The sequence below is a fragment of the Zootoca vivipara genome, chromosome 1 (assembly GCF_963506605.1).
Source record: "Zootoca vivipara chromosome 1, rZooViv1.1, whole genome shotgun sequence".
NCBI lineage: Eukaryota > Metazoa > Chordata > Lepidosauria > Squamata > Lacertidae > Zootoca > Zootoca vivipara.
In genome coordinates this window covers 105,008,414-105,152,592 of record NC_083276.1, presented here as the reverse complement: position 1 = coordinate 105,152,592, position 144,179 = coordinate 105,008,414, and positions in this window count along the sequence as shown.

The following is a 144,179-nucleotide window of genomic DNA, read 5'->3' as shown; positions in this document are numbered from 1 at the left end:
CAAGGTCCCTGTTCTCCCTTCCTACAGTCTTTGTACTGGACCTGGAGACTCCAATAGAGAGCATTCCATGTCAAGAAGGAGAGCATGTGGGCACCCTATCAAGTGACAGGGTAGGAGCTACACGGAGCAGGGCCTTTTCACTGGTGGTGCCCATTATATGCCTCACTCTTCCAAGACCTGCTCTCTTTTGGCCTGTATTTTGGAGCTTTATAATTTAGGAAGACTTTGGAAGAACTGGTTGACAAGTCTTATCAGTTGCTGACGTTTGATTGGATTTTATTTGCTGCTATTCTGGGCTTCTGGTGCACCAGGGTTTAAACCAGCGTAATAGAGCTGGCCAGGATGCCAGAAGGGATACAATTTAGGAGCTTTCTCCATTATCTGCACAGCAGAGAGTGTTCAGTCAACAGTGCCAAGGCTGAGCTGAAGCATTCCCTGCTGGTTACCTGCTTTCAGCAATAGGGGTTGCTGTTTGGTAGCACCCAATTGATTAGCTGTCAGATTCTAGAGCTCCCTATTGATGGCTCTTAGGTAATTCACAAGATACAGAGTCCATTCAAAAAACACAGTGTTCATTCATAAAGCAGTAACATAAATATCCATTGCTACATGTTGGGTGTCTGTTTCAGCGGTTGAACGTACAGGTTTATGGCCATGCTGTAGTGTAGTGCTTATGCGACTGTGAATAAAAGGTGGCTGGGCTCATTGTCTTGGGGTTTGGGGGGTGGTGGAGAGAGGTGACAAAACTTATTTCCAATAAGTGCCCCGCTTTATTTCCATAATAAGTCCTTGAGTCTGTATTCTGAATAGTGACACCAGGGCTTGTCAGTCTAACCCCTGCACAGTCTCATCAGGGCTGACCTTAAGGCAATTCTAGCAATTTGGCCAAATTGAGCTCCACTTGCTGCTTCTAAGGGCCCCCACACCATAGCTGCCAAGTTTTCCCTTTTCTCGCGAGGAAACCTATTCAGCATAAGGGAAAATCCCTTAAAATAAGGGATAACTTGGCAGCTATGCCCCACACACCAGGGCAATTTAGATGGATTATATTTATATCTATAAGATTTTGCAGACTTTGGATGTGAACTGGGGCCCTACAAAAAAATCAAGTTGTGCCCCACTGCTTCAAATTGGGCCCCACTGGCTAACCCTGAGTCTCATAGTTGCTGGGCCTGAGTTGCCCTGCATGAAGTCTTGGGTTTGCAATTTTGGGGGAGGGGAGACTGCGGCACTGGAGAGAGGGCAGACTGGTGAGGCCCCCTAGAGTTGCCCTGCCCTCGCATGAAGTCTTGGGGTTGCAATTTTGGGAGAGGGGAGACTGCCCACCTTCGCCCAACTTCTTGTTCTTTGCAGTCCTGCCTCTGCGCTACATGGAATCTGTCTCGATGCTAAGCTTACATGAACATGTGTCTTTCGGACCAAGGATGCAATAACGCATGAGTGAATATTAGGTTTCTTTTGAATATTCATGCAAATTCCGTTAAGTATTTCATGCTCACAATTTCATAATTGAACTTTGATTCCAGTGCTTCAGATTTGTACCATTCATGTGGAAAATTTGTCACTTTGCAACTTCACACTTTACCACATTGCCAGCATTTGCCACTTTACTAATGTTTTGTTAGCACTCACATAAGTGGTAATTAGATGTTAGCGTTCTTGCATGCCTAAAGACTTGTTACGTGACATGGAGTAACTAATTATAAGAATAGTTGTTCTGTCTTTCATATTTCCCGATGAATCGTCTAATGGCAAGCAGGAGCCGTTCCCTTTCGTAGAGGGCACACATCTCTGCCTGAATATTTATGCAGCTTTTCTCATTTCAGCCTTGAAACCAATTTGGACTGCCTCGTCTGAGGGTGCGCACATTTATTTATTTGCAAATATGTCTGTACTGTCAAACATTAAAACAAAACGGGGAGTGAACAACAGCATAAAACAATCAATAAAATTATATCAATAAAGCAAATTACAATTAACAATTCAATGAATCAGATTAACAACACAAATGGATCTTCCCACAGGGAAAGCCTGAGTGAAGAAATGTGTTTTAAGCAGACACCTACGGTAAATACCATTACTGATATTTGGTGGGAATGCATTCCAAAGGCCTGTTTTGTTTGTTTGTTTTTAAAGACATAAGACAAACCTTAGGAACGTGTAACACTACAAATAGTGTCATTCCTGAGGAACACAGCAACTGGGCAGGGGTATATAGGCGCTGGGAGAGGAACAGGGGTGCGGGGGGAGCGCACTGCCCCTGGCAGCACGATCCCGGTGGGGTGCCATTGCGGCTGCTCCCTACCCTGGGCGCCATGCCCCCAGGACGCGTGCCACGCCCCCAGGACACGCATCACGCCCCTGTGGGCAGCATGCCACGCCTCCAAGAAACACACCAGCCACGCCCTCGCCTGCTCTCCGCCCCCTGCCAGAGCTTGAAGCTCCACCACTGTATATAAGCAATGGATGCTATTTGTCTATTATGCCAAATGGGGCACTTACCTTTTCTCTCAACTAAAAGGCCCCAGATCTTGTAACATTTTCCCATAGAGGAGTTCCTCCAACCCCTTGATGATTTTGGTTGCCTCTTCCTGAAACATTTCCAGAACTACCGTGTTTCTCATATTATAAGACATGTCTTATATTTATTTTTTCCTCAAAAAAACACACTATGGCTTATTTTCAAGGGATGTCTTATTTTTTTCCTCCTCCTCCTGCCGCGGCCGGCATTGCTGCTGCGCCTATCACTATGTCTTATTTTCGGGGTATGGCTTATATTCCTTGAATGCTTAAAATCCTGCTATGGCTTATTTTATGGGTATGTCTTAAAATATGAGAAACAGGGTACAGCTGGGGGGGGGGCATACCTAGGAGTTGGCCAGTTTCGCTCCCACCAGTTTCGCTCCTGGGATGTGTGTGTGTGCAAAAAAACCAAAAACACCTCTGCACACTGATACATCTCCTTGCTAAGGGTGCAAGGGAGCTTAGGCACACCTCTGTCTACAGTAGCTTTCTTGAGGTTATGTGAACAGAGTTGTGCATATTATTCTAAACATGGTTGTACCATAGATCTGTATAGTATTTTTGGCCCCTTTCCTAATGATCCCTGGCACGGAATATGCACTCCCCCCCCCACACACATTGGGTCAGCATCTTCAATGAGCTTCAATGAGCACTACAAACTCAAAGATTTCATTCCCGGGGAAATATGTTATCTTTTGGAGTGGGAAGGTTGCCCCAAGGTGGACCACTACGTATTTGCTTGCATTGAATGGCACTTGTCATTTTATTCCCAGTTCATTCAGTTTGGAGAGATCCTTTAGGAGCTACTGGAGTTAAGGAATAATGCTTTCCACTTCCTGTGAAAATAAAAATGCCAGTAGTTAGTCAGAGCTGTCTCTAGAACTAATTGTAACACTTGCAATCTCCTGTTAGGCAGAGAGCAGAACTGATGCTCACTAGAGTGGTACCTCAGCAGGTTACAAACGCTTTGGGTTACAAACGCTTCAGGTTACAGACTCCGCTAACCCGGAAGCAGTACCTCGGGTTAAGAACTTTACTTCAGGATGAGAACAGAAATCTTGCTCTAGCAGCATGGTGGCAGCAGGAGGCCCCATTAGCTAAAGTGGTGCTTCAGGTTAAGAACAGTTTCAGGTTAAGAACAGACCTCCAGAACAAATTAAGTTCTAAACCCAAGGTACCACTGTACTGGTCAAGTTGAAACCTCAACGCCATATGCATGTGATTTCTGGCCTAGGTCATATCTGTAATTTTATTTTATTTGTTTTTAGTAGTATCTTTCTTTTTCAGTTTCACTAAAGGCTTGAGTTGAAAGCAAAATTGGCAAAGAAATTATTGTGCTATGTAATGTTATGTAATGTAATGTCGGTTTCTTCCTTTCAGGGAGAAAACAATCTTGTAAAGGCAAAGCAAGCCTGTGAAAAACCAGAGATGAAGATATGTTTGCTTTGGAATCTGCTCACAAGGACTCAGAATTAAAACAACATCAGGTCTCTGCAAATTTGCATAAGGGTCATGTTTGGCTAATATGTGTCTTGTAAAAGCAGACAGCATGTTTTAAATAAAAGATTATAAAACATGACCTGGCAACATTTTTTTTTAAATTTTCAAATTATGCATGAAGTGTGCAATAAATTAATTAGGGACTTCATGAAGAGGAAAGTAAAACAACTAGTTACCAGTGTGCAGTATTCAGTAATGTGAAGTATTTTCTACCACTGCTAAATATAATCTGTCTCATAAAATGATCCATTGGTGAATTATTGCTGCGTAATATGATATATGTAGTTTATTAACAGTACCATTAATTACTATTAGAGCAGAGAAGCACTGAAAATCTGGTATACATATCAACAAATGCAAAAGCAGATGGTTGAAATTAACGAAACACGATCCGTTGCTGAACTCATTACCTAATTAGATTATTACATCAAAACAGTTAAACCAAATTTGTCAGGTTATCGGCAGAGAGCTACAGAATGTAGGAATCTGCAAAATAATGCAGCAGCTCAAGGAATGGACAGGAAGGCAAAAATAAATAAAAAATCTGTATGCTTGCTTCTATCCACTAGCTAGATTGGGACTGAAAAAACAGAAATCTGATTGTGGAGTTCAAATTTATAGAACATGTTTCATGTAACTATTATCTGGTGTAAGTAATATTCTAATGGGTAATATTCATAGAGTTATAGCAAGGCTGGGGAACTTTTTTCAAGCATAGGGCAATAGGCCCTTGAGGGCAACTTCCAGGGTCCACCGACCAGGGAAGGGTGGGGCCCAAGGCACAATGGGTGGAGCAATGGATGAGACTCCTACCATTGTATCGCAAGGTGTACTCCAGCCATGCAAACGCCAAGAGATTCCTACACTCGCTCCACTCCCAAACCTATCTCTGTCCTCTATCCAGGCAAACAACAAAAGTCATTATCCCAGTGCAAGGACCTGTTCCAGGCAGGCAAGATTACTTAAGCAGAGCACAGGGCAAGGCTGAGGAGGATGGTAGCCTGGGAAGGCGTCATAGCCTGGAAAGAGTCTCAAGGACCTTGGTTGGTTGCCGTTGAGGGGCCTGGTAGGAAGTTTTTCCAATTGGCAAATTGGCACCGGCCATTTGGTTTTTCGCCTACCTCATAGCAATACGTCACAACTCTTGGTTTGGCGGTTAGGCATTGGAATATTAATGTTGAAGTCAGGAGGAGGGGAGGTAGCACCATCACCTGCCCCGAAAAATGGAGGGGTATTCCGTTAAAGGATTCCGGGGACGTGGCCCTGCCCGAAGCCTAAGGAGGTTAGGGCCTAAGGCATGCCCCTATTGGTGACCCCAGGGAGAGTTCCATGCTGATGTGCATCACTGGGCTCCTTGGCTGGTGGTTAACCCTTCCCGGACTCCCAACACACGGATTGGGGTTGGATATATCCAGTTAGGGTCCAATGCCTAAGCCAATACCGCTCAACATCCGTAACCAATAAAGTTCTGGACTTTTCTGCCCATTAACCTTAATTGATGTCTCATGTGTCATTATTTCCACGGGGGGGGGGGGGGGGAGGGACACAAAGGCCAAAGTCTGCTCAAAGGCTGGCCATTTACCGCATTTTGCTGCCTCATGTGGAACAGGTACAATCTGTCCACAAGACCTTAGGAACAGTTTTCTGGTGAGATTATATATATATGGGTTTAAATATTCACAGTCGTTTTCCCTCCCGCAAATGATATTCTTGCTAGGGAACCAATTTGGCAGAATGAGAGACTAAAGAGTTGCAAACAGAACTAGAAAAGAGTTACATACAAAATGGCAATGAATATTCATGTCAGATTCTTAGCAGCTCTCTGACGTGTGGAAACGTGGGAAGGCTCCAGAAATTCTTGTCCATCCCCCGTCCCCGTCCCCAGTTTTTTTTAATAAAAAATATTGTCTGATATTATTGCTATAGCTCAAACTGAGTTTCTGCTATGCTTTCCCCGCACCCCAGTTCAAGGCTTCCTATGCAGCAAGAGAACTCAATGAACAGGACTGCATGAATCTGCCTGTTGATGAGGCCATTTGCAAGCAGCTTTTCACATGCGGTAAAGATGCAGCAATGCTGTGAATGAGCAAGGCTATGGTCTCTCTGGGCTTTCAGGCATGGAATGTCCCCAGCTCTACCTAAAGTGGGTAGGGATTGAACCTTGCACCTTCTTGCATGCAATGCAGATGCTCTTCCACTGAGCTATGACCATTCCCTATGAAGATGAATCCCAGGTTCAGTCTCTAATTTAAAGGGCTGGTAGCAAGTAATGGGAAAGGCCTGAGAGCTGCTGACAGTTGGAGCAGGCAGAGTGCACACATTGGGGTTTAGCAATCAATCACTCTTCACTCAGAACTGCGAATTGTAGCTCTGAGAGGGGAATGAGGGTCTTCTAAGAATCCTCAACACCCTAAACAAACTACAGCTCCCAGAATTCTTTGGGGGTTTAAAGTGGTACCACAGTGCTTTGAATGTATTGTGTAAATGTGGCCAGAGCCAGTGCTTTTTTCCCGGGGGGGGGGGGGGACACAGGGGTACGCATAGTACTCCTAAACATTTTGTGACTCTAATGGGAAAAGAAACAACATTGTTTTAAAAAATTAGTTTCTTCTCTAGCACGGTGAATCATCAGTTCCGTTGCTACCCCCGATGGCGGCCTCATTTCCAGTCACGGTGTTTCCTGAGTCTCCTGAGACGGAATGAGAGTACCCCTAAACATTTTTTTTTAGAAAAAACACACTGCCCAGAGCCATGTGTGCCTCATAGCCTCCCCTGTGCCCCATACCTTTTCTGCAACCTAGGTGCTGTGGAGAATGTTATCCTGTCACCAGTGTTGATAAGATGCAATTGTCCATCTGGTCAGCTTCGTTTGTGGAATAGGGTGTGTGGGTGCCATCTTGTCCTTTGCCTCAGGCAGGCAAATGCTTTGAGTATTTCACATTGTATAAGCAGAGACGCTGGGAGACAGTTTCAAGGACTAAGGCCATTATAAATGTCCACTTTCCCCTTCTTGATCAACGAACTAAAATAGATGTAAGTTTTTCCAAGCGTCATTCTTTTTGAAGGTTATTAAAGTCAACAGATGAGGCAACATCTCTCCAAGCCTGCTTTCTTACAGAAGCACCATGATGTATCAGTTGCAGAATGTTTAGCTGAACACTTACTCATTTCAAGTCCTGAACCATACGTGTAAGCAATATTTGGGGACTCTTTTTATTTTTGGCACATTTATAAAGTTTGTTTTCTTATTATATTTATATCCCACCTTTCCTCCAAGGAGCTCAAGGTGGCAGGCTTGGTCCACCCCCCTCTCCATTTTATTCTCACAACAATTTGGTGAGGTGAGGTGAGTTCAGCTGAAATACAGTGACTACCCCAAGGTCACCTAGTGAGCTTTGTGGCCCAGTATGAACTTGAACCTGTCTCCCAAGTCCTAGTCCAACACTTTAACCACTGCATCAGATTAGTTTTATATCAATCTTTTCCAGATATTTTAAATTAAAATGTTCCTCCTTTTTTAAAAAAACCCCTCTGGGAAAAATAGGGGGTAGCTCTGCCATTATACAGCTTTCCATGCAGATGAAGAATGAGCTGCCGTTGATGTCAGGGCCGTGAGGTGCACTGGGGCTCCCATTCACTCCACTGGGCAGGACGACGCAAATCAAGCTACTTGTACCATAGCGTGTGGGAGGACAACCCCTCCTCTTCAACAGTAACCAAACATAGCTTGCCATGAGAAATAAAAAGAGGAAAAAATTATCAAATGTGAAATGGAAACGACAAACTGGGAGATCAGCCAATGCTAGGAGAACATGGCCAGACAGAAAACATTTCATTGAGGGAACTGGTTTAGAAGATACGTCCCGTCAGAGAGGAGAAGAGGGCTATGCTTGGGTAGGCAAACTAAGGCTGGGGCCCAGATCCGACCCAATCGCCTTCTAAATCCTTTCATTTAAAATGCATCTCTGGGTTATTTGTGGGGCATAGGAATTTGTTCATTCCCTCCCCCCAATATATATATATATATATATAGTCTGGCCCCCCACAAGGTCTGAGGGACAGTGGACAGGCCCCCTGCTGAAAAAGTTTGCTGACCCCTGGCTTAAAACTTCCCTGTGCTCATCAGGGCTTCTGACCCACTTAAAAATAATAATGATAATTTTATTATTTGTACCCCGCCCATCTGCCTGGGTTGCCGCAGCCACTCTGGGCAGCTCCCAGCGTAAACAAAACTATAAAAAAATGTTAAACATTAAAAACTTCCAGATACAAGGCTGCCTTCCGATGCCTTCCAAAGGTTATGTAGTTACTTATCTCCTTGACATCTGATGGGAGGGTGTTCCACAGGGTGGGCACCACGACTGCCACTTCCCTTTCATGCAAGAGCGCGCAAAAGAGCCATTCTGCAATGCCAAGACACCTTCCTGTGTGACCTCCTGCAGAGTATGAGGAGCTGCCATTGGAAGTGGCTTTAGGATGCTATCCTACACACACACACACACACACACACACACACACACGCACGCACACACATGCTTACATTGAACTCCATAGGGCTTGCCTCTCAGTAAGCATGCGTAGGATTATCCACTATTCAACTATAGGAGAAATAAACTAAAGCAGAGAAGGTTTTCCCCTTTAGCTATTAAAAAAAGAGATTTGTCATTCACTTGGAAAAAAGTATTGTTGCATGAGAATTGCACCATTTGTTCGCCACAAGGTGGGGCTTTTGCTCTCTCTGTCTTTTTCAGGAGAAATGCAAAAGCTTCCCTGGAATGGTTGATTGAAATATGTTTAATTTTAGAAGTATGTTTCGGGTTCAAGGCGCTCGTGATATTCCATCCCTGCTATTCCTTGCATTAAGAATGTAAATAAAATAAAATCTTAAAGCCCATATGGACAGTCCTATGCGCATTTCCGGGGATAAACCACATTTAATACAAGTGGGACTTACTTCTGAAATAAATACACGTAGGTTTCCTCTGTGAGTCAGTGTTTTTGTGTGTGTGGTGTTTTTTTTTTTGCCTCTTGCTTTGGAGTGGTGGAGCAGAACAGCAACATATTGCCCTCTGTCCTCTTTGCTAAGACAAAATATCTTCTCCACTAAACTATCTGAAGTTAAGATCGTGATGTGGACTATTAGCCACAAGAGAATCTCTAGGAAGAGGAGCCCAACAGTCAGGGCTATGTGTATACTGTTATTCCACACTAGACCCAAATATGGCATTGGTACTGAATTGTAGCTCCCTGAGGAGGAGGCTTTACAAAAGGAACTGTCCGGTCCTGATTACTGTAGAAATATCAGTGAAGTGTGTGGACGAAGCCTGGCAAATCCCCAAAGCTCCAGGAACTTCCGAATAATGCTTCTGTTGGCCAGTACGTATGGCTTCCCAATGTATTTTGCAGAAATGGGGGATAAATTATGTAAAGTACTAAAAACTGCAGATTAGATCATGCAGCATAAAAATGTTTCCAGACGACAACCCAAAGTTGGGCTGTTTTTTGTTGTTTGCTATACTTGGTGTTATATGAGCACTGTGTGCTGTTCAGTAGACTTATGCATTATCTAGTCCCTATGTAACAGTAGCTGGTGAGAGGGAACGCCACTGTTGTATTTTCCCTATTCCCACCTCCAGGGTCAGGAGGATCATCAATGACAGGAACTGCTCAATCCATGTGTGTGGCATCCCCATGTGATGAACAGCAGGGAGCAGAACTCCCAGTAAAGTACCTCCAGGCCCTAGACTAATTCTGTTAACCCACCTGGCTATTGGATTCTCCTGGGCAGGAAGGGGAAACATAATTTTTTTCTGACCTAACTGGGCCTTGCTTGAGCAGCAAAGCCTAATGAGTTTTCATGCGCTCCTGCATTCTTCCTCAACTCTGCCTTCTGGTTTATCCATCAGATGGTTCCCAGCTGCTGACTCCCTCCAAATGGTTGCCCCTTGCCCCACTCTGAGAGCTGGGCATGTAGGTCTGCCGCCAGTCCCTGGAGCTTCCTGGCCCTGCTCCTCCTCATCCTGGCTTCCTGTTCACCTGTCTTCTCCAAGGAAGCAGGCAGTAAAAGATGCAAGGTGAAGACGCTGTAACTTCCACATTCCTATGAAAAGGGAGCCTTTTCCACTTCCAGTGACAACTTCCTCGTTTCTAGCATAATTGTGCACATAGGAATAGGTGGTGCCATTGATCTCTCACCCATCCCAAGCTGCTGCCTGAGGAAAGGGGTTCACCTTGGCTAACGGGTGGGCCAATCCTGGCAGCAGTCCACATATCAGTCAGATATTCTGTAAGTGGAATGCAACAAAGAATATACTGGCTGAAGAGCTGGTCTTCGACCGTAATAAAGTATTCGTATACTGGCTGAAGTGTACACACCCACACACCCCACACACCCCAGCTTAACTATTTTGAGGTTCATGTTACGCAAAATATTATAACTGATATTAGGCATTAAGAAGAGATCTCCATTCGGTATTTATCTCTGCCATCTGTTGCAAGAACATAATCTGCGTCCAATGTCTATAAAATGCTTTAAATGAAAACCTGTTTTTTAAAAAATAATTTCCCCCTTTATCAAAAATGAGAAGTATTGTTCACAAAGAGTATGTATGAAACACCGTATTTGCGTCAAGGCATAAAGAAAGCACTCCAGTGTGTTTGCTCTTTGGCAGAAAGTATTAGTACGAGAGGTTGGAGCAAATTAGTTCTTATCCTCCTCAGATTTGGTTGGCTTCAGAAGGGGATCATGAAGGTCAGTTTCAAAATGGCATTCTCACTCTGGAAATGCTGCCCCCCTGGGAGCCATGTTGTATTAGTGGAAAGGCCTGGTTTCTCTTTGTCAAGATAAGGCTCTGTGAGCTTGTATGCTCCTCATGTATATCACTGGCATCGATAGAGGTGCTGTTTTTCTGCAGGCCTTGATCATTCTTAATGGGCATCTTCCTGGAAACAAGACTATTGTTTATGGAAGCAATAAGTTCTGGGCCTGACAGCTGAACTGTAGATTTGTAACATGCCTTCTTCCAACCAAGTGTCTTTTGCACCTAATACATTCTTTCCCCAGTCCAACATAGGAGGAAAACTGGAGCAGAGTTCTCATTGTATCTGAAATTCTGGCTGAGCTACTAATTCTGATTTTGCAAATGTTTCTAGCGATGTTAAAGCACCATAATAACCCCTCACCTTTTAAGCAATTCTTCAGCACCCTTTGCAGACATTGAACTTACCCTTATTTGTCCCACTGTATGTTGTTCTCATTTCCCCTCATTGACTGTTAAATCTGATTGGCTACATAGCACTGTGATTCCATCCTATTCACTACACATTATCCCAAGACATAAGTGTGACGGGTCCTTATATGAGATATGTTTTTTGCAGATGACCCAGCCTTGACAGCGCACACCAAGGAAGTTCTATGGAGTCTCACCAACCATTTTGCCCAAGCCTACATGGAGTTTGGCCTTAGCATTAGCCTGATGAAGACCAACATGAAATGGCCACAAATACCTGAAAAGTTTCAAATTAAGGGCCAAAAATCCAGGCCTGGCACTTAAAAATAGATACAGGTGGCACAAGGAAGCCATCCTGGGGCAGCATTTCACAGGCAGGGAGCCAACACTGAAAAGGCCTGTTCTTGTGCTGCACCCTCTATACCTCCCATGGAGTGGGCAAGTGGAGAACGGCCTTCATTCATATGGGGAGAGGCAGTCCTGTATTGGGGTCCTGAGCAGCATAAGGCTTTGAATTGAGCCCAGAAACTAATTGGTAGCCAATGCAGTCCTGTCAGAATTGATTTATGTATTTGGACCACCGTGGCCCACTCAACAACCTGGTCAATGAATTCTGTACCTTCCTGCTGTAGTGGTACCTATTTATCTACTTGCACTTTGACGTGCTTTCGAACTGCTAGGTTGGCAGGAGCTGGGACCGAGCAACGGAGCTCAACCCATCGCGGGGATTCAAACCGCCGACCTTCTGATCGGCAAGCCCTAGGCTCTGTGGTTTAACCCACAGCGTAGCTGTGGCTAATGGGAGCTGTAGTCCTACAGCATCTGAAGGTCAATGGGTTTCCCCATCCCGGGGTTAGAGTACCTCTCCTAAAAGGATGGGATATAACATTTGGGTCATTTTCATTTTTTAAAAGTTGAATATTTCCCCCTAAAAAACGGACAGGTGTATAAAATTATTCATGGTGTGGGAAAAGTGGATAGATAGGAAAGCTTTCCTCCCTCTCTCATAATCCAATGAAGCTGAATGTTGGAAAATTCAGGACAGGCATAAGGTGGAACTTCTTCACACAGCTACGGAATTCACTCCCACAAGATGTAGCGATAGCCACCGACTTGGACAGCTTTAACAGAGGTATAGAGATGTTCAATGATGATAAGGCTATTTATCTTGCCCACTGTCTTGTCTTGCCCACTGTCTTTACAGAGGTGGATTTAAGGGAGTGTGACCAGTTCAGTTGCACTGGGCATGGAGCCTTGTGGACCCTGTTGGGGGCACCACAATTATGATTAACCATGGAGCACAAGAGGTGGAGGACCACCAATTTTTGGTGTTGCACAGGGCACCCCTGAAATTTGAGACCCAAAAGATCCACAGCTGTACAGGGTTCCTATTACCTTCAAAGGGACTGCTTTGGAGTAAGCAACTTGAAGATTGTAGCCTTTCGTTCTACTATTTATGTGTGTCAGTATTCCAGGATTTTGATTCTACAGTTATTAGTTTCTTCTTATTAGAAACTAACTAATTAAAGCGCCACTTGGTTCACCTGCTAGAAAGCTATAGCCATCTGCTACCCCTGTGACTAGTCAACTAGGTGGTTTTTTTTTGTGGGTCACCTGAATCAGTCCCTCACCTCCATCCTTGCCTGGCCTCTCCAGCCATAGTGTGCTAAATGGCCTTAGTGCAGTGGGGAGTACCGTAGTCCCTTATGTAGAAGTGTGTCCTTTAGGTTACTTAGTGGTAAGAAATATGCTGTGCATATAGTGAAAGAAAGAAACTATCTCATTTATTATTCCTTCTGGTGTTCATTTCTTAAACCCCAGTATTTGCAGGGATAAGTCTTTGTGATTCCTTGTCCAGGTAATCCCTTCAAACTGCCAAATTGAAATAATACATGACGGTTCTACCCACGATCTGTTTTCTGTTCTTCAGTGAAGAGCGGAATGTTTGTTTTTAATGGGGGTCTAAAAGAGCCTTTACATATTGCCTAATATGTTTTGTAATACAAATGCAACAGAACAGGCTCATTTTTATTTCTATTGCAGCTAAATTAAATTAATTTTCAAATGATATATTTCTTTTCCTCCCCAAGGGGCCATTTGCTTTTAAATCATGACAGATTATGGTGCGGCATTCTGCTGACATTTGGTGTGAACGAACCAGCTGAAACATGGCTGTACAAACGGCACATACAATGTCGGTTTAAGGATTTCGGTTTCATAGCCCTACTGTGTTGATATAGAACAGAAGATGAAGATACCCAACAAATCACAATAAAACAATGATATCTAAAAGGCAATCAAACATGAAGCTACAATAGAAAAATAAAACAGCAGCATAAAAACAAGAAGTTAAAAGGTGGACACAGGAAAGTAATAACAATAATAACCATTTTTAAAGTCTAAGAAAATTATAATGTCTTTGCCTGATACACAAAGTAAATAAGAGTAGGAATTATGTGGGTTACTCTGGTTGATTGCTCCAGAGGCAGGGCAGGTCACCACAACTGGAAAGGCTCTCTCTGCAACCATAAACTGTTTAATTCCAGATGGAGAGCGTCCAGAAAATAGACTTGGTGTAGTTGTTTGAGAGTTCAAAACTTTACTCAGACATGAAGCTCACGGGGTGACCTTGGACCAATCACTGTCTCTCAGACTAACCTACCTCACAGGGTTGTTATAGTGAGGAAGAGAGTCATACATGCCAATTTGAGCTCTTCGGAGGAAAGGTGGATATGAATGAAATGGACTGTTTGGTATTATATAAAAAATATTCTGCTTTGTCATACTGTATAATGAAATTGTAAGGTTGTCATCATGCTGTAGTTTGTGTGGTAAGGAAGCAAAGCAGCCAGACCAGCTTCATGAGTGAGCAATCCAGGAGAATGAGCAAACAAATAGGCAGGCAGGTGGCCCAGGCTGGCTCCTCATGCTCTCCGTCATCATAGCTACCTCCCGTGACTACATGCTTGTAAGGGAAGCCTAGGGCCTTGAGGTACACGTTAGATTCGGTGGTGCATTAGACAGACTAAATGTGGTAGTCTGTCTGCCGTTGGGGATTAAGTTCCAAGGACTTCCTTGAACCTTGGAATCACTCTAGCTGCAGGCTGTATCTGCCAGGGCCATGCTTTGGTATTCAAATCAAGGAGGGTCTTACACAAAGGATTACATTGCTAGGCAGAATGACATCAGAAGAACCTTCAAAGAACTGCTGGCTGCTTACATTGACAGTGAAATGTCTTCGCTGAAGGGAAAGTGGGTGGCAAACTTTTGACAAAATAAAAAAATCCTTCCAGTAGCACCTTAGAGAACAACTACCGTGTTTCTCCGAAAATAAGCCATACCCCGAAAATAAGCCATAGTGATAGGCAGTTTAACCTTGTAGGTTAAACTGTACCATACTTAATAAAAAAAGACATCCCCTGAAAATAAGCCACCGTGGGGGTTTTTTTTGAGGAAAAATAAATATAAGACGGTGTCTTATTTTTGGAGAAACACGGCAAGTTTGTCATTGGTATGAGCTTTTGTGTGCATGCACACTTCTTCAGATACACTGAAACAGAAGTCACCAGTGTTTCAGAGTTTCAGTGTATCTGAAGAAGTGTTCATGCACACGAAAACTCATACCAATGACAAACTTAGTTGGTCTCTAAGGTGCTCCTGGAAGGAATTTTTAAATTTTGTTTTGACTACACAAGACCAACACGGCTACCTACCTGTAACTAAAACTTTTGACAGTTATTTTGCTTTTTAGGTGGGATATGCTGGTTTTCTATAACTTTTCCTGTGTAAAACGCCTTTCCGAAGAACTACCCCATTAATCTTTTTAGCAAACTTTTAACTCTGTTTCATAAAAACCTTGCGTTGTGGTCCTCATTAATAAACCACTCACAATGCCTAAAAGCCAAGTTCCACATTACTTCTGAGTTGTCCTTCAGGAGGGGCAAAGGGGATTTTAGGCTGATTTAGGAAAAAAAAGGAAACCTTGCAGAAAACAACAACTCTTCACCTGGTAGCAGCAAATAACTTTGACTGGAAGGGTAGCAAAGCATGGGGGTACACAGAACACCCTTCTCCCCCATTGCGCAGAACCCAGGCATGCCGAGGTGTTGTGACAGTGGGATATAAATGGAATAATAAAATTAAATGCATGGGTAGATTGCAATGGAAACAGGCATTCCTTCAGTCACCCAGACCCTAAACCATGCAGCAAAGGCTTTAAAGGTAAGCAACAGCACTTTGAATTGTGTTGGGAAGTAGACTGGAAGCCAGAAAAGCTTCTGAAGCCTGGAGGAAACACGTTCCCATTAGGAGATCTGCTTCCCTATGTGAACCGAAACACAGCTATCCTTTCGAATTCACGTCTCTCCAAATGTTGTGATGCAGTTCTGCAACCAAAAGTGTGCACAAAATTACGTACGTAAGTGGAAAGTGTAGATATGGACAAAAATGCACATATTAGGAGAAATGTGCACTAAAAGACTGGCTGTTTTTTGTGAGGGCTTTTTAAAAATGTTTTCTAGAAGGATGAAAAACAGGCTAATGAAACTATTGATTGTTCGTCACATGGTGGCTAATTGTAACATTTTCACATATTCATCCTATGAAATAGTAAGTGTTGTTGTAATATGAAGTGAACTCATCACTTTATTTTACACACACCACACCACACCACACCACACCCACAGAGAGAGGGAGGGGAGAGAGAGAGAGAGAGAGAGAGAGAGAGAGAGAGTATCTTGACTGTTTCTGTGAAATCTTGCAGATTTTACTTGGGGAAGAAGAAGAAGGCGATACTACTAGTGGACATATAGCAAGAATTAAAACACTCCAAAGAGTCAGAGTGCCAAAATGGAAGCGAAAAAACCAAATCTTCATTCGTTCACTCGTTCTTTGAGTGAACAAATGAACCAGAGAGTGATGGGTATTTGCTGACAGGATTATCCACGATTTTCTTATTTCTGAGTTCGTTATCCACAGTAAACAATAGTTTGTTTTGCTTTTAAGGTCATTATTTTGTCAGTTGTAGGGATTTCCCAAGCAATGTGAAGTCTGAAAAGAAAAGGCCAATCTTCTGAATGCCAAGAGCAAAATTAGGATTGTGGGGGATATTTGCCATATTGAATGTGTAGATGACAACCGTGATGACACAAAAGGATTGAAAAGGTTTCACCTTTGGCATGAAGTTCAAACATGGTGAGTACCAACTCTCAGTGCTTTTGAAAATCCATTCAACAGCCTTTCTAGGTTGCTGCAAGGTGGTTCTGCTTGTACAAGGCAGCCCCACCTAATCTTCCCAATTCCCCCCCCATCCTGCTCCAGCCCTCTGCCCCCCCCCAAGCTCCATCACATGCTATTCCAGTGAGTCCAGTCCCCAGAAGCTGCTGCTATTTTTGGTGGGGGTCATAGTAGGTGTGGAAGGAGCTAAGAAACCCCAATCCATGCACAGAGTTCCATTCACTCCACCTCAGACCAAACCTCTGTCTTGCTTTAGGGGACTATGTGATTCACAAAAGTTACTTCCTTTGTATTCCGTTACAAGTCTTTGTAATCAGCTGTTAACTGAACTGAGCAGAACATGAAGAGCAAGTAACTTAACACTTGTCCCTGGAAGATGGGAATCCAGCCCTTTCCTTTCTAACAAGGCTTTGGGTGGGTGTTATGCCGTTTTGTCAAAACAACCTTCTGCAAACTGGACCCAGCTCTGCCGGATTAAATTTAAATCGAACATTTATCCTTTCTAAATGTCAATAAAGCACTGCCTCGCTGAGAAAAAGTGGAAAGTCTTATGTGATTTACATTGCTTGATAGGTGGCTCCCCTTCTCGTCTGCCGGCATGTGGTGCCGTTAGGTTAGAGTACGCTGAAAAGCGCTGGTGGGAATATTCCCCCAAAGTTAGAGGGGGGGGATTCATCTTTGTACATTCTGAACTGCTGAAGTTATTGCTAACTTAAAACCAACACTGATCACAAGGCTTTACTTCTCAATGGGTTGTATTCAACTAGCTTTGACTCAGAATAGTGGACCCACTGAAATTAATGCCTGTGCCTATCTTAAGTCCATTAATTCCAATAGGTCTAGTATGAGTAAAAGTTTAGTGAAGGATAGGTTTATTACAGTATAGAAAGGGGAATAGACAGGGTTCACCTGCTGAATCTCAACAAGGCCCTTTCAGATTCTCCTTCTGCAGTGCTATCTCTGCTTGTGCGGCGTTTCTGTCCCCCCCCCCCCCTGCATGCTTCCACATGTCGTCATTATCATTCCATTGCTATTCTGGAATATCGCAGTCATCAAACCACTTTTTCTTTTCTTGCAAAAATGCAGACATTTTGGAAAGAACCAGAATGGTTCCACAATATTTTCACTGTGTGGAAGGTGTTTTGTGGTGGTGGGGTGAGTCCTTTTGGGGGGGGGAGGGAGTCCTGAGTGTGCATAGAAGGGGTGGAGAACCTCAGGTCCGGGGGGGGGGGCATCCAAGCCTCTCCACCTAGCCCTCCAGACTCTGTCCAAACCATGACCCTACCCCAAGCCACATCACTCATTGCCCCTGCTATGCTATGCACACTCCCCAAGTGTTTTAGCTGGCTGAGATGTGTCCTTGATGTGCTAAAGCCACTCAGTTGCCTGGATGTAGGGGGGTGTATGCAAGAGAGAGAAACTCTGATTTTGGCATAGCTGAAAAGTAGCCTACTGTGTGCAGTTAATGCATTTCCCTGCCCACTTTTGCCTTCAGGCTTAAAATGGGTTCCCCAGTCCTGGAATATAGGATTGCAGCCTTCAGCAGTGCCAACCTGAACAAAATATTAGTAGAGGGGCATATAAGCCCCACCCCACATAATTGATCACATGGCATGATGCGCACACACCATTTGAATGGCAATGCCCATCAACTTGGGGGAGGGGGTGGGCCCATCAAATATTTTATTGGCGGGGGGTGAAGGAACCTCAGCTCCTAGGAGTTGGCTCCTATGTTTGCAGCCTTCTTAGCAGTAACTTTCTTCTTCTTTTTAAGTAACTCATTTTGAGTGTAGGGAATGAAGTGTGTCCAAATCTAATTCGGAAAAAGTTTGGCTCTTTCCTGTGCACGCTATCCTGGCAGCAAGCCCCATTCATGTGGTGGTGCTTGCTTCAGGGTAAACACGCATAGGATCACGCTGTTGGCGTTCTATATGAGAAGTTTCGGCAGCGCTGCTACGGAAAACGGAAAAGGCGAACAGGAGAGCAAAATTCCATGCTCAAGTTTCTAGGGGATTCATTTCAGAACAAGACAAAGTCCTATAATGGCAGGGCTGTATGGTGGCTATATGTGACTATATAAATGCAGACAATTTTCAGTGCTGTGTCAGTTCAACACATTTCCGCTGCGGAAGGGTGTTGCTTGGTACTGTAAGGACAGGGTCATCCTAAAACACATTGGCATAAAGGCATAGACTGCCGCTGCACAAATTAAGATGGCGGGTGGATTGGGCTCTCGAAACCACTGCACTTTGCAGAAAGAAGGTCCAGGCAGCCTGCAAACTGAGCAAAGTTGTTTTTTTTTAAAAAAAAGTTTTTTAAATTGAAAAATACAAGGTAGTGGGCAAAAGATCTATGGCTCAGCATAAAAGATCTGGGGTCTAGCCAAATTGGACCACTGCCTCATAACATCCCTGTCATTGAAGGCATCTCACTCGTTTTGAAAGAGGGAACGAGAGAAACTTTGGTTGCACTGTAAGATCCCATTTCTCTCTCCCATCTGACTGCATGCTTTCAGCATAATATGCTCAAGACGCAGGCCCAGGAAAGCATGTCCGTGTTGTGCATTAAAAGCAAACCAAGGCCAGGATTGGCCTGTGTGTAAGAGAGGCTGCGTGATCTTCTGTAGATGTTTTAGACAAGATAGGGGCAAGGGCGAGAGGCGCTTGTCAACTTTTCCCCTGTCATCTTCTACTTGTACGGTAAAACACTGTTAATAATCATTTAAACACTTTGGTTGTCAGTCTCTGCTCTTTCTTTGTAAATGTTACTCATTTCATAAATAAATCAAAACCTGCAGACCTGGGTTTTCAGAAACTTGAATGCTTTTGTTAAAATTGTATGAAGCAAATTCACAAACACATGATTTATATTATCTCAGCCCAGCACGGTAGATGATAGAATATACTGTTTAAATTAACTTCCCTCCCAACAAATGAAATCAATTCTGTTCTTGGGTTACTTTTCATCTGCCTTTTGTCTTGTTGCAGAATCTTTTCTATTTCTCTCACTCATTCATCTATTGTGCCCTTTCCTTGATCTGATAGCATTAAACATATAATTAAGTCATAAAGGAGGGAACTGATGAGTATAGCAGATGGTAATTGCTTCCTACATTTGAATGAAATGATATGCATTGCTACAATTTACTGCTCTCGCCTCATATTTTATTCAGGAACCTTTTATCTCTTTTCCTGCAGAATTATTCTGCAATAAATTTAGACATCTTATCAATAGCTTGTGTGATAGGAGCAGAAACAGAGGAAAAACTGAACTTTGAGCATCTTAATGTTTTAAAATAATTTTCTCACAATAATTGAATTATCTATCAGTGAATATTGTGCAGAAGACTAACTTATTTATTTTTATCATAAGGGCAACTTAATGATTAGTTAAAAACAGTAGACTGGGCATTTTTAATTATATTTTGTTTGCCTGGGAAACAGTATCAGAAACTTCTTGTTAGGATTTTTTGTTTTAGATTTAGTGGATTTAGTGTATAGGATTCACCCAGAAATATATGTTTGGTCTTCTCTAGCTAATCACAGCCGCATTATAGATCATCGTATTTGTTTAACAGATGCAAAAGACTTCTGTTGTGTAATAAGAAACCCATTGGCAGAATCTGTTTAACATTTTGAAAATTGCTAGTTAGCACGAGTCACTAGCACAACAATGGGGAATTCATGACTTGTTGGACTCCAATTCCCACCAGTCCCCACCAGTATGGCCAATGGTCAGAGATGATGGGAGTTGTAGTCCAACAACAGCTGGAAGGTCTCTGGTTCCCTATCCATGAACTAGGACATCTCCTGTAGCTTCATGACTTTACCTCAATGACCCTCCAGATACTGTTGGTCTCCAATATTCAAAGCTTGTCAGCAAATGTTGCATGGGTCTTCCCTGTGAATTGATAAATAGCTTTTTTAGTGCACATTCCATAAAGATGTTCCAATGTCCCTTTCATAAAGGTTACAGAGTGACAAAGTATTGTTGGCATCCATCTGTCTCAAAAGGGTGAAGTCAAACCGCTGCATTAGCAGCCCCAAAGTGACCTCCCCAAGTCACAAGCCTGGGGTGTGTGTATGGAGGTCCTAGCGGCCCAGATGACAAGACTCTCCTCTTGACCTTGCTGATGTGGTCCAAAGGAAAGCAGAGCAAGACGTTTGGCACCAGCTTGGCTGCAGCACTTGCCAGAAGGAGGCATACAAAATGCCATCCAACCGTCTTAGGGACTCCACTCCAGATTTGTGTAGGGTTTACTCCTTAGCCTTTTCTTCTTCCAGCAAGGCAGCAGAGGTTTAGGATTATAGTTTTACCTCTCCTATATGGGCTACCTTCCCAGGTTGATGAGCCTCATCTGCCCCTCTACAGCATGTGCAGAAACTAGACCTTTAGGTCCACTATTGGTCTCGTCTGCTCAATCCAGTGGAACTTGTCTTCACATGCAGGGCAAGTCCCTAACTCACCGAGGGATTGAGAACCATCAGCTACCCTCACCTGGTCTAGCCGCCCAGTCAAAGCCATTCATGAGGGGTGGCTGCTGTTGCATGCTGACAGCTTCTAGGAACCAGAGGTGGGATCTGAGGGCAGGGTGGGAACCAAAGGTGGGCATACTATCCCAGAGGGAGCACGACGTGTACCCACCCCTAATACTCCTCCCCTAATATCCTGGAGAATTATGGGTTGGGCATAGCTGCCAAGTTATCCCTTTTTTTAAGGGATTTTCCCTTATGCTGAATAGGCTTCCTCGCGAGAAAAGGGAAAACTTGGCAGCTATGGGGTTGGGTTTAACTAATGAGTCCCTGAACAAGGATTTCTGCTGCACCCCTGAAATTGCCCCGGGGGGAGGGTGTTGAGAGAACCCTTGGAGCACCGTGTCAAGGGGGAAAAGAAGGGATTACACACATTCAAATTAAGACTGTAGATAGGATTTGGCCCCTTTTAACCGACTGCTCTATTGTTTTTTTAGTTGATGGATTCTTGAGTCTATGTCGTTTTTACAACACCCCTCTTATATACATAAGTAAATAAGTAAATAAATAAGATGCTTCTTATTTATTCTTATTCTTATAAGTGCTCCAACCATGGAAGTGTGTGATTGTCAGGGCTTCAGGGTGCTTCGCACGAGTAAGGGGCTCCAAACTCCGTGACTGGTTTTTACAGAGTTTTATTATATACATATGTACAAGACAGAACTAAAAAGGTCCATGCCTGTTCAGTATGAGTCAGAATCTGGAAGTGCCACTCGGCGGTACTTCCTCCAGAAAAAGATCCTTGGCACCCTAAATCCCCTCCTCTGCTCACGCCGCTCCCCCCCCCCACGCAACTGGTGGGATGGAGGCACCACATTCTCCTCCCCTCCAGAGCTGCTCAGTTGCTTCTCCCCAGGAACCTCCCCTTCCGGGGTGTTGCGATCTGACGCTCCCGACACCGCCTGTGGCTGCCTTGAGTCGACAGCATCCCTCTCCTCCTCCTCCGCCATCTCGCTGTGCTCTTTCTTGTCCAAGAGCCCTGACACCACCCTGCTGGGCTCTCCGCTGATCCCTGGTGGTGGTCCCCTGACAGTGATTATGCTGTAACAGCAAATGGGCACAAGTGGCCATTCCTCAACCCCTCTCCATGGGTGAGGGGCACTGAAACCGCTACCCACAGCTCCTCAGCCCAAATGTTTTTTATACGGCTGATATCCAAGGTTTAGCCGAGGAGAAAAGAGTGAAGCTGTAGAAATGTAGACCACAGATAGAGGAAGGGCTCAAAATTCTTTACTCATGCACCCACAGCGCCTCTTATTTGTTCATTTAAGAAATTTTATACCCTGTTTTCCACCACACGCTTTCAAGCAGCTTATAAAAGTATAAAACTTATTCTGTACAAAATTTAAAGCATAGATTAAAACACTGGAAGACAGAACATTAACTACTCAGTGGTCCAAAGATTTCACTGCCCTTTCTCCATTTGAACATGTGGCTTATAATAATCAATCTCGTTTACAGACTGCTCATTTCGATCTATACATTGAAGTTACAATGGATGGAATACCTCAAGGACCGCCTCTCCATATGAACCTCCCTGGACCCTGAGATCATCTTCTGAGGCCCTCCTTCATGTGCCTCCTACTCAAGAGGTCCAGACGGTGGCAACATGAGAACGGGCCTTCTCTGCAGTGGCTCCCCGTTTGTGGAATGCTCTCTCCAAGGAAGTTGGCCTGGAGCCTTGATTATACACCTTTAAGCACCAGGGAAAAACGTTCCTTTTTAACCAGGCCTATGTCCTTTTAAAATGTGTTTTTTTGGGGGGATGTGTGTGTTATTGAGTTATTGTTCTTATTTTGATTTTATATATTGTGATCTTTTCTGTGAACCGCTCTGAGACTTCCGGGTATAGGGCGGTATATAAATTCAATTAATAATAATAATAATCATCATCATCCAGCAAGGCTATTCTTATTATCTTAAAGGATTCCTGAAATAAAAATGTTCTGATCTGGCATTTGATTCACTGATTTGGGCCGTTTCAACCTCAGTGTTATACACATAGAACCTGCGGCCATCATATCTAAGTGAGCCCCACACGCAGGAACCAGTGCCGGTCTGCCTCATCTGACAAATCAAACACACACACACACACACACACCCTGGCCACTGTCCTTTTTGTGTGGTGTGCATGTGTGTGTGTACATGGAAGGAGAGAGAGAGAGAGAGAGAGAGAGAGAGAGAGAGAAGGAATGAAAGATGGGTGACTGAGAGAATGATCAGATGAATGGAGTGATTGAGGTGTGAGCTAGAGAGGGAATGGGGTTTATGAAAGAGGGAACAAGCAAACTTGTTCTGTCATGAACTTGTATGTGTTCAGCATTTAACTTCCCTTTCACCCTCCCCTTTGCTTTGCATCACTGTAGTGCAAACTAGCAATCCAAACTGTCAATCCATTGGCCTTCGCAGCATTAAGTTATTCCATGTTAATAAAAAGAGGAGCACTTGCTGTCTATCTTCCTTTTGCAGGTGGGAACTGTGTGTTAAATGTGACATGATCCTGATTTGAAGCTTCCTCTTTTCCTTTCCTCTTTTCTTTTTTTTTAATAGCATCCACCCACTGCATGCCAGGAGTTAATGTGCATTTTTCCGCTAGTCAAGAGTGTGGGAGGTTCTCTGTTTATATAATTATGGTTTCATAAAGGGTTTAAATAGACATTGAGCAATGAACTGAGATTATATGCAGAATATTCAGATGGTATTATATCTGGTGGGGAGAGACAGGTTTTTCTTAGAAAATTTGAAATGTTGTTACTTGAACTTTGAAAGCAATAAAAGTTTATGGGGTGGTTGAGCAAGCTGCTTCTCAATGCTGTTACAGCTCTGAATATTGGTAGTCCCCAAATAGTAATGTGAGATCTGTGCTTAGAGTGAATGCATGTTCAATCTGCTTATGGTTTATTTATTTAGCTGCTCACAGTGAGGAGAACCACAACTATGGGTGAAGGTCATAATGTCAAAAACCTCCAAGCAGGCTTTGGTAACAGGAGAGCGAGATTCACAGATGCCACCCATCATTGATATGGGATGATGGGCAGGCAAATAGTTACCCCCCTAGCTGCCCTCTCCCTATTGCTGGGCACCTGTGGTTACTTGAAAGAAAGTCACCTTTCACACACATAGAGTGCCTTTTCATAATTTCATTACCACTATTGCTATCTATCTCTATATACTTGTAAACCTCTGAGAAGCCATTGGCATGTAAGCACTATAAAGGTAAAGGGACCCCTGACCATTAGGTCCAGTTGTGACGGACTCTGGGGTTGCGCGCTCATCTCGCATTATTGGCCGAGGGAGCCAGTGTATAGCTTCCAGGTCATGTGGCCAGCATGACAAAGCCGCTTCTGGCAAACCAGAGCAGCACATGGAAACACCGTTTACCTTCCCGCTGTAGCGGTTCCTATTTATCTACTTGCATTTTGACGTGCTTTCGAACTGCTAGGTTGGCAGGAGCTGGGACCAAGCAACGGGAGCTCACCCCGTCACAGGGTTTCGAACCGCCGACCTTCTGATCAGCAAGCCCTAGGCTCAGTGGTTTAGCCCACAGCGCCATGAATGCAATCTCTACTTATGTTCTACATGGGCTCACATCTGCCCATTAATGACAGAACAGAAGTGTAGGGAAGGAACTTTAAACTCCATCAAAATCAATAAAACTTGACTTCAGTTCAGTTTTTATTACAGCAAAAGCCAGCAATACAAAGTATCATAATTCCAAACAAAATATCAGCAATAACATTACCCGAAGCAGAACAGTTACACAAAAGAAATTTGCAATGTATTATTCAATAGAAGAGATTTATGTTTCTTAATAGCTAAAGTGCAGAATTTGGCCACATCATATGATACTGGACTTGAGGAATCTTGACCTCAGGGAATTCAAAGCCAGGAGCATTAATATAAAACATACTCCTCCCAGAATCTAATATGTGGGACAAAGCTCCCCACTTCTAAAATGTTCTGCATTTATTTAATTTCATTTGTATCTTGCCTTTCCTCCAAGAAGTTCATGGGATTCTTCTGTCCCTCCTGATTTATTCTCACAAGTACCGTGAGCAGGGCCGGATTTAGATGAAGAGAGGCCTTAGGCTACTCCACTTGTGAGGCCCCTCCCAAGCCCCCACCCTCACAACTAGAAGAAAATGGAAGAGTGTTATAAACAAAATTGAGTGAAGCCAAGGATGTTGATGGGTATTTAAAATTCTGCAATTCACAATTTCTCCTCTAAAGGACATAAGATGTTATTGTTAAATGGTGATTTTAAAAAATGCATCAATGTTAAAATTAACGCTGAAAAACTTTTGCAATAACTGAACTTTGTAAACCTTTTGTGGAATAAAAGGTAATGTTATTCTTTAAAAAACCCTTGAGTTTACAAATTATATTGCCTGGGAAGTGTAAATAATATGATCATGATTACAGTACCTGACAGGGTGGCACTTTTAGAATCTTCAGTAGCTGCCACCCCTCACTTGATTCCCCTATGCCTTTCTTGAGGGGGCAGTGAGACCCCTTTGGCTGACTCCTTGGGTTTGGAGATGAAAACCCCTAACTTTGGATTTCTCCTGGAGGGTTGGCACCTGCACATTTTGGGGCTTTCCCCCTCCCAGAACCCTTCTTAAGGTACTGGTAGTGGGCAGAGTGGGGGGACCATAGCTGCCAAGTCTCCCGTATTCCCTGGGAAATCCCTGTTTTTCCAGCTGTTCCTAGCTGAAAAACGGATTTTTTTTGTTTTCCCCCAGTTTATTCTGGTGTGGCGGCCATTTTGGGACTGGGCGGAGCATGCTCAGAAGTGACTTTTGATGCTGCTCTGCCCAATTCCAAAATGGCTGCAGTGCGACTTCTGGCGTGGCGGCCATTTTGGAACTGGGCAAAGCAGCATCAAAAGTCACTTCTGAGCATGCTCCGCCCAGTTCCAAAATGGCGGCAGCGCTACTTCCGGCCTGCTACTTCCGGCCCGGTCCCTTATTTCTCCGACAGCAACTTGGCAGGTATGGGGGGGGGACGACTCCGGGGTCAGAGCACCAGACTGGGCTCTCACGTCACCCTTTTCTCTCTGTGATCTCATCAAAACCTGAACTGTAATTTAAATGGGTGTTTCTTCTTTATTCAAGACAGCAAAAAACAACAACCAACCAACCAGCTCATTTTTAAACCTATATGTATGTGTGTAACCAGTGGTGTAGCGGGGGGGGGGGCGACACTCGGCGCCCCCCACTGGGGAACTGTTCCTATATGTTCTTTCAATGCTGATTTCATATCTGAAGTCGGTTTTGTTCTGTAAGCTCTAGTTTTTTGCAATTCATGTTTTTCACTTTTCACCACAGCCAGAGCTGCGGGGGGGGGGGGGGGGAATTCCGCACCGGGTACCACCAGGGCTTGCTACGTCTCTGTGTGTAACTTTGTACAAATATACAAGAGGATTTATTTTAATAATAAAAAAAATCTTGTTTGCCATTGAATAGAAAAACAATAATTAATATCAGGATTTCACAATCTTATCATTTGATTACCAAACTATCAGATGACCCCAATGTGATACCATTGATTTTCCAATTTATTGGAAGAGAATGTCCACACTGTACAAACCAATTCCATATATCCCCTTTTTTGTGTTCAAAAATATATTGTTCTCATTAAGTCTGTTTATCTAGAAGCCCAAAGCGAGAGGAAGGGAGGGAGAGAATAAAAGCCCTTAGAAGTCTTGTGTGCAAGCAGGCATTGTTTGGCATTTGGTGGGCTGCTGGTTTTCTGCTGCGCAAGAGTGCCGGAAGACTGTTGAGATGCAGAAGTGCAAAAGCATTAATGTCAGTACTGGGCAAGCATGCTTCTCTCAAGTACTTCTTCTTTTAAAGCAGCTATTAGCCAGCAATCTGGAACAAAAGAAAGCATGTGAGGAAAAGAGTGCCAGTTTAATAGGCCAAATAATGTACATTGAATGGGTCACACTTTGTCCCACACAATGAAAGGCAGAGAAGGCAATATTACTCGTGATAAACTTAATGGGAGACGGAGAGATATGTGGCTCCCTACCCCTTGTTACTTCAAAGAATTATCACATTAAACCCAGTATGTAAACCAGCCTCATGCTGAGGCAGGTAGCAGTGTCAGATTTATGTACAGTATAGCCTAAGTAGGCAGACAAACGCCAGCTCCCTCGGCCTATAGAGCAAGATGAGCCCCGTAACCCGAGTGTCGTGGACCTAATGGTCAGGAGTACCTTTACCTTTAGGAGGCGGGTGGCGCTGTGGGTTAAACCACAGAGCCTAGGGCTTGCCGATCAGAAGGTCGGTGGTTCAAATCCCCGCGACGGGGTGAGCTCCCATTGCTCGGTCCCTGCTCCTGCCAACCTAGCAGTTTGAAACATGTCGAAGTGCAAGTACATAAATAGGTACCGCTCCAGCGGGAAGGTAAACGGCGTTTCCGTGCGCTGCTCTGGTTCGCCAGAGCAGCGACTCCCTCAGCCAATAAAGCGAGATGAGCGCCGCAACCCCTGAGTCGTCCGCGACTGGACCTATGGTCAGGGGTCCCTTTACTTTTAAGTAGGCTGAAGCCTAGGGGCTCTAAATTAGGGGGCCTCACCAGCATGCCCACTCCCCAGTGCCGCAGTGTCCCCTCTCCCAAAATTGCAAACCCAAGATTTCATGCAAGGGCAGGGCAACTCAGGCCCAGCAACTATGGTGCGGGGGCCCCCTTAGGAGCGGCATGCGGAGCTCAGTTTGGCCAAATTGCTCCAATTGCCTTTAGGATTTGTGGATTTGGATCAATTGGTTAATTGTTTAATGGATTCATTTGGATTAATTATTAGCAAAATGTGAGTTTTGGGGGTGCTGATTCTCCTTATTTATTTATTTGGAAATTGTGTCTTTAAATCTAGATTTTTTCAAAATAGCTTACAAAAGAGAACCCTAAAACAAATATAAAAAAAACAGATCAAAAACATTAGAAATAAAAGCAATTATCGTATCAACAATAAAAATACAAAAAAGGAGTCAATATAAAATCAATTAAAATCATGGGCAATCTTTTTTAAAAAATGTCTTAAACATGGCTCTCCGGGCAACCCAGTCAGGTGGCATCATATAAATAATAATTATTATTAATAAGAAAGCCTACAGAGTGGCAGGGATAGTTAGAGAAGGACCTCTCGTGCCAGACATAAGAAACAGGTAGCTCCCTTTTTTTAAGGAAAAAAAAAGTTAACATTTCCAATGAATATATCCCCTCCATAGACACCTCTGTGATGATGATGGCATTAAAACATCCTGTTCTTATTTCTCCTTATTTATAAAGTGAATGTTTTTGTTAGCTTGCTAATGTGGATATAAATATTACATAGCAAAATATGCTTGATATGCTTATAATCTCTTTCTTTGTTTTCCCATGCAAAGATGATTTATTTATTGTTGTTGCGAGCCATTCATTTGGGGAGCGGCATATAAATAAACTTGTTGATAATAGCAATGCAAGAATTGGCCCCTGGGATGCAACACTGATGTTGGAAACTTAGAGGGGACTGGTGCAGCCATTGGGGAGCAGAGGCCACCACCTCAGGGGGTAGAAGCAGCACCCCTGTGGACGCCCTCTGCCTGCTCCACCACCTCTGCCATCATGGGAGAAGCATCAGCAGAATCGGTGACAATTTCGGCCAATTTTAGGAGAGAGGTTGTGGAGTTTAAGAGATCCCACCCAAAATCAGCCAGATTTCACCTGAAATCAGTGCCGATACCAGCACCGCTTCTCCACCAGTGGTGGAAACAGCAGGGGGAAGTGTGGCAGGTGGTGGAAGTGGCAGAGTGGCACTTCCTGTTTTGCTTCAAGCAGTGAAACAGGACACACCACTCTTGCCTTAGATATACGGTACTATTAATACTCTTTATAGTATTAGTTGACTGAGCTGGTTGGGTGACCTCAGATTTTGAGCTATGTAACCTTTTTTTCAGATTTGTTGATTAGTCTCAGAACTGGAGCTGTTCCATCAGCGTTAAACCTCTCAGGCGAGCCTCTTGAAGATGCTTCATGACTTTGCTATTAATTAATTAGGATGTCACAATCAGATCTAACTGTAGCTTGTAATTAATTATTTCTGAATTTCATCAGAATTTGATCCTGCCTTATAACAGTTTACTTTATTTCATGTGATAAAAAAATATTGGCAACCTAAATGACTGTTACTTCCTATAATAAGCATACTTCCACATGCCAGCTCCATCTGGATGTTTTTTTGGGCATGGATTGACATCATATTAAATCAAGTATCCCTTTGGGAGGCCATGGGGCTACAGGTGATTTTTCTGGATTCTGTTTTCTGGGGTGAACTATCCACATCAACCACTACTAATGAAGCAGTATCTATTTATGTAGATCTTGAGGGCAAGAAGGCTTACTGCCATGTTTTTTCTAGAGCAGGGGTGGGTCTCCAGATGTCACTGGACTATAACTCCCATCACCCCTAAGCATTGGCCATGCTGGCTGGGGCTGATGGGAGTTGGAGTCCAACAACATCCAGAGGACCACTGGGCTAGAGGCCTATCCAGGGCCAAACTAGTCATGAAGCACAAGGCATGTCCTTTTAACTTTGAAGTTGTGAGGGATTCTGAAAAGCAGTGGCACGGGGGAAAGGATGCATAAACTTTTGCTTTCGGGACAATTTCTCCAATCAAAACCACCCCCACTATTTTTCTGTCTTCGGGTTAAATATACAAGGTCACTCTTTTTCATAAGTTTTTTCTTCCCAATAGTTTAGTGTGTGATTTTGTTAAGAATAACCCTGGGGAAAAGGGATGCCAGCCTCTTATATCTCCCCTGTGGTGTTGCTCTGATCATATTTATAGCTCTCTGGGGCTTAAAAAGTTTATTATATTATATTATATTATATTATATTATATTATATTCTGCATGCATCTGCTATGCCATATCTGGTCTGGTCCTTAGCGATATGTAAAAGTATGCTTTTGGCGGGTATGGCCCTTTTCCAGACTGATGTACATTTCAGTGAAAACTATCAAACCTGCTTCTAATCCAACCAAAATTTTAAGCCCCATTGATTTCAAAGGAAACAAAAATTGAGCATGCCCATAAATAGTTACACTGTAATGAACGGGCAGTGCAACCCTATGCATGTTCCTCTGAAAGGAAGTCCTACTGTGTTCAAAGAGGCTTGCTCTCAAGTCAGTGTGCGTAGGATTCTGCGTAGGTGACTGCTGCAGATTAGGACTGGTAGGGTGGAAGGCAGGGAGGCCAACAGTAGGGGGAGCCGGAGTCAATGACAGGCAGAGCAAACTAATTCTAGTTTTGTTTCCATTCTGCTTCCTGTTGAGTTCTACAAGGGCAACACTGAGATTGAGAAGGAAGGTAACTGACTGCACCATTCCCTGGACTAACTGTAAGTATGAAGTGAGGTCTGGGCTTGGTGGAACAGTGCTGGATTTTTCCTAATGGACCAGACATCGCTGATAAGATTGTAAGCCTAAAAAGTACTTAAAGTTGGCTGGAGTGTACCCTATATGTGGGGTTGAGACTGTGATTTTAATGAGTGCATTGTAAATGTATCACACAGATTTCTGCTAATATACAGCATTAGTAGCAAGTGGCAATCTTGAATGATGTAGATTGTCCTGCTTCCTGTACGAAGGTTGGGGAGGGAGACTGGATTAATTAGATTCTCCAGTCTGAGTATTTAAATTCTCACTGCTCTTCTTCTGTATAGGAATTCAAGGGAAAGTTGTCAGTAATAATTTCTTGAGAGATTTTTAAAAACCCGTGGCTCCCTCCCTTATTAGTTTTAATCAAGAGTCACGGCTCCCTAAGCTTGCTTTGAAAATTATTACCTATCAGCAAGACGGAAGACCAACATATGAGCTATTGACAGCAAAAGAGGATAAGTTCTTCATGATAGCTAGCTGCTGAGACAAGAGTCCCTTGTTTTGTTTTGTTTTATCCATCTACCTGAAATGAAGTTCTTAAATAAAGCAACAATAGTCGAACTCTATGATGGCATTCACTTTATTCTACAGGCAGAGGCTCTGATCCAAGGATTTGTGGGAGTTCCTAAGGGGCGTGTTATGCCAAGAGATCTGCAACTGGATCTTCCCACATGATTTTATTATACACAGGCACAAATAGTCTAACTTTATGTTCCTCCCCTGTGACAAATAGCAGCATGGTCAGCACAGGGCAATTAATTAATCAATAATTTTAAAAGATTGAACCTGGCATTCATTTGGCAAGCTGAAATCTACATGGAAGGACCAACAGCTCTTAGCTCCATTAGAATGTCAAGGTTAGAAAGCAGCATCAAATATAATACAGACCACAAACATCATATACTCAAGGAAAATAAAAGGTATCAGACAACATGTTCACATGCACAATCAATAGCATATTGATTTTGATAACTTTCCCTTACCCTTGCAGCCTGACGAGCAAATCTGGCAACAACCCTTCTAATCTATTTTTGATTCCCTTAATTTTAATTAAGAGTAACAACAAATGAACATATCAGTAGGTTTGCCCACGGTCAGCCGAGGTTTCCTGAGCATAGCTTCCTGGCTTCATTTACAAAATGGTAGATGGGGGTGATGCTCTTCCATCGCAACACAAACCCATAGCCATTTTTCATAACTGATATTACTCAGTCCCCTGATAAAATGGCACAGTTGTAATGGACTGTGATCTCAAAGACGTAAAAGCATGTCTCAGCGTCTGATTGGGGAGTGATGCTAAGCAATCTGGCCTACACCTTTCCACTCACTGAATCTGTATGGAGTGTTTCATTTTAGTGCCACATCAGAGCTGAAGAGTCCTAAAGTCTATCAAGTCTTAACTAGAGTTTTGCACAAATGGTCCCTTAAAATTCTCCACTCTGTTTGCAGGCAGAGAAATTGGGGGGCCCTTTGACTGCATTTCTCCAACAGTTTCTCAAAGATTCCTCAACATTAGTAGTTGCAGTAGCACAATATCCCCCCTCCCATGTTTTAAAAAAATTAATGCTATTACAAGTGGCAGTAACAGCAACTGTGTTGGCAGCTTGGCCACCATTTTGTATCCTCCACAATGCTTCAGACACAGAGTTCTTCTGGGGTACTGTGAGAGGAAAATGTTAGCTACTACAAAAATGGTGGAGAACACCTGGGAGGAATTCTTTGGCCCTTTTCTAGGAGGTTGACTAAGATAAAGAAAAATATCACAAAAGAGTGGATTGTCTGCAACACTTTTTATGTGAACAGTGCCATGGTCTCTCTCAACAACTTCTTCTTTCCAGACCCCTGGCTATTCCTATGCTGCTGGAGTTTTATATGACACAAAAATATCATCCGTGTTTTTATTGAATTGAATTTTGTTTAGCCTTCTTCTCAGAAGGGAAAATATTCAGAGGTTGAACTCTTTGGCATGGGAAGAACAAAGCAGAGTAACTCAGATATTGGAAGCTTATAGGCTCAATTTATAGGCCCATGCCATCAAACAACTATTGATGCTTGAGAGTTTCCAATTGCTGGTAATGGACTGCGGGGTGGGTGGGTGAGGGATAATGTGTTTGATCGATCAGCATGGACAAATTTCATTTAGAGGATCAATAACAGTTTATACTTGACAGAGCTGAGGGAGCACATTTATTTTTCCCTTGGATTGAATAAATGTTTTCAATGGGACCACAAATATAAAGCAAATCTAACCATTTCTTAACTTGAGGCAGATATGTGTTATTGCAAGCAATGTGTATTTAAAACTAATATACAGGGCAATAGATAGCCAGAGGCTGAAGTTGCTGAACGAAATGAATGTATAGTTTATTAAAATGGAACATATGGCAAGTAGACGGGTTTGTTTTCCTAGCTGCGTGAAATCCATAACAGAAGCAATCATTTTTCTTAAAAGCACAGTTGTTTGTTTGTTTGTTTTTGTGTGTGTGTAGTGTGATATATTAAGGATAAATCAACAAAATCTTTTTTTAAAAAAAATATCATGAAATGTAAGAGCCCAACTTAGCTGTCATTGTTGTTGTTTAGTCGTTTAGTTGTGTCCGACTCTTCGTGACCCCATGGACCATAGCACGCCAGGCACTCCTGTCTTCCACTGCCTCCCACAGTTTGGTCAAACTCATGTTCCATCATAGTTCCATCAAAATATGATAATGGCTTATTGCATTACATTCTGACAGTATACTGTACAAAGTTGTCAGTGCTTAAGAACTACAAGCCAAGTAGCTGTTGATGCAAATTGCATGCTTTGCAGTAATTACAATCGTCTAGCGCATACTAGATTTTTTTTTAAGGGATAGGAGCACAACCAGATACACAAAGACATGGATATGGGTAGGAGTACAATCTAAGAAGGTGATATAACCCAAACAATGTGCACACACTATGCAAATAGCATGGTCCCATTGCTTCCAATAGACTAGCAGGTGCATAGGGCAAATGGGGTTTCTAAGGTCAATTCTCAAGACCAAAGTAGTATGTTGAAATGTGAGTGAGACTTACACTGGGGTCAGTTAGAGGCAAGGTAAACTGATCACATTTATTTCACCCTGAACCATACCTTTTGCAATGTGTCCACAGTGGGAAGGCTTAGGTAAAGGTACCCCTGACCGTTAGGTCCAGCCGTTAGGTCTGGGGTTGCGGCGCTCATCTTGCTCTATAGGTCGAGGGAGCCGGCGTTTGTCCGCAGACAGCTTCCAGGTCATGTGGCCAGGATGACTAAGCTGCTACTGGTGAACCAGAGCATGCTTTCGAACTGCTAGGTGGGCAGGAGCTGGGACCGAACAACGGGAGCTTACCCTGTTGCGGGGATTCGAACCACCAACCTTCTGATCAGCAAGCCCTAGGCTCTGTGGTTTAGACCACAGCGCCATCCACGTCCCTTTGTGGGAAGGCTTAGGCAGTAAAAACTAGACACACCATTCATGTGCAATTGCTGCAGTTTCTGTTTTGGAGGCAGCTTGTTGTGGAGATGTTTGTAAGCAGGTGTCATGGGCCAGGAGTCAGCTTCACCTGCTGAGCAGCAGCCTGAAGGAGCAAAAGGCGAAGTGACTCCACCAACTGCTGATTGGCCTTCTTGCTCCTGATGAGAACCAGCTGGCTCCAGCTTTCTTAAGCAGGGTTTCCAGACTGGGAAACAACTTTCGTCGTTCCTGACCAGACCGTTCTGCTTCTTGTTTCTCATGGCCTTGGACCCTCGGTTTTCTTGACCCCCGGATTGTCTGACTATGTGAACTGATATAATCCTGACCTTAGGACTGGACTGGACCTTGTTTATGTACTCTGACTCCAGGCAGGTACTCCCCCTGAGACTTGACTGGTTGGCAGGCTTCTCCTTCCACTGAGCTCTGCTGTGGCTAGCAGCACAGGACCACGGCAGCAGGTGTATCACTCAACCTCTAAGAGGATTTCTAAATAAACTAAGGGATAACTCAGATCTGTCTGCACTAATAACTGGCGTTATGCAAAAACTTGCACTAGCAACCCATTCCCCACAAGCTTTTGATACGAGTTAGCCCCCACCCTCCCCAAAGCCCCAAAATCCATTGATTTTGCATTACATGTGTGTGGCATTTTTCGCATAAGTTGCCCTATGGAGAAATCTGTAGTACTGCACGCAGCTAAGAAACGGAGTGTTGCGGTTTGGTAGTGCAGGGCACATGCAATGAGCCGGAAGTCTTTGGTTCACATATCGCCTCAGGTGGTCTCGTGTCCTCCTTGGAAAAGGAGGGCCCTCCATTATCAGCCCAAGCTTACGAAGGAAGAGCAGGAGTCTTGCAGTTGTCCATCAACAGTCAGCATTTGGACAGCAGACTGAGCAGTCACAGGGGATGTGCAGGGCATTTTTTCCAGCCGGAACTCAGTTCTGGCACCTCCCAGGTGGGTACCGTTGTTACTATAAGAGAACAAGGGAGGTGTTCATGGTGAGTTCCAGCACCTCTTGTTCTAGAACAATAGCGCTGGGGATATGTATTTTTATTTAAATACTAGTAGCTATTTCTAAATCTGCAGCTATACCTAAAAAATAGCATATGAAGCATTTCCTCTTCTTTTTGTTGTTGCTGTTGCAAATTAGAAGTGGCCGCCCAAATTTCACTTCAGCTACGAGCCCCGTAGGTGGCCTGTGGCAAGTTACAACCGCTCAGGCTGTCCCAACCTTGTCTTCTGTAACATGGGACTGACAAGCTGGGCCCAACTTATAGGGTCACTGTGAAGATTGCTAAGATAATATATGGAAAATGCTTTGAGCGAGCACCAAAAGCCTAAATAAACACGAAGCCCTATTCTTAGCATGGTAGGCAGCCCTGTTCTTTAAACTCGACGAGCTTCAGCAGTGAGAAGTCAGTTACAATAAAGGACATTGTGTAGGCCACTGGCTATCTCAGGCACACTTCCTTTGAAAAGAAACAACAAGAATGGTTTAAAATGCATATTGTCTGTGCATGTTTCGGTAACCAAAATGCCAGCTATGCCTGCCTTAGGGCTGCTTGTATGTCAAATGATTAAGTCTTCAAGACTCATAACCACAGGGTCATTATCAATGGTACTTCTAGGTCATTGTGCGCTCTACACCGTTTGAGGCAATGGTTGACCTTTTGACAACACTGCTGGGTAACATGGTTTCTGAGGGCATAAATAATCATTGTTAATTTGTTATGTGAGGGGCTGTTTTGTTTTTACAAAATGTGTGCATATTATAAGACTATGTGACTTAAGGATACTCAATTAGGAAAGCAAAACAGTTTCGCTTGGATTTCTGTCTTTCTCCCCAGTGACTTTTAAAGTCAGAGGAAGGTGGGGGAGGAGGCTATATATGCCAACCACAATAGTCTAAAAGATAAAATTAGACCCATATGCTAGGGAAGGGCCATAGCTTGGCGGTAGACCATCTGCTTTTCATGCAGAAGGTCCCATGTTCAATCCCCGGCATCTCTAGGTAGGGCTGGAAAAGGCTTCTTCCTGAAACCCTGGAGATCCGCTGCCAGGCAGTGCAGGGACACTGAGCAAGATGGTCTGATTTTGTATAAGGCAGATTCCTATGTTCCTATATCGTCTCACAATATAACAGGAAAGCTATCCAGGATACCCAACCTGTGGCCTTCAAGATTCTGTGGCCCTACCACTTCCATCAGGCTTCGCTAACTGGACCAATGGTCAGGGATGATGGGAGCAACAACTGGAGGGATGCAAGTTATCCATTCCCGCTTTAGTCCCATGGATATCAGAGGGACCGATTTCAGGTTCACTGCATGGTCATTCATAGTTTACTCCTTCAGTACATTGCCTTGATTTCCAAGCGTGTACTTAAGAGTAAGTGGTTGGAAGGTTTTGGTATCTGATATTTCGAGGTCCAGAAAATAGGAAGCTGCCTTACTGCAAGTCAAACTATTAGTCTATCTAGATCAGCATTCTAACTCATAGGGGTTTATTCTGAAACTCTCAGGGGTCTTTCTGATTACCTGATCATTTCATTCTTCATTAAAATTCCATAAGTGTTAGGGTTTTAACTTGTGCTATTTTCTGGGTGTATGCAGGGGTACGCATACCCCTAAACATTTTGTGAATCTTTGTACTTTTGTCCATTTACTGTACAGTATTTATTTTTCCCAATTTGAACTATAAAATGGTGATTTTCTTGAGTCAGAATGAGAGCACGCCTAAACATTTTTAAAGAAAAAAAGCACTGGTTTTTAACATGCACTTTGATCAAGAGCCCAGGCCCCAGACTCTCTCTTTATAAGCAACTAATTCATTGTGGAAGCTTATTTAACCACTTGTTTTCCTTGTTTTCTTGGGGAAGGGAGTGGGGGAGAGAGAAGGACCCCGCCCTACATTTTTTAAAAAAGTGCTACAAATTTGCAAGAGAAATTTTGAGGCAGAATTGGCCACACATTGTTTGAAAATTGTATACTGCAAGTAAGGAATGCAGCAAATCAGCTTGCCAGTGGCCTAGCTGCTGCTGCTGCTGAGATACTGTATCACACTATTAATTAAAATACAAGTCAGTTCTCCCCCCCCCCTCTCCAGCACTTGTAGCCTGTGGGTATCCAATGCACTCCACTTGATTGAGTCAGGTGGCGACGGTAGCAGCAGCCTCAGCAGCACAAGCATTCATGATTCTGTGTGCTTGGAGTGATGGCATGAGAAGGCAATGAGAAGAGGAGGGATGTAAAGCCATTTTCTGTTCTCTCTTATATCAAGACAAATGTGCTGCAATGCTCGGACTGCAACAACAACAACAAAAAGACTATAAGAGATCTACCCTTAAAACCTTTCCACTGTGATTTAAACAAGGGGGTCCAACTCCTCTGAAACTCTGAGTCCTTGTAGCATACTCGGATCTTTGTATGGCCAAGGCAACTGTTTCCATGGTGATGCAAAGCATTTGACAATGGTCACTGTTTTGGTGAAGCAAATTAGTCCATGCAGGAGACCAGTATTTAGTAATAAGGTGGGATACTTCCCCCCCCTTTCCTGGGAAGGCAAGGCATCAAGGAACATGGGTGGGGGTGGGGGAAAAGAAATTTCATTATTCAGTGCAAAGCAAGTCATATTCAAGGACACCAAAAAAAAAACAAAAAAACAGCAACAGGGGAATGGAATTAAATATGTTATAGTTGGGAGTACAGCCAAATCATGAAATATATGTTTAAAATCAGAAAGCTTGGAAATCAAATTTCACTAGTCTCAGGTAAAAGTTTTGGTTTATGCAAAGTACTTTGATTTATTTTCCGTCAAAAATGTCTGGGTAGGATTTTGTACCTTCCGTTCCCAAGTGCAGAACAATCAACCATATTGTTAAACAGCAGCACTCTTCCTTGATCCAGCAAGGGATATAGCCTTACACTTACATACACTTACACTTACACACACCTGAAATGCCTACAGATGTGCATCTGGGGAGATGGACACCCTCTGATCTCACTACTCACCTAAGCCTCACTGAACTGATGCTATACAGTGGTACCTCTGGTTATGAACTTAATTCGTTTCAGAGGTCTGTTCTTAACCTGAAAGCATTCTTAACCTGAGATACCACTTTAGCTAATGGGGCCTCCCACTGCCGCCACGCGATTTCTGTTCTCATCCTGAGGTAAAGTTCTTAACCCGAGGTATGACTTCCGGGTTAGCAGAGTGTGTAACCCGAAGTGTTTGTAACCTGAGGTACCACAGTATGTCCTTTGATGCAGATTGGTATCCTTACCCAGAGGCATTAGCTTGGTTGTTTATTTAATTATTTCTACCGAAAAAGCCTCCAGCAACTGGCTGCCTACTGCTAGGATCAATGACTAGTAATTGCAGCCCATTGGCTTTGAAGGGACTAATAAATCTAAACATTTCAATTTTCAATCAGAGATATAGCCAAAGAATGAGGGCTGGTTCAAATATTACATACCAGCAGCACCACACCCACCATTGCTCTGGAATTCTAACAAACAAACAAAGTGCAGTTTGGAAATCAATGTTTAAAATCAATGTGGTTTTGAACGGTTCCGTCCGTTGCCCCGATTCAAACTGGTGTCCAATTGCATCCATACACAGATGGGAACCGGCTCCTCAAACTTCGGAAACATTATGCAGAATTTAGTTATGGTATCTTTAAGAGGTGTCCAACTGCATTACAGGTAAACAACCTTCCAAAATACGTCGCAGATTTTGTACACAGGAGAAATTGAACTGAAGGACAAAATCTGATTCAAATATAGACTGATACATGGAACAATCACACATGTTTTCTGTATGATGGTGCATGTGGGCCTACTTGCACCCACTGCAGCTTCTGATTGTGTTATTGCTACATATTATGATCTATGTATTATTTTGTTTCATGCTTTGTTGGATGCAGAAGTTGCTTCAGTAAAAAAAAAAAGTGCAACATTTGAAACAGCAAGAAATCACTCCCATTTAATATAAACCACTCTGGAGCAAACTGAATCCCGGGTAATAATATTTAAACTTTGGTTGTCTTCTCTGCCATTGCCCGTTTTACATCAAAATAAAATCTTCTGAGATTTGCAGTTCCAATCATTATCCAAATGCCTTGGGGACATAAAAGTAGATAATCTGAATTTCAAATAAATCGAAGGTCTGTTTACATAGGCTTGTGGAGGCAATGAGCTATATGTGAAATACACAATAGATTCAGATTGTTGCTGTAACTGGTATTTTATACAGTTCACTCACATTCCTAACAAACAACAATTCTGTCATTGTTCAGGATTACCTGTTCTGTTCCTGATCAGGAAATTACTACCCCTATCATATTGGTATCCCTGGCGACACAGTCACATTTCTGAAGGAATATCTTTCCGTATATCAGCGAACCCTGGCCCTGAGATCAGCAGGGGAGGTCTGTCTCACTGCCCCTCTGGCAAATGTAGCCCCTTGTGCAGTGAAACAGAATAGGACCTTCTTGGTAGTGGCACCCAAACAAAACTCTATCTTTCCACCCAGCCTTTTGGAAGAAATTGCTTGTTCAAGCTCAGGGTAATTAGGATGTCTGCTGCAGTACTTATATGATGGTGTAATGTTTTTCTTTTAAAATGATTGTTGTTTATGATTATTACTAGCCTTGATGACTAAGTTTTACATCCACTGTCAGAGGCAGTATGTCCATGAATACCATTTGCTTGGAATCACAAGTAGGAAGAGTGCAGTTGCATTCAGCTCTTGCTTGTGAGCATCCCACTGGCATCTAGTTGGCCATGGTGAGAACAGGATACTGGGCCATTGCTTTAATCCAGCGGGGCTCTTATGACATTCCTAAGGTGGTCTTTATGATTACTCAATTATTCTTTTTTCAGATGTACCCTGAAACTGCATTGTTTTTACCAATATGCTCCAGGCAGCTCTAAGATGGTTTAAAAATAGAACAAATAATGATGATTATTGTTTTTGCAAAGCATCAGTAGTTTGATTTCAACTAGTGTGAGACAGACAGGAATTCCCAGTCCTTGCTGATTATATACAGGAGTCAGGACTTACTCTTTCTATATGAATAAAATGAATTAGTCAATCAGTCAGTGACAAAAACATCCTATGCAATCAAAAGATTTTCCATGTTAAGATTAATTTAGTGTAACGCGAGCTTAAATATTGCATAAGCCCCCTTGACATTGAAATATACGGCTCAGAGGCAGGACTGGAGCAAATACTGCCAGCCACTAAAAAGCTGGACAGAAAGGATAATGGAACACATTATCACATTCTTCTCTCATTCTTTGTGTGGCAGCTGATAATAAGGGAGGTGGGAGGAGATGAGGAGGGAGGAAAGTTAAGCTGTCAAAGACCTTCCGATTTTAAAGCTGTTTCTGCACCAAGTGAACTGCAGGAATAACTCTGCTAGACCCAACTACTCATACTGTCATCATTTTATGAAGAAGGAGCACATGAAATATTGTATTGCTTGGCAAGGGCCCTTATTCCTCAGATATTCTGTGGAGGTTTGCAATGGAGAGCTTAAGGTATTTCCACACGTCATGCTACCCTATTGTGTCCTGGAGCATCGCAAACCCTATTTGAGTACATGGTTGAATGTGCAGGAACCTGTTCTCCAGTTCAACAGAAAGCTGTGCCAGAATATGGGATTGCCATTGCACCTTGACCTATATGAGCTTTTGGTGCCGTGAACATAAGCATGTCAAAAGAGCCTGCTGGATCTTGCCTAGCATCTTGCTTTCACTGTGGCCAACCAGGTGTCTCTGGGAATCCCACAAGGACCTGAGTGCAACAGCACTTTCTCCTCCAGTAGTTCCCAGCAACTGATATTCAGGAGAATGCTGCCTCTAACAGTGGAGACAGAACATTGCCACGAGGGTTAGTAACTACTGATAGCAGCTATTTTATGAAGCAGAATCTTTGTGTTCCACCATTATAATACAGATAAATGAGGAGGAGTGTCAAAGGAGAGGCTATGTACCCCTCAGTTGTGAATGTTCTATTTTTATTGGCTTTATACATTGTTGATATTTGAATAATTTATTTTGGTTAAGATACATGTAATCCACCATGGATTATAGTTAATCCTTCTCTCCCTCTTCTCTCCCTCTCTCCTTCCCTCTCTCCTTCCTTCTCTCTCCCTCTCTCTCTCTCTCTCTCTCTCTCTCTCTCTCTCTCTCTCTCTCTCGTTTCCCCAAATAAAACAGCAAAACATAAATAACAAGAATTTGCTTCCTTCCCCAAGGAACTGGTTATCCACCATAGTGCATTGGTCCAATTTAGATAAAAACAATCTCTATTTAAGTCGTATCTGAGCAGTCATGTAGCAAAGTACCCCTTTACCTAAATGTCCATGAGTTTCTGGTGGTCCTCTTTCAATTAAGTAAAGTTATGATTCGTCAGAATCATATTTGGTGCCCTGATTTCTTGTCCCTTGTGCAACCTTGTGGGCAATTTTTCCACCACAGAGCTCTCAATGTATATCTGAAAACACAGATATTTCCTAAACAGTTTGCTGCTTGCTTGCTCAATCAATCAATCAATCAATCAATCAATCACATAGCTCAGGGAACCCTAAGAACATAAAGGGAGACCAAGGGGGAGTGTTAGATGGGCTGCTTACTCTCCCAGGGCTTCTCTGGTATGACAAGAAGACAGAGAAGGAGGGATGGTTTGTGCCTGCAAACAGCAAGGGCAGCTGTCTAAGCTTGTTGGGGTCTGGGACCCTGCTGCATACACACCATACAATTAAAGAATGTATAAAGCACGTTATTAGGCCCCAAAGAATCTTGGAAACTGCATTTTACCCCTCACAGATCTTGAATTCCCAGCACCCTAAATAAACTAGTTCCCAGGATTACTTGGAGGAAATGGCATTTTACATGTGCTCTGAAAGTGCTCTCTGTGTGTACACAGCCCCATATGTACTAGTTAGGCCCTTTGAGGAATGATTCAGGAGGCAGCATGCAATCACATGTGTAAAATACATTTGAGGTGGTGGTAGGGAAATTAAGCATCTGTTAAAAGAATATTAAAGCTGCATAGCTAACCAGATGGAGGTTAGGAAATTTGAAAGTTGAGGTTGGCTCATCCAGAATTAATTCGTCTTCCTAACACCTACAACACATTCCGTTTATCTTGGCATGCTTTCGCTCTCCCTACAGGAGCGCTCACAGGCATTGCTAACAAAAATGGCTACATACTTCTTAATTAAAAGGGGGGAGGGAATAAAATCAGGCATGAGCTGTGCAGTCCCTAAAGGCTATGCTGAGGGGAGAACTGGTTTGACTGAGCTTGATATGAACCAGTAGCCTGTCTGTTTACATCCTTGGGAAGCGCTCTTCACCAGCCAATCAGAAGTCATGTCCTTAGCCATGTATGCCCACAATCACATGGGCTACTTCAGGGGCAGAACATATCCATCATTGGGGGTTTGTCCATTTGGGGCTTGCTTGGATGGCTTCTGGCCTATTGGAAGTGAGAAATGAATGCCTGCCCTCCCATTGCAAGAATACGATAGAGGTGCCAAAAGTCATTATAAAAAATAGAGGTGCTTTTTGATTGGGGAAGAAAAAACCCCAACTGAAACCAAATGAGTGATCTCGGCTTAGACCCAACATTTTGCTTTTTTGCTTGTTCCAAATCCACAGAGATATGTTAGTATCAGCACGAGCTGTTCCGCAAACAGCCTCACAAAACAGCATCAACATGTTGAGAGACCACCAGAAAAATCTCAGTTAATAATAGTGAAGTGCAATCTGCCATAAACATGGAGAAATGATTTTGCCTGCAGACTTTCATTTTTCATAGATGGACATAGATGGTAACTGGGTTTGAACGTATAGATTAAAAAACAACAACAACCCCTGCACAAGTAATATGTGTGCAGAAATGTGTTCAGTTGTGTGCAAGGTGAGATTGTTCCCATTTGACATAGGAGCACAACCGCCATTAAGTATTAACTAGACAGGTACTAGTAATAGCCCTTGTCAACACTTTCAAAGGAAATCAATATACAACATAAATGTAAAATTAAAAAGGTTCTTCCCTAGATAGCAATGTGTAACTTGGGCTGAACACTTAAACACCTCGTAATAATCGGCATCCCTCTTTTTTCCGCCATCCCTCTCCAGATACATACTGTAGAAGCACGGTTGGGTGCCCTTTCAAATGTTAGTTAATGCAACACATTGTAAAACCTTTATGGCAATCTATATGTGCTAGCCGATGGTTGCTGCCAAATATGGCTAAGGGGGACCACCTCCTCTCCTATTTTACAGAGGTGAGTCCTCTGATTGAAGGAGTCTTCTGTGTGCGGGGCTTTTCAGTCTGGGAACCATAAGAAGGGAGAGCGGGGTGCTCCTTCAGGTGGCCTACCTCAACACTAAATACTTAGGCAGCGAACTGGAAAAGCACAATGGTCACCTGATCATTGACTTCCCCACTATAGTAAGATATGTAATATTTCTGTTCAATTTAAAGTGATAGCGTCAATTTTTGCATTTCTACATATATGCAAGTTTAATGCAAATCTGTGTCTTCTTTTGCTGTCTCTTTTTGGTGATGTACTTTTTTTTTGCAGGGAGGGGGCATTTGTTTGCGCAATGCGTAAGTGGCCATGCTCAATGCAGCCTGTTTACATAGCACACTGGTCTCTCTCTCTCCTCATACTGTGCAGTTTCACTTACTCATGTGGCATCACTTTTCTTTGGTGGAAACTCCATGCCAATCAACTGTGCAACTTGGTCCTATAGAACAGTGTTAATATCAACGAGCACACTAAAAGGAGGGCTATTTCCACCCCCCCCAAATAAACCATTACTGAATTAGTTCAACTTTCCAGAACACTTTACCTGTGAAATTATTTCCTGTTGCCACTTTCCCAAGGGTCAGTTCAAATAACAGCAGTTTTGTCTATCACGTAGCATAGCACACTGGCGCACTGTGCCCACCTTCACGATCTTCACATGTCTATGTGGCGATTGCATGTCCAGATGATGCCCTATGTATGTAAAAGCCTATTTTCATGGGCCAAAAATGCATGCTCAGCTCCCGGATTTTATCAGACCATGTGGTTTTGGTCTATGCATGTCGGATTTTGTGTGCATAGTCCATAATTTGGATGTGATGTCCCTGGGTAGATGTCCAGGGATAACAGAGATAGAGACAGTGGCACAATGGATGGGAAGAATGTCTCCCTCTGTGCAATGGCTGGGTTAGTATTGTCTAAAATAGCCCCAGTTGGACATTCGCACAGGAGCAAGGAAAATCAATAATTTCAGGGGTGAGTGTGTGATTCAAAACAAAACTGAATGATATGTCGAGTGTAGGAGATACTATCCTCAGTCCTCTTGGTTCAGAGCAAAAATCACAGCATGTTAATAAAGGAGTGAAGAGGTTGTTTTGCATATGACATACGAAGGAATGAACATGGAACTACACTTGGGCCTTTTGTTTCCAGAGATGAACTCATGCTGATGGTCAGGCAGCCAAAGAGTTAAAAAAGATACATTTTGTAATCGGAACAACGACATTTTGACACAAGTAACACAGTCAGTGGAGTAGCCGTTAAGGAGATCTAGCATTCTCAAAATGAAAGTGGATTTGAATACAATGCTATTACACAAAATAAAATTCATAGCAATGATCACATTCATATATTGCATTAATCTGTGTGAAAATAAATTGCAATTAGCATGGAATGAATAGCACATTATTAGCATCTACTTTAATTAAAAGTACCATAGTGATGGATACATGTTTTTATGGGGTTTAAATTGATTTTTTCCCCAAGACCTGCAGAGGGAGCTATTGTATTTATGCAGAAATCTTTTTAAACATATTTTTTTTCCTAAGGAGAAAAATAGGGGTTTATAAAGGAACATAAATCCACACACACACACCCCAGGTACCATGCCAGAGAACTCTTTCACAAGAGCAGACAAGTATATGATATAAAGATTCTGTAGTCATATGTCACAACCATCTTAATCATATATATTTGGAACTAGATATTATTTGTAACCATGGTAAATGCAAAGTGGATAGCAGGATAAAGGATTTTGAAATTACTTTCAGGGACCTTTTAAATTTTGTTTTGCAAATTAGCACTAACTGCAGTTGTTGCGGCTTTTCATTATAACTGGTTTACCCATCAATTTTACCTGACCAGGTGTTGTGTTTTTTTAAAGAGAAGGACTGTAGCTCATTGGTAAAGTACATCCTCTACATGCAAAATATCCCAATTCAATCACTGGCAGGGCTAGAAAAGTCCACTTTCTGATATCCTGGAGATACCTGATCTTGATCAACCAGTGGTCTGAATCTGGCCCTGGTATAAGAGAGCTTTCTACATTTCCTCAGGCAGGAGAAAACACCTGAATGAGCAATCAGAACAAATAACCAGACAATATTCTTATCATGATAATCAAATCATTAAAAGCATTCACTACAATACCAGAACTGACCCCAAAATACCTGGTCTGTGGGAGCTGCCAAACCATTTTTTAACAGCCTATCATATAGGTGAGAAGTGACGTGACCAGGAGCATATTTGATCACCTTTGACTTTTGGAACCTCATGGATTAGGTGATGTATGCATCTCAATGCTCAGAGAACCCCGCTGCAAACAGTGCTCTCATCTAGACAGCAGCATCTGTTCACAGCCACATGTCAGAGTCCTTTTGCTTACATTTTTTAATTTGCATTTTTGTTTGTTGATATCCTGCAGTTCCTTGCCCTTTTAGGAAGGATATTTTAGTTTGGTTGGGGAACATGGGAGCAGAAAACTGACTGGATTTTTCTCACCGTGCCTATTTGTGCAGCCACTATATGCTTGATATGCTAGTGAAATCCCTATACTTGTGATAGGGTTCTGTACCACTATTTTGGCCATGACAAAAAAGGCTTCCTCCCATGGCAGTTTAAAATAATTAAAATTGCAGTCCCATTAAAACCACAAGAGCCAGGATGGAATAGAACCAAGCAGATGAAAGTGATCTGCAACAGGTAAGCCTAAAATAAACTAAGACTGGTAGAATAACTGGCCATATGAACAGGCTTTTCCAAAGAGAACACAGACAGTGGCGTGAGTTTGTATTCCAAAAGAAGTCTCTTTGCTTATGTTCTCAGGGCCAAAGTAGATGAGATGCTATTCACAGAATTGCTCGCTGTGTGAATGGTGTGACACCTAATTTGGCCTTCAGGGCTCTGTCTGGAACTGAAGGGAGCTGCTCAGTCAGCCTGCCTTTTGTAACTTGTTTCATGGGCATGGGGCAGGAGGGGGCAGCTGCCCCTCCCTAGAGAAGCAAAAAAGGGGGGAAAAGCTCCTGAGCAGCAAAAAAACCAGCCGGCAGCGGAGAGCGGAGTTGCAGTGTTCATCCTCAGTGTGGACCATTCCCTGGGACAGGGAAGGATTGCTGGGTCACCTCTGTTGGTTTTTGCATCGTAAAGGTTCCCTCTAAGTCCCTTTCTAGCCAGCAGCTAAATCACTCTAATCCTAGTTACATTGTTTTGCTTTTGTTATTGTTGCTTGATTATTTTACTCACATAGCTGCTAGTTTATGCTCGCCTTGCATAAAGAGTAAATAATGCTCTATGATAATCAGTAGTAGTAATAGTAGTACCGTAGTAGTAGTAGTAGTAGTAATAATAATAATAATAATAATAATAATAATAATAATAATAAATATTTAATATAGAAAATAAATTAATAAAATTCTATCAATAATAAATTATATTCTTCAAATCTCCCATAAATTGTTGAGATTACTAAATGACCTTTGGCCTAATTACTTAACCTAACCTTAGAGCTGTACCACAGTGAAGATAGCCTGCTTTGCATGCAGAAGGTCCCTGGCATCTCTAGGTAGGATTGGGAATCTTCTTTATGAAACTTGTAGGTTCAATCCCCATATGGGAGAGCTGCATATTATTGCATTACAGGGGGTTGGACTAGATGACCACTAGGACCCCCTCGATCTCTGAGGTACTTTTCTGGGCAGAATAGTAGTGCTATTAATGCCAAGGTTGCAGGTTCTATCCCCATATGAGAAAGCTGCATATTATTGCGTTACAGGGGGTTGGACTAGATGACCACCAGGGTCCCATCAAAACTTTGAGGTACTATTCCTGGGTTGACAGGATAATAGTGCTGATAACCCCTATGATGCAGGTTCAATCCCCATTTGGGCAAGCTGCATATTATTGGTTGGCAGGATAGTAGTGCTGATAAAGCCAAATTTTTGCAAGCCCAATCCCCATATGGGATAGGTGCATGTTCTTGCATTACAGGGGGTGGGACTAGATGACCACCAGGAGCAGATGTAGCTTGGGGGTCGCTTAACACCATAATCTTCAACATTTTCTGAGGGAAAGAGGGGCACCCTACCATACTCTCCTCCGGTGAGAGTACTCCTTAATTTTCCTACATCTTTAAAATATGTGGTTATTGAATTCAGTTTTGTTCCCGGTGAAGAGTTTGTGTAGCACAGTAGTCTGCTTTAACCAGTGCACATGGTGGCAGGACTGTATATGCATTACTATAACCACACAACTGTCGGTTTGTTTAGTCCAGGTACGTAAAAAGGCCGCACCAAACAAACCTCAACATTTTCTTCAAACCCAAGAAAAATGATATTAGTATAAGACATGTAATTAGAATAGAAATTTTAAAAAATTCAAGCAAATAATTGTAATAACTACCGTATAACTACCGCAATAAAACACTGCTATAATTATATATAATAAAATTTTGGTTTCATTCGCCTTTTCCGTAGTGAAATGTCACAACCTGGATGACCATGGCTTGCCCCCCCCCCCAGATTTGTTCCTGGGTACGCCCATGACTTGTTTAGTATTTTAAAGCTCTTCCCACGCACTGTGTGGTTTGACAGGCTTTTCCAAAATCCCCTCAAACTATCCTCTGTAGGCATCTTATTGAAGAATATCTGGCGAATATCATGGTGATTGTAGAAGCTAAGGAATTTGGTGATGCCTTGTTGTAGAAGAGAAGAGTGCTTGAGTTCCGAGACAGTTCCTTAGTGAGAAAAGGACAGACTTTGCCCAATTTCACTTTGATTTTAGTTCTACCCTATGCAGGAGGAGTAACCCGATTGTCTCAGTTCCCAATGAAGTTCTGATCTTGTGCTAGTGTAGTTTTTCAATGGTGATGAGGATAAATCACATTTTAGTAAAAGTTGGTGTGATGTCAAGGTCTGCTGGAGAGAGCAGGATGAGTATTTGGAGAATTATGACAGCATCAATTAAAAACGTTGATCTGTAGAAGGTGGGTAGATCAGCCACAGGCAGAAGGTGGATCATACAAATGGAAGAAGAACCTTGCTCACCTAGGCTCACCTAGACCAGCATCCTGTTCTCACAGTGGCCAACTAGATGCCTATGGGAAGCACACAAACAGGACATGAGCACAACAGCACTCTCCCCACTTGTGCTCCCTAGCAACTAGGTAGAAGAAGGTAAAGGACCCCTGGACAGTTAAGTCCAGTCAAAGGTGACTATGGGGTTGTGGCACTCATCTCGCTTTCAGGCCGAAGGAGCTGGCATTTGTCCACAGACAGCTTTTTGGGTCCTGTGGCCAGCATGACTAAACTGCTTCTGGCGCAACAGGACACTGTGATGGAAACCAGAGCGCATGGAAACGCCGTTTACCTTCCCGCTACAGTGATACCTATTTATCTACTTGCACTGGACTGCTATCTGACTGCTAGGTTGGCAGGAGCTGGGACAGAGCAACGGGAGCTCTCCCCGTCATGGGAATTCGAACTGCTGACCTTCCGATAGGCAAGCACAGAAGGCTCTGTGGTTTAGACCACAGCGCCACCCGCATCCCCAATCCCTAGCAACTAGTATTCAGAGGAATACAGCTTCCAGTACTGGAGCTAGTACACAGACATTGTGGCCAGTACCCATGTCTATCCTTGTCCTCCATGAATTCGTCTACCTCCATCCCTTTAAAGCAATTCAAGTCGCTGGTGGCCAGTGCTATGAGTCCATCTTTCGATTATGAATTGAAGTACTTCCTTCTGGCCTGTCCTTATTCCAGCCACTCTGGTCTAGCGCAGAGTGTGCAAGGCAGCTTCCTAACTTTTTAAATCCTAGCATCACAATCAAGGATACTGCACTATTACAACTCTATGCAATTAAATACCGTTTCCACCTAGTGCATTTTTCTTGCATTTGGAAATGCCACCGGGGGCGGAATAATCTAATAGGACTTCAGCCCTTTGTCATGCCATCTAGAACTGTGGAGTGACAACAGCAGAACATTCTACTTCCTATATAACCACCCTTAACATTTCTTTCGGTGTTGTTTGTGTGAAATAAAATATTCTACCTGAACTTGATTTGCCTTTCATTTTCAGGGAAGGAGATGAATTTATAGTTCTTGCTCTAAACTTTTATCATCTTCTTTTTATAGGCTGGTGCCACAGGGATTGTACAAGTGGTGACATTAACTATTATAACTGTAGATGGAAAACAGAATTCAACATTTCGGAAATGACTGTACATTAGCATTTAATTTGTGATTTATCATTTGGGCTTTAGTGCTAAATCAGCTAATAATAATAACAATAATATTAAAAAAAAATCCCAATATGTCCATGTTAAATAAAAGAAATGTGCTTAGAAATAAAATGCCCTGAAGGATATTGGATTAGAAGGCACAGAGTTTATATTTAATTTCTTCCTATCAGTTGCTGCCTGTATAAACTCACAATACGTCTGGATCTACACAGATCTATGCAATTGGATAAAAATCTTAATATCCTATCTTAAATTTTTATCTGTTTGCAAGGATTAGCCCATTCCACTAATTCACGGAGGTCGGAATCTTAGCTATTCGGCTGTTCCTTACTTAAGACTGCATCCTAAGGGAAATCTTGCAATATCAAATCCAATTGTAAACATTAGCAGTTAAACTGTACAGACTTGCTTCATTCCAGAAGAAAATGATATTGCATTAGGAAGCGGGCATTTCTTTTGCCAACTGCAATGAAATATATTTTCCTCATAAAAGGCCTAAATGGAAGACTGTCATCAAATTGCACTGAGTGATGGGCTTGGGGTTCTTGGAGGAGTAACTATATTATGCAGGGACATGGTACTGCTTCCAAAACAGTATTCCTATGCTGAGTCCTCTCTTTCCTCCCCACCCAGGAAAATCTATTATTGTTTACCTCATGCTGACATCTTGTCGTTGCATGTTTCCTCCAAAACATTTACTTATTTAAGAAAACCTATACAGTACCCTGTCTTCTCTTAGTGACCACAGTGTTCTTGATGGCTCCCAGCAAATTAGAAACCATTCCAAAATGAGTTATAAAAATTCCATTTGGGGTCTGGAACAATCCAGAGTTTCCCAGAGTCAAAATTTGAGAAACTATGATTTGTTCAAACCATGATTCAATAAAACCGGGATCAATCTGTGGTGTTCTTTTTTTATTCTAGTTTGAACAAACCACAGTTTTCAATATTCAGATGTAACAAGAATCTGTGATTTGTTCCCAATTGGAAATTGCAGCTAGTGTATAATGGGGCAACCAAATTAATGAATGGATTTCACAAGTCTGAACATAAAACTCCAGTTCTGGCCCACCTGCACTGCTTCCTGGCCCAATTCAAGGTGCTGTTTCTGACCTATAAAGACTTGCACAGCTTGGGATGCCAATACCCCACGGACTGCCTTTCCTCAATGAACCTATCTGGACTCTGAGATCCGAGATCCAGTCCAGGAGATATTTGGAGGGTGGTAATGGGAGAATGAGCCTTTTTCTATTGTACCCCCTGATTGTGGAATGCCTTCTCCAAGGCAGGTCTCCTGGCACTGACTTTGTCATCTTTCTGGTACCAGGCAAAGGTGCTTTATTTTGGATAATACTGATGGCCAGGCTTCTAGAGGCTACTGGTGTTCATCCTTGTGGGTAGGTGTAGATATTTTGTGCTGCTTTCCATGATATTCTTTTTGGATGAACACTCTTTGATCATGTTTGGACAACTGGTTTATTAAGCATTCATCCTGATTTACGTGCAGGGAGGTCAGACTACATTAGCTATTCAGTGAGCACACATTCTGATTTGTTTGCAAGGAGGTTAGATGAGGTTGCATCAGCAGGGCTTTGGGGAGTTGCATCCACAGCCATGCCACTCAACTGCAGCCATGGTGGAAGGAGCAGTACAGGACAACTGGATCTGATGCAGAGCGACTGCTGAGCGCTTCCAGACTGCACAAGTAATTAGACCTGGGTTGAGCCCGATGTCATCACATAATAGCTGGCTCAGCCCCATGCTCCATCCTTAAAATTCCCCCGTTGTAGGGCATTCCACTGGCCCCACCCATGGAGATACTACTAGTAGATCTCCCTCTTGCCTCCTCCAGTTGGTGGAAGGGAGAAGCTAGCACCAACAGGCTGGTGCTTGCAGCATTCTTTTGGGGGCAGCTGCTAGGAGGCTGGCTCAGATGGGAGAGTTGGGCAGATCTCCATTCATTCCACCAACTTGACATGAGTGGGGGTTAGATTGCTGTGTTAATATTCCATATTTGTTTGTTAAATTTCATACGCATTTTGTATTATTGTAAATTCCTTTGGGATGCCTATACTGCCTACACACACACACACACACACACACGAGAGGGAGGAGTGTGTAAGCTAAACTGGACCACTGGAATAGTACAACCCTTGAATACAACCAAAGCTTGCTCATCCTAGAAAATCAGTGCTCCATAGAATTACAGTGGTACCTCAGTTTAAGTACACAATTGGTTCCGGAAGTCTGTACTTAACCTGAAGCGTACTTAACCTGAAGCGAACTTTCCCATTGAAAGTAATGGAACGTGGATTAATCCGTTCCAGATGGGTCTGTGGAGTACTCAAACCGAGGTGTACTTAAACCGAGGTATAAATGTATCTACCCTTATATGGGGAAGGAAGGGAATCTGATATTGATACAGCCACTTCCTGAGTCCACAGACTCCTTTGCCCAACAAAATGTGGCCAACTCATCAAGAGATTTGTGTTGACTCCCTATTATGTTGCGATGAATTCAGATTTCATGGGAGAAAAATACTCTCTAGCTAGAACTATGTAGTAGTAAATAGTAACATCTTTTTCTTTTCTTTTTCTTTTTTAGGAAATCAGTTTCAGTTCTCAGGTTGTTTGGTCATTTAAAATACCTGGGGAATTGAGAAGTAGCCTTTCGACAGCTATGAGCTTCCCTTCAAGTGGCGTATGCGGATGAGTGCCCCCTTGATGTGTAACAAGAGGGCTCTGCATCTTTTTTAATAGCAACCCTGATGGTAAGACATGCCCTGAATAGCAAAACATACTTAACTACAGTAACTAAATCCGTATACTAATAACTCTCCATGGTGCAGAGAATTTGGCAGATGTTTTCTTTCTTTCTCCAGCACATGAAGGTCTGATTCCAATGTCTAGTTTGACGTTGCTGCTTTCATTAGGAGTTGTATTGGAATGGTTCTGTTTGTTTGTAAAGTTATTGGGTGGTATGGCTCTTATGCTGTTGTTACACTGTAAACTGCCCTTTTGCCAAATGGCAGCATGTAAATTTCTAAATAAAAATCCACCCCCCATCGTTTTTCCAGATGCAAAAGCTTAGGGAAAATGTAACAACTGAAATGGTATTGCTCAGTAAAGAACCCCTGACAGTTAAGTCCAGTCGCAAACAACTCTGGGGTAGCAGCGCTCATCTCGCTTTACAGTCCAAGGGAGCTGACGTTCGTCCGCAGACAGCTTCCGGGTCATGTGGCCAGCATAACTAAGCCGCTTCTGGCGAAACCAAAGCAGCCTATGGAAACGCCGTTTACCTTCCTGCCAGAGCAGTGCCTATTTATCTACTTGCACTTTGACATGCTTTTGAACTGCTAGTTTGGCAGGAACAGGGACCGAGCAATGGGAGCTCACCCAGTCGTGGGGATTTGAACCGCCAACTTTCTGATTAGCAAGCCCTAGGCTCTGTGGTTTAGCACAGCACCACCCACTCAGTAGGGGTGCACAAATGCAATTGAAAAACAAAATTAACACACCTCCATTGGTTAGAGTGTGGACTCCTTCACCACCACCACCACTTTCGTTTTTTCACGGTTGGTTTATCCAGTGCGCCTGAAATTTGTAATATGCAAATCTTGTATGGTCAACAACATTTGAAATTCCAGATTTCCCAGATCTGTGTGAAGGTGCGTGAAATCAGTGTTACCACTTCAGTGTTGGAGGGCATAGGTGCCAACTCTCGGCTAGGGTCCCTTGCCCACCCCCACCCTCCATAATTTTCATCTGGGAGCACAACACCCTCAATATTTTCTTTCACCACCCACCTGCAGTCCTGCCTCCCTGCTGCCTCCATCGATCTGCTGCCTCCCTGGAGCCAGGCACCACCCTCTGCTTCCAGCTTGCCTCCAGAATGAGCAAGGGGAGCAAAACCGTGGCAGCAGGCGCATGTAAGTGTGTGGTGTGTGCATGTCTGCCCCCCAGCTTGGCTGCCCAGCCTTCCTTCCCCTGCTCGCTTGCTCGCTCCCTCTCTCTGTACTTTGATTGGTTAAAAGGTAAAGGGACCCCTGACTGTTAGGTCCAGTTGCGGACGACTCTGGGGCTGTGGCACTCATCTTGCTTTACTGGCCGAGGGAGGTGACGTACAGCTTCTGGGTCATGTGGCCAGCATGACTAAGCCGCTTTGGCGAACCAGAGCAGTGCACGGAAATGCCCTTTGATTGGTTACTTCCAAGTAAATATGTCTAGAACTGCAATGCGGTCTTAAGATGACAATCCTAATCACCCTTGATACGGGGTAAATGCCATTGAGCTCCACAAGATTTACTTCTAAGTTAGACTGTGTTTCTTCAGTTTGCCATGCCTTGGCACGAATGCTTGTCTAATATTCTCCTGCCAGTGTTGGAGCACTTTCCCAACTTTCCACTTGCACCAAAATGATAAAAATCCTTTCCAAGGGAAACCTTTTCAGTCGCTGACATTTAGGCACCAGGGCAATCTTGGAGGTTGCCCTGTTTACATTTTTACCTGTTTTTGATGCTCTGATTCATTTGTCTACATTATTTGGTGTGGTGTTTTAAAGCAGCAATTTTATCTTGTTTTCAATGTTTCCCGAGCCATCACCATGACTTTTAATCAGAGCGTGTATTATAAATACATTTTAAAAATAAAATCTATGTGAATAGGACTCCTTGGGAGAAAATCTTGTTTGGGGTTCCAAAATCTACACTCAGTTTAAATACCACCACCCCCCAGGCACTCTGTGGAACTGTGTTTCTTAGCCATAATAGCTCTGAGATCCATTTCCTGAAGAATGCAATACACATTACCATAATTTTCTGATGTAACAAAGAGGAATTCAGAAAGAGGTATCTCTCCACCTGGTTGCTGTGCTGGGAGCATTCAAACTGCATCGTTATATGATCATTTGCATAAAGGTGAAATCACTGCACTGTAAGAATTTGTAAAGGCACTACAATTATGATTGTGTAGATGTGGTTGTCAGCATTTTTGGGATCACTCACTATGCAACCTAACATCTGGAAGTGATGAGTACCCTCGAACTCTGCAGGCTTCACTGGGAATTGAATGTAGTTTTGAGTACACTTGCCCCCACCCAGAAATTGGTCAACACCTTGCAAGGTGGAGCCCTGTGCAGCAATGGCACTATCAAAGTTATTCTATACCAGCCGCAAATGATGTTACCTACCAAGCTGAATTCAGCTTGTCTCAGCCATGTAAGGTAGCCTATTCGGACTATAATAAACTTGTTTTCGATTCCTACCTGAAACTGTAAAAGAAATGCAGGGTTGTTAAGCAGCTGCAATACATAGCTGCCAAGTTTTCCCTTTTCTCGCGAGGAAGCCTATTCAGCATAAGGGAAAATCCCTTTAAAAAAGGGATAACTTGGCAGCTATGCTGCAATATAGGTGCTGGTGGTCTGCGCTCAACTTAGAATCATAGGATTGTAGAGTTGGAAAAGGGGCCAAAGGGTCATCTAGTCCAACCCCCTGTAATGCAAGAATCACAGGTAGCAATTGGTGTGCTGAAAGTTGTGCAGGCTTGTTCTATACCTGTGTTGTAGCATATTAAGTTTTCTTTCGATGTTCAGAAGTTAGGATACAATTTTTCCCCTTCTCTCCTCCCCCCCCCCTTATTCTTTTGGAGAAATTGCCACTGGCTACAGAAGAGTCATGAATGACTATCTGTAATTCCAAGCCTCAAATTTCCCACAGCAAACGGGACAACACTGGAGCACACCATTTAAGGACAACATAATAAGACACAATATTTGTGGAAAAAGCATTTTTTAGATTACTTCCCCCCCCCCTAAGCTTCTGCAGACAATTTTGTGTGTGTGTGCAGCTTCACACATCCCATGGAAATACAGCCTTTCATGAGACGTTTAATCCTTAACTGTGTATTTAATGAGTTTCATACAATGAACACTTAATATTATTTTAGTTTTGTGTCAACACAAAGCACATTGGTTTGTTTTCACAAGATATAAAATCTTGCCGTCCTCCCATATCGGATCCTCCTGCAAGATAATTGACCACAATGCGAGTTACAGCCAGAATCCTAAAATCAACGTTGAGGGCAAATAATGAAAGGAAATGTCAAATATTTCACAATAGTGCTTTCATATAATAAGAATGCTCATAAAGGACCCAAGCCTGTTGAATTATTTGGAATTTGTCTGCTGACTTGAGTGGGTTTTTTTTCCGTTTTTTTGCCAGCCTCAAGAGGAGAAGTGAGTTATGTTGGTCCAGTTAGTCATTTTGGCTGTAATCCAAGACTCAAAAGATACAGTGCAAGTAGACTCAGATAGGCTTTTCATTCGACGGTCTTCTATGCCAGCCACAAACCTCTTTTTAGGCCCCCTCATGTTAACTGTCAGCTTATCAGTTCAGTGGGGGAAGGTATTCTTGTTGTGTGAATGAAATATTGAGCCTGAGGCCTTCCTGATATTGTTGGACTACAACTACTGTCACCTGTGCCCATTGTCCATGCTGACTGGCAGGGGTGGAGGAAGGGGAGTGGTGGGGGCGGATCACCCTGGGTGTCCTTGCTGAGGGGGGTGACATTGGCGGCATTCCCCCTTCCCCCTTCGTTTTGACAGCTGGGGGATGCTTTAGGAATAGCGGGTGTGTGGCGCGCAGAATGTCCGCCCTCGGCGGCTCTCTCTGCCCCTGACTGTAGGGTGCCGTCGCTCTGTGCACCCAAGTGGCTATCCTGCGCCTGGGTGGGCACCCTCTGCCCCCCTTCCCCCTCAGGAGCAGGCCCACCCTGGGCAGCACAGGCATATGCTCCGCTGCTGCTGACTGGGGCTGATGGAAGTTGGGAGTCCACAATATGGAGGGCCACAAGTGCTTGGTATACCACTTGGTAAAGGTAAAGGGACCCCTGACCATTAGGTCCAACCGTAACCGACTCTGGGGTTGCGGCGCTCATCTCGCGTTATTGGCCGAGGGAGCTGGCGTACAGCTTCCAGGTCATGTGGCCAGCATGACAAAGCCGCTTCTGGCGAACCAGAGCAACACACGGAAATACCGTTTACCTTCCTGCTGTAGCAGTACCTATTTATCTACTTGCACTTTCGAACTGCTAGGTTGGCAGGAGCTGGGACCGAGCAACGTGACCTCACCCGTTGTGGGGATTTGAACTGCCGACTTTCTGATTGGCAAGCCCTAGGCTCTAGCACTTGGTATTTGTGGCTAATTGATATACCCCAAATTCAAGGCTATAAGATAGCATATCTACCGTTAACAGTTTACCAGAATATAGGTGACACCATTTGTGTGTTCAGACCTTTTAACCTCCCCCTTAAATAAATTCAGACAAGACTCAAATTTTGGTTTGGTTTTGGGCAGAATTTAGGCCACAACTTTACAAGCAAGTGAGTGGTTGCATAGGCTCTGGTTCGACTAGCTCCCTGCACCGTTGCAGGTAGTGCTGACCCAGGGCACTACCATAGGTCAGTCTAGGGTGAACACCCGGATAGGCGGAAAGCCAGGAACAGGCTATGTCTCCCACCCAGATGTCCCCCTGGACTCTGGCATGGGCACAACCCCCTTACAGGGTTGACCCAACCATTGAGTCCCTGGATTGCTTTAACAGAATACCCTTCACATAGGGATGGTGAGAGTGCTCTTCCCTCCCTATCACCTGAACCAGAGCCTATCCACAACCTTACAAGTTGTGACAATTTGCCAAGCAGCAGGCGAAACCCAAATGGCACCAGCCAATCAGCCAAGTGGGGAAAATTGCTGCCGTGCCCCTGTCCCAATGACAGATGACACACGATGGCATAGCAAGGTCTAGCGCAAAGCCCTAAAAGTAGGGAGAGGTGTGTGTGTGTGTGTGTGCCAATGCACTATGTCAAAAGAGGAAGCTCTGGGTCACATGCATAGGTATATATAGGTCCCTTGATCTGTTTAGCCTGCGTCCCATTGGCCTGATTGAACCCTGCATTGAGGGACCTACCAATTGGGTGTTGTGGCTGTCAATCATACCCACCCACAACACAGGGTTTGGTTGCCAGGTCTCACTGCAACACGTGCCCTCTTTGAGGGAGGACCCGATTTGGCCATTGTATTTGCTGGGCATTTCCCCTTCTATTATATCAAGGCTGAACAATATATGAGGCCGGCGCTTCTGTGGTGCAATTAAACTGACTGAAGCTAACGCAGAGCTTATACCGGCAAAGCTAGTTAGACCCTATCCTTCCCTGTCCACCACTGCTACCACGAATCTGGGGCAGAGTGAATTTTAGAAGGTTGTGACACTTGAGCTTCATATGCTCAGTGATGATTTTCTTTTAGAGGGCTAGAGGGTGTTTTTTCTCACTTTCTTGTGATTGCTGTGAATATCAGAGCAAGCTGGAAAGAACTGAACCTTACCTTGATCAGCATGGCTTAGGTCAGTGAAATATTAAGAAATCATAAGGAACATGATAATTTCGTTATTTACTGACTAGATACATTCTGTCAAATGTTTGTGGTTTGTTTGTTCTTCCATAGAAAATACACATTTTGTGATATTCTGAACTCTGACCCCCCACTTATGGGTGTTTGTGGTTTAGGTGAGTAGGTTGAGCAGCATTCCTTGGCTTCTCAGCTCCCCCCCCCCCTCCGGAGATAAGCAAGTCTTTAGTCCTTGTAGAACTTGAGATACGATATAAAAAAATGTAAAGTTCATTACCGTATATGCCAGCATATAAGGCGACTGGGCATATAAGACGACCCCCTACTTTCCCAGTCAAAATATAGAGTTTGGGATATACTCGCCATAACGAGTATATCCCAAACTTCCAACGCACACCAAATAAAATTTTTCTGTATCTCTTCCAGGCACCGAGGCGAGTGGGTTAGGGTTAGGTTAGAGAGAAAGCGGCTGCCGCTTTCTTTCCATGCAGGGAGGAGGGAGGAAAGCCCTGCACGGAAAGAAAGCAGCAGCCGCTTACACGGTCGCCGCATACGGTGGGGATGCGGCCGCGGCCATTTTTGAGCTCCCCCCACCGTATGCGGTGACCGCAGATCTTATACCCGGCGTATAAGAGGACCCCCAATTTTTCAAAAGATTTTCCTGGGTTCAAAAGTCGTCTTATACGCCGGAATATACGGTACCTTAATTTGATTTCTGAGAAACCAGCCTGCACCCACCTTTTAGCATTTTCAGCCAGCCAATGAAGTCCTAGGAATGACTGAGGTGTAAGGAAGCATATCTAGCCAAAGAGAAGGCTAGAGTTGAAACCCCCATTGCTGGAGCCTAAATCATCTGAAGTTCTATTTTGAGTTAATAGGGCATTTCCCATGCATTATGATGGTGAGCTAGCCATGAGAAAATAGCATCTCATTTATTCAGAACTTTGATTATGTGCATGTTTTTGGTCGTCTGGCAACTATTCAGATTTGGCTTTTGGTTGTGAGACAAAAATGGAAGTTTTCTCAAGCTGGCACAGGAAAAGAAACAAAATAATGCTCAATCAAAGGGTAGGTGTCGATTTTGTAAATAAGGAGAGATTTGTCTGTATACCCACATTACATAGTTCCAAACTTCCCTCAGAACTACTGGTTGGGAGGCATTCATTTTGTCATACGCATTAATTCAGTCGGCACATTACAATGTTAAACTAAATGACATTATTACAAAGCTGTGCTAAGAAGTGTTGACAGGTCCATATGGTAATTTTACAATGTATAATGAACACAGACTCCTTTCTTGCAGAAATTTATAGTTCAAATCTATACCCAGGATATCCAGTTTTATTTCCGGAAACTTAAATTGACTTATTACGATGTAGTGAATGTATAAATTAGTTCCAGTAGTTAAACCGAAACATTTCCCTACAGACTCAATTAGATTCATTAATCTACGGTGTAGACCTGTAAACGGTCCATTGTTCTTTCTCCACTCCCCAAAATGTCAAAAACTATTTCCCAAAGTATAAAATGTTTTTCTTCCAAAATTATTTTAAATGGAAATAATTGTTAAATATTTTTAAATCCCAGACCCACACATTTCTAATTCGCATCACCCTTTTTTTTCTCTTCCCCTAGAAGGAAAAAAAAACTGTAGCTAGCTCTTGCCTGATAATTTAGTGGGATGCTGGCTTGTTTCAGTGTTCCATTAAACTTCAGGTGTACCATCTTCTCTCTCTTTTTAAGGATCAATTTCCACATGCACTGCGAGGAATAAATCAGCTGGAAAAGACTCCTGCTGTTTTCATAACCTGCGGCATATATATCGTTACAAACCTTGGCATGTGATTGGACAGAGGTAACAGGAAGGCAGAGGGATTAGCCAATCGCAAGACTGGGAAGAGTCTGAGTTTAGGGAAAGCTGGTTTGCACATTTTAGAGTCCTTTCGACTTCCAAGAATGAGGGGAGAATACAGGAGTGCAAACAATTTTGCAAAATTAGGGAGCCAGAAGATTTCTTAGGAGCCATATAGGTGAAAAATCCCGCTTCCAGACCTGTGAAGTAGAAAGTCAGATTCAGTTTTCTAGGGTACTAGTATCTAGTGGGTGCCTGGATTTCTACATCCTTGTTATAAACCAGGGTCCCCAAACTAAGGCCCGGGGGCCGGATGCGGCCCAATCACCTTCTAAATCCGGCTCGCGGACAGTCCGGGAATCAGCATGTTTTTACATGAGTAGAATATGTCATTTTATTTAAAATGCATCTCTGGGTTATTTGTGGGGCCTGCCTGGTGTTTTTACATGAGTAGAATGTGTACTTTTATTTAAAATGCATCTCTGGGTTATTTGTGGGGCATAGGAATTTGTTCATATTTCTTTTTCAAAATATAGTCCGCCCCCCCACAAAGTCTGAGGGACAGTGGACCGGCCCCCTGCTGAAAAAGTTTGCTGACCCCTGTTATAAACTATAGCTCAAATTTATTTTCACTTTATCGCAATCTTATTCCCTGATGTTTTCACAGAATCTTCATTCTTCATTCATGTCTCCTAACTTTGTGGATTTCAGCAGGGGTGGGCAAACAGCACAGTGTTAGTGGATAAATGTGTCTAAAATTCCACATTTGGACAATTCCTTTATACAGCCAACCAAAATGTCGCAAAATCATATGCAACTAATGCAAGCTTTTAAGTTTTCCAGAGCTCTTCAAAAAGGCTAGATGGCAAGCAAAAGGAAAAATAAAAAGGGTGGGGAGGAGAATACATATATTTGGCTGGTGGTCCAAACCATCTCTGTCTACATTTTGTAAGGGGCTTATGATGAAGTGAGGGAGCAAACATTCAAAAGGATGTGTGTGTTTTAGATGCTGCTCAGATATCAGGTTGCGTAGAGGTCTCTTAAGAAGCAGAAGCATACAATAATTATTCCCCTTTCTATGCAAAAACAAGAACCAGCCATTCTTTCTTTTTTAAAAAAACAACAACAACCAACAACTAGCATGACCTTAAATTAATTTCTATCTTTGTGAATACAATAACAATTTGTTGGTTTCCTGTTGTCCAATTCCAGACTTGTGTGTATCACTTAAGAATGGCAGACAAGTCTGGGTAACAGCTGGTTTTTGTATTCATGTAGCTAAAGGGACAGCCATTACATGTGTCCTTCTACTTTACGATATGTCTCAGTGCAACCCGATACCTGAATAGCACCTAATACAGCCCCATTATTATTATTTTTAAAAGAACATTATTTTCACAATTAATGAGTAGTACATACATCAGCTATGAATACATCCCCATTTGAATGTTAGCTGCCTCCTTGTACAAAATTCGAAACATAAGCAAAACATTTAAATAACATAACAATATGAATCTAAACAAATAATCATTAAATAAATAGGGGCAAAAACTAACCATAGATTAAAACATATACATAAAATACTTGGTTAAGCATAAATAATAGGTGGATAATAAAGGGATTAAAAGGGACTTGTTAAACAGCTATATGGGATGAGGCTTCAATGATACAGATCTTACAATATGGGACTTTATTTTATGACTGATTTGTACCATAGACCATCCTTCGACGAATGTCTATCATGGCAGTGCAGAATCTGGCGACTGAATATGTGACTTCTGGGCTTTCGTCCTGTAGTAATAGGGAGATGAACGCCCAGGGAACTTATATAGGACTTATATAGGACGGGTTGGATAAACCTGGCTCGAACGTCTTTATAATACTTGCAATAAAGAAGGGCATGTTCTGTTGTTTCCTGCTTCCCAGAGACACATGGACATTTCCTCTCCTCATAAGGTATCTTCTTGAATTGCTGAAGGGAGAGCCTGACAGCGGGCCAGGGTAAAAGCCCTTCGCTGTTTTGGTATTTCAAGATTAGCTATGTATGGCATTTGGGCAGTCAAGTATCTTCTAGTTTCACTAATTAGGAATTTTTGAGATCTGGCTAGGTCTACCTGTCTTTCTGTATACAGAACGACAGGAACAATGGTATTTCTGGGTGGAATCGTTGTGAAGGAGATAAAGAGATCAAAGTAAAGAGTTCAGAAATCTATGGCCAACCAGAGATCGTTCATTAATGCCAAGATTCTAGACTCAGACTTCAGAGTACCAATGTGTAGAAGATGCATAATTTCTGCACCTCTGCACCTCTCTTTTATGTTTCACATATAGAAACACACAGCCCAGGGCAGGCTTGCTTGAACCTCTTAACTCCTCCATTTTTAAATATAAGATGCTCAGTATTTTACATTTTGGCATCCCCAGGCAGAAGCTTCAACCAGGTTCGAGTATGTAAGACTCCACGCCTGGAGTTTTTTGTTATCTGCATAAATGGGTGCATGTATCAAAGGAAGAAATTCATTTTCACTTTGAGCTTAGCTGGGATTTGAATCCTACTCATTTTCTATGTATTGCTGCACATCTTGTTTCTTCCCTTACCAAAGCTCTCGTCCTGAATATAAACTACTGCTAAGCAATCACACTCTGATTCGTTTCATTAACTCACAATTTATGAAATTTGAGATACAGAATTTATGTTGCTATTTTTCAGGATATTGTGCTTTGTAGTTGTCACCTGGGGGATTTCCTGCGCTTTTTCTGCCCTTTTGCCATTTTCTGACAACTTTCTTTGCTTAGCAATTAAAGCTGCATTGAACAATAAAAATCTTAAAGATCTGAGTAAGCAGGCATAGGATTGTAAGGCAGGGGCCACACACACTGGTGATTTTACAATAACTGATCAGCAATGAAACAGCAGCAACAACATCATCTACTGTTACCAGCTTGTTTTGCCTTTTTGACTGGTGCAGTCAACATTTTATGGGGACTGCTTTGGTGCTGACACTATCATTGCTACACCACATTTAACAAGGTACAAATATCATCGCCTGTGCACTTCTTCCAGATATATAACCATGCCATCAATGCACAAGAAGCAGAAATACCCCTGAGTTGTACTCCATACTAACATTATCTAGTACACCAACAGCAAGCAAATGGAGAGCAATGGTATCAATAGCAATTGCAGTAATTTGCAGTAATTGTAATTCCAGTGGTAATATAAATAAAGAGGGAAATTAGATGAAGCATTGGTCTGAAGGAACATCACACATCAACTTTGCTGAAGCTAAGCGGGTCTGGATCTGGTCAGTTCCTGGATTAGACACTATCTTGCCATCATGGAAGAATGATGCATGATACGAAAGTCAAGTGTGTATACAAGGATCTTAGAAGAGTCTTGAACAGAATAAGAAAATTAGAAAGCCCAAGTGGTTCAATGAACTGCCCCAAAATGCATTATGACTGTCCTGTCCTGTCACCAGCTTTCATAATGGATGCCTACCTATTCCTTTGGGTGTGTGGTTGTTGCAGATCCTCACACTCAATCACCACCAGCGGGCGACCAGAACGCACATGGCCAGGTGACTGTTGGGGAAATTTCCCTGGCCACCTAGGTAGCTGGCTGGAGTTCCCACCAGTTCCTGCTTTTTAAATTGGCCAATGAGAGTCCTGCTCTGGAGGGTGTGCCTCACTGTCTGAAAGGCCATTGGCTGCCCGGCTGCCCTGGCAGCTTTGTCTGAACCACATAAAAAGCACATCAGGTCACATGAGGCATGATAAATGGAGTTGTAGTCCAAAAAACATCTGGAGGGGGTCAGGTTGGGGGAAGGCCAATTTAATAGTTAGCAGTTGGTCCAGATGTATTATTACTGAAGTTTCATAAAGGACCCCTTCACAAGTACTCTTTCTGAATTATTTCTTGAAACCAGGGGTTTGGAGACTCTGACATGAAAGGAAAAAGTGTTACCGATGTCACCTTTTAAGTTAGCCAATGGATTAAATGATTCTAATATCTGGCATAATGACATTCTGTATGGTCTAGATCACATTTGCGATAGTACATCTGACACCGTTGTAAACCCTGGAAGAATAAGGCTAAGAGAATAGCTTGCCTCCCCACCCCTTTAGCTTTAAACACATTACAGTTGTGAGTGTAAATCACTTGTCAGTCTATGGCAAATGTAGCAGTGTTATAATCTGAGTTAGGGGGAAAGGAAATAAAGTATAGATAATCTTTTTGGCCATATTCCTGGCACCATCATACATTGGAGACTGACAGGTCCTTCACTTGAGTGACAGGTGTCCTTTGAAATGCCTGTGAATCAGTATCTGTACAGACTGTTGAAATGCATATTTCCATCCTTATCGTAAAGGAATGGATGGGCAAGATAGGTGCTGTTAACATTGCAAATAGCTCCAGAATTATTCATTGTCAGCTCCAGGCAAAGAATAGGGGGAAAGTTTTATTATTCACCACGCACAATAGCAGGATGCTTAATGATTCTCAGTTACCCTGGCAGAATTGTCTGTCGACTTCAGGCACTAGCAATGGGTGACACAGGTCTGGCCAAGTGTTAGAGCAAGATCATACGTTCTGGTCCCATTTTAATTTCTAATACATTAATCTTTCCCTCACAGATGCACAATGAATATTCCACAGTCTCTTGTTTGTCAGAAGCTGTCTGGCTTTCATCTATTCAGGTGGTTTCATTGACTGTGAAAGCTTGCTTAAAAGGCCTGATCAGTCAATGACAACTGTCTCACAATAGCAGTGCGTAATGCTTCCTTTTTTTCTTTTCAGGCATCTGATAGACAACTTTGACACCTGATCTCTGGGGACCTCAGAGAGTCACTCAGAGTTCTTAAGAGACTTCCCTTACTTTATCATTCCAGAAAGAATTGTCACAGGTGAATGTATCGCACTTTCGCAGGAGCTGAACTCGACACCCTCCTCCCAAATCTATTTCATTTGTGCCGGTAGGTTCCCCCCCCCAACCCCGGAATTAAAATGGATTAAGTTGGCTTAATGCTGTTTTACAAGCAAGCTGCAAGCGCCACACTATTCATTTTTAATTTTAATCCTTTGTCTTAGCCTGTTAATTGCAATTGTTTTAAGTCCATTATCCCAAGGTGCACATTGTTGCTAGATGGATCCAAATGCTTGTAAGCTTTGTCCTTACTTTTGCAAATACTGACCCTTGAATTGTTAACTTAGTTGATGTCAGTGCATAACACCAGACTTGGGTGATTCACGCTTTTATTTTATTTTTTTTAAATCTTCTTGTGCCTAATTAAATAATAATCAGGGAGCAGGGAGTGTAGCAGAATTAATGTACCCCTAAGATTTTTTTGTTTTTGTTTTTGTTTAACAGAAGAAATGCCATGGTGATGCCGGTGAAACACATTTGTGTTTCAGCTTACACTGGGCTGGGAATTCTCTAGCTGCGCTGTAAAGTATAGCTATTTTTAAAAGTTTACAGAAACCAGATTCAGCACCTCCTTCCTGGGAACCCCTTCCCCCCCCTTTGCTGTCTATACTTGAGTTATAAACCAGACTGCCATATCTGAGGAGAGCACAAAACAACAGGAGCCCATGGGGAGAGGCAGAAACTGACAAATTGCCTTTTGTTTGACTAGGGATGCTCCCTTCACATTTCTTTCACTGAAATCTGCAGTGGAACCACCTGCGGCAAATTGCAGAGTGCGCAGCGTTCATCAGGCTCTGGATGTGACCTGCATCCCATCTGCTTATGAGTGTATTACAACTGGTTTGGGAATTTAATTCTAGGTACTTTTCATTGGGACCACAGCCTATACACATAGGGGACTTAACTCTTCCCTCCCCAGGCATGATCCCATATAAGCCACTCGCTGTATTGCGATTAGCGATTGCAGAGAAACTTCATAGTGGTAGCAATGGGAGATTAAAAAAAAATTTTTTTTTTGCATTGACCATTACCAGGAGAGGATATTTCCATCAGAATCACAGCTGGGTAAGGAAGAGTTAAACTGTGTTATGTATTAGTGTATATAGTTTTCCCTCAGGTCCTTGACAGTTGTTTTAGGAGGGAACTTTAGGAGGGAACTTTGAATTATGCTTGATACATTGTTTGAGCCAGCCTCTAAAAAGGAGGCCAGCTCGGCAATGCAGTTCAGTTCTGATCCAGCTTCCAAATAAAGAGCTGCTTTGGAGAGATTGCTGTGTCGTCTGCTATGCTTACCCACAACTTAACAAACTGCTTTCCCATTGGAAGTTCCTAAATAGACCTAGGATTAATTTAAAAAGAAAAACCCAGTTCATGGGATTCTGGGAAACTTAAGTGGCTCGGGGAGGGGGGAGCTCTCTGTTCTACTCCATAGCTTATACAGTATTTTTAACTCGGCAATTGTTTTGAACTTTGTTTCCTCACAAGCAACTCTATTGAGAAGCAAAGTTTTCACATCGGCATGCAAATGAGTTTTATTCTGGCTTAATTTCATTTAGAATTTGTATGTACCATACATTAATACTAGTTAGAGGGTTTGAACAAGGACTGGAGTTGTTCCCTGTACAAAACGCTGTTTGCTTCAAGCCCCTTTTTGGGTAGCTCTCCCTTCCAGTCCACCTCTCCATTTGGCTTGACTTACCTTTCCCCTTCATCCTTGCCTTTTTGCTTCTTGAAATTGCCCAGAAGCAGAAGCTCTAAAATACAAAGGTGTTCTTCTGGCATTTCCGGCCTGACTAGAAGCAGGAAGTCCTGTGTCTCAAGAAAGGAAATCAATTCTTGTGAGATTGCCAGCTCAGTTTTGCAGACCCAAGAGGATTGGATCGTTCTAATAAGGGCCTGATAATCCTTTTGCTGAAAGAGGCTGTGAACCTTTCACTAATTAGTGTAGCTATTAATACAGTATCATGTCACAAAGCTATAGGACTGAAACTCAGGGACTATGATTGGATGATATATGTACATAATAGAATTGTGCTAAATTCCCAAAAGAGTCCTATTCTAGACTTTAGTGGTGGTTGGGTGGATTGCCTTCTAAGCCAAGAGAACTATGCAACCATCCTCATTCTGGTTTTTGTCTTAAGCCTCAAAGTCTACATCTTTATCAAAAGGTTATTGTAAGTCAGCGGTGGTGTAACTGCATCCCTCCAGAAGGTCTTGGACTCAAATTCCAGTCTCCCCAGCCAGCCTGGGAGTTTTATCAGCCAAGTTGATGAGATGATAGATAGAATGGTTCTGGGAGTTCCACTCATTGTGGTGTTTGTGCACACTCATGAGCCAACCACATTTGAGATAAGAGGACACATTTTACTCTAGGCCAGGCATCCCCAAACTTCGGCCCTCCAGATGTTTTGGACTACAATTCCCATCATCCCTGATCACTGGTCCTATTAGCTAGGGGTCATGGGAGTTGTAGGCCAAAACATCTGGAGGGCCGCAGTTTGGGGTGCCTGCTCTAGGCCATATTGGTCTTTCATTTAGGTTTGGTTCAAACCCCCCCCCCCAATATCCATCCAGTGCAATTTCCTCAACAGGCACAGAATGGATGTGATGCTATCTCCTCTCTGCTTATTGTACATAGTGACCAAAATTGTGGAGGCTGACCTGCAGATGACCCATATTTAGGTTGTCCTTTCGTATATTATGGGAGCTAGACAATGGATTTTACTTCCCTTCTTATAATACTATGAGGATAGCACCAACCATGTATGCATTTAATTCTATACATGGAAAATGTGTCCATAATTTTTCAAAGGGTCTAAGTCTTCCATATCTAGGGCAGGGTAAATATTTTAAGAATCCTTATCTGCTTATTTTCCCTATGGAATGTAGTTATGAATGACTAGGTGAGGGAAAAAGGCTTTGTTGAACATTGCACTAAAGTTGGCCTCTATACTCCATAAAAGCTCATTATGCAAAGATTATGAACGTATAACAATGTGTTTTAAGTGGGTGGCAATGATCCATAAAATTGGTATGGCTAATTAACAGATCAAATCTTTATGAGGACTGGATCACTTTCCATACCCGTTGCTAGTTTAATTCCGGAAGTATTTTACTATCCACACATGTTTAGCAGAATTAAAATAACAGTATAAATGTTCAGTGGGATTAAAACAACACTGAAATGAAACCAAACAAAACGGGTTGGTTTTGCTAATAGATGAACAGAGAATCCCAGTGTTGATATAACATTACACAAAATCTAGAGCAAACACAGCCTGAATCCCAGTCTCATTTCACATGTAATTAACCTTTCTCAATCAAGCTAAGCATCCCTCACACCATCACCACCACCACCTCCTCCTCCTCTTCAGTACCTGCTTCCCTACTTTTGTGGAGATAAAAGACAAGCCTCCGTTCACAAGAGTAGTTCCATATCCAATGCTCATCATCTGTGTCTGGGTTACTACTCTTTCTCTGATGTTATTTAATTGCATCGTGTCCCATTGTATCTCAATAATTATATTCACTAATTCATCATTCACATATACTTCCTCTTCTCTTGATCCCAGGCTTTGGACTTTAAATGTTATGCCATTGCACACACCCATCCATATACATTAGATACTGTTAATCAAAAAAAGTGTGCCCACCTAAGCGCCAGCTTTAGAAAGTTACAGGTAGGTAGCCGTGTCGGCCTGGCGTAGTCGAAACGAAATAAAAAAATTCCTTCCAGTAGCACCTCAGAGAACAACTAAGTTTGTCATTGGTATGAGCTTTCATGTGCATGCACGAAGAAGTGTACCTGAAGACGTGTGCATGCACATGAAAGCTCATACCAATGACAAACTTAGTTGGTCTCTAAGGTGCTACTGGAAGGAGCTTTAGAAAGGCTCCAAAAGTAGCTGGCTTGTGGAATTGTGCCATGTATTATTAGGGTTATCCAGATGATCAGCTGAAACAATTCCTCTACTACTACTTTTTTTTTGTTTTTTGTTTTCCTGGAAAGGCCCGCAAGGCTAAATAGGAACCGCTACAGCGGGAAGGTAAACGGCGTTTCCATGTGCTGCTCTGGGGTCCCTTTACCTTTTTATATTCAAGGCAACATTCCAAACTGCAACACTTGGCCTTTTGGGGGAAAGAAATATTGTGTGTTGCGTGCCAAGAAGATGTTGTGTTTGTAATCCTTAATGGAAGACCTCTGGATCCCATGTAACGGGTGAGCTGATCAACCCTTCTAAAAGATCTGCCCTTAAAAATATGCTATGAAAGAAGGAGGCAGCTGGGAGAATTCCCAAAAGCCACTTCACCAAAGATCCTTCCTAGCCCTAATATTTATTTATTTATTTAATTTGTATACCATCCTTCATCTGAAGATCTCATGGCAGTTTACAACATGATCTATGATAGATCTTTTCATTTGTTTATGGAATATCTATGTTCCACCTGGGGTACAGACTTCTCCTCCTCCTCCCCATTTTATTCTCACAGGTCAGGTGAGGCTGAGAATGAGTGACTGACCCGAGGTAATCCAGTGAGCTTCATGGCTGAGTGGGGATTTGAACCCTGGTCTCCCAGGTCCTAGTCCAGCATTCTAGCCACTATACCACACTGGCTCTTTCCCTTTCTTCCCTTGCCAGTAGAGCAGAGCAGGCCTTGCCTGGTGATGGAGTAGAAAGAGTTGGGTGTAGCTGGGCAAGGGGAGCTGACTAAGATTCTGGATGGAAAGGCTAAGAGATATAGCCAAATTCAACATCATGAGCATTGTCTTCTCCAAGCTTTTAGACTAGCTTTTCAAGATGCTGATCGCTTGCAATGAGTTGGGGCATTTTTAATCAAAGGGTTAGTGTAACACTAATAATTCCCCCCAAAGTAAGACAGACAGAGTTCAGCAGGTCTTACTCCTAGGTAAATGTGAATAGGATTGTAGCCTTTAAATATATATTTTTTAAAAACTAAGCAAAGCAGCAGACATCTTTCCCCAAAGCTCTTCCCAAGAGCTTTGAAATAGTGAAAAGACTCCTATAAAGCCCTTTTCTACTCTAGAAAATGTTCAGGATAAGCATTTCTAATTTTGCCAAGAAAAAAAAGAGAATGTCTCTGTCATCGCATGCATGACCCAGGGACTGACACAAACAAGAGCTGAGCTTTCTGGAACATGAAAAAGATGAGATACTAACTAGGATAAAGAAGGGCTGGAATTGAAGTACATGACAATTCCTGGCAATCTATATGGAGGTTGCCAAAGGAAACTAAACTCACTAACAGAACTGCAGTTTTCCTCCTACTGCATTGTCCATGTGTTTAAGTAATAACTACATTCCTTTTCTAACTATTTTGATAGATTTATCTTGCTATGCTTTGGTAGTACAAATGGACTAGATATAGGCACCTTATTTCAGCAAGTAACACTTGTCTTTGCATTTAATTCTCTTGGCAAGGTCTTTGGTTTTTTTGGGTTTGCAAAGTCTGTGCAAGTTCTTGCCAAATTCATATGAAAGATAGACTCTCGTTTGCATGAATTTTGGATGAGGCACCTTGTTTTTTTAAAAAGAAAGAAAATGTTATGCTTTCTCCTGCTTACAGCCGCATGCAGAAAGCACACACACAACGGTAAACAACAACAAGATCATCTCCTTCCCACATCAGAAGTGTACAATCTACCTATTTCTCTTACGTGTGTGATGAGCAGAGAATGCTTCTCTTGCTGCTGAAACTTGACTCTCAGGAGTGTTGTACCATGAGTAAACTGATGATAAAGAATGCTTTCAGTCTGGAATAAGTGTTAGTCACTTACTAATTGATTTTATATCTACTGCTTTTTGTATTTTTACTGTTGCTGCGATAATTGCTTTTATTTCAATTGTTTCTGATCTGTTTTATATGGGTTTTATGGTTCTCTTTTGTAAGCTATCTTGAAAATCTAGACTTAAATACACATTCTCAAATAAAACAAAAAACTCTTCTTCTTCTTCTTTTTAAAAAAGAGGCTGATCTGTTGTCAACTGTGGTTTGGTCATGCCTATATGAGTGGCCACTGCAATAAGGGGGCAACAGAGGATATTGATTTGCATTAAATTCACATATCCTAATTTATATATACAAAGGCAAAATTAATTATCATAATGTAACTAAGAGTTAGGGTGGCGCTGTGGTCTAAACCACAGAGCCTAGGGCTTGCTGATCAGAAGGTCGGCAGTTCGAATCCCCGCGACAAGGTGAGCTCCCGTTGCTCGGTCTCTCCTCCTGCCAACCTAGCAGTTCGAAAGCACATCAAAGTGCAAGTAAATAAATAGGTACTGCTCCAGCGGGAAGGTAAATGGTGTTTCCGTGCGCTGCTCTGGTTCGCCAGAAGTGGCTTAGTCATGTCTGTGGACAAACACCAGCTCCCTCAGCCTATAGAGCGAGATGAGAGCCGCAACCCCAGAATCATCCGCGACTGGACCGGGGTACCTTTACCTTTAACTAAGAAACTATCTGAAGAAGTGTGCATGCACACGAAACACTATCTGAACACTATCTGAAGAAGTGTGCATGCACATGAAAGCTCATACCTATGACAAACTTAGTTGGTCTCTAAGGCGCTACTGGAAGGATTTTTTTAATTTTGTTTTGACTGCATCAGACCAACACGGCTACCTACCTGTAACTTTAACTAAGAGTTAGGGACTTCCCTTGTATGTGGAGACATGCTCTGATGGATTGAGCGGATGAGACCAATAGTAGGTCCAACAGTCAAGAAGACAGTTTCTGACCAAGTTGTAGAGGGAAGTGAGGGGTGGATGGGACTTGTCAACCTGGGAAGGTAGCCCATCTAAGAGAAGGAAGACCCTGACCCTAACTCTCCACTGCCTGGCAGTATACCTTTGGGAGAAAAGAAAGGCTAAGGAGTAAACTCTACACAAATCCAGAGTGGAGTCCTAAGATGGTTGGATGGTACCCTGTATGCCTGCAGCCAAGCTGGTGCCAAATGTATTGCTCTGCTTTCCTTTGAACCATATTAATGATGCCCAGAGGTCATCTGGGCAGCTAGGACCTCCATACACACACTCTCAGGCTTGTGACCCGGGGAGGTTACTTTGGTGCTGCTAAGGTAGTGGTTTGACTTCAACCTCTAGAGACAGGTGGATGCCAACAATAGTTTGCCACTCAGTAGCAATTATGAAATGGACACTGGAGCATCTTTAAGGAATATTAAAGACCTCCATACACACTGCTCAGGCCTGCGCCCCAGCAAGGTCACTTTGGTGCTGCTAACACAGCAATTTGGCTTCACCGCTGGAGGTGCAATGCACTGTCAATTGAGAGAGATGAATGCCAACAATTAAGAATACAAGTATCTCACCATAGTGGGGAAAGCTATGACAGGGTGACCTTTGTGCCTGCCCAGGTGCTGCTACCATAGGGTTGCAATATGTCCTCTCCATCCTCTTTTTTCAAGGGTAGAGTCATGATAGCAATCCATAGTCAAAAGTAGAAGTCGGCAAATGTGCCCTCTTTTTTGCTCTTCAAAATATGGCAACCCTAGAACTGTTGATGGGCAACTTCAAGGCCCCTCCTGCTCTCTCTTCTTGGACCAGATAGCCCTTCAAATCAGGGACTCCTTCAAACAGAGGACTGTCCTTTATTAAGCAGGAGCCATTGCCACCCTTAGCTTGCGAATGAAGCTATGACACAAGGTTTATGGTTACCCCAGTTTATATATATCCACAGCTCATATCTATGAGGTTTCTTCCGTCAACTTTTTTAGCTAATTCATACTGGGAATGATCCAGCCAAAGGTAACTGTTTTTAAGTTTCTTCAGTGGAATAAAATGAAATGTGCTTAACTCTCCCACTGAAATCAAGAGGAATTATGAGTGGATGATAGGCTAGGCCCGTGTTCGTTGCTACTTATGTTGTTGTGGTAACTAAACATTTGAACTGATTTTTTTCAGTTGAAATTTAGGTTACTGATTAGTGGGGTCAAATCAAGTTAAATTGAAGAACTCTGACTTTACTGGTTGTGGAAACCAGCCAACATCAAGGACATCTGGGCACCACAGTTCAAGAAGGATACTGACAAGCTGGAACGTGTCCAGAAGAGGGCAACCAAAATGGTCAAAGGCCTGGAAACAATGCCTTATGAGGAATGGCTTAGGGAGCTGGGCATGTTTAGCCTGAAGAAGAGAAGGTTAAGGGGTGATATGATAGCCATGTTCAAATATATAAAAGGATGTCATATAGAAGAGGGTGAAAGGTTGTTTTCTGCTGCTCCAGAGAAGCGGACACAGAGCAATGGATTCAAGAAAGAAGATTCCACCTAAACATTAGGAAGAACTTCCTGACAGTAAGAGCTGTTCAACAGTGGAATTTGCTGTCCGACAGTGGAGGTCTTTAAGCGGAGGCTTGACAGCCATCTGTCAGGAATGCTTTGATGGTGTTTCCTGCTTGGCAGGGGGTTGGACTGGATGGCCCTTGTGGTCTCTCCCAACTCTATGATTCTATGATTCTATATACCCTGTGAGCCGAAACAACAACTCGGCTAGCTCAAATTGTCGGCTGCAAATGTAGTGTTGTTTTTCAAAAAGCCCATTTTAAAAATGTATCATTCTTAATCACAGAACCAAAGAAACCACAAGTGCCAAATTCAGCAGCACTCTTTCGTCCTGAATTAGATAACATTACTGGGAGCAGGCACCATTCTTGTGGGAATGAATGCATGAAAATAGGGTTTTGCATAACAATGTCAAAATCATAACTCTGAAAAGAGCTCGCTTAGTTAGAATAAAACTCAAGTGGAATATTGATACAGTTATCTTTGAAGACTTCATAGATGCTTTGTTACGATGAATTGTATAATAATATCTCTTACAAGGCGCGGGGGGGGGGGGGGAGACGGGAGTTCCATAAAGTATCCAGGCGCCCAGACCAGATCCCACACCTGCTTTTCCTGGGCTCGTGTTTGTTTTAGGTAAAGGTCACTCACAACTGGCCCTTTGAGACTTTTGGTATTGGAAAAGCATAAAGGAGCACTTGCACGAAGGACCTTAGGTAAGGTCACTTTTGAAACTATGAGGTTATGAATGGCTTTCCCCATATAACATAAAAAACCAAGCCACAGCTACATATTACAGGTGCCCCGTATCTTAACACCATGTACATCAGTCTCATACTCTCTACCACCTCCCTTATATTTAGAAATGCAAAATTGACTCATAGCATATGGTTTGCATAGCAAAATTGACTCATAGCATAATGGTTGCATTGCCTATATCCTCAGCATGACCACCACAGCAGCCAAAGGAGTGTAGTGGAGCTCAAGAATTTCCACAAAATGTTCCCACATCCCTACATTTTGCAAAGCCAAATTCACAGGAGAGAGAGAAGGATTGTCAACCATAATGCTTAGTTCCAGTGTGCAGCTTAAAAGACAACAACATTACTTTTTTTTTCACAGCCATTGCACTTTAATTGAAAAAAAAAGAGTAAGATCCATCACCCCAGTGTTTAAGCAACTTGGTCCCATATTGTCTTTTTATATTCTTGAAAACCCTGCCTACTTTTTATTTGCCCGAATCCTCCTCCAATACATATTTCTAAATGGCTCTGTTTATTGATGTGGTTTTTATTCTTGTCTCTCTGCCACTAGGCTCTACTATTTGTGATGCTGTTTATCAAGAAACACCATGCGAAAGTTAATAATAACATAATTTAGAGCAATAATTACATTTTTATTCAATAGCTTTGGGAAAACACTGAGTTGAATAATGAGATAAAAATGAGTGTCTTGGTTCTAACAGGACATTAATCAACATATTAACTGTGTAGGCAAACTGATTTGAGGCTGTTATGGCTTAATTTGTCTCAAAATCATTATTTTTAATGTATTGCATAATGTACTTTAAAATATGTGTTGAAGTGATTCTATGTATGCATTAGTTTTCTGCAGAATGGATTTTCCTCTTTATTCTGCCTTGAATGATAGCTTTTTATGGTATACAGTATAAAATCGATATTCCTGAAGCTCTGGCATTTCAGAGTCAGGTTAAAAATAAAACAAAATGAATCCTAAAACATATTTCCCTAAACCTTGATTCAACTACAGAGGCTGCAGGGGTTTCACGGCTGCTGTTCACATTTGGCATCGAGGAGCTGACTTTCTTTCTCTTCATACGAAAACCACATCATGTCGTTTGATTGCTCTTTAAGTTCTCTTGAAATGGTGTTGCAATTTTAAGCAATGCACCCTAAATGTTTACAAAAGCCTCCCAAGGGAGGGGCAACAAGATCTGCTGTACTGTTAATTGCCAGTTTATTTAACAGAAGGCTAAAGCAGAGGTGTGCCACTGCAACACACACCCCAACCACTTGACTGTGCCGCATGAAGGAAAAAGCTGTCCAGGGGCTCTGAAAATGTATTCTAAAACTGGCAACAATATAGGGGAAGAAATGAATGTGCCAGTCCATCATGTGGGCGTTTGGGAACATAGCAGTGCATTTACCAGCTGCTCCCCAAAAGTGCACCATCTGAGACTTGGCTTCCTTCACATAGTTGTGTCCATGAGGCCATACTCTCCAACATATCCCTAATGAAAATAGGGACATCCTATAATAATAATAATAATAATAATAATAATAATAATAATAATAATAATACCCCATCCATCTGACTGGGTTGCCCCAGCCACTTTGGGCGGGTTCCAACATATATAAAAACATAATAAACATTACACATTAAAAAGCTTCCCCGCACAGGGCTGCCTTCAGATGTCTTTTAAAGGTTGTACAGTCATACCTCTGTTTAAGTACGCCTCGGTTTGAGTATTTTCAGTTTAAGTACTCCGCGGACCCGTCTGGAACGGATTAATCAACTTTCCATTACTTTCAATGGGAAAGTTCGCTTCAGGTTAAGTACGCTTCAGGTTAAGTACGGACTTCCGGAACCAATTGTGTTTGCAAACCGAGGTACCACTGTATAGTTACTTATCTCCTTGGCTCGGGGGTTGCATAACTCCGTATCCTCCAATATTTCTCGGGTGAAAATAGGGACGTCCTAAAGAAAAGCAGTACATCCCAGGATCAAATCAGAAACTGGGAGACCTTCTGTAAATCTGGGAGTGTCCCTGGAGAATAGGGACACTTGTGAGGTCATACCACATGGCTGAGCTAGCCTAGTATGTGTTCTGTGCTACAGTGTTGGAAATCTCAGAACCAGAAGCACACATGTAGCCCATATATGGCCGATGGAGAGAAGACACACTGCAACATTATTTTGCTATCAACAAGATGCTTTGTCGTAATGTGAGGTAGGGCTGATTGGCCAATCATGCCATTGGAACATGACTCTAGCTGACCCTTCAGCCTAACTCTAGGCTACATAGGTGGATAGGATATTGCAGCCTCTGTAAAGAGCTGCCATAGCTTCATCAGACCAATGGTCTATCTAACTCAGTATTACTTACCCAGACTTGCAGCAGCACTAGCCAGTAGGTAACTTTCTGCAGCCCTGCTATCTAAGATGAACGCAGGGACTTTCTACTAATGATGACTGCACTCTAACACCACTGACTCCTGACACTCTTCCTAGGATGCCATAGCGTTTTCATCTTCTTGACTACAAAATTGCTTTGTGTTCTTCTCTCTCCCCTGTGCCCCCCTCTTTTCCTTCTCTTGGCTGTGGATTTGGATGAATGATGTGGTGGCACAATAGCCAAATTGGTAAGCGCTCAGCAATTTGATACTTAGCAATGCTAATGTCAGATGCCAGACAAACTGGATGTCAAACAAAGACCAGCGCGGCTTAAGCATTCCATGTGATGTGCAGAGCTGGCTTCGGCGAAGCATTTCAGAAGACAATAGTCTAATGTATGCTGGAAAGCTGGTCGGGCCACTTCATGTACAACATGAAGAAGCAACGAGACGTCGTAAGTGATGGTTTTCGATGGCAGAGAAACAAAGGGAAGGACAGGATTGCTTTGGTCAATTGCTAAGCCCCACTTCCCTGTCCTCCTATATAATTTGAGGTGTGATATTCTATTGGGATATTCCTGTTTTTGTTTCCTATATATCATGTGGATATATGCATATGCAATCCATGTAAATAATATGCAAAGGGGTCGGGGAAAGGCGCAATCACTCAGCAGTGCTCATCAGAGCTGAGAAAGAAAATGGTGCAAGACCTCTCAGATCAGGAAATCTCAGGCAGGCATTTCTGTTTGTTGTTACAGGGTCAGCAGGCTCAGTAGTTTCAGCATAACCCAACACATTCAGATGGAGTTTTGCTTTGCTTATAGCACTGGTAGTGAGAGCATTGGAAGCTCATGGGAACAAAAACCAAGGCAATCAATAGTGAAGGTGTAGTCCACATCTCTTTTAAAAGACGAAGTTAATTCCATTGTACTCAGTGGCCTGGTTTGGACACAGTGCTAAACTATGGTTTAATATTCAGGGCGTGAACCTTGGGCTCATGTGCTCCACCCTCCCCCTCCTGCTCTGGCATGGCTGCAAGACAGATTTGATTTCTCATTAACCACAGGCAGAAATGGGCCAATCTTTCCATTTCTGTTTTTCTCTGTTTCTCATTTTCCCAGTCTTAAGTTCTCTTCCACATTTTTGCATCTTTTAAAAAAAGTTCTCATGAAAATTTGGCAGGATTTTGCATGCATTTTTGGGGTATGCAATTTAGCCCACTATACACATTCTTGCAGACGCGGGTGGCACTGTCTAAACCACTGAGCCTTTTGTGCTTGCCTATCAGAAGGTCAGCAGTTCAAATCCCTGTGACGGGGTGAGCTCCCGTTGCTCTGTCCCAGCTCCCACCAGTTCGAAAGCATGCCAGTGCAAGTAGATAAATAGGTACCGCTGTGGCGGGAAGGTAAACGGTGTTTCTGTGCACTCTGGCTTCCATCACGGTATCCCGTTGTGCCAGAAGCGGTTTAGTCATGCTGGCCACATGACTAGGAAAGCTGTCTGTGAACAAATGCCAGCTCCCTTGGCCTGAAAAGTGAGATAAGTGCCGCAAGCCCATAGTCGCCTTTGACTGGACTTAACCGTCCAGGGGTCCTTTTTTATAATATTTTTTATTAATTTTCACAATAAACAAAATCATTACATTAAAGGGAAAAAACCCATAAAAACCTTAAAATAAAACATTTAAATCAACTGTAAACACACTTAATATTAAACCCACATTATGGGACCCCTTTACCTACCTTTAACCCATTTTTGCAAAACAGTTTCCCCCAATATAATGTATTTTTGTATGTTATTTTCATTTTTAAGCAAACTATACTGTTGTATAATTATTTCTGCATATATTACTTGGCTGAAGACCTACATTGTAAAATTTGGAGAAGTGCCAGTTTCTAAGGATGACTGCGTTTCAGTTTTTGCTTCACTTCAGAAAGTGCAAGTTAGGTTTGCCTTCAAATGCGAACTCTCATGCCTGACCACAGTTTATAGTTACATCTAAGTCCTATACAGTGGTTAATCTTAACTATGGTTTAAGGAAATAAACCATGGTCGTAAAGCCTGAGGTTGGCTTGTTCCAAAAAACCATAGTTAAAATTAACAACAGCTTTTTTCTTGATAAACCACAAGTTTGGACATATTGATAAACCATGGTTAACTAGAAATGGAAATAAAAGATTCCAATCTTTTCCTTATGCTGGAGGAAGATGGAAGCAGATGATGAGCCCAAAAGGAAACAATACTTTTATGAATAAATCTTGAACCCTACTTTTATAGGATCTTGGTTGCCAATGTTATCAGCTAATCAATTTCTAATCACTCATGAACTTTAGGGTCCCAGTTTTGTAAGATATTCTTTAAAATACCATTATTATATTTTGCCTGTCCTTCCCACTCTGAAAACTAGAAGGGTGTGGGGCTAAAATGACCAGGAGGCTAAATTAGCGACCAGATTAATCATCATCACCATGAGGTAACCAGATACACATCATTATACTGTTGTTGTACCCCACAATGAGGAAGGGAGACTGACAGACCACTGTGTTCCCATGGATGGCAAGAATACCGAGAAATAACAATCAGATGGAAGTGAGGAGGTTGTTGTGAAACAGGACCCAAAGTCTTGCCAAATGTTGTAATCTCATGGAGAGCCAAAATCTAGTTTTGCATGTGCGAAGCTCCATGAGGCAACCTATTCAGCAAGAAGCTGCTTCCACGAAACTAATAAGTAAAAAGGATAGCTCATGTAATCAATCATGAACTCATAGAATTGTAGAGTTAGAAGGGTTCACAAAGATCCTATCATCTAACCCCCTTCAGTGTAGAAATCTCAACCAGATGATACATGAGATATGCTGCTCTGGAAACCAGTGTGATGCCCTCAACATGTCTTAGTCCCAGACTGCTTAGCTAGCAAGGAAGAAGCAACTTTTCCAAGTACACATAGCACAAATGGGTACGGATGTCTGTGTGTCCCTATCATGAGCCACCAGGCATTTCACCTGACTATTTGACAACAAGCGTTTGATGGGTGCAGTTAAACGGCCTCGGCCCAGTATACCTAAAGGATCGTCTCCATCCTCATCGTCCAGCCCGGACACTGAGGTCCAGCGCCGAAGGCCTTCTGACGGTTCCCTCACTGCGAGAAGCCAAGTTACAGGGAACCAGGCGGAGGGCCTTCTCGGTTGTGGCACCAGTCCTGTGGAACACCCTCCCATCAGATGTCAAGGAAATAAACAACTACCTGACTTTTAGAAGACACCTGAAGGCAGCCCTGTTTTAGGAAGTTTTTAATGTTTGATGTTTTATCGTGTTTTGGTTTTGAATATTCTGTTGGGACCTGCCCAGAATGGCTGGGGAGGCCCAGCCAGTGGGGTGGGGTATAAGTAATAAATGATGTTGATGATGATGCAGTGATGCAGCTGTCCATTCCTAGGCATTTCTTTGTTGGCTCTGCAAACATTATAACCAGACTATTAATTACACAGCATTTCTTTATTTTTCTTTTCTCATTTTCAGTCCTCCTTCCTCCCGATTATGAGAAATTTAAAATAAAAGCTTGAAAAGCCATTACAAGACTCCACAAAGCGATTAATATTTTCCATCAAGAGCAAATGATCTCTTTCATTTGTGCTATTTTTTTAAAGACAGTCTCAACACTACTCACAACATATTTCTATAGAAATATCCAGTCTAGAGCTATTAGGGAATTTTCTTAAGAACACAGAAGATTAGGCACTCAAGAACGAAGGGGTAAAAAAAAAAAAATACATAGAAGAGAGAAGATGGATAAAATAGTTTTAACTAATTCTCCCAATCATTTTTATTTCCCAACATCAATCTTGTGGTTAGGTAAAATTCTGAAAATGGAAATCCGATAATTATGGAAAAAGTGAAATAAAAATATAGTATTGTCTTTGGCTTGATAATAATGTGGCTGTTTAACACTGGCTCACATAAATGAATTTAAATCAGACGGAATTCCTCCCTCTTTATCCCTAGTGAGATAAACATGGTTTGTCACATTGAGAGAATATTCTATAGCATAGGAATAATCAGAACACATTGTTGGCTCCAATTTTCCATCATTTTATTTTTTCAATATCAAACAAAGGTAAAGCCAGCTAAACAATTTAGTCATAGGCAGAAGGAGAATTAACTGTATAATGCAAGCTGCTTTGGAGAAGTAAGAGGCAAAAGGGAATGCTGCTTGCATTAAATCATATTGTTCGCTGCGCTTTACCAATGCTATAGAAATCACTTTGATTTTCATTGTTAGGTGCTTTACATGTTGCTTGTATTAAGCAAATGCGTTACTTGTCTCCCTGTTCCCCCCACAGCAGATCCGCACGGCCTTTTGAAAGGAAGCTGAACTCTCACGGACAAAGACTGATGCTTCATCCATCTGACATGTCACACCAACAAATGGGGTTTTTTTGTGCGCTCTGTCAGTGTCTTAATCAGAGTTGTCACACCAGGCCCACACAGTACCTTCCCTGCTCTGAAAGCCCGTCCAGTACTTAATCCTTCAACTTGTATATGTTGTACAGACAATCAGATGAGGCCTGATAATACGTGTGATTTACATGCTTCCTGTCGTCGCTCAGATTTGTCACACGTCATTGAATCACCCACTCCCCCCACATACTGTCATCCTTATTTCAAAACATGTGAGGAAAGCCCTGGGCCCGGTTTAAGGCTTATTTCACCTCCTGGGTTCTTGTGGTTTTAGTTCTTTGATAGCAAGTAAAATAGCTTAGCCTTTTTCTAAACGATGTGGCTAGCTGTACTTTTTTCTGATACGGAGAATTATAACAGATGGATTAAGCAAAGTGATTATGTTGAACTATCGCCTCAGGATGGTAAATCTGGCAGTGATTAAAACATACACACACACACAAATACAGGGTTGTATCCAACTAAAGGTATACCCATTGAAATTAATGAACTTAAGCTAGTCAATGCAATTGATTTCAATGAACACACTCAGCCCAAACAAGGAGTTCGGTCCAGAGACGGTGATTGTAAGTTACTAACAATGATGTGTTACAGAGAGGACTGTATATGAAATTGTGGCTACCCTACAAGCATTGCATTTCAGGCTCCGAGTAGTGAACTCTCAAATGACAATTCAGAGCATAATCTGCGACAATATACAGAGCAGTATATTGTCAAAAACCTAGTCAGTTTGTGACATGATCTCTTCATCAGTGGCTACTGAGTATGCTTCTTTAGGATTGGCAAATAGGGATAAAAATGAGCCTTTCCCCTTGCAAACACATAGATGCCGAAGCAAGGATAGCACTCTTACCAGGGGCAGCTCATGTTGAGATTGCAAGGCTGGTGGGATGGTTCGCTTGACTACCACTGCTGAGCAGTGAGTGAGGAGGTGAGAAAGACTCCATGCCTTTAGTGCAGGCATCCCCAAACTTCGGCCCTCCAGATGTTTTGGACTACAATTCCCATCATCCCTGACCACTGGTCCTGTTAGCTAGGGATCATGGGAGTTGTAGGCCAAAACATCTGGAGGGCCGCAGTTTGGGGATGCCTGCTTTAGTGGCAGTGGGGGCACTGTGCTGTAGCATGGCCGCTAATGCATAATCAAAACTGAGAACAACAAAAGAAAACACAGATTGGCCTATGCTAACATATATGTCAAGATGAAAATTTAGACATTATTTTAGGATCCACTAAAAGAATAGCTTGGGTGGATTATCTGTCATCTGGGGGATTCAAGAGAGCTGTGCTTGCAGGATTGTGGCTTTTGTCGCTACATTGCCTGTGAACCCACTCCCCACTGCATTTTTCTCAATAATATTCTGTTTATACTAGTTATGCAAGGTCCCTTTTCCCATCTGACTTTAATCATGAGCAGAAGAGAGTGAGATCTCTGCAGAGAAAATTCTCCCCTACAGCATGGCTAAGGAGGGGGGGGAGAGAGATAAACGAAAACTCCCGATTCCAAAGAAAACTACTGCCCAAATAATTTGTGCACTATTATGTGGATGATCCTGAAGGTCAGTAAGCACATTTGCACAGAAGACATATATGGCTATAGGGAACTACCTCTTCTTTAGCATAATAAGAGTTTGCATATTGCTGTCAGGAGGAATTTGCACAAGGACATATTCTCTGGCAGGTAATAGTAAGCAAATTCCTTAGGATCAAAAGGGGAATCAAATGAAAATAATGTTTAAGGGAATAAAACAGCTTGGGAAGTGGGCTAGCTGTGAGCCAGTGGTACAATTGAGTATGAAATCCGTGAAGAAATGGGGCATTTCCACTGACTAATTGGATTCCTTTACCTAGACTAGGTGAATCATTAGATTCAAACTTATACAATGGTGCTGCATGGCACTGTGCTGTTGGGTTGGCAGTGAAATTCTTTGCTGGTACACCTGAATCCAGACACGAAAGAGCACACATTATGAGCAACCAGCAAACTGCACATGATGAGGTCTTCCCTCCCCAATAGTTCAGCATCCAAGTCAGCTGCTGTTGGTGATGATGAGGGCAGATGGGCTTCAGAACTGGAGCCACTCCATGGTCTCCTGGGTGGGATGAATGGGTGCAGGGTGTAGGAAGGAACACAGGAAGGTGCCTTATATTGAACCAGACCATTGGTCTATCTAGCTCAATACTGGCTGGAAGCTGTCCAAGGAATCAGACAAGGATGTTTCCCAGTGCTACTAGGAACTGCTAAGGATTGAACATGGGTCTTTTTGCATGTAAAGCATGTACTCTACTACTAAGATAAAGGCCTTTCTTGAAAACTCCCTTTGGTTGGGACTTGAACACACAGCCCCTAAGCAAGAGGTCACTGTGTTTGGCACAGTTGGGGGTAGGGAGGAGAGATTCAATAGTAATGTTCTCTCACCTGTCGACCACGGTCCAATGTCTGTCATGGACACAAGTAGCCTATCCAGTAATAAACATTTGCCTATCTGTTTCTCTAAGACTGTACACACACCATACACTTAAAGCATATGCCCCCCCCCCCAAAAAATAAATCCTGGGAACTATAGTATGCTAAGGATGCTAGGAATTGCAGCTCTCTGAGAGGGGTAAACAACAATTCCCTTTGAGGGAAATCATGTGCTTTAAGTGTATGGTGTCCAAATAGCCATTCCAACATTATCTTTTGCCACACTCAAGAGTGTTTCAAAAGACAGAAGTTTTGTTATGACAGTTTTGGTAGTGGAATTTCCAGGGGAGGGAGGAGCGATCTATTTCCAATATTATTATCTTTTCCCAATAGTGAGTGGAAATGCAGTGGGAGAAGCTGGGAAGTGGAATACCAAGGGGAGGAAGAAGTTGAAGCAAAAAGATATTAAACAATTTAATAACTTAAATTGGGACCGGCAAGAACTGGAGATTTACCCAGTCCACCTTGAAATATCATGGGTGTTTCATTATTTTATATGTCACAAAATGCCCCCACCCACCCAAGTGTAGGCAGAGAACACCCATACGTTAAAAGACTATTGAGGGGAACAGTCTCTGTACATTCTGCCCCAGTGATCTTGCAAGCTTAGGCTCTCGCAATGATTTTCTCCAAGTATATAGTTCTTTACCTTTTTCCCATGGTAGCAAAATGGCAGCCATTCACTTACATGGGAGAAAGCAAAGGAATGGAGGGTTATGGCTGAACACCAATGCCTGGAACTAATTTTTCATCAGCTGTGACTCAAACTGGAGCCCACTTATTTTGTCTAATTCAATATAACTGATGGAGATCACTGGGTTGTATCCAATCAGGACCTCTCTGCCGTTGGGAAGGCTCTCTGGTCCAATAGAGCCATCTGTCACTAGATCAGGGGCTGAAGGGATCTCCTCCCGCACCCCTCTCAAACCTGCTCCAGATTGTTTGGTGACCTTTCAGAACAGCATGGGAGGTGGAATGGAGAGCTGCCAGGGTGGAGAGGGGATCGTGGAAGATCCCCCTAAATCCTGTCCCGCTGACAGAAGGTTCTGCTGAATCCAAGAGCTTTCTGTCGGTTACAATCCACTGAGAATTTCACTAGTGCGTGGCTGCTAATTCTGTCAGTTCATTTTCACGACCCTGTCCCAGGTTTCATTCCTTGGTCATTCAAAAGCAGAAACTATCTTTTATTTTATATCAGAAATGAGGTGAAATGTCCTACATTTAATAATATCCAAATTATACTTTATGATTACAAGGCCAATAAATGGAGACTGTATCCCTGAACTGCCTCTGATCCTTTCCTCTCTCTTACCATCTTTTAAGTGTACATATTCAGTTAGCTTAGCCGTTTTAGCAATCCTCCATGTTTTAGCAATTCGGTCTTTCAAGGCTGGGTGTTTATGCTCACTCCATTTACTTGCTATGATTTTTTTTTCTGCAGTCAGTGAGTTCCAAGCTCCTTCTTAACACTCTTCATATATCTAAGCAAGGTGACCAACAGATTAAGGAGCAAAGCATGTTTAATCACCAAGCCAACCGTACAGAACATCCCTCCAAAATAATTTAATTTTAAGACAATCCCATCATATATGAAACAAATCAATCTGCATTAGTCTGGAAACTCTGTCAACATTCATCATTACTGTAGGAAACAGCTCAGAAAGGAATTGGATGTCGGGCTGCCTATGAAAATACTTTTGAAACTTCAGTAGGCATAGAATTCAGCAGGCACAGCCTATTTGGATAAAAAAATCACATCAGGGTTTAAAAAAGCTTCGCCGAATGTCAGTTCTGTTTAAATCTTGAGATCTAGGGGGCTTGAGATCTAGGGGTTTGAATAAGCAGCTTCTCATCAGCTGACAGTGACAACTACTAGAGAGAAGTCTCTCTCTTCCTCTCTCAGCCATGGTGCCCATTTATGGAAAGCCCTCTGCCTGATGCCTATGCTGTTTTCATTTAGGCATCAGGAGAAACCCCTTTTTATTCTCCCAGGCTTTTAAAGTATTCCAGGCATTTTAAAATCTTGCTGACTAGCTGTTTTTAATGTACTGGGTTTTTTTCCCATTCTTGTTAATTTTGCTGAGCTCAAAAGGTGTTTCAAAACCAACCCTAAAAACCCTAAACGGTAAAATTGTTGTCTTTTACGTGCAGATAGCGCCAACCCTTTGGTTAAACATTCCTTGGCAAGCTGTTTCTGAATTATTTCCAGTTGAATTATCTGAAATCAATAATGATTGAAAAATGTGAGATAACAAACCTTTCCATGTTTTTCCTCATATATATTAATGATTCAAAAGGAGTCAATTTTGTTTCTATTTTCCCAGTATTTGCAGCAGCAATTCTGTTTTCATTTTGTTGTTGTTTAGTCGTTTAATCGTGTCTGACTCTTCGTGACCCCATGGACCAGAGCACGCCAGGCACTCCTGTCTTGCACTGCCTCCCGCAGTTTGGTCAAACTCATGTTCGTAGCTTCGAGAACACTGTCCAACCAGCTTGTCCTCTGTCGTCCCCTTCTCCTAGTGCCCTCAATCTTTCCCAAGATTTTCCTGGGTTAAAAAGTAGTCTTAGTACTCAGTTGAAAAAAGTAATCAGATGTTAAATTTCACATGGTTCTAAAGCAATTTGTACCATCAACGTTTGATAGTAAGATTACACTGGGACAGATTAGCATGTGCCACGGAAGTGTGATTTCAGGTCTCCTTCACTGTCCCACCCTCCAAATGAAAACTGAGACTTATGGTACGTTTCCCTCTACCAAGCCATGCCCTATGGTTGGATTCTGCTTAAATTTTATCCTGCAGGAACAGGCAGAGCATTTGACATACATTTGTGTTGCTTTGATATAAAACTACGCGGATTTGTAAATGCACAAAAAGAACTTAAAAAGACAACACCTCCTTTCCATCTTTTAATTCGAAAGGAAAACTAATGATGCAAGATTTCTTCCTCTCTCACTCACTTGGAAATCTTCAGACTGTGTCTTAACATCAACATCAAGTTGTTGGGGGGGGGGCAGGGGCTACAATGGCTTTTCAGAGCGGCCGGCGGCGGGGTGGGGCTGGAGTTGTAGGTCACATTCCAGCTGAAGTGTGGCAGCTGATGGAAAATTTGCAGTAGCTTCAGTAACGAAAATCTTTCCTGGAGAACCAGGTTGCTTACAAAACAGGTTACGAAACAGAACGCACCAGAAGCCAGAGGCATCATTCCAAGTCTGTTTCCACAGTTTAGAAAAAGAAAACAGGCTGAGGCAGTGGCAATAGATGTCGCTGGATGAAACCCGAAATCTTTTATTAGGTTTCTGTAGTGCCTTACCTTCATTCCAATGGACAGGGGAGCTGCTGCCTAGCCAGTGTTTCTTGCTTTTGTTTTCACCAGCTTTGGGAAGAAAAGGAGAATAGGCTATGGCTGCAAGACACAGCTCTTTTCTCAAGGCAGATGATCGTATCACCGTTTCAAGAAGGTGGGGAAGGAGTAGTTCAAAACCAAACGTACACAACCACTTGCAGATATTATTCTGAATCAGCATGAATTAAGTCACTGGGTGGCAACAGGATTGTCTGATGTTCTGAACCTTAGCCCACATCCCAGTTTGCTGTGGTAAGGAAAACACTTCCAAAATAAATGTTCAAAAAAAATTGGGGTGGGGTGGGGAGGAATAGCTTCCCTGGAAGAAATTTGAAAGCCCTACCTGCTGACCTCCACAATTTTTGCAAAATTATAACCCCCCCTGTGACTATGGGGAATAGAAAAGGTAAGAAGGCCCCTCTGCCTCCCCACACCTGAAAATCAGGCACTGCCAAATATATATATATGGTGCAATAGTGTGAGAAATTGAGTGCTGGGCCCCAAATAAAAAGCTCAGATTACAAATTTAGTATAGAATAAATCTTTATTGTCATTGTCCCCTTGCGGGAACAACTAAATTTCTCAGCTGCTGTATCAACTCAATTAAGACACTCCACATGAATTAAAAATACTAATAAGCACAACCCAATACAGAACAATAAACAAATAAAATAAAATGACTTCAAAGTCCAGAATTTCCATTTAAGGCCAAAATTGCTCTAGGAAAGAAACTGTTCTTGAGATGGCTCGTTCTCGCCTTCATTGTTCTATATCTCTGTCCCGATGGCAGGAGCTCAAAGAAATGATGACCAGGATGTGATGAATCTCTTGACATGTCTAGTGCCTTTCTATGGCACATGGCGGTATCACCCAGGGCTGGTATAAGGGGGTGAAACCGAGACCGCTCCTGAGTCCCTCTGCTACCAGCACCGCTTTCAACATTGGGCCACTGGTAGCAGAGGGACTCAGGAGCAGCGGCGTTTTCATCCGTGATATACTGCCGGGTGAAGCCGCAATCATGCTCATACCACAGAGGGAGACATTGTGGTGTATCGTCAGATCGCAGTGATTGGCTGTTGATATATCACAATGTTGAAAATCTGACCTTGCCCAGCCCTGCTGGGCACATCACATCACATGGTTTGTGATGACCAGGAGCAAAATGTCTTCTGATTACTCCACACTGTCCAAAATCTGAACTGAAAACTTGTTGTTCAAAATGCAGGCAGAGGCTAACCTGAGGTTTCCTGGAAGCATACCCTCCAACATTTCTCTGATGAAAAAAGGGACATCCTAGAGGAGGAGGAGGAGGAGGAGGAGGAGGAGGAGGAGGAGGAGGGGGCTGATCATTGAAGAATTGATGTTTTTGAATTATGGTGCTTGAGAGTCCCATGGACTGCAAGAAGATCAAACCTATCCATTCTCAAGGAAATCAGCCCTGAGTGCTCACTGGAAGGACAGATCCTGAAGCTGAGGCTCCAATACTTTGGTCACCTCATGAGAAGAGAAGACTCCCTGGAAAAGACCCTGATGTTGGGAAAGATGGAGGGCACTAGGAGAAGGGGACGACAGAGGACGAGATGGTTGGACAGTGTTCTCAAAGCTACGAACATGAGTTTGACCAAACTGCAGGAGGCAGTGGAAGACAGGAGTGCCTGGTGTGCTCTGGTCCACAGGGACATGAAGAGTCGGACATGACTAAATGATTAAACAACAACAACAACAACAACAAGATCAACAACAACAATATTTTTACTCTTTATACTCCACCCACCTGACTGGGTTGTCCCAGAAACTCTGGGAGGATTCCAACATATATAAAAACACAATAAAACATTTAATATTAAAAAAAACATTCCCTATACAGAGCTGATTTCAGATGGCTCGAGGGTCAGATAACTCCATATGCTCCAACATTTTTCTGAAGAAAATAGGGATGTTGTAAGGAAAACTGGGACATCCAGGATCAAATCAGAAACCAGGACGGCTTCTGTAAATCCTGGACTGTCCCTAGGAAATAGGGACACTTGGAAGGTCTGTGGGAGGTCTGTAGAGATCGAGTGGCCTGCTGAGCTGGCATCTGAAAAATATCTCATATTAGACAAGTTTCAAAAGTTGCAGTACTATGGATGAAACAGAGTGAGATGTGGATATATATATATATGTGTGTGTGTGTGTGTGTGTGTGTGTGTGTGTGTGTGCATGCTGCTCTTTCCCCATTCTAAGCTTCTACTCAAGCTTCTATGGTGGCATTCCTACACAAATGCCCCTGCCCCCAAACAGCCCCAGCTGGCATCCAGGGGTGATGGGCTTTGAGGACTGGCAACATCTGGAGGGCCACGGGTTCCCCACCCCCAGAAGCATGTGGGCAATAAGGTATCGCCAACGCCTGCCATAGAATTTTCTTCTTTGTATGAGATTTGAAAAAGAAGTCAACTTCCGAGCAACAGACTAAAACATTCTGTGTGACTCACTGTAGCAAAGAGTGGGTTGCAGTGATTCAGAGCAGTGCAATGCTCCGTCTTTCAGCTGTTTCTGTGCATTCTGAACTTTCTGCTGGCTGTCCTTATTGGTAAGCAGAATATTCTGTGGAGGGTGTTTATATATATATATATATATATATATATATATATATATATATATATATAATCTCCCCTTTGCAAACCATCTCTATTTCTTATTCTTTTCAGCTGCTTCCCGTTGTCACACCAGCCTGCTTGCGAGGGGAAAAGGCCCCCTGAATTCCTGGAAGGAGTAAACACATGGTGCCCTGTTTTGCCAAAAGAGGGCAATGTTGCTGTTCTGAATCCCACTCCAGCAAGAGCCATACCTGTGTGTGTCGGGCTGGTAAGTAATAGCTGCTGTCTCTTTCTTTTGCTATGTACAAGTTTTCACATGTCTCTGTATTCTGTAGTTAATCAGGACTTTGTAACTATCTGTCCTGCCTATTAACTGCACCAACTTCTAAATTGTTTAAAGGTTAACACATTTCACTCCATGCATGAGTGGCACACATAAGCAGGGAATGCTGGCTCGGGAAGAGTTTTCTTCCTGAAAGCAGAAGGCAGGCGAGGGAAAGGCTTGAATGTTGAAAATAGTCGCAGGAACCTCAGGCTTCATCCGCTTCCAGTGATGCTCAGTTAGCAAATCATTTCGGCACAGTTAGAAAATAATAACACACCCGCTTTGCTTTGCTTTTAAACTATGGTGTTCCTTGTAAATTTGAAGTGCATGTGGAGGCTAGTCTTTGCAAAGTTTCACCAAATCATGGCCTGATGCAGGTTTGATAATTTGCACTGTTTGCAGTGGAGGAAGGCAGGTTGCAAAACCAGCTCGATTTTACTGCTCAGACTTTTGTTTTCTGTGCATCAGGTTGGATGGGGTTTGCTAGTGTGTCAGAACCCTTTCTCGTGTTGGTGTTGCCTGAGGGGGGGAAGATGTTGGGGTGGGAGGAAGGATGCATATTAATAAGAGAAAAATGGCAGAAGTAAAATTAATAACATTATTATCGTGTTATTATTCTTATTTCATAATCCCTCCCCTACTTAAGTTGCAAAGCATTATTATTTCTCTGAATAATTTGCACTCAGCATGGATTACTGTAATGTGTTCTTCGTGGGGCTGCCCTTAAGGTTGGTTCAGAAGCTGAAGCTGATGCAGAACACAATGGGGTTCCTGACTGGAGCCATTTACCTTGTTGACACCCTTGTTAAAGGAACTGCACTGGCTGGCAATTAGCTACTGACCGAAATTTTTATTATCAACTTACAAAGCTGTAAACAACTTAGGACCGGGCTACTTGAGGGAACACCTTCTTCCAACCAGACTAGCCTGTTCCCTAAGATATTCAGACGAGACCCTCTTGGTTGTGGCACACAGTACAATAATTTGTCTCATAGCAACCAAGAAGGGGAGGGGCTTCTTTGTGGTGGCTCCTACCATGTGGAATAGTCTCCCTAATGAAGTGAGGTGAGATCCAACTATATAGTAGGTTTCCAGTATATGTTAAAAAGGATTTGTTTGCCTGAGCACTTTCTCAACATTGACAACATGTCGATTGTTAACATTGACTATTCTGGTTGTTATTATACTGATACAGTTCTTTTTTCTGGGGGGAAGCAGGGGTACTCATACCGCTAAACATTTTGTGAATCTAATGGGAGAAGAAACTAAAATTGGTATTTATTTTTTTTAGTTTCTTCTCTAGCACAGTGAATTGTCAGAGAGAGAAGAAACTAAATTTTTTTTTTGTTTGTTTCTTCTCTAGCACAGTGAATTGTCAGTTCCTTTCCTTTCCTGGTGTTTCTTGAGTCACAGATGGAAATGAGTGTTTAATGTGTGAAGCAGTGTGGAATGTGAACGTGTGGTGTTTAACAGATGAAAGTTTGGCCTCATTGAGGGGCAGTATTTCAATATGAGTAATGCATGTTCTTTGTACTTTTGTCCATTTACTGTCTTTATTTTTCCAGATTTGAACTATAAAATCGTGGTTTTCCTGCATCAAAATCAGAGTACCCCTAAACATTTTTTTAAGAAAAAATGATAGATATTTTAATGTTGTTTTTTGTGGTTGTTTTATAGTCTTGCTGTAAACTGCCTTGAAATCCTCCAAACAGAAGGAAGCATAGAACTAATTTTTAAGTAAAAATAAAACAACTTTGTCTGAGATGCAAAACTATGTATTAAACACTGTTGCCCAGTTATTCTTGTGCCTCTTTCCCACTGAAAAATTTTCCACTCTGTTCCTTAACAATCCCACCTTATAAGCAAGAGCCTTATCTGATAACAGTACAGGGCAACTCATCAGCTCTTTATGCAGCAGAAACCACTACGTCTGGCTACACAAGTAACAGGTGACACTTACAGCATTTCTCTACTGAATAATATTCAACATGTGGCTTGCCGGTTGCAATCTGACCCTAATGGGGCTCCAGGTTTTGTGGGAATTTATGGGATGTATTAATCTAACAGTTAGACTCTCCACTCTTTCCCCTTCCTTCATCAGACCTATAGACTGCCTGTTGCATAAGAAACTGAACAGTGTCGGGTGGACTGGGGGCATATCATAACTGTAGCCAAATATTGGTGCTGATCACACTTCTTGTCACCTTCATTTTCAGTGCTAACGAAGCCATCTGTCTCTCATCACCATCAGCGTGACCTGCCAAGAAGAAGGTTAGGAGGTAGAGCTTAGAAATCATGCTTTGGAGCCATCAGAGTGTGTTGCGAGAGACAGAGCCCCTGTCGTTGTATTCCTTAAAAGTAAGCAGAAAGCCTGTATCATCATCTATAGTACACATGCACCACAATTTATCAAAAGAAAACTGCTGACTTCTGTATGACTAGATGGGACTGGGATGGAGGCAGTGATACAGCCACACCATGTTTACCAGAATTGTAATTTTCAATGTTACCCACAGGGCCATAAATATAAGCCCATGTCGTATTGAACAAATATATCTGTGCTGAAAATGAGATACATACGCTATCACATTTTTAACTTTGACCTCCAAGCCTTGAGGCGATGTTCAGAGTTCACAGAAAAGAGTATCGATTTTTATTTTTTAAAAAAGAAACGCCTGATATACCAGGTGGGTTTGGGGTTACTTAATTTCCCTTCCCCCCCCCCACTTCTTGCAAAAGGGTTAAAACAATAACCAGCTATATTGTCTTTCTAAAAAGATGAAAACAGTATATAGAAATAGACGAAAGTAAGTGTGCCACTTGGAATACTGCTGGATACTCCGCAGCATACTCCGCAGCATACTCATTATCTGGAATACTGCTGGATACTCCGTACCCTGATTCGGAATGCATCTCTGCAGTGGATAAAAGAACCACAGATTTAAAAATAGTGTGTTTTAAGGCATTCCCTGTTTCAATGTTTAACTAGTCCAAAACGGCTTAAATAGAATCTACTGGACTGGGAATACCCTTAAAACTCACAGGGTTATTTTAAAAGGAGACGATGACTTCCTTTTAAAATGCAAAACTGGGAAAACCTTATTTAACTCTGACTTCATTTGCCATCATCTCTGCTTTTCTCCCCTCCCTCCCTCCCTCCCTCGCTCCACAAGCCTTAGCTCTCCAACCATCCATCTCATTTCTGCTGCTCCCTTCTCTAACATCTGTCTGTAAATGTATGGGGGGGGGCGCACGGCGACTATGTTATTAAAAGAATAATAATCATATTGCAGGTTCCTGAAGCCAAAATTATATTTCCCTTTCTCAAATATTCATTAAAAAAAGTATAGATTGTATTTTATTGAAGAGGAGGTCTTTAATGAATGGTATTCTTGTTTGCGTACAAGGAGCCGCTTCCCGGGCAATTCTCTGACGGTAATTGTGGTCTGAATGCAGGCTGCACAATAACGGAGTGGGCTTAATGGCTACCCTGTGGATTGAGTGCTCCAATTTTGTTATTATCGGACTTTTTTAAAAAAAAACGCAGAAATTAGCCAGGCCAGCAAAGAGTTAATTATGTTCCTGTGCCAGGAAACTCTCCAAGAGTGTTAATTGAGACAAATTCTTTGTCTTTAATGCAAAGCAGAGGTTTCAAAGACCCTGGCAGATGATATCATGTACATAGTAACTGAGGATCTTTTTAAAGAGATACGAGAGCAGGGGGGAAACCCCCACATAGGCATGCTCATAACATCAAGGACATCTGAAATAAATACCATGGCATCAATTTATCTCCCTGATGGCGCAGAAGGGGGAAAAATCAGGGCTCTGAATGCTTGGCTCACATTCCTTTCCTCTCTTTTACTCTCACACCATGACTTGCCTACACTCTCACATCCCAGCTGATTTGATTTTTTTTATCTCTAACAATGTAAAAATGGGATATGGGTGTGCCCCTTTTTCATCCTCCACTCCCCACACACATTTTTTACTTGCTTCAGCTTCTTGTCAGTGGCTGAAGCAGAGCTTGTTTATGAATTTATTTGGGGGGAAACAGGATCCACTCCTCATCCCATTACTCCTGTCATTGGAGCAGAATAACTTCCCATATTCCACCCCCATCTAAATCTTGCCAAAGCTTACTTCTTCTGTAATCAGACTTTGGAGATTGGGGAAGGATGGGGTCCCTACTCAATTTCCTTTCCTTCACTCTCGCTTTATTTTCTCCTACAGAAGTGACACAACTCTTGGACAAAACGCTCTTTTTTGAGGATCATGCTCTCCCTCTGTGCCGGCCCTTTCATTAGGCAAAATGAGGTAGCTGCCTCAAGCAGCTCCGTTTGGGTTTCAGGAAAAGGCAGCCATATTTTTTTTTAAAAAAAAGCTATTTAATTTGTTTTGCTAGGGATCAGGAAAGATGGTTCTGGGATTTTCAGCCTCAGCTGTGAAATACTTGGTTCAAACACTTGGACCTTTAATCTTATCATTAAACCTATGACTAAGTTGGGGGCGGGGATAGCTTGGCTGGTCTTGGATGCTAGGCACTGTGACTCAGGGTTGAGGGAGAACGCCATTTGCTTTTTTGCCTCAAGCAGCAAAATGTCTTGGGCCAGCTCTGTTTCCCCTTTGTTCTGTAAACCCCCAAACCCTTCCCCAAGCTTACTGGGTACAGTAAAAGAAACAGTACATGAGTGGGGAAATGTGGGAAGAATCAGGAGAATGTTGTGGATGTGGCGTTTCTTCATTTCAGTAAGGCTTTTGACAAATTCTCCCATGATATTCTTGTAGAGAAGCTGGTAAAATGTGTCCTGGGTGAGTTAACTGTTAGGTGGCTTTGTAGCTGGTTAACTGGTTGAATAAGAGTGGTTATTAATGGTTCCTTGTCATCTTGGGGGGGAAACTGGCAAGTGGAGTATTGCAGGGTTGTCCTGGGCCCGTTGTTTTTCAACACCTTCATAAATGACTTGGATAAAGGAATTGAGGGGATGTTCATCCAATTTGCAGATGACACCAAACTGGGAGTGGTAGCTAATGCCACAAAAGACAGAATCCGGTTTCAAGATGACCTTAACCAGGCATCCCCAAACTTCGGCCCTCTATTCTGCCTTGGTCAGACTATACCTGAAAAACTGTGTCATGTTCTGGGTGCCATGATTTAAGAAGGATATTGACCTGGAATGCTGCTGGAATGTGCAGAGGAAGGCAACCAAAGGTCTGGAAACCAAGCCTTATGAGGAATGGTTGAGGGAGTTGGATATGTTTATCATGATAAAGAGGAGATTGAGAGGAGATATGATAGCCATCATCAAATATCTAAAGAGCTGTCACATAGAAGATGGAGCAACAGGGCCGGCTCTAGGTAGACCCCCGGTGGCGCGGTGCGCCAGGGCGCCGGGCCAGTAGGCAGGGCGCCGCGCGGCAACCATGCTGCGCCCTGCAAGGGCGGGGGCGCCGGAGCAATCTCTGCCCCTCAGCGCCAGGGCGCGCGACCTGCTCGAGACTGCCCTGTGGAGCAAGCTTGTTTTCTCCTACTTCAGAGGGTAGGACTCAAACCAAAGGCTTCAAGTTACAAGAAGGAAGATTGTGACTAAACAGCAGGAAGAATTTTCTGATGGTAAGAGCTGTTCAATAGTGGAATGGATTCCCTCTGAAGGTGGTGGGCTCTCCTTCCTTGGAGGTTTTAAAGCATAGGCTGAATGGCCATCTGTCACGGATGCTTGCGTTGAGATTCCTGCATTGCCAGGGGTTAGACTAGATGACCCTCGGGGTCCCTTCCAACTCTAAAATTCTATGATTCTCCTATGAAGAGAGAGTAAGAGCTTGTATTCCACAGGAGGAAGACACCGAGATTAGAAGCAGGGTTATGGCAAGCCACGAAGGTGGCTTCTGGGAAGCAAAGGAAAAATGGGGCTGGTGACTGGGTGAGAGAAAGTTGTAGCAAAGGAGAGAGAGAGGAACAGCATCCAGTACGGTGCTTCAGGCGGCAATATGGGATGGTTGAAGAAAGTCAGGTGCCTCTAAGTAACTATGCAAATCACCTTAGTCTGCAATGATTTTTAAAAAGCCATTTTTAATGAAGCATTACAGTAATTATGCATTTAAACATACCAAATCTGGTGCTTCCTAAGCCCTTGATTATTCCTTCCTAAAAGTGTATTAGATACTGAAAAGCAGTAGAAATCATATTGTTACTTTTCAGCAATTAGCTAGGCCTTACCTGCCTTTGCATCTTTAGTGGGAGTTCCTGATTAGAACAAAAAAAAGGTTCCGTTTTCTTGCGACGGAACATCTTGAAAGGTTTGTTTTGCCATCAGCGCGTACAGAAAAGGTAAAGGGAAGAGATGCAGGAGGAATTGGAGGGAAGGGGTGGGAGTGATGGGTCTGGAATGGGAAAGGATCCTCAAACAAAGGGAAAGGGCTGTAGCTCTGTGGGAAAGCACCTTCTTCAGGTGCAAAAGGTCCCAGGATCAAACCCCGATATCTCCAGGCAGGGCTGGAAATAACTCCTGCTCGACAATAGTGGGCTATCTGACTTTCAGAAGACATCTGAAGATGTTCAGGGAAGTTTTTAATGCTTATGTTGTATTATGTTTCATTTTGTTGGAAACCACCCGGAGTGGCTGGGGGAACCCATTCAGATGGGTGGCATAAAATTATTATTATTATTATTATTATTATTATTATTATTATTATTATTATTAGCTTCCTATCTTCCCATTTCCTCTTCCTCCTCAGGCAGCCTATTATCTTTTATGCTGTATTGTAAAAGTGACCCCTGACCATTAGGTCCAGTCGTGACCGACTCTGGGGTTGTGGCGCTCATCTTGCGTTATCGGCCGAGGGAGCCGGCGTACAGCTTCCAGGTCATGTGGCCAGCATGACAAAGCCGCTTCTGGTGAACCAGAGCAGCACACGGAAACGCCGTTTACCTTCCCGCTTGGAGCGGTACCTATTTATCTACTTGCACTTTGACATGCTTTCGAACTGCTAAGTTGGCAGGAGGTGCGGTATTGTAAAACATAACAATTTCCACCACCTGTAGTTCCCACCATGTTACTAACACAAGAGGAAAAGGGGGATTTGGCAAGGAGCAGGGAAGTTTGTGTAGAGAGTGCTTGGGTGATCGAAGTCACCCACCAGATGTCATTTATCAAGGTACAGTCGTACCTCGGGTTACGAACAGTTCGGGTTATGAACTCCGCAAACCCGGAAGTGTTTTCGTCGCGCGCGCGTTCCGCGCATGCGCATGTGCAAAGCGCGAAAATCGCAAAAACCACGCTTTGCACATGCGCAGAAATGGCGCTCGGTTTGCGACCTTTTCGGGTTACAAACTGCGACCCGGAACAGATCGTGTTCGTAACCCGAGGTACTACTGTATTTCATTTCACTTATATCCTGCCTTTCCTCCAATGAGTGCAAGGCACAATGGAATTCAGGTACAGTGGTACCTCTACTTACGAATAACTCTACTTACGAATGTTTCTACTTACGAATGGAGCTCCGTCCGCCATCTTGGATGCGGTTTAGATAGGATTTTTTCTACTTACAAATTTTTAGATAGGGTTGCTTCGACTTACGAATTTTTTTCTCCCAATGCATTCCTATGGGATTCGAATTACAATTTTTTTCGACTTACAAATGTGCGTTCAGAACACATTAAATTCGTAAGTAGAGGTACCACTGTACATACATTGGTGCATTTGGAATTCCAGGCGTTACCAATGCAAAATGAAAGCCAGGAATGACGGAGGAGTGGCAACCATGTGACAAACATCAAATAAGCCCAACTGCAGAGTTGAAACACCCACTGGTAAGTAAATATCAGGTCAGGCATCTGTGGCCAACCTCCCACTGAAGGAGTCAGAAATCCTTGACCATCTACTGCAAGTTACTCAAAGGCATGGCCAGCACTCACTTCTGGATGCCTATGGGGAAGAGGGTTGGGTTGGGTCTCTCTCATCTGATGCCCACAGAGCTGGCCACATCCTGACACAATTTAACTAGCTAGCCCCCCCAATGCTAAAATGAGTTGGTGAGCCTGTTGACACTGCTTCATCGCTATCATCATCACATTTGTGTGCCACCTTTCCATGGTTCAAACCATGCTCAAGGCAGCTTGCAACATGAAAAGATTTACATCATTACAAACATAACAAAACAATAAATAAAATGCATCAAAACGTACACAACCAAACTGAACCATTTCCAGATAAATCACAATAAGATCTTAAACTATTCACCCAAGCTTCAGGTTCCCCATCCTGTCAGTCTGCAGGGTACAAGTGAGACACTTTTCAGTACAGGTGTTCTAGGCGTAGGAGAGGAGCTGAAGAAGAGGAACAGGCATAAGGGAACAGACAAGCTGATATACTCAGTCAAACTTCTATGTTGAGGAGAGATGGGAAGTCCAGTTTGGAAGGGAAAGCACTTTCATACATTTTAACACCCCATGCCTTAAGCACATTTCAATTTAAGTGTGGACTGCTGGGCATCGCTGAGTGGGGATTTAATTTTAATCACCCTCACCATCGCTGCAATGATTTAGTCTTAGAATACCAACTTGACAGGATCCCCAGGTATGATAACATTTATTATTTGGCACTGCTGTATAGGGAGGTAGGGAACACAGGTAAATCTCTCAGCCCAGCGGGCTCTGCTCTGACTTCCTGCCCTACCTGATAAAAAAACCTCAGGTACTGAACTTGGAGACAGTCAAGATGTCTGTCTCAGATCTGAGGGCAGTCTAGTTGACCAAGCATAGACTAACAGGGAGAATTCGAGTGAGTCAAGTACCTCTGTACATTCTGAAGTATGCAAGGCACCATAGCCTACTTGGGAAGAGAGCAGAACTCCTCAAAGTTAGTAATGACACCAAAACTCAAAATTAGCCTGTCCATAAGTCAGATCAAGTAAGTTTGTAGTTCTCTAATGTATAACAAACCCTAACTTTGAAACCTTTAATATTTTCACAATTTAATTTAGGGGATTTTTTTTTGCAGCTGTGCAAGTCTTGCATTACGAAAAAGTGACATTTTTTTTTTTTGCACATCCTCAGGCTTTCTATAACCCTTAACTTTCCCATCTGCAGTGCCCATGTGTGGAATGATTTTACTGTAACCCTTTCATTGCGCTTTGCCAAAGGGACCAGTCATTTAAAAATGCTTGGATCTGCCTCTCCTTGTTCTTCTGCTTGCACCTCAGCCTCTGCCTCTGCCTGCACTGCCTCCAAGTCACTTGACTGTAGCAAGCAAAGCGCTTGTGAAAATAGCCAATCACGGCATGACTTTGTAATGTACAGGGGTTGGAATACAATGTCATGTTACTCACCATGTTCCCAAGCTACAATTGATATTGCACATGCACAAAAATTCAGCTAGGTAGAGTTTGGTCAGGTCAGGATGAGGATTTCTAGCTGGGGTTCCTCTACCTGGCTTCAAATATCAAGCATTCTGCACAATTTGTGATCTTCTAAACTGTGTACGGGCAGTCAGACTTCTGATAAACTATGTTTGACTTGCTAGGTTCTTTGGCTTGGTTAGATCATTGTTACATCGCTGGTAAGAATTAAGAAAAAAGTATTAGGGTATTTACATAGTACCTACAATGTGCATGGCGCTTTGCAAAGCACAAGAAGAGAAATCCCTGCCCTGAGGAGCTTACAGTGAGACATTCAACATGAGGGTGACAACATAGGAAGCAGGGTCAATAGAAGAAGAATATGTATTCATTGTCGTTACAGGAGCTTTGGCTTACAGCACATGGCTTAAACATTTTTACTCAGAACTCCGTCACAGTTAAGTAGGACTTATTATTTAATAGGAGTATTCAAGATTGCATCCTTAGTTCCAGTGAGGTGCAGGGAGCTAAGAGGTGATGTATGCCAAAGGCTTCCCAGAAAATGTTCATCAGCCTGAAACAAAAAACCAGCTCTTCTTTGCATTGGGGTAGAGAAAACAGGTTTGACAGGGGGCTACTGTGACAAAATTCTTTGTTTAATGCATACTTTGTTTATATTGAAATCCGGTTATACAGATGAAGCTTTAAGTATCGTTTAAATTTCTAATGATCAAGTGCACGTTAACAATGTTTCAAGCTAGAAAATCACATTCTCTTAACCTTGCGTAAATAGTGAATAAAGAAAGATAAGTGGAACAAATTTAAACAAATTGTGAACTTCAACCTGGTGTTTTATATTGAACAGTGCTCTTTGAAGAGAAGAAATGAAAAAGGCAGAATGACCATTTCCCCTTCCACTGAGATTCCTAATGTATTGTTCCATGATAACATGAAATGTAAGTCAGGGCTGGGTGGGCGCCTGATGATTACAATGGCAGTGCCACGAGAATGCATTTGGCTAAAATCTGCATTAAATTGTACACCCTTTCCCAATCCTATCAAGGATTTGAAAACCATAATAAACAGTGATGTTTATCCCTACGGTGCTAGGCCCCTACCTTGCCCAGGGCCAGCAAGGCAAAGCCCATTCACTGGCCAAGGAGTGGGGAAAGCCTGAGAAGGCAAAGCACACTTCAAAGACCCACAATGGTGATACTTCCCTTGGATCTACCGTAAGTGTATTTAGGGATCCTTAAGGGTTCCATGACTCCTTTTTTATATACTTTGTACTTCGTTCGTGTGATGAATACAGTTAATTGAAAGGCTTTTCTTGCTCTTAAAAAAGTAAAGGGGGTGTACTTTTTTCTTCATAAAGATAAGGGCGGAATTCCAATTTGGCACCATTCTGTTCATTGCAACATTCTAGGAACGCGATGACACCATTGCCCCAAGTCTTGAAGACATTTACTTGCAAGTGGATCCAACTCTAAACTGCTAGAAAAAGCTTTAATGTTCACTTTGAACCAAGATGACATCTCTACATACTGCTAAAAAAAAATAAAAAATTATTCAGTTGGGAAGAGATTTGATTGGCATTCACTTTTTAGCTAGGAAATGAAATTTAGCTTAATAGTAAAGGGTGCTCTTTCATTTTTAGTACTGGGGCTGGAAGAAGGGAATAGACACAAGTCCAACATGGGTTCTGTCAAAATCAATGGCCCATCTAACATCAACTCCGTTGGGGAGAATATTTTGAAACTGGATAGAATTACTTATATGATACTGTCACAATCATATTAATAAAGGTTTCAATCTTTTGCTGTTATTTTTCAAGATGGTCTTTGATTCAGTTCCCCAAGCCTCTAGCTAAAAAGGGATCTGTAGAACGGCCGAGGGCATGCGGGCCATCTTGTCACCCCCCCAGGGTGGCACCCAGGGCCAGCCGCCCCCGCCCCCCTTTGTACACCCCTGAGTCAGGGAAGTCAGAGTTGAGAGGGTTACAGCTCCCTTATTATGGTAGGTAGCCGTGTTGGTCTGAGTTGAAGCAAAATAAAAAAATTCCTTCAGTAGCACCTTAAAGACCAACTAAGTTTTTATTTTGGTATGAGCATTCGTGTGCATGCACACTTCAGTCAGATACACTTGAAACAGAAGAGCCAGACCCTTATTTATATACAGAGGGGGGGGGGAATGGGTGCTGGGCTGGTAGGAGTGGTAAACCTGTTGATGGCTGTTAACGACTGGTGATGACTGCTCCCTTATGTGAGATTCATGAGTGATCAAATTTGAAGAATTCCTCTCCGCTGCTTTTAATTAAAATATAGTAAGAAGATATACCACATTATGTGAACTTTGACCCTCAGGCAGCAGTGCTATAAAATATTACTATTGCCAGTTGAGCAGACAGTACTAAGCTAAATGGACCCTTGGTCTGATTCTGACCAGCTTAGATGCCATCAGGATAGTTTTGAACTTAAGGGTGTTTCTCCCCCCCCCCTCAAATGTGTATCACGTTACACTTATTTCTGCTGAACAATAGTTGCTATTTTGTTGCCCGCTCCTGCAAAGCTTACTCAAGTGTCTTAGGTGAAAGACAAAAGCTTTTTGAAAGTCCAAGTATACCGTTTCTACCAGAACCCCCCTGTCCCTTGTTGACATCCTTGTTGACACTCTCAGAGAAGGTTAGTGAAACAGAGCTTTCCTTTGCCAAAGCCATGCTGATTCTTCTTGAGCAAGGCTCTTCATGCTTGATCGTTTTAGAGTTTAATAATGCTTCTCATCCTAGAACTTCATCTCATGTCACCTCCACTTGACTGAGTTCTTCACATTTGCTCCTTTGAAAAGTTGGTTCAGGCATGGATATCTCTCCTGCATCTTTCTCAGTGAAGTCAGCCATACAAACACAAATCATTCAACACCTCTGAAAACTCCATTTCCTCCTTTTATCACAGCTTTCATTTCATCAGCTATTGGAAAACACATTTGGGACAGTATTTAAGATTTTTATTGTTGGTCTTTAATGTTCTAGCAATATGCTCCTAAATTGACATTTGCTTTGCCAGATTTTGTTATCCTTTGGGCAAAACTTCTTAGGTTTTTTAAAAAACAATTTCCTTGCTCATTCCCCATTCTCTTGGTAGGCTAACCCATTCACACATCACCAGAAAAAGAGGACAATAGAGGACACAACTTTGCACAACAGCTGTCTATGCATGTAGCTTAGAAACATAGAAATATTTTCTATTATTTAAATAAAATATACATCACCGCTGACCATCGTGGGGAAAACTGTCAGTAGGTGGCCTGCTGTATTTGCTTTTCAAGTGCTAACTTCCTCATAAATTTTTAGGTGCCAGGCAAAAACATCAATCTTCAACCAGGTTGTTGGCCAATTAATATTATAAGGTAAAGGTAAAGGGACCCCTGACCATTAGGTCCAGTCGTGACCGACTCTGGGGTTGCGCGCTCATCTCGCATTATTGGCCGAGGGAGCCGGCGTATAGCTTCCAGGTCATGTGGCCAGCATGACAAAGCCACTTCTGCCAAACCAGAGCAGCACATGGAAACGCCGTTTACCTTCCCGCTGTAGCGGTTCCTATTTATCTACTTGCACTTTGACGTGCTTTCGAACTGCTAGGTTGGCAGGAGCTGGGACCAAGCAACGGGAGCTAACCCTGTCACAGGGATTCGAACCGCTGACCTTCTGATCAGCAAGCCCTAGGCTCAGTGGTTTAACCACAGCGCCACCTGGGTCCCTTAATTAATATTATACAGCCTTTTAAATGTGTTTGTGGAAGGAGGGGGGAGTTGTTTTGTTGGTTCTGTTATAATTATATTCTGTTATAATTATATATTTGTATATATAATTGTGTTTTTATCTTGTGAACTGCGCTGAATATCTTTTGATGAAGGTCGATATAGAAATCTAATAAATAAAACAAATAACTGTCGATGTACAGTTATTTGATCTTTATTTATTTATTTGTTACCTTTATATGCCACCTTTTCATCCGATGAGCTCGAGGTGGAACGCATGGTTCTTCCCCTATTCATTTTATCTTCACAACAACCCTGTGAGGTGGGTTATGCTAAGAGACAGAGACTGGCCCAAGGACACCCAAGGTCAGACTTGGACGGAGCAGGCCTTCAAGAACATTTCCCCACAATCCGGCGGCCCAAGTGCTTATACACAGGATGGTGGCAGAAATCTACAAAAGGGTCCAAACCACAGGAGCAATGTGCATGGCAGGTTCCTAATCTGTGGAATACTGTACATCCTAGCTGAGCTTCCATTGTTGTCATTTAAAATAATTTCCAAGCATTTCGGAGAGAATTGATCCTCTTGGCTCTCCCTTTCTACTTTTCTAAAACGACCTCTCGTTTTTTAAAAAGTTCTTTTCCATTGACCTCAACTGTGACACTGTTGGGCTTTTGCATATATGTTGAATCTGATAGCATTATGGACGGTGCTTCTAATCAGTTTGACAACACTTAACATCTCTCATCTGTTCCTTGGTGCCACACAGGATTGAGTCCAGGGTCACCTCCTCTCTGGTTGCTTTGATGGCCAACTCTTCTAAGTGACAATCATTTCGAGAAATTTCGTTGCGCTCCAAGCATGCGTTGATGCAATCTATGTGAGGGTAACTGAAGGTTAAATGGGTGGGCTGTTCTGCTGAGATGTGTAGATGTCCTGATGACGGAAAGTGATGCCAAAAGCAATCCCATAGAATTTTTTTGGTGAAATGGGTCATTGAATTCTGGGAGCCATTCATCAAGATGTGGTCCCTTAAATCAATTCACCCTGGTTTTGTAAGGGAAACCCATGTGTGGAAGCTGTCCTCCACGTGCCTAGCTAATCTCGAAGCAATCTGCATTTGGATATGCAATGCATCCACATCACAATGCTCATATGTACTCCACTGAATTGGCTTGATAAATCTTTTGATGCAGATAGAAGAGCAACATTCCTATTCAAGGCAATTAGTTCGTGATGCACAACTAGAGCTGGATTTCAGGCCAGTGACCCCAGGATGTTAGTTTTTATGCTGTCTGTTGAAACCCCTTCCCACTCGGTACATAACAAACACTGTTCTAATTATGAACTGATTTTTGTATCTTTTGAATGGTTTGGGCATTGTTTTAGCACCAGGGCTCTACAAACACGCAAGATGATAGATAGATTAGATAGATAGATTAGATAGATAGATAGATAGATAGATAGATAGATAGATAGATAGATGATAGATAGATAGATAGATAGATGGTGTGTGTGTGTGTGTGTGTGTGATGAATATATATAGTATGCATAAATGTAGTGAAATGTGGAAAAAGCTGGCCAGTTTTTCTCGAGTTCAGATTTTCTTGAGTTCAGATTTCAAGCAAGTGAACTTAATCCCAGTGTTCTCAGCTTCTCCTTGTGCCAGTCACAATTTCTAATTAGCTTTCCCAATGGAGGAAGAAGATGGATTATATTTTAATATCCAGAGACTAAAATTAGTTTATATTTTAGCAAGTTAGCACTTCTTAGCAGTTGATTTACTCTTGAAGCTGCAAAATCTGTGAGCTTTGCAATTAATCATGCGTTGGTCATTTTCTTTCAAAAAATGTTCATTTTGTCTGTCTGGATCATAATAGGGGAAAACATGTAATTTATGCAGTTTAGAAATTATAGCCTTATGTTTAACTATGTCATAATATATTTTCTCACCCGTTCATTGTTATTAACATGATAAAAGAATACAATTTTCCAGAGATTCATTTAATCACCCTCCTTTAAAAAGAACAGCCAATGGGTAGCTATAATTTAAGCATTAAAACAATTAGATATTTATAAATTTCTAATTATTTTAGTTTTTTTATGTGTTGTACATTTTAGTGTGTGAACACTACCCTTTCAAAAATGTGTGCATACATCCATGTTTACAGGTTTAAAACAGTCTTTATCCAGACAAAGAGGCGTCATGCTACAGGTGTTAAAAGGCCAATAACACAATTGCCGAATTTTAAAATCACAGTGAATATGCCAAAAAGTTACTTTCTATCCAAGAGTAAATCATGGTTTTTAGCACACTTTAGCGAACCGCTACCCAAATATTAACCTGTAGACTGTTTGACATGCAAGAATAGTATATTAAAATGCTGGCTGCATACTGATCACTCACTATGCTGTGGCAGCAAATCAATTAGGCTACCAATTGTGTTCATTAGAACTCATTTAAATCTCAATTAAAAAGTTAATTAAAAGTAAGAGTGAAGAGGAAATCATGTCTAACATTCATATTAAATCCAAATCACCAAATTTATTTCAAATCCAAATCAACAATCAGGGTTGCCATTTTTTAAAAAAAGAGGGGTAAAAACATGTTAATCCAATATATTTGCTTTGTAAATGGTTGTCTGAAATTTCTAGGTAGTCTTTGTTGTATTAAAACCCTGCTTTTTTCAGGCACCAAGTATGAATACTGTCTTAACACACGTTTCCATTGCCCACAAACCTACGTAGCACATTAGGGCTGCAATCTTATATATACAGTACACATGTACTTAGGAGTTCAATGGGACTTACTTCCATGTAGAATTGGGATTGCACTGTCAGTTTCTTATCCAGAGTCTTACATGTTCTCCCTTTACTCATCCCATAATTCCATTTCCATTCACCGTAGTGGAGGTAACATAGCTATGCATTTGTAAAGCTACTCTGTGTGAATGTGAAGTTCAGTTCTTGTGCTCAGGGATCTCCATGCTTGGATTTTTAAGCAAATGTGCACACAGAAATTTAGATGTCCTTTAACGAGTTAACTAATGAATTACGCTGTGAGACTACTACTGATCACTCTGCTGCTTGCTTCTGCCCAACTGGCACTCATTTATTTAGACATATAGTATATACTCTGTCCTTTAAAATAATTCCCCCCTCCCCAAGGAGCCTTATATGAACATTTTTGTAAAACAACAATAGCCCACAATTCAATATGGGACTAAACATATAAAAACCCATCAGCATAATAACAAATGCAAGAGTTAGCAGAAAATAATTTGATAATTAAAAAAGTCTTGAGAAATAAAAATGCCTTAAAGCAGAGAGAGTGGGGGCTTGGTGGGGGCTTCATACTTGCAGACTTTCAAAGAAAATAGAGGCAAACGTAGTAGAATACTAAGCACAAGCCAATATGTCAAGAATATCAGACGAGCCCTGGCCCAGAACCAAAGGCCTACCGTATCTACGTTAGCATCCTGTTTCCCATAGTGGTCAGGCAGATTCCTACAGGAAGCCCACAAGCAGGACAAATGGGTAGGGCTGGGCGAATCAGACCATTTTGGTTTGACCCAGTTTCTTTGTTCCCCTCCCCATATTTCTTTATATTTCCACATCAGTGTGAATTATTGTTATTGTTATTATTTTAAATGCCCGATGAAAATTCACCAGCATTTTCGTGTGAATTTCTCTTGATAGACATATTTGGCATGCAATTTTCCCTAATAGACACATTTTTGCAAAGCAGTTTCTGGATGCCGTGTATGCATTTTTTAAAACACCACCACACACACACACACACACACACACACACACACTCATTTCTATGCACACTTTATTCCCATAGATGCGTTTTTGAACATATTACACAGCTGGAGAACTGCATTGCAAAATTGGGAGAAGTGCAAGTTTTGAAAGATGCCTGCGTTCTGGTTCACGCATTGTTTCAAAAAGTGCAAGTGGGGGAGGTTAACCTTTCAACACAACGTGAATTGAATTTATCCTCCATCCCTACAAGAGGGAGAAAGCCCTTTCTTCTTGTTGCTTCCCCCAAACTGATAAACTGCCTCTGCTCCTGGGAGGTTGTATAGAGCCGTCATGCCTAGTAGCCACATCCACCACGAATCAATCTAACTCCCTTTTAAAGACATCTAAAATGGTAGCTGTCCCCATCTCTTGGCCAAGCCATCTCAAATGGTTGTTGTCCCCACCTCTTCTGCCAGCAAATGCCACAAGTAAACTATGCACTGCTGTGTTGCCGAGTGGTGAAAATCTGTCCAACTCCAGGAATTCATTTCCCACCAGTTTGTACCCAGTTTCTCCCCTCTCTCCTTTATGTGCACCCTTATTTGGACTTCATTGGCATCTGTTCAGCCCATTTAGGAATTTAAAAGAGCCAGGCAGCCCAAGCTCTCATCTGCAGCAATCCTGGGTGGTTATTACGTCGCTTTGCAGCTTGCTGCGTGATGCAAATGACAGAGGAATTATGATATAGTAAGGACGATATATCTGTTCCCATTTATAAGCTCTTTTTATGTGTTGAAGAACTTGGGGCTTCCTTTCTCTTTGTTTCCTCAAGGCCCAATAAAAGAGGCCCCCGAGGTGGCTGTGAGACTCTCCCTGACAAGGCACGGAAAGCATCCGACTAATTTTATATGCAGTTCTTGGCACTGAGGTCTGGGCAGAGGTGGGCAGGGTCCGCCCATCCTTCAGTCTCATTAATCATTTGGCGCTCTCCCTCTCTCTCAACCACCGCTTCCACCCCCACCCCACCCCTTGCAGCATCTTCTGGAGGAACCCTTCTCTTTATTCATTCAGACAACCCTTTGGATTAAACAGAGCCAGCTAAATGTCAAACCAAATCTGAGTCTTGATGCAGATAATCATTTCAATAATATTTCTCCATTTGTGCCCAAACACCCAGGGAATAAAGCTTTTCTGCTGTCAGGTAGTGTAAGACTGCAGTTGGTGTAAATGCTTGACATTGAGCCAGATGGCTTAGCCGTGCTTCAAACATATGTTCAACAAGCAGGCTTGCACACATTGGAATTTTATTATTTTGAACTGGTGAGGCATGCATATTTATTTACTTGACCCTTTCCGGTGTCACTTTGGTTTTAAAACAATCAGTTATAAAGCTCCCCCAAGCAGCAGGGTAGGCCTGGTTTATAAGCCCCTGTCAGCTTTGCAGTGCATTCTGCAGGAAAAGCATTTCCCTTTTAAGGCTTCCATTTATCTGTTTTAAGAAAAGGGGGAAGTCCAGACTTTTTCTTCTTTTTAATATTCCCCTAGTGCTTGCAGTACACACATGCGCCTATTCAAAACAAAGCAAAACCAAAAATTCTAATTCTTAAATATATAAAGCTTATTAATTTAATCCCGATCCCTTCACCTCACACTTTTCTCTTCTCTTAACTTTAACATCCATGGCTGGATTCCAAAGGTCTGTTTCTGCACATGAAAAATGACTTTTCCTCACAAGAGAGCGTAATGCAGGACTCCCTCAGAGACTCAGTTGTATGTGTGGACAGTGGCGGAGCTTCATGCTCCAGCACCGGGGGGGGGGGGTAGAGGGGTGAAGAGCAGGTGGGGTGGGGCGGGGCCGGGGCACGTTCTGGGGGGTGGGGGTGCCCAGCGCAGGCAGGGGCCAGCCACAACAGAACCCCACCGGGATCACGCTGCCGGGGGCGGGGCGCTCCCCCCCCGCACTCCTCTTCCTCCACCAGTGTGTGTGGAGTGTATAGCTTGGGCAAATGATGTAGAACAGCCCAAATGGCATTCACACACAGAAACACAATTTATTGCATTCTTAGGGCACAAGGCCTGTTACAAGATCATTGCTTCTCTGATGCAAACATTTGGATGTGTCACCCTGCTGATCCTCTGCCAAACAGCTAAGAGGAACTTGCATGAGATATTAAGTCTACACAGCTGCATTTCCCCTGAATTTGCGCATTTCCGAAAAAAATCTGGATATTTTAGGAACTGCCTTTTTCACTAGGAACCACACACACACACTCTCAAAATTAAGACCTGAAGATACAACATGCACATGTGATATGTATAGGCAAACTCGGCCCTCCAGATGTTTTGGGACTACAACTCTCATCATCCCTGACCACTGGTCCTGTTAGCTAGGGATGATGGGAGTTGTAGTCCCAAAACATCTGGAGGGCCGAGTTTGCCTATGCCTGGCATAAAATCTAAAACAGAATGAAATCAAGAACAGGATAAAAACCAAAATAAATCCAGAGTAATGCAGCAGGGATCAAGATCAATACAACAAATCTAAAATATACTACCAATAATAATAATTGAAAGGGAGAAGCCTGGGAATCACCTGTTGGTGAAATGACCACTAGATGAGCACTAGGGAGTAGGTGCCATAATAAAGGGGCCAACACTGAAAAGGTAGCCACCTGATGAACATTATTTAACAGGGATATATTGAGGAATACCCAAGAGGAAACAGTCCTTCAGGAAACCTGGCCACAAACTGTTTAGGGCTTTAAAGGTTAATAAAGGTAAAGGTAAAGAGACCCCTGACAATTAAGTCCAGTCGCAAATGACTCTGGGGTTGCGGTGCTCATCTCGCTTTAAAGGTCGAGGATGGCGTTTGTCTGCTTCCGCAGACAGTTTTCCCGGGTCATCTGACCAGCATGACTAAGCCACTTCTGGCGAATCCAGAGCAGTGCATGGAAACACAGTTTACCTTCCCACTGGAGCGGTACCTATTTATCCACTTGCACTTTTGGCGTGTTTTCAAACTGCTAGGTTGGCAGGAGCAGCGACCAAACAACGGGAGCTCACCCCATTCCAGGGATTCGAACTGCCGACCTTCCAATCGGCAAGCCCAATGCTCAGTGGTTTAAACCACACCGCCACCCACGTCCCTATATGCCAAAGGATAAATGGGCATAAATCTGACATCGGGAATCACAAAACCAGTAGGAGAACACTTCAATCTCCCAGGACATTCTATACAAGATCTCAAAGTAGCTGTCTTATTACAAAAGAATTTCAGAAATAGACTGGAAAGAGAAGTTGCTCAATTGCAATTTATTACCAAACTTAAAACCATGGAGAGACCTGGTCTGAATAGAGACATTGGATTCTTATCTCATTATACATGATAAAGCTATTTTTAGTCAGCTCACCCCTTGCTTTTTCCTATAAGACCAATCAGTTGTTAATAGTCGTCAGCAGGTTTAGCACAACTATCACCCAATCACCCATTCCCACCACCCTTCTGAGTAATACCCCTCCCCACCCTCTCACTATATATAAGGGTCTGGTGACTTCTGTTTCAGTGTATCTGAAGAAGTGTGCATGCACACGAAAGCTCATACCAATGATAAACTTAGTTGGTCTCTAAGGTGCTACTGGAAGGATTTTTTTTATTTTCTTTTGACAATGGCAGACCAACATGGCTACCTACCTGTAACTTCTGCTACCCCTGTTTTGGACCATTTTCAAAGACAGTCCCACAGTAGAGCAAACCAGAAGTTAGCAGAGTGTAGATAATTGTAGCTCGGCTATCTCTGTTCATATATGGTCTTGGGTGATATAAGTTGGTAGAAGGAGGTCTGATCCACTGAGGCATTTGTGCCTGGATCCAAAACACACACACACCCCAAAGTGTACTAACCTAATGCTTTAGGAGGAGTGCAACTTCCTCAAAGACAGGTCAACGTTCTGAAAAGTGTCCAGAAGAGGGCAACCAAAATGGTCAAAGGCTTAGGGAGCTGGGTATGTTTAGCCTGGAGAAGAGAAGGTTAAGGGGTGATATGATAGCCATGTTCAAATATATGAAAGGATGTCATATGGAGGAGGGAGAAAGATTGTTTTCTGCTGCTCCAGAGAAGTGGACACGTAGCAATGGAATGGATTCAAACTTCAAGAAAGAAGATTCCACCTAAACATTAGGAAGAACTTCCTGACAGTAAGAGCTGTTCGGCAGTGGAATTTGCTCCCAAGGAGTGTGGTGGAGTCTCCTTCTTTGGAGGTCTTTAAGCAGAGGCTTGACAGGCATATGTCAAGAATGCTTTGATGGTGTTTCCTGCTTGGCAGGGGGTTGGACTGGATGGCCCTTGTGGTCTCTTCCAACTCTATGATTCTATGATTCTAACCCCCATTCAGCTGAATAGGAAACCAGCCACTTGTCTGGACTGAATCTCAGCTTATTGGCCTTCACCCAGTCCATTTTGGTGGCCAGGCACTGATTCAGAGCACCAAGTGCCTCACTTAGATTTGATGAGGAGAGCTGGAGCTGTGTGTCAGCCACATATTGGTGCTACCTCAATGGACATCTCCAGATAACCTCTCCCATTGGTTTCATGTAGAGAGTTTCCACATAATGGCACATAATGGGTGTGTCTGTGTGCGTGGGAAGAGAATCCTAAATGATCAAGAAATCCTCCCGCTCACGGAGAACCTCTGAAGAGAGGGAGTGGAGATGATAACAATTGCCTCTTCACTTCCAGCAGAATCACCTACCTTCAAGTAACAGCAAAGGTGTCAGAAATTTCTTCATTGCCTTGTTCTTCAAGGCTCAGCCTATAAAAATGGAGCCTACCATGGGCAGAACTTGGTTGCCGGTACAAGGTGATACAGTTAGTATGTGTGCAGATATCAGAGGGAAACGTGTTGGGTGGGGGTTTGGGTTGAAAGGCCAGACCACCCCCCTTGGTACTAATCAATAAGCTGAGTGATAACCTAGGCAAGCATTCTGCAGAAGGGGGAAATATGAATTCCATGAAAGAAATTATTTATTGCTAATAATTCAGCCAGTTTCTAATTTGGACATTACTTCTTATTGACTATTTTATTGCTCATTTAAAATATTTCATCATATAACCATCAATCACACGTATGCTAAATTATTTCCTCTGGAGCAGCATTTCAGCAGAATTAGAATAAAAGGTGCAGATATGGGCTCCTAAATACTGCATTTGTGGAACATGCACCCTATTAATGCACACTTACCAGCGAATCTCCAATATTGCTTAGTCTTCTCGCTATGTAATAATCCTACAATATTATAAAAAGCCATTCTTTATAAATAAAGTTTTTTTTAAGTGCCATTGGGATGTAGGCAGAATCATTTCTATTTGGGGTGGGGGAGGTATATTCAACTGCATCTTATTCAATCTTAAATCCTTAAAGGTAGGGGCTGTGGGGGGGTGGTTGCATTCTGGGTCACTGCGTGGGTCAGCAGAGTATGAAAAAGCCCATTCCACTTCTTCCTGACCCTGACCCTGTTCCAGCCCTGTTCTGCTCCTATTCCACCCTCTTCTGGGTGCGAAAACGGCACGTACGTGCTTTGAACATGCACAAAACGGTCCTTTCCTGTATTTGTTTTCAGTACCTGCGAAGATCACACCATCTCATTTCTCTGCAAGGTGGGCCTTTTTATCTTGCCCTGGTCCTACCTTCTAATATGAAGTCAAAGAATCATAGAATTGCAGAGGTGGAAGGGACCAGGACAGCCACGCACTCCAATCCCCTGCATTGCAGGGATCTTTTGCCCAATGTGGGGCTTCAGCTGAAAACTCTGAGATTACTGGTAGGTGCCCCATGCTCTACTGACTGAGCTTTCAAGAAAGAGGGAAACTGTATATCTCGGTGGCGGTGGTGGGTTTTTGCGGAGAGCTCCCAAGTGGAGTATGCTGCTCTCATCACATCACGTCTCTCTCTATAGGAACTTAAGAAACTGCCTTATATACCAAGGCAGGCCATTGATCCATCTAACTCAATACTGTCAACACGGACTGGTAGCAGCTCTCCAGGTTCTTGGGCAGGAAGCATTTCTGAGTTCTGTCTTAAGATACCACAGATTAAACCTGGGACCTTTTGAATGCAAAGCAGATGCTTTATCCTTGATCTACAGTCCTTCCTTGCGAAAGGCAGAAAAGCGGGGTGGGGGGGCGGGGGGGGTGAGATTGTATCCAATAAACCTGCCCAGCACTAAGATGCCATAGAACTCACAAACCGTCCACCCCACGATCTCAGTATAGCATATCTGGGCTACAAGAGACACATGAAACAATTAGCTTGCTACTGCAACTTTTCTACATCTGTATAAAACTAAAACACCATGCCTACAAAAGTAATGAAGCCCATCCTTCCTTGTGCCAATACAGTGATCTGTAAATTGCATCCACTGCTCTTTTTAAAAGACAGGTGTTCTCTCTGTTGATCAAGGTGAACTAGAGAAATCATTGAAATATACCGAATGATATTTTCCAATCCATTACACAGCTAGGAGTTAATGCTGCCCAGTTATCATCTTTGTATTGTAAAGAGCTACAAGAAGCATGCTGATTTCTTAAAAAAGAAGCAGCTTATCCTAGTTATCCCATGATAGAATGAACAGGGCCAATTGATTGTTAAAAAAAACAGCAGGGAGGTTCAGCAGATAATGTGACAATAACTGTGTATGGGCATCATATAGGAGCTTCCAAAGTACAAGCTCAGTTAATTAGAAGGATCACTAGATTTACTGCTATAGTAACAGTAAAAGGTAAAGGTAACGGACCCCTGACAGTTAACTCCAGTCACGAACGACTCTGGGGTTGTGCGCTCATCTCGCTTTACTGGCCGAGGGAGCTGGTGTTTGTCCACAGACAGTTTTTCCAGGTCGTGTGGCCAGCATGACTAAGCTGCTTCTGGCTAAACCAGAGCAGCGCACGGAAATGCCATTTACCTTCCCGCTGGAGTGGTAACTATTTATCTACTTGCATTTTGACATGCTTTCGAACTGCTAGGTTGGCAGGAGCTGGGACCAAGCAACGGGAGCTCACCCCGTCGCGGGGATTTGAACCACTGACCTTCCAATTGGCAAGCCCAAGAGGCTCAGTGGTTTAGTGCACAGTGCCACCCACATCCCATAGTAACAGTAAAAGGCTTCAATTAAGTGACTGGCAAAGGAGGAGAATGACCACCACTTCAAACAGACACCTGGCTATACAGGTTTGCTGTTTTGGGCTTGATGAAAGCATGGCAAAGCAGTAAATAAAATGTATTATAGTCTGGCTCTGAAATACTATTATGCTAGCTTCTTCTTCTTTAGGTTTATGAGGGCTTTTAATCATGTTTTGAAGGAAACTAGTGTTTTAAATGTTACTGTGTTTTATTGTGTATATTTTGAGATATACTTTCCCAACCACTTTGAGAGGCATAAATAAATAAATCAGCATGGCTTCTCCAAAGATAAATCCTGTCTCACTAACCTTTTAGAGTTCTTTGAGAGTGTCAACAAGCATGTGGGATGGGATGATCCAATCGACATGTTTACTTGGACTTTCAAAGGCTTTTGACAAAGTCAGTCACCAAGGACTCCTGAGCAAACTTTGCAGTCATAAGATATGAGGAGAGGTCTTACGGATCGGTAACTGGTTAATGATCAGGAAGCAGAGAATAGGAATAAACGAGCAGGTTTTTGTTTTGTTTTGTTTTTGTTTTTGAGGGATATAAGCAGTGGATTGGTAACTGGCTAATGGACAAGAAGCAGAGCACATGAATAAATTAATAGCTTTTTTGAAATGGAGGGATATAAACAGTGGTGTTCTTCCAAGGATTTACAAAGGCCCGTTGCTTTTATACTTGTCAGGGATGATCTGGAATTAAGGGTATGTAGCAAAGTGGCCAAGTTTGCATATGACATCCATCCAACTTATTTAGGGTGGTGAAAATGAGAAGGGATGTCCCCAAGCAGGGAAATTCTACATTTAAATGGCAAATGTGGTTCAACATAAGCAAGTGCAGAGTGACGCTAGGGCAATCTCTCTCTCTCTCTCTCTCCCCCATATATATATCTCCTCATATAGTGACTAGTAGCTAGCCCAATTAAAACACTGACACTATGGACGGCTGCTGTGGAAAAAAGTGAATTCTGTGCTGAGGCCCATTAGGAAAAGAATCAAAAAATAAAACTGCCAATATCAAAACATCTTAATACAAATCAATGGAGCAGCTGCACTTGGAATACTGTGTTATCGTTCTGGTTGTCTCATCTCAGAGAGGGGTGTTATAGAGCTGGAAAAGAATCAGAAAGAAACAACAAAATTTAACCACGGGGCTGGCACAACTCCCCTATGAGGAAAAGTTGCAGCGTTTGGGCCTTCTTAGTTACAGTAAAGACACGTAGGTAATTTTGCAAGAAATAAGCACACACCAGACTTTTCCAGCTGTCCTCCAGAACATTGGAAAGACGTTGCTCCGTGATATCATTATCAGCAGCAAACAATAGACTTCTCTAACAGATTTTGCATGCATTGGCAGATCCCAAGCCACCTAAGGCTGTGGAGATCATTCCCGTGGGCAGGTGCTCCGAATGGGTCATTTCTTCCTCCACATGCACGAGATATATTTTTCCCACCCACTGCCTTACTATGTCACTTTTTTTGTCGCTGCTTGTTGCTATGTTTTGCCACGCCGTTCGTTATTTAAATGGCAATCCTCAAAAGCCAAAGACCCCAAAGTTTATTTTATTTGCTTGCAAAGTTCTAGATACATTTTGGGAGCTGGCCCATTACTGCAGACCAGGTACCATTAACAATTTTATTGGATTCATCAACTTGCAAGGTGACACTGGCTCCCCCCTGCTTTTTGCTTTTTTAAAAAATATATATCTCTGATTAAAGTCCCCCCTCCCCCCCACCTTATGGTATTTTGGATATTTCTATAGTTTGCACGCACCAGGGGAAATGAGCATAAGAGAATTACTAGTTGGAGGCTGGCACAGTTCCTAGCTCATTATTCCATAAAGGATTTGGTGTTCCATTGAGTGGAAAATATTGTGTAGTCAGGTAATGCTGACTGCATTACCACTGAATTTTATGAATTTTGCATTGCTATTTACTACTAAATTTCATGCTGAACCCAATAACAAGGCAACAATGATGCCAGTCACTGTGAGCGCTTCTTTCTCATGATTTACCCTGGAGTATTCAACAAAATGGCAGCTGATTTGCCAGCCACAGATAACTTTTTGGTGCTGCAACTTGGAAGAAGCAATAATTGCCATCAGCTGAGGTCAGACCCTGTCTGTCTGTCTGTCTGTCTGTCTGTCTGTCTGTCTGTTTCTCTCTCCCCCCCCCTCTCATACACACAAACACCCACTACACATCCCAGCCATGCGCTCTGCGTATGTATATGGTACATAGCTGCCAAGTTTTCCCTTTTCTTGCGAGGAAGCCTATTCAGCATAAGGGAAAATCCCTTTAAAAAAGGGATAACTTGGCAGCTATGATATGGTACATATTTTTGTATAGATGATATACTCTCAGCTGCCATCAGCCACAGCCAGCGTGGCCCATAGCCTCAGGAACTCTCAGAAGGTGGGAGCTGGAGTCCAGAAACATATGGCTATGTGAAGGTTAGCCACCTCTCCACCATTTACTGGCTAGGATTTGTTCACATGCAGCCGTGAGGCAGGCACATGCATAAACAGGATATTGTACACTGTGGATGCCCTGTGTGCACACGCCATACAGCCTATTCATGAAATCTGTGGGTGGAGGAATGCACACATGCCCGTTCACCCACCCTACATATAGGATCCCAAACTGGAAAGGTGAGAAGTGGCACTTACTCCAGTGTTTCCCAACCTCGTGCCTCCAGATGTTTTGGGACTACAACTCCCATCATCCCTAGCTAGCAAGACCAGTGGTCAGGAATGATGGGAATTGTAGTCCGAAAACAGCTGGAAGCACAAGGTTGGGAAACACTGACTTACTCAATACGAGTCCGGTTTCACAACCTAAGGCGGATCCTTAAGAATAGCTAAATTCCTCTCAGGACTCGAGAGAGACAGAGTCTGCTTAAGACATTTTGCATCCTCTCATGTTGCAAAACCTCAACAGCATTTGTTTCCAGAGGGAACCAAGACTGGTGCCTAATTCTCCACTGCCATGAGCTCCTTTACTGAGCTGGCTTAGGCGGCAGACGTTGCAATGGGTTCCCTGCTGCTCCATCTACTTCCTGTGGTGGAGAAAGGAGAAGGAGAGGACTTCAGCCAGCTCCCTGTGGATGGCACCATTTGGATATGCAGCGGAAACCCACTTCCAATTCACATTGTTTATTTAAAAAATATATTAAATTGACAAACTCGGGGAGTCACACAAGAGGATAGCTTTAGAAAGAAAGGAAAATCAGAAAGTTGTCAATTTATAGGTTTTTTTGCCAAATAACTTTTTTTAAAAAAGAAAATGATAGGGAAAGAATGGAAGATATGATTAACTTCTACATGAATGCTACACTATTAACATTTTTGCTAAATCCATTATTTAGGCCGCAATCCTAAACACACTAGGGAATAAGCAAAATGGAACACAATAGGGTTTCTGTAGACATTTAAATGAACATCCTAAGTACCCAGAGAGTCCCATGGACTGCAAGAAGATCAAGCCTATCCATTGTGAAGGAAATCAGCCCTGAGTGCTCACTGGAAGGACAGATCCTGAAGCTGAGGCTCCAATACTTTGGCCACATCATGAGAAGAGAAGACACAAGGAGAAGGGGACGACAGAGGACGAGATGGTTGGACAGTGTTCTCGAAGCTACGAACATGAGTTTGACCAAAACTGTGGGAGGCAATGCAAGACAGGAGTGCCTGGTGTGCTCTGGTCCATGGGGTCACGAAGAGTCAGACACGACTAAACGACTAAACAACAAAAAGTACCTGGAAATTCCAACTGACTGGTAGCACGCCTAGTAGCTTCCACAACTGTGTAGAACCTGAACTATGCAAAGGAGTTTTTTTTTTTACAGGAGCAACCACATCATTGTGAAAAATATGAATCCACCTGAAGAATCAAGAAATGTATGCCATAGAACTAATGGCTGGGTCAGTTTTAGCCTCTCCACTTGGTTAAAAGAGCACCCCAAGGAGATGCAAGCCATTACCTAGGCCTTCTGCTCCTATCACCTGCTACCAGATTCTTTTAACTGGAGATATTGGGTACTGAACCTATTTATTTATTTTTTGCACAGCAAACACTGTGCAACAATGAAATGCACATGGCATGAAATCTGAAAGTGCAGCTTCATTTTGGGCTATACAGCTAGAATTCTACACTGATATTTGGTGTATTTTTTAAAATTCATCTGCTTCCATTTGTCATCATACGCAGCAGCATCTTACCATCTTGCACTTTATGCATTAAAAAACCCCACACACAACACGATTAGCCCCGAGTTTCTACCATCCTGCCAGGGCCAACGGGGTTTCAGTCTTGAACTCTAGAATAAGGGAGATTGCACTATTGAGAGAAACTTGCCTCTATGTCCTATTTATCATTTATTGGCATGAGGAAGACACGTGTGGGTGTGTATATATGCCTGTACCCAAATTGTTGCAGATGGTTAGATCCCCTATAAATCCTCAGCCAATGACAGATCTATTGGACAACAGTTGAAGTGATAAGCACTAATATGACTGCCTCACATTAATTAAACTAATCTGCTAACTATAATCCTGTGTGTAAAAAGAGATGAACTGTAAAAAATAATACTCTATTAAAGAGAGCATCATACGGAATGAGTATGAATTTGTTAATTACCATAACTCCAAGACAATTTGGTAATGAAAAAAAATACGTCTACTTTTGCTGTGTGCAAAGTTATAACAACTGGCCAGTGAAAGGGAGAAATATATTTGGTAACATCACAATTCTGGCAGAATGTGCAGATAATAACAATGATAATTGGATGCAGACTGGCTATTAGATCAAGACATCATTTTCTATATAAGCCATGCCCCTGAGGGCATTCAATATCAAGGAAAAGTTCTATGTGCAGCATAGTTGAGAGGGAACTCCTATTAGACTGGGGTCGTGTTTACCTACCACTTATCCAGAACTCAATGATTTATAGAGTTATTCTGCACCTTTATAATGAAACAACAGGCATAAGTGTTAGAATTTTGGATTGTTCCATATCATACCACAGGATTTGGGGATGTTTCATGTTTGGAATGCTTCAGCATGTGAAGATCATGCTTCAACAGACTCCTGAATGTACTGTAGTAAAATCATAGAATTTTAGAGTTGGAAGGCTCCTGAGGGTCATCTAGTCTCATCCCTTGCAATGTAGGAATCTCAATTCAAGCATCCATGAAATATGGCCATCCAACCTCTGCTTAAAAATTCCCCAGGAAGGGGAGTCCACCACTTTCCAAGGGAGTCCTGCTCCACTGTCGAAGAGCTCTTACTGTCAGAAATTTCTTCCTGATGTTTAGTAGAAATCTCCTTTCTTTTCACAGGAAGCCATTGGTTCAGGTCCTACCCTCCAGAGCAGGAGAAAACAAGCTTGTTCCTACTTCCATGTGACTGCCAAAGCAAGCTCAAAACTAGTTGAGGTTGAAGTGCAAGATGTCATTTATACAAATAGCTTTCATAGACTGGGAGATACATTGGAGCCATCATTGTTTAGGTTGCACACTAGGTTCCCTGGCACATGGGTTGCTGTTGTGTACAGGGAAGTGGCAGTGGGGACAGTCGGGGCAGTGCAAACATGCCAGCGTAAGTGCCAGATTGGCTCTGCTGGTGTGTTTACACCACGCTGACCAACCCACTGCCTCATCTCTCTCGCTCCCAGAAAGCAACATGGACCCACCTACCAAGAAGCTAGCATAGCACAACCAATGTGATATTGTGGTTAGGGTGCCGGACTATCACCTGGGAGACTGGGGCCCTAATCTCCACTTTGCATGAAGCTCACTGTGTGATCTTGGGTCGGTCCCTGCCACTCAGCCGAACAACCTCACAGGATTGTTGTGCATAGCTGCCAAGTACCCCGGTTTCACCGGGAAACCCCCATTTTTTCGTACCGTTTCCCGGCGGTCCCCCGTATCAGTTCGCCATTTTTTTTCCTGCTTTGCCCATCTATGGGCACAGAAAATGGCCAGCGCTGGCACCGGAAGTCGCGCAGGCACAACTTCCGGTGTCGGCAGTGGCCATTTTTGGCGCCCACAGATGGGCAAAGCGACACTGGAAGTTGCATCTACGTACTTCCGGACATGCAACTTCCGGTGTCAAGCGGCTGCCGGTCCTGGATTCTGCAGTCCAGGACTTGGCAGGTATGTTGTTGTGAGGATTAAATGAGGAGGGAGAGAACCATGTCTATGACCTTAAATACCTTGGATTTTAAAAAGTGGGATATACATGCAATAAACAAATACATCTTCTACCCTGCCATGGTTGATTTGGCCAACTGGGTTTGCCTTTTTTCATGCACTACTATGGGACAGATGAGGAAAAAAATGGGTGAGACATGGGTACAGCCACAGCTATGGAGAACACACAACCCTACATAGCTGGAGTAACTGCAGGGAGAACCTAACAATGAGATTTAACATTAAATGTCAAAATACCTTGAGGTTGTGGAATTGGAAAATGTTTTCTTTTACATGCAAAATGGTGGGCAAGCTTCTTGTTTTCAAATCGCAACTTACTTATGATTGTGTAAGAATTCCAGGGCCAGGTGTGATCTGTGGGCCATAGGTTTGCCAACCCAATCTAGTAATAATCCTGATTGTTCCCACAGAAACGTCCCTTTCTATAGGAGCTGTGGTTCTGAGCACATTCAATACCGAGGGGGTATTCCGTTCAGTGTAGCTGAACTTTGCAGCCGTGCTATGCAGAATAAACGTCTTTCATAGACATCATGGGAAACTTTATCAGGCTATCAGGACTTCAAGAAGAGAATTTGTACCCCTCCTGTCCCCCGAAAATACAAGCATGAAAGAAAAATCACTCGTGCTTATACAGAGAGAGACAGAGACAGAGTGTGCTGATAGGTGTTTTCATTCAAAGGCACATATATTCCATATATTTCCAAAAGTCCTGTGTCCCAATTTAGTGAATCTCCCCAGCCAGCCAGCCATTCAAGGCATCTGCTTTGACAGGATTGCATTTTCTTTTATTTTTATTTCTTGGGTATCAAAAGAACAGCTTTCGGTCTTCAGCAAAATAAAGGTAAATTGCACCTGCCAATGATTTTTTTCCTTAAGAAAAAAATGAAATGGAGCTGAAGTTGACTTAGGATATAGATCTCTATCCTCTCAGTCATTTTTGTGATATTTTTTCATAAACTCAGCTGCTTCTGGTTTGCCCTCTAATAATACTCAGAAGGCTTATTTCCCCTGTATAACTCTATGTAAACACAAAGTTGAGAGAAGGGTATTTAGACTCATCCTCCAGGAATGCTGCTTTTCAGAAAATGCTTGTTTACCCAAGTCAGTAGTTTTCAAGAATATAATGTGCATTTTAAAATCATAACCAACATCACTGTAATTGTTGTTGTTGTTGTTGTTGTTGTTGTTGTTGTTGTTGTTGTTGTTGTTATTTCTACTACTGCATAGGAAACTGGCAGCTTTTTAAAAAAATTTAGTCAGGTCCTGGTTCTTCTGGAATTCATAAGAACAGAACATAAAGAGAGCCCTGCAGGATCAGGCCAAAAGCCCATCTAGTCCAGCATCCTGTTCCCCCAGTGGTCCTCCAGGTGCCAATGGGAAGCCCACTAGCAAGACATGAGCTCAACAACATTGCCCCAAGAAGCCATTCTCCCTGGAAGCCATTCTTCTTGAGATGTCACACACTCTAATTTCTTAATTTTCCATTTGTATTTGCATTCCAGCTGTCAGAAAGGCATCTCTGAAAATGCTGTTGAAACGGACATGCTTCAGGTTGCTGCCCTCTCCTCTGGATCACTAGAAGCAGCTCGGCAGAAAGCAAATACTGTACTAAAACTCCATGTTTATGGCTGTTCGGTGGTGGCTGCCAAACCTTACATTGCCTGCTCTTTCCCCTCCAAACACGAACTGCACGTTGTTCTCGTTTATAAAGTGGGGAGGTGACTCCGTTCACTTCTCGTTATTTATTGTGCATTCAATTTACAATTTATCATACATCATAACAGTTTTTGCTTTGTCAATTATTGTTCCGTTTGATTAATTGCTCCCATTTCCCCATCACTTTGTGTCTCTCAAATCTAAACAGCCTAAAATAAATTAGGATAGCTCTGAGGAAAGGATTGTATTAGGAAATGCAGCATTCGTGTGAAGGAGAAAGTGGGCTGGAAAGGGAATGAATGAATCATGAAGTTGCTCTTCCATCTCTTGGTTGTTAGCATAGACTTATCTGTAATGCAGCCAGTTTATTTTTATTTTTATTATCCCTTTTAAAGGAAGCTGACAGTGTGGCAGAAACTATACATCATGGCTATAGAGGGATGGAAGAAGGCAGTTATTTCCATTCCATCCCGTTTTCACCTCAATCAGCACTGTTTCCCTTCTGCTGCAGTTCAGATGCTGCCAAATACAATGCTATCTGTCTCACTGTCCCCTATTTAACACAATTATTTACATGATTTATATCAGTTACTAATCTAACATACTTAGTGATGTCATGATTTCCACACTATTCATTTCAATACAAAGGAAATGCAATTTACATGGCAGAGGGAGTCATTCACCACAGTGAATACTGATAGGTATTTGCCGGATTAATTTTGATTCTGGTCATGGGATAAATAACACCAACAATTCCCACTTCTGTTTCCATTTTTTGTTGGCATTCTCTGACATCCCTACTACTGTAGCATGAAGCACTACAGCCTCCTATCTGTGTGGAAGGGAAGAAGGCCCAATTTTTGAACCTGGGGAAAATCAAGTGATCTCAGTGTTCCAGCAAATGCCGGGTAAATATTACCTCTAGTGAATTATGACAGTCCCATTTTTAATAATAGGAGGTATGAATCAGGGATGGAGTGCAAATTGCCCATTTGATATCACAAGCTTTCCAGAGTTGTTGCAGGGACTGTGGAAAAAGAGGCACCCTTCTCCACCTATGGTGGGACAGCCCACAGGTCTTTAATTTCGGGACAATGGTTTGTCGAGAAATGACCAAAATGCTCAAATATCCCGTTCCAACATCACCACAGATTTGTTCATGAAATGTGTGGTATGATAAACTGAAAAGGTTTAACTGTCAAAAACTCTTGATATGGGTGCTGATGGCTGCCGGAACATCAATTGCTCCAAAATGGAAAACCTTAGGGGCCTTGTGATTTTCACTCTGGTATAAAAACACCAGAAGGGACCCAGGTGGCGCTGTGGTTAAACCACTGAGCCTAGGGCTTGCTGATCAGAAGGTCAGCAGTTCGAATCCCTGTGATGGGGTGAGCTCCCGTTGCTTGGTCCCAGCTCCTGCCAACCTAGCAGTTCAAAAGCACGTCAAAATGCAAGTAGATAAATAGGAACCGCTACAGCGGGAAGGTAAACGGCGTTTCCATGTGCTGCTCTGGTTTGCCAGAAGCGGCTTTGTCATGCTGGCCACATAACCTGGAAGCTATACGCCGGCTCCCTCGGCCAATAATGCGAGATGAGCGCGCAACCCCAGAGTCGGTCACGACTGGACCTAATGGTCAGGGGTCCCTTTACCTTTATAAAAATATGAGGAGTTCAGCATATTTGTTTGACTAGCTTCATTAAAAACAAATAATTTGGCATCTGACGTTATTCTAAGGGAGGCATCCCCAAACTTCGGCCCTCCAGATGTTTTGGACTACAGTTCCCATCATCCCTGACCACTGGTCCTGTTAGCTAAGGATCATGGGAGTTGTAGGCCAAAACATCTGGAGGGCCGCAGTTTGGGGATGCCTGTTCTAAGGGCTACAGTGCATAAAATTGTGAAATGTGCTGCTGTGGCTTTAAATTTTCATCCTGCCGTGTCCAACTCCAAATTTACTCACATGGCTCAGGAATTTTTCCTCTACAAAAACAAAATAAAACAACAAGAAGAAGTAAAAATTATGAACAGCTCCCCCTCAGAGACAATAGCTGAGCCTTGCCAAAGTTCCCCACAGCATTTAGTATCTAAAATGCAGACCTGGAGGAAAGAGGAGATGCTATCGGCCAGAGCTCTCCAAAGATGAAGAAGTATTCTGTGCAGGGAATGAAAGTTTGTAAAGAAAGTCCTGATCACAGACTTCCTGTAGTATCAAAAGGGAAATTTATGCATCGCCTTTGAGTTCAACTTCTCCATTAAAGCTTTCCCCCTATAATCTAGGGAGTTCTTATCTTGGTGACTTATGATGTTATGGAGGGGCTCATGCATGGAAAATGTCAATAGAAATAGTAACTCTAGAAGGGAAGGGCCTCCTAATTAGTCCCCATTTAGATTTTATGATGGCTTTGAGATCTGCTCATCCTGACAGTGCGCACTCTGGTTACATATTGTTCTAGCCTGAGGGAACCATAGGAAAATCCAGATTTATTGTACCTATCATACCAGCATATTTCATTTGCCATTATGAGCAGCCATCTCGCAATGATGCAGGAGTATTTATTACAGATTAAATTGTAGGACCTGGATGGTTTAGTGAGGTTCTTGAGGTATCATTTATGTCATTAACTGGCTCATTATCAGATCTGCAAATCTCAATTCCTTTTTTCCCCCCTTTCCCTTTTTTTTCATGTCATGCCTTCTGTTTTAAGAGCAGAGACTTGGTTTCAGCACTTTGAGGCTGCAGTTTGTGAGAGAGAGAGTCTGTGTGCCTCAGGTTTAAACAGACTCGATGCAAATCACTTGCATTGTTATTTACACAGTGATGAAGGTTACAGAAAGCACCACTATGATGGTTTTCAGAAGGGTAGGCAAATTAGATCTTAATTGTCGAAGGGTCATAAATTACAAGAAATACCTTTTTTTAAAAAGGATACAAATCTCTCTGATCTTGAGATGGAATTTCATCTGATCATCTCCCATATGTTTCTTTATGGATTCCTATCCATTAATATGGAGATCTGGATAGAAAAAGCAGAAGAAAGTACTAATAGATGGGGTAATTTAATTGTTATTATTTAAAAAGAACGGGCAGCGTAACTCTGTTACTAGAGGAAAAATGGCAATGTAACCCATTCCTGGTGTAACTAAGTAAAAAGACCAGGAATGGTATCAAAGCAGGCATGGTCATATTTATTACTGATAATTTACTGTGTAAAAATAATGATCCCTACATTTGTGAGAGTTCTTTTGCTTCTCTCCCCACCCACCTTCCTTTTCACAATAACATCCTCTTGGGAAGCTTCAGTCAAACACTGCCTCCTCTGGTAGATTTAGTGATATTATTTGAATTTATTGTTTGACTCAACTTGTGTGTTCTTACTTGTTGGTATTTGCCCTATTTACTCACCTATATTGCTTTTTCATCAAAGCAGGGGGATGGCATTTAAGTTGTTGTGTTCTTTGGTATTAAAATGCACCTCGTACAAGCCCAGAAGCGCATGCAGGACTGATAGGGCCTGGTCACAAATGATAGACCAGAAAGAAGCACCCCACAATATCTTGGCTGAAATTCATTAATTTCTCCTGTGTGCAGTTGCTGAAAATGTCCTTGGGTTTTGGGAGTGAAACATGACTACTGTACATTAAAATCACTGTGATCTTTTCTTTTTAAATTTCCCCATCTTTTATATATTAAGGAGGGTAGTGGGCTTATCTGAAGGACTAGGATTTTTCCCCCCCTTTGGTGTGTGGCAGGCTTCTGCAGTCAGCCTGCAATTGATCTGGTTTCTCTCCCCCCCCCCTCCATTCCTTCAAAGAATCATAGAGTGAAGGATGTTTCACACATTATTGAGTGGCAAACATGGGTTTTCAATCAGTGCCTTTGACAGGGAGATTTTCGCCACTCTTCTTTGGTTGAAGAGCACACTACATAATGCATGTACAGTGCTATTTATCACGTCCATAGTTTATACACCTAAAAATGTAATGTGTGAAGCGCTCCACAACACTGGAAGTAACACATGAGACATCTGGTGAGTTCCCCCATAAGACGAAACACCAAAACATCTATCCTACATAACAGACTCCATAAAATACGGCCAGGAGACCAACAAGCCTATCATATTGAAAAGGCTAAGCATCTCTAGATCTGATTGGTGGTTGGATGGGTTACTGCCTGGAAACCACATGTTTGCCTCCTAGGGTTTCATGATGGAACAAAGGCGGGATATGAACATAACAAGATAAAATAACTACACAAAATAGTGGTTATGGAACTGCCCTATATTGCAACTCTCCACACAGCACAATTCCACATGAATCTACTCACACCCAGAATAGCTGCAAATTCACCACACAGTGGGGATAAGGAACATGTCTATGGATCTGAGATCCCGGGCCTGTAACAATTCACTGGCTCCTAGCCCTTACTCTAGGTTAATTTTTTAAAGGAAAAGAAAGCTTGATTGTCACTTTTTTATATATAAGTTAGTAGATATCCTGAAATAAAGGTCAAGTCTTAAAAGAGAGAGTCTCTAATTGGCTTGAATAAATGTTTTGATTTAGGCATTATATTTGTAATGGTCGATTAGTTAGCATTACTTTTATCAGGTGAGGTATGTTCTAAAGATAAGATCAGTTCTAATTGGACAGAGTGGCTCATCGTGCTCAGATAATGGATCAGATATGAAAAACAAATGGAGCTGGCAAGAGGCTTAAAGAGGTTGAGGGTTAGTTAAATTGCCTAAAAATATTGATAAAGATTAAAGAGAGCAAATTGAAGTTTGGTATTGAAGCCGGAATACCAGCTCAGCAGGTGCATTCAGTATGTGCAAACAAACAAACAAAATGAGCGCTTTTTAAATGCTAAAGATATAAAAGACTCAATCCTAGAATCTTCACATTTGAACTTGAGATTCGCAGCACATTTGTAACATTTTCCCTGTTAAATGAAGCTGTTTAGACTATTATGAGCTACAACATTTACAATGCCTCTACCACAACACATACTTCTATACTTTAACACGGTGCAAATTAAATGACGCAAGTGTGTTAAATTTCTTAAAGAAGAACAAAACGTAACAAAGACCACAAATGCAAATGTTGGAAATGCAAATATTTAGTTTCTATACATGATGTTGTATTTTAAAGCATATATTAAACCGAAGGCAAGTTATATCTTCCACTGCAATTAGTTTGCTATAAAACAATAATTTGATTCCAGCATGGGAGACTTTCCCTTGAATTTATTTATTGGCTCAACACTTATTTTATTTTGCAGTTTAGGGCACTTTCCACAAAGATATCCAAATTAATCTGAGCAAATGAGTACCTGAGAGACCAAACAAAAAACAAAAAACCTAAACTAATTGTTTTCTTTTATTTGCAACTGTGATTTACTTCAGATTGCTTTTAAACAACATCCTGTCCTTCACATCCGAGGCAAAGGCTCCGATAGTGTTAATTTGTGTGTGTGTGTGCGTGTAATACAAGTTCTTAATTCCAATGCTGTCTTGTACAAGGCTAGTTTTAATGCTCTAAGTAAATTTAGATACTCCTCCTGTTTTAAAATACAGCTATGTCTGTAAGGGGAGCATCCATAAATACAAAAATGCAGGGAATATTGTTCAGCTATTCCCCTGATAAATGTTTTAAACCAGGCTGAAAATGGATTGCAATTATTTTCCCCCCTCTCCTTCTTAAGAAGCCTCTACCTGAGCTGATGGCCAATTAAAGAGAACTTAGTACTAAATGAGTACGCTTTCACACTTCTGTGTACTATAGGCATACTTGAATAAATAAAATCCATAATTGCTATAAATAGGCTTCTTGATACAAGAGATTCCTAGCTGTGGGTTCTTTATAATGCTTCTCTCCTCAGTCTCAGTACTTGGTCTTTGCAGAATAATCTTAATATCAAGGTTGCTCATTAATCTACATTCCTTTTTTCTTCCCTTCCCTTCCTTTTTTTTTTTAGATTAGTCTAGACTGTTCTTGTAGCAGGAGTTCTCACTGGGTTGCCGTAGGAACAAAGGACCCAAGTAAATATGCTTATGGAGAAGAAATGACTACTAATTAAACGTGAATAGCATTTATAAATTGTCCAGTTCTCACAGGAAGCCGAGCATAATATGCACTGATATACTTCGTTAGGAAAAGACAAGACAGATATACTTCCCCCCCTTTTTTGCTTCCCTCTTTAACATGCATGCACACATTTCTAACCTGTGCTGAGAGCAAAGGGAATGCTATTTTATATGGTTTTGTCTGTTTCTTGCCTCTAAAACCTAAAATGTTATGCATGTGTCCTTTTATTGCATTTACATCGCTGATGAAGACATTTGGGCTCAGTGGTGGAAGGGGCAAGCGCCTTCAATATATATGCACTGAATCCAGATTTCTTTTTCATTGAATAAATATGGTTTGCAGGCTGGTTGGGGTTGTTTTCTCCCCCCCCCTTTCTTTTTCTTTGAGTCATTAAAAAAAATCTTCACCGCAGTTTCTGTGTCATATAATCTTTCCCCATTCTGATGGATGTACAAAGCTATCTTTCAGCTTCATACAGCTGATAGAAGATATATCTTGGAAGTGATAGGGAACAAGTTTGCACTGTGTGTGTGTGTGTGTGTGTGTGTGTGTGTGTGTGTGTGTGTGATGGGGCTCCCCTCCAATTCCCTAGAGTGGTCAGTCTAACGTTTTGTTGCTTTTTTTTAAACCCTTGAATAAGCATTTATTCATTCATAATACACTAGACAACATACTGGATAAAAACTCTCTTGGAAACAGAAAAGTTGGGAAGGAAAGTGTTTATTTTTACATCAGTGCACTTATTACACATTTTAAAAGCTGCAGGGCTTGGACTAAAAAATATCCATCCCTCATTCCTTGCAGGATGGGGAGTCATCAATTTTCCTTGGTTGCAGCCCTCCACCCATACCTGGAACAGATCGCCTCCACATTCAAGTTCCCACCAGAAATTTAGGTTTGCACAATTAGAATGGATCAAAGTGCTCCATCACCCTGGCACAACAGATCCACTTTAAAAAAGAAACAGGTGGGGGGTTTTGCAGTTAGGAAAGGGGTGGTGAAATAGATTGGAAACATGGAATGGAGGAACAGGGCCGTCTTGAGCAGATCGCGCGCTCTGGTGCTGAGGGGCGGAGATCGCTCCGCCGCCCGCCCCGCCCTCGCAGGGTGCAATTGGTTTCCGCGCGGCTTTGCCGCGCGGCGCCCTCCTTACCAGGCCGCGCCCAGCTTACCAGCCCCCCCCCGTGGTGCACTGCGCCACCGGGGGGCTATGTAGAGCCAGCCCTGTGGAGGAACGATTAACAGGAAGCCTTAGAACCACAGTGCAGGCAAATCAGAATGAATTTAAGACACTTGCTCATTGTTGTATGATCACTGCATAAACAAATAAGAATGAATGCTCTGTGAAGTCCAAAGAAATCAGAAAAGCTAGACAACTGATGACAGCTGCCCTTAAAATACAGCCAATACAATAGGCCATCCTCACTTTCCTTGATCAGTCTCTATCAATATTCCACTCACTGTCTATATATCAATTTATCTTTTACAGTCATTTGCAACCTCCACCATTTATTCCAGATTAGTTAATCCAAAGTAATTACTTCCCTTGTTTCCACACTTGGAGTCTGAGTGTGGATTAGAATCCCAATTTTATCCATAAATCTAATGCGTTTTTTACCAGTCAATAGCCACCTTGATTCTGGTGTAAAACTGCGGTTAATAATTTCCGAGGTGTAACTAGTCTGCATTACACAGCCAAGTAATTAGAAGAAATGCAGTAATAATCTTTAGCGCCTTGAAAAAGCAGTATCTCTTGACAGGCCTGAAAGCTCAAACCAAGTTAAATCATAGCCATAGAAATGAAAGCTGTCGTGGGATTATCTAACAATTATCATTTTGAAAGATTATGGTTGGAGCCAACTAAGCCCTACTCAAAGTCGACCCAATTGAAATTAGCCATGTCTGTTAACTTCAATGGGTCTTCTCTGAGTAGCACTGGATACCACCCCAAATTTTCAGTATGCATGCAAGCAATGCTTGTTTCCGTCCTTGCCTGTGTTTCCATAATGTCTAGAGGTCCACCACATCACCATTATTCTAAATGCCAACTAACAGATTTTTATGTTCAACATGGTATCTACAAAAAAAAATAGATAACCCATACTGTCCTTGAGCCACTCCCAGGAAAGTATGAGCTTGTTTTTAATGGCAACAGGTTCTCATGAATTCAGCCTAATACCATGACAAGCCAGTCATGTGGTTCCCATGATTAGCTCAGGGAGCACTAGGTACAATTGGAAATTGACACATGCTATGCTTTTTCCATAGTAATAAACTAATCATAAGAATTAGAATTAAGAAGCACATGGTTAGCAGGCAGGTGTTTGAAAGTGTGGGTAGGCTGGTGCAGGTGGTAACGATAGCAGAGTCAAGCAGGTCATGTTACCTGAACTGGGACCCATTTGTAATGTGGATGCAAAAGTACACAGTGGGTGGAGCTGTGGTCTAAACCACTGGGCCTCTTGGGCTTGCCAGTCAGAAGGTCGGTGGTTCGAATCCCCACGACGGAGTGAGCTCCCGTTGTTCTGCCCCAGCTCCCGCCAGCCTAGCAGTTCGAAAGCATGCCAGTGCAAGTAGATAGATTCTGCTGCAGCAGGAGGTAAACAGCATTTCCATGTGCTCTGGTTTCCATCTCGGTGTCCTGTTGTGCCAGAAGCTGTTTAATCTTGCTGGCCACATTACCTGGAAAGCTGTCTGTGGATAAATGCTGGCTTTCTTGGCCTGAAAGCGAGATGAGCACCACAACCCCATAGTTGCCTTTGCCTGGACTTAACCATCCAGGGGTCCTTTACCAGTGATCATGCCTAGTCTTACACAGACAAGGTAGACTACTGGCAATTCAATTAGGGTTCAGGCCTGGTTTCAGGATTCAGTCAGTCTTGATCATCTCAACAGGTGGCCTTCATCAAGACAGGGGCAGTGGAAGTGTGACCCTGTTACTCTTACAAAGGGCTAAAGCCAGTGCTTTTTTTCTTTAAAAAAAAAAAGAATTGTTTAGGGGTACGCTCATTTTCCTAATATTGAAATACTACTCCTCAATGAGGCCAAACTTAGATTCACAAAATGTTTAGGCATATGTGCCCCCTTGCGTGCCCCCAGGAAAAAAGAAATCTACACAGCTGTAAAAAATGCTTTGAAAATCCTCTGCAAAAAACCATTGTAAAGCTCACAATTGAAAATATAATTGAATTGCTATTTCTGCTCTACATTGCCATCTGGTGTCACAGTGTTATAACACATTTATAACGCTGTATTTTGACTAATGTAGCTGAGTCCTAGATCTCTCAGTGGCCTTTTATACCATTGACCAGGATATCGTCCTGGATCAATTGGATAGGATGAGTATCAGAGGCCGTGTATTACAGTGGTTCTGTTCCTACTTCCATGGTCAGGGAGCAGCATTGGAGAAGTGTATTTCAACCCCCTGGCACTTGATCTGTCGGGTTCCAGAGAGCACCATTTTGTCCTCAATGCTATTTAAAAAATCTATATGAAGTCACTAGGCGCGATCATTAGGCGTTTGGGAGAATGATGTCATCAGTACGTTGATGGCACACAGGTCTATTTCTCCATAATGCTTGAATTGGAAGTGGCTGTATATAAATATTTTTATAAATAAATAAAAGGGTAAGCTGAAGGCCAGGAGGGTCAGCAGACATGGTTAGCAGAAAAAGGGAAGCCACTGAGCTTATCTCCAGGTTATAAGGTAAAAGCTTCCACCTATGGACTTATGGTGCTGGAGCTCTTGAGAGTCCCATGGACTGCAAGAAGATCAAACCTATCCATTCTGAAGGAAATCAGCCCTGAGTGCTCACTGGAAGGACAGATCCTGAAGCTGAGGCTCCAATACTTTGGCCACATCATGAGAAGAGAAGACTCCCTGGAAAAGACCCTGATGTTGGGAAAGATTGAGGGCACAAGGAGAAGGGGACGACAGGGGATGAGATGGTTGGACAGTGTTCTCGAAGCTACGAACATGAGTCTGACCAAATTGCAGGAGGCAGTGGAAGACAGGAGTGCCTGGCATGCTCTGGTCCATGGGGTCACGAAGAGTCGGACACGACTAAATGACTAAACAACAACAACATGGACTTAACAACCAGGTGTCAGCTAGTAATGTCAACAAATAATAGCCATTTGCTGGCTCCTTTATTTGCCACACTCCCCCTGTAGAATGGGAGAGTTCAGGGCAAGTTAGATCTTCCCATATGGACACGTAACTCCAGATTTCAATGTGCACAATAGTGTTTATGGACAAAGACACAACTCCGTTGAGTTGAAAAGGCAGCATTTTCATTAAATGCAATGTTAAAGGCTTTATAGTGATGCTTTTTCATTATTTGCAAACATTAGGGATTTGCATCCATGTAATGATATTGAGGGTTTATAAATTTTAAAATATCGTTTTGTGGTTTCGTTATACTGTGTCTGAGAGATTTCCACCCACCCACTGTCCAGAGAGAGAGAGAGAGAGAGAGAGAGAGAGAGAGAGAGAGAGAGAGAGAGAGAGAGAGAATGTGGATGACTGCTATGCTCTGAGATTTCTCTCTCATTAACCATGTGGGTGAAAAGTTCTTTCTGGTTCAACGGTAGCAGGTCAGCTTGTGACCCACTGTGATGAAATTAAAAATGTTAATTGAGGGCATATTGCTCTCAGTAAAAGAGAGGAGGCCACTAACTTGAGAAAGACAAGTTACTAGGGGGAGGGATTCTTGTATTTTGCTAACTAGGTAACACATCCAAAAATTAGACATGGAAGGAATACAATGCTGGGTAACATTTTCTATTTGTGTTAAGAGAATTTTCTAGGGTGACCACATATATATATATCACCCCTAAAAAAGAGGAAACAAATGACCAAAGAAAGAGAGCAAAAGAGGACACAGTTTTATATAAAATGTCCATGTGCTAATATATATGGGTACAATGCGAGTTTAAAACTAATGGTTGTAATTTAAATAGAAATATAGTACAGCTCACCGGGTGATCTGTATCCCTATTCAGTCTGATTGGCAACATCAAGGCCTTCCTGGCTCCCCCTCCTTCTAGTTCTATATCTTTAAAAGAAACTTGTACAGTCTTTTAAAGAGAGGTTTGTTCTTTGTAAAACTGGACACACAACCACCCTACAATCTTCTGCTTTCAGCACTTCTGAGCTTTCTGAAATGAGGACTCTCCAGCTCTGTCCATACTCCTATTGCCACTAACAGGATGGGTAGCCCAAATATCAGCACTGGATCAAGGTTCCTGAGTTTGCCATGTCTGTATCAGCCTTTGTCTCAAACACAGCTCGATTCCATGTAGATTCACCTTGATATTTATTTTATTTCCAATATTTATTGAGCGCTCTTCACCATAGAAATCAGTTTATACAATCACCAGCAAAATAACCCATCAATTAAAATACTCCAGTGTTTAAAACAGGCATAGGCAAACTTGGCCTTCCAGATGTTTTGGGACCACACAGCTGCATTTCCCCTGAATTTGTGCATTATCTGAAAAAAATCTGGATATTTTAGGAACTGCGTTTTTCACTAGGAACCACACACAAACACACACACAAATTAAGACCTAAAGATACAACATGCACATATGATAGGCATAGGCAAACTCGGCCCTCCAGGTGTTTTGGGACTACAACTCCCATCATCCCTGACCACTGGTCCTGTTAGCTAGGGATCATGGGAGTTGTAGTCCCAAAACATCTGGAGGGCTGAGTTTTGCCTATACCTAAAAGATCACCTCCATTGGTTTTTCAGCACCTACTGAACACCTTCTTTCAACAAGCCTTTTAAAGTAGGTATCTTTCTCAGTCTGCATCTGTAATGGAATAAATAATTTTTAGACTGTTTTCTCACTTGGGCGTTTGCCACCTTGGGCTCCTTGGGGAGGAAGGCTTGGGTATATATTGAATAAGGAAGGAAGGAAGGAAGGAAGGAAGGAAGGAAGGAAGGAAGGAAGGAAGGACGGAAGGAAGGAAGGAAGATGTACCATTTTTCCTGACGAGCCATGCACCCCCACCCAAATGCCCTGCACCCCTCATCTTAATTCATCACCTCCTCATGAAGCAGTACATTTGGGAGTGGGCTCAGCTGCATAAATCAGATAAAGAGTGAATCTCATCCTTGACCATGTCTGTGGTGTATCATGGGCCACAAAGCACTGAAATCAAGCGCTGCTTTTGTGTATCCATATTTCGTCTTGACACCATGAGCCAAGTGCAAAAATGTTAAAAACACCCAGGTTATAGCATATCAAAATGTATGCATTTCACACTTTTATTTTTCACCGACCACTGGAATAAAGGCAGGGGGGCAGGGAAGGAGGTGGAATCCGATTAACTATTTTAACTCTTGCAGCCACAGTGAAAGTTGTGGCAAAGGCATGCAGGCAGGGCTTCAAATTATGCAGACTGACCTTTCGGCTGAAAGTCTCATACATACCATTTTCTTCTACTTTGTCTTTGTCAGGTGTGTTATGTTCTGGAGAAAGGTAAGAATTAGAATACTCCACAGCCTGAGAAAGATTTCCCCACACAAGAACTCTATGATAAATGTAACATGGCATTCTGTTTCTAGTCAGACGGTCCTGGGTGTTATGTTGCACATTTGTGTCTTCCCATAACCTGTCGGTGAGACATAAGAGAGGGAATAATAACCTCTCCATTTCCCTCAAGCCTCTTGCCAGCGCACTCTCTTGGCAACATAAATGGTTTTATTACTGAAGAGGAAACACCAATGGATTTATCCTTGAACAACAGGCTATGGATAGAATTGAGGAAGATGGCCTCCCACAACCAGTTTTTATCCAAGAGTGCAACTCTGATGCAAACACAAATTTCTCCTCTACACACACACAATTCCACACCCCTGCCCCAAGACCCTCTGTGCCACAGACTGGTTGGACACAGAGGAACGGTGGGAGGAACCAGCTGGGGAACCCCCAGGGGAAGAAGGTTTAGAGCCAAGGGATTGGTGGTCAGAGGGAGAAGAAGGGGAAGACTGGGAAGGAGGTGTTGAAAGCTGAAGAGGTAACAGGGCTTAGTGAGTGGGGGCAGGGGGAGTCTAGGGAAGATCCAGAGGGAAATCCAGAATAAGAACTAGAAGCTGCATCCGGAGGGTGGGATGTGGGAGGCCAAGAAGCAAAATATGAGTCAGTCTGGTGAAGAGCTATAGGCGTCTCTCCCTCCTGCTGCAACAAGTTTTCCTCCTGCCTGGTCTCCCAGAACCACGAGAGGCATTAAGCGGGAGGAGCAAAGACAATTATGCAGATGCAGTCTCAGATTGCTTGGGAAAAACCCTGGAGAGGAGGGCACTAACTTAGGCAGCTGTGGGAAGGCCTTCAGTCTCCGCAACTGCCCCATAGGGGCAAATCCTACCGAAGAAGATTTGTTGTGCTCATTAGGCTTGACATTCCTGTGCAATACTGTTTTTTTTTCTAATAAAGAGTTAACTCTACTTACTTCATGTGATTTATTGCTGGCTCGCTCCTGATACTCTGCAGCCATAAACCCCCAACGAGTCAATGCCTACTCACTGAGTAAGGATGGGTGAAGCCAAGCATTTTGGATTTTCTCAAGTTTCTCATTTTTCCAACCTGATGCTCAGCTCTCCACATTTCCACATCTGTTTGCATCAAAAAGGTCTATGTGAAAATTCATCTGCATTTCAGAGCAAATTTCTCCCAATATACCCATTTTTGGATGCAATTTTACCTAATATAATATATAATATAATATAATGCCTTTTGTATAATATAATATAATGCCTTTTTGTATGTTCCCCCCCAGTAACATATGTATTTTATGAACAATTTCCTCCAGAATATATTGGAGAACTGCACTACAAAAGTTGGAGAAATTGCAATTTTGCAGGATGGCTGTGTTTCAGATCACATACTGTTTTAGAAAGGGCAAATTAGTTAGGTTTGTATTTAAATGTGAACTGAATAAAATGTCTCTCTCCTGTTTCCACCCTGCCCTTAGCCTTGTTGTGCTTTGCCACAATATAGAAGGAAGCTTCTGTGAGCCCAGGAAGAGATGATCTCAGTTTATACCTTTTAAAATCACTTCCAGTACTTCAGCTTTGGGGCGAGTATTGCAGTCAGCTTGTAAATGCAAAACCTGATGCAGCCATAATCCTATCTGGAGTCACCCCATAAAAATAGGGTGGTTTTCAGAATAGCTTCTGTCCTTGATGACCCAGGAGAACTCTTCCTGTGCTCTCCCATGATAGAAACCCAGGCCTAGCCTGCAAAGGATGCTCTGCTGCATTCGTCAATGCACTGCTTTATGTTCTCTATTCAATTATATGTGCTATATTTTGCTTCCAAAAGCACTGTCTCATTTATTTAGCTCTCCCCTCTTTTAATTAATATACTTTAATTGAAGCTGTTGGAAGTGCTTGGCGTTACTCAGAATCTCTCGTCCTCTCTTGCCTAACCACACATCCATGCTTTAAATCTCGTAAGGGGTGACGTTCTTGGGAGATCACAGCTTGGTCTCTGGCTGCCTATAAGGAGGTGAGAGTTTGCCAGGAGTGCTGCCCCGCTCCATCTGGATTTCACAAGCACTCTATGGTTTGGATTCCTTCCTCGCCCACACTTGGGTGGTATCTGCATGACAGGAAGTGGAGGCTGCTGGGGAGAAAATAACACGCAGGGGGGCCTCCCAGCTGGTTCTTCTGAGAGGAGACAAGTGGGACACCTGCCAATCAGAAAGATGGCAAATGGAAATGGCTTTATTTCTTGCCCACTCAAAACAATGGGGATTGTATCAGAAGTCCAGGTACTGCCTCTAGTTTTAAGGTCTTAAGGTTCTGCGGCTTACATACAAAGCCCTAACTAACTCTAGACCAGATTTCCTGGGAGGGGAAAAAACAAATCTCTCTCTTCATGGCCCAGTAAGTTCAGCTACAATCAGCTAATGAAACCCAGTTTGTTTTGCCATGGCCTGATGATTATCAGCTTGCAGTAACATGCAGTAGTAACACAGTTGGCTTTTTCGCTGGTGACACCAATGTTGTGGGGTACCCTCCCTGCATTTGTATTCTGCCAGCTCCTGAAGGCACCCCTGTTTAGGCAAGTATTCCCCCGAACTGAGCTTGTGATTCTATGTACTGATTTGAGTGTTATGCTTTTTAATGGCTTGCTTTGTTGTATATTTTAACTGAGGGTGTTTCGATGTTATTTTATGTGATGATTATCAATTTATTCTATTGTTGCAAACCTCTTGGAAGCTGACTTGGTATATAATATAATACAAATAAATTAAAAGTTCATGAACAGCCAAGATTTCATTGCCCGATACCCTCCAAGTGTCCCTATTTTCCAGGGACAGTCCCAGAATTATGAAAGCCATCCCGGCTTGATCCCAGAATGCCCCTATTTCTCCTGCCAGTGCTGCCGCTGCCGAGCACAGAGAGGAGGATGAGCCTGCGCATGTCCCAAGAGGCAGTGGTGGCAAGGGAATATCTTTTTGCCTCTCCATGGCTGTCGCTCCCGGCCTCCTCCTTTGGGTAGCTCGTAGTGGATGCTAGAGAGCAGAGGAGGAGGAGGAGGAGGAGGAGGAGGAGGAGGAGGAGGAGGAGGAGGAGGAGAGGCCCAACTCTGAGATGCAGGTGGAAGGGCAGGGCTGCTCTAGGCGGGAAGAAAGGCTGAATGATGGGGGTGGAGATGCTCTTTCAGAGTGTTTATTCACTGGCCCAACAAGACATCAACCCGCCTGCCTACCAGTGGATGCTCCAAAAACACAGCGGTGCTTCCAGGGCCCCATAAGTTCACTTTCTGGAGAGTCGCCTGTCTTTACCAGCTGTACTGTATGCATTGTTTGTTAAAAGCCCTAGGATTATTGTTGTGTTTATAGAGTGAGGCCGATGTGTTACTGGGAGTAGGAGATTTCAGCATCAGTTCTATGGCATGCCTGGTCTCTCCCCCCCACCCCAGTCCATGCATCTAATTCCTGCTATTATTAATAGGCATTATGCACACTGTGCAGCAATGGTTGACTATGCTCCCGGGGTTTGTTGTTATTAAGTTTACCATCAATATTCATGAAGCCAACTATACACACACACACACACACACACACACACTTACACTTGCCATTGTGGCTTCATTGTGCAATATGATGGCAGTCTATACATTTGTATAGTTATTTTGGTATGATATATTATTTCTCCGTAATCTTATCAAGTACCCTAAAATTACATAAATGTGTTAAATGCAAGATATATATATATTTACTCTGGATTCCCTGTGCCAAATAACCAGTACATGCTTGGTTTTTTTTGTTGGCTTGTTTGTTGTTTGTTTGTTTTATTTCTCAGAAATACTTTAAAAACACATACGTAAATCAGATTAAAATTGTTGGTCTTTACTGAAATTTATCCAAAATAGTCTATTGCCATATTTTATTCCGATCCATGCGCCGGTGCAATTTGAGAAGAGGAATGCAAAGTGACAAAAAAGGGGTGATTTCTCTCCCCCCCCCAAGTGCTGTTGCTATAAAAGTATGTTATCTTTTATATGTATCAGAGCATTACTTATTATCGGCTTCACACGCAGCACTTTGTCTTTGATTTACGCAAACAACTGTGAATGTTTTATATATTTGTGAGGAAGTGAATGATATTAGACTATCAATCCATGGGGACTGCAAATCGGGGATGGGGCGGGCGGGGGGGGGAGGCTATTACATTTCAAAAGCTGTTAAATCAGTTGTGCCCCCTGGCTGATTTTGTCAGTTATATTTGCTGTTGGTAAAACCGATGATGCCTGGAATACTGGAGCAGTCCTGGGAGTGTTGGAGAGTAAATAGCACCAGAGTTGTAAACTGCACCATGCATACCACACTCCTTGCGTCAACCTGGCTTATATACTTCTTCTGATTAAAGCCCGTCGCTTGCTTGTTTCCTCTCTCTCTCTCTCTCTCTCTCTCTCTCTCTCTCTCTCTCTCTCTCTCTCTCTCTCTCTCTCTCTCTCTCTCTCTCCCTTTTTTAAGGCAGAAATTAGGCCCACGCCTTCTGTCACTGCCTCTAGCTTCGGCCCCCACAGCAGTCTGCCAACAGGGCACTGTTCTGCCAGTTGTAAATTTTAATTGGCCATCTGGGGAAAGCACAAACCACTGACTAGAGATTAATCAGTAAATTAACCCAGGCATAATACACATTTCCCAGTGGACCCTTGGCAGCTCCAGGCTGGGGAGGAGCAGCTTGGGATTTTAGAGAACTTGTGTAGGGATGCTGTTATTGCTTAGCACTGTGCAGCTGAACATCTTCTTGGTGTCCTGAAATTCCCTTCAGCGTGACCTTCAGCGTGCCCCTGATTTGTATGGCAGTTGCAAAGAGGTTCCTTTGTAAGTGCTAAACACAGATGGCACAGGTAGCGCAGTTGCAGAGGGGAAAGTGTTGATGAATCGGTGGGTGTGACAACTTTTCTCCAGCGAGCTATTCGCTGGGTTTGCTGAAGTGCCTGCAGGAGGAAACAATAGCGGAACCCGGGGTTTTACCAGGCCAGTAAATCACACAAGAAGGAGAGAATCAAACCTGTTTAAGTGGGACAGAGAGTATCCAGTCCTTTAATCCTTTGCTGCATAAATGGGCACCATAAATAATAGGGCTATGATAGCATCAGGGAATTTGGGTTAATTTTGATAATCATTTTGCCTTCCCTTCAAAAGGAAGATTATGATGATTAAACTTTGTATAACGCCCTATACCTGCAAGTCTCAGGGTGGTTCACAAGATAAAAAAAAACACAAAATACGTAATAGACATAAAAAGAAGAATGCAATAATCCCCCCACCCTCTCCAAAACATTTTAAAGGGCGTTGGATGTCAGTCAGCCTGGTGAAAGAGGAATGTTATTGCCTGGTGCCTAAAGGTGTATAATGAAGGCGCCAGCCGAACCTCCCTGGGGAGAGCACTCCACAAATGGGGAGCCACTGCAGAGAAGCCCGTTCTCATGTTGCCACCCTCTGGACGTCTTGAGGAGGAGGCACACGAAGGAGGGCCTCAGAAGATGATCTCAGGGTCCAGGTGGGGTCATATGGAGAGAGGCAGTCCTTGAGAAGTTGCAGTCCTGAGCCGTTTAAGGGTATATGGGCCCTGGGAGCACACGCAGAAGCGGGCCTGAAAACCTGGGAAAGAACTGTACAGCAGCACAGCCAACTGGATAACCTGCAAATGTTTTGGACTCCATTTCCCATCAGCCCCAGCTGTCACACTGCTTGGCCGGATGGGAGTGGTAGTCCAAAACATCTGCAGGGTACCGTGCTGATATAGTGTATTGCTTTATACCTAGCCCCGGGAGGCCTGATGCCATCTTTCACAAATATTTTTTGTACTCTGTGGCCTGCAGAAATCCATCAACGTTCTACTTTTAGCAAAATAAAAAAATTCCTTCAGTAGCACCTTAAAGACCAACTAAGTTTTTGTTTTGGAATGAGCTTTCGTGTGCATGCACACTTCTTCAGATACACTTGAAACAGAAGAGTCAGACCCTTATGTATATACAGAGGGTGGCGGTGTGGGGGGAAATGGGTGATGGGCTGATGGGAGTGGTAAACCTGTAGATGGCTGTTAACGACTGCTGATGACTGCAATTGGTCCTGCGGAGGGGGGGGGGAAGCAAGGGCTGAGGCACTTAAGAAAGCTTGATCATGCATAATGAGATAAGAATCCAATGTCTTTGTTCATCCCAGGTGGCTCCATGGTTTTAAGCTTGGTAATGAGTTCCAATTCAGCAACTTCTCTTTCCAGTCTGTTCCTGAAAGTGTGCATGCACACGAAAGCTCATACCAAAATAAAAACTTAGTTGGTCTTTAAGGTGCTACTGAAGGAATTTTTTTATTTTGCTTCGACTCAGACCAACACGGCTACCTACCGGTACCTGTAACTACCACTTTTAGCAGTTTGGTTTAGAGAGAGAAAAATCTGTTTGGAGATAGAACCTCAGAAGTGTCTGGTTTCACTGCTTAACTTGGCAGTCCTCCTGGGTCCACTCCTTGTTGACACACTAACATTTGACATTAGAGTTGCCTGGTGCAACACGGAGCCTGTGTGGCGTATGCAGTGGATAGAACATGCAATTTGAACCAGAGGGAGCTGGGTCCCCGATTCACCATGATGCTTAATAGGTGGGCATAGAATAGGTGGTGACCTATCAGATATGTAGCCCTGTGCATGGTCATGTTAACAGTATTGGCACCAAATTTGATTTAAAAACCAAAAAGAATGGAGTTAATATTGCCAGAGAAGAGTTTTCAGCTACCGGCATATCAAGAGACTGTGCCTATGAAGCAAATGAAATGGGAAGTAGACTAAGTTGTCATAAAAGCCTGGTGAAAGCCTATTTCAGAGACCCTCATGTCTCCTCTAAGCAAAGTGAGGAAGATGGTGACATCAGGTTGGGCCTTTTCGGTGGTGGCTCCCCATTTATGGAAAGGTAAACACCTTGGCTCCATCATTGTCTGCTTTTAGGCACCAGGGTTCTGTTCACCCAGGGTTTTTGACTATTAATTTGGAGGGCAGTGAATTATGTGTTTGGTGGGAGGACTTCTATTTCAGTGCTCATCTTATAGTGAGGTGAGAGGGATTTGCCTTCTAACAAATATCCTTGGATGAGCATGCCGAGGTATATTGTGTTTTATTATTGTTTTATATGTGGCTTTAATGTCTTTTACGCTATCAGTTGCTTTGCCAGACACTTTTGTGTGTGGAAAAGCGATTAATAGCTCTAATACCTAAATACCTATTTCAAGCTAACACAAAGCCAGAGACTATATAAACTGTGAAGGAAGCATATTAACCCTTCACAGTTTGCAAAGGGGAAAGATCGGCATGGGGGTTGGGGATAGTTTGGTGCTTTGCCTTTGGCTGAAAGAGCCAGTATCACACCTCAGGGATTTCAGTTTTCCCTGCCTCATTTTTATACTTTAGAACTCTCTCTGAAACATATGAAGTGCTTTAGACTGGAACTACTGTTGTTTGTTCAGGCTATTCAGGAAATAATTCTTAATCCTGTGAAATAGCTTTCATGATGCCTGAGCACTTTACGGCCTGCCAGATACAAAATTTATTTTATTGGAGAGCTGCATGGCATATCCATTCTTTCTCTGGAAGGAACTCTGCCTTGCCTGTGGGCTGCAAACTTACAAACGGAATCCTTTACAGCGCTGAGTACCTTTCCCCAAGTACTTAATCAATTCATAACATCAAGCGGGAGGGAGAGCTCACAGGCAATACATGGCAATACAATCCTGGCTGGAAGAATTATAACAAATAAGGATTTCTGAGCACCTTTCAAGTTAAACAAAAACAAAACCATTGCAAAGCAAAAGCATAAAACTGAGAAGAGGTAGTCAAGTCCACAAATGGATTCACCCCTCTCACTGCCTCACATATATGCAATTTCTCTTGGGAGAACCCTGGTAGAAATTCATTAGTAGTGGGAAGCTACTAATCCGACTCTAGTCATGTGCAACTAGCTGTGCATAACAATTAGAGGCCCCAAATGCAGCTCTTCATCTGGAGTTGGTAGGGAGGTGCCTGCAGCTCCACCGAATCCATATGAAGAGAGGCATGCAACCAATTCAGTGTGCAATACATTTTGAATTCAGGTGTTTCCATATGGTGATCTCCATTGCTGAATTGGGGACCGTTATTGTTCCTCCAGATCCCACAGAACGCTCCATAAATTCAGTGCTTTTTTTTCTTCTGGGGGTGAAGTAGTCAATTAAACAGCATTTATTTTAATCACTAATTTAAAGAGGAAGTAATCAAGTATTTGCCGAAATGCCCAAAAATGCAAAGGAAAACTGTTCTCCCCCTCTCCCTCTCTCCCTCTCTCCCTCTCTCTCTCTCTCTGTGTGTGTGTGTGCAAGCCGAGTTCACTCATAGGTAAAAAGTTCACGCTGACCCAGGTTAGAAATTTGTAAGGAATGAACAGTGAGTGAGTGAATCCATGCGAGCTAGGTCAGAGTTAGGTAAGCGTAACTCAGGAGGCTTGCATGCTAAGCATAGCTAGAGATCCTTGCATGCTAAGCGTAACCCAGAGGTTACCAGGAAGCTGACCAACTGAGGCTTCCCACATCATATACAGCTTGTCTTTTGACCAATAAGAGTTTTTCACCTCTTCTCTGTGAGGGCGGGGGAAGAATGACTTCAAGCTATAAAAGGACTGGACTGGAAGGAGTTTGTTGCCTCAGTCCGTTAGGATGGGGACTGGTTGTACAGCTATGAGAAATAAAGGTGATTCCCCCCCCCCAAAAAAAATCCTTGATCAATTTTTTTGCCTTGCAAAAGGGGTATGCATACCCCTAAACATTTTGTGAATCATTTTTGCCTCAATGAGGGGCAGTATTTCAATATGAGTAGGAAAATGAGAGTACCCCTAAACTTTTTTAAGGGGAAAAAAAGCACTGCATAAATTACAAGCGCCAAATTTGACATGGGGCTACCTGTCAATAACTTGATTTTTCTAGCAAGTTTAAATTTTACTTACTTATCCTTAGGACGGGGTCAAAAAGGTAAGCTGTTTTCAAATGCATATGTACCAAACATTCGATGTGCGATGATAAATCCAACTGACAATTCATGTTTGATCTCCATTAGTACATGAAAATCTAAGACAGTGGTTCCCAACAGGTGGTCCGGGGACCCCCAGGGGTCCATGAGCTATGCCAGAGGGGTCCTCAAGATCCTATTAGAATTTAAAAAAATTAAATATATTTCTTATGATAACAGATTTTTTGTTTTGGCCGCTTCCTGCATGAGCAGAGTCTAGCGCAAAATTAGATAGAGGCAGTAGTTCTGCTGTATGCCGCAAGGACTACAAGAAACTTGGAGATAAGGCAATGAAAAAGATCCTTCCATTTGCAACCACATATCGGTGTGAGCAAGCATTTTCTTCCATGTGTTTCATGAAAAACAAATATAGGAATCGGCTCGACATGCGGTCAGATTTCAGAGTGAAAGTTTCAAGTTTGGAACCTAATATTTCAGAAATAATGGACTTAAAGGACAGATTTAACTCATCTCATTAAGAACTGAAAACTAAAACTAACTGTATACTGATGTACTCTGTACTGTAACTGTAAAAAACGTATAAATATAAAATATAAAAAGACTCTTAATTTGGCTCTCACTTTTTAATTTTAGGATTAGGAATTAATGGGGGTCCTTGTCACAATAGCGGCTCGATGAGGGGTCCTCGAGAAAATTTTGTTGGGAACCCCTGCTCTAAGAAGAGCCCTGTTGGATCAAACAAAAGATCTATCTAATCCAGGATCCTGCTTCTCCAGGGTGCCCCAAAGGAGGGCTCAAAAGAAACATACTCTCTCCTCTGCTCTTGCTCTACAGCAACTGATAATCAGTGATATACTGCCCCTAGACCTGGAGGTTCCACATACCTAGGGATGGACAGATCACTCCATTTCCAGTATGTAGCACTTTCACAATGTGCTCATTCTTAATTCTGTTTTGCTCCACTTCTGTATTAACTGATTTTTAAAAGGGGGGAACCCACAAAAATCATATTTAAGTTTGTATTTTAATGCATTTTCTCAAAAATTATACATGTCTAAGTATATTTTCTCTCACAATACACATTTTCTGACTGTACTTTATTTTAAAAAAATATTCTTAGCAGATGTGGGGAGAAGAGGTAATTCAGATTGAGACTGAGATTTTGGAGGATGGAGTTTAACCCTCTTCCTGTGCTATTTCCCCAGTTATAATCCAGTCCCCGAGCTGCTATTTGTCATGCAGGGCAAGATACGCAGGTATCATGTAATATGCATTTCATACAACCGGGCGGCAAAGCAATTGTCTCTGCATCATACAGCCAGATAAGTGTTCAACTTAATATTCTACTTCGGTAATGAGGGGTGTGCGTGTGTGTGTGTAAGAATCATAATCCTT